General features: G+C 40.9%; 3 protein-coding genes across 5 annotated transcripts; 2 read left to right on the top strand and 1 right to left on the bottom strand.

Moving 5' to 3' along the window:
- Nucleotides 1–26323: 26323 nt before the first annotated feature.
- Nucleotides 26324–36440, bottom strand: SPATA2 (spermatogenesis associated 2). 2 transcript variants are annotated; one of them, XM_063297067.1, is made up of 3 exons: nt 36392–36440; nt 31832–32255; nt 26324–30549 (listed from the first exon to the last, which is right to left on the bottom strand). In XM_063297067.1, exons 2-3 carry the CDS (start codon nt 32147–32149, stop codon nt 29311–29313), a joined length of 1557 nt encoding a protein of 518 aa, XP_063153137.1. In that variant the 5' UTR covers nt 32150–32255; nt 36392–36440; the 3' UTR covers nt 26324–29310. The 2 variants fall into 2 exon arrangements, with proteins under 2 accessions (XP_063153137.1, XP_063153136.1); XM_063297066.1 differs by having other exon boundaries at nt 36335–36439.
- Nucleotides 36441–41584: 5144 nt separating this feature from the next.
- Nucleotides 41585–52299, top strand: RNF114 (ring finger protein 114). Its single transcript, XM_063297065.1, has 6 exons — nt 41585–41806; nt 44326–44476; nt 46674–46780; nt 47940–48054; nt 49471–49578; nt 49955–52299. The coding sequence occupies exons 1-6, from the start codon at nt 41673–41675 to the stop codon at nt 50018–50020; spliced, it is 681 nt and encodes a 226-aa protein (XP_063153135.1). The 5' UTR covers nt 41585–41672; the 3' UTR covers nt 50021–52299.
- A 23300-nt stretch (nt 52300–75599) lies between these two features.
- SNAI1 (snail family transcriptional repressor 1) lies at nt 75600–81024 on the top strand. Of its 2 annotated transcripts, none has more exons than XM_063297062.1 (3): nt 75600–76017; nt 76892–77356; nt 79934–81024. In XM_063297062.1, exons 1-3 carry the CDS (start codon nt 75939–75941, stop codon nt 80113–80115), a joined length of 726 nt encoding a protein of 241 aa, XP_063153132.1. In that variant the 5' UTR covers nt 75600–75938; the 3' UTR covers nt 80116–81024. The 2 variants fall into 2 exon arrangements, with proteins under 2 accessions (XP_063153132.1, XP_063153131.1); XM_063297061.1 differs by having other exon boundaries at nt 75603–76017; nt 76835–77356.
- Nucleotides 81025–144179: the final 63155 nt, after the last annotated feature.

Below are 144179 nucleotides of genomic sequence, written 5' to 3'. Positions count from 1 at the left end.
TTCCAGACAGGTGACGAAACCGAGGTAGATACAGATTAGGAGAAACCGACGGGTCGTGAGGGACGGGGGGTGGGCAAAGGAGACGTTAAAGCTACCAAGCCATACAGTCACTCACCTGTGAAGCAAGAGGAGGAGGAGAAGGGGGGGACGGAAGTGAGTGGAAACACACACCACCACCCTAACAAGGAATAGGCGGGTTGCAGCAAGCAGAAGTGAAGAAGTGGACGTTTAAGGCCGGGGCTGAAATAAAGAAACGCGTCTGAGATCCTGAAAAGGATCAGAGGAGCAGCAAATAGGCTGCCAAGACGAGGCGGGTTAGGAATGGGTGGATGGATGAATGAGTGAGTGAGTGAGTGAGTGAGTGAGTGAGTGAGTGAATGAATGAATGAATGAATGAATGAATGAAAGGGGAAAGGGAATCGCCTTCCTGCGCTGCGGGTGTCCGTGCGCGCAGCCCCCTGCTGCGTTCCGAACGTGCGAGATTAAAGGCGAAGCGGAGGCGTGGAAGGAAGGCAGGGCGGGGGAGGAGGGGGAAAGCAGCTGCGTCTTACGGTGGGAAGAAAAAATAAGTGAATGGGTTGCATTCACTGCTCAAAAGGAGCGAGGAGACAATTGAAAAGAAACGGCCCAGGTAGGATTAATGGAGTTGGGGGAGCTGTCTAATCAGCTCTTCTGATATTAGGGATATCTTAGAGGTGGGATAAAGGCACCCTGCCTGCACCCAGCTCAAAAGCCCCTATCTCTTTCTTGCAGGCCCAGGGGAAAGGGCAGGCAGGCTTAAATTCAGCAGGGCTTGTTGTTAGAATAAAATATGCAGCAGATCCAATGCCTGATGGCAAGTACAGTATTTTCCCCACCAGCCCACTCAAAAAGCTTTTGATGGATAGCCTGGTCACCACCATCAAGCCAGCCTGGCTCAAAATAGCAACACTTAGCACATGTATAATGCCTTTGGATTGTCAAAGCATTTTTATTTTTATTTTATTTATTTATTTCCCTCCAGCATGAATGCATGAGACCACTGGGCTGCAAGGGAGGAGGGAAAAAAAGGCACACCGTGAAATAAGGGAGATAACATTTTTATTATATCTGTTGTCAGTTATTTGTTTGTGTTTTTGCAACTATGGCTGAATGGCCCTGCTAGAATGGAACTGAATGAAGTAATAAATGATCACTACCGTAAATCTGCTAATCCGTCATGCTTGCCCTAAATGCTTAAAGCATAACTTGTAAGTTATCATAGTCACAACAATTGTATAAGGCAGGCCAGATACTTTTAAAAACTTAAGAAGCAGATGGTAAATGCCATTTCCAATTACTGCTGCCCCCCTCCCCCTTACAGAGACACCAGTGCCATGGGTTCAGAAGGCTTCTCTGATTGGGTCATTGGGGCCTTATTAAGCTCATTTCTCTCATAGCTAATACAGGCAGGGCTGGCTTTAGGCTAAGGCTGAGTAGAAACTGGCCTAGAGCACAAAAGTTTGGGGGACACCAGTTCCACCCCTCCTTCCAAATCATTGTAAAAATACAAATATTTGCATCAGTGAGAGGTGGCACCATCAGTCAGTGTGGCCTAGGGGCACCATATACCCTTGAGCCAGCAATGATTTCAAGAATTATGATGATTGATGGACCTTGTTTTCCTTTTATTTATTTATTCTTCAAGTTTCTATGGCCACCCATCTTAATCAAATAACTCTGGGTAGCTAACAAGGCATAGAAACAAAACATACAAAAACTATAAGGGATGCCAGGTAAAAATAATCAACTTCTTAATCGACATAGGGAAAATACACAAACTGCCCTCCCCTGCAATCCTGACGCTAAAGTGAAAGAGAAAACCCGGAGTTTTAAGGCCTTCTGAAAGGCCAACAGGGTTGGGGCCATCCAACCTTCAGGGGGAGGCTGTTCCACAGGGTAGGTGCTGCAACAGAAAAGGCACAGCTCCCAGGTCCTATAAGATGACCTTGTTTTACAGAAGGGATCTGCAGAATGCCTGGTGCTGCAACTGGGGGAGGGGGGCAAGTGGGACATGTGCTCCGGGCGCCATGTGGGGGGGGGGTGCCAAAATGACAAAATAGTATCCCTCACCAACTCATGGGGTGGGGGCGTGGGATCCATGTTTGCCCCGGATGACACAGACCCTAGTTGCGGGCCTGAGCATGCCCACTCTGCCAGAATCTGGTGGGACAGGTAGAAACCCTCAGAGGCAGACAGCCCTTCAAGTATCTTGGCCCAGTGACACACAGGGCTCTATAAGTGATAACCAGCACCTGGAATTGTACCTGGAAACCTACTGGAAGCCAGTATATTTCACACAGCAGTGGTGTTGAATGGACATCCCATGGTGTGCCCCAAACTGCCCATGCTACTGGAGCAGCTGCAGTCTCCAAATGCCATTCGAGGGCAGTAAAGCAGCTTGTGATAGGAAGTGACTAAGGTATGAGCAGAGCTCTCCAGTCCAGGAATGGGCACAACTAGCACACAAGATGGATTTGTACAAAGGTCCTCTTGGCCATGGTGGCCACTTGCTCTTTGAGTAGGAGCTATGAATCCAAGAGGACCCCATACTGTGCACCAGCTTGATCTGGGGGAGTGCTGCCCCATACAGAATTAATGATAGAAGCTCCCCAGATTCTTCGGGGGGGGGCTAAAATTCATAGCCACTCAATCTTCCTAGGATTGAGTTGGAGCCTGTTCCACCCCATCTAGCCTCCATGCACGGGGAAGAACCTTCTCAGCATCACTTAGATGACTCAGGGCAGAGATGTATAACTGAGTATCATCCTCATACTACTGATGCTTAAACTCATGTTGATGGATGACTCAGTGGTATTATAAGCCAATGAAAAATCAAAGAGGGCTAGGATGGAGACACCATCCCTCTCTCAAGCCCACCAAAGGTCCCCCACAGGCACAATCCTCATCCCTTTCTCCTTCTGTATTGTATCTTTTAAAACTGTACATCTTTTTAAACATTTCCTATAAACTGCACTGAGACCTTTCCATGTTGTAAAACCCATTGAAAGAAAGATAGGCTGTGCTGCACAAGATCAAAAGTTATCATGTTCTCACAGCGGCCACATAAATGTCTTTGGAAGTCCAAATGCAGGGCATGAAAGCAATATCATTATTTCACTTGTGTTCCCCAGCAACCTGTGTCAAAAGACCTATAGACTTTGATATTGGAAGCAATATACAGTCATCAAGACTAGTAGCCACTCATAGTATTTGTCTCGTTGTTGTCATTGGCGATTGCTCGTAGCCGAGTAAGATTGTCTTCCAGGAATAAAATCTTAATGGTGGATCTGTAAGTGGCTGTAAAGGCCAATTCTGGATTGTATTTGTATTTGTCTAATCCCTTTTTAAAGCTGTCTGTTCATTGGTAGTAGCTAATGTTAATCTTGTGTTAGCAGATTTCAGATTTAACTGTTGTATCCAGTCTCAAAGAAGTGAAATTGACATATCCCATGATCTGACCTAGGAAAACAGAGTTGCTTCCCCAAAATAATTATATATGCTTTTTCCTTATAGTCCAATTATTATTATTTTTTATCCATTCAATTGTGTCCAGTTCTGAGAAACTGCCTAGACTAGTCCCTGTAATTTTCTTGGCAAGATTTTTCAGAAGTGGTTTGCCATTGCCTGCTTCTTAGGGCTGAGAAAGAGTGACTGGCCCAGGGTCACCCAGCTGGCTTTTTGCCTAAGGTGGGACTAGAACTCACAGTCTCCTGGTTTCTAGTCTGATGCCTTAAACACTACACCAAACTGGCTGTTATAGCCCAATACCATTACTTAAATATTATACAGGCATACCTCAGAGATATTGCGGGTTAGGTTCCAGACCACTGCAATAAAGCAAATATCGCAATAAAGTGAGTCACGTGGATTTTTTGGTTTCCCAGTGCATATAAAAATTATGTTTACACTATACTGTAGTCTATTAAGTGTGCAATAGCATTATGTCTAAAAAACCAATGTATATACCTTAATTAAAAAATACTTTATTGCTCAAAAATGCTAATTATCATTTGATTAATAATAATGAAAAAGTTTGAAATATTGCGAGAATTACCAAAATGTGACACAGAGACACAAGTGAGGAAATGCTGTTGGGAAAATGGTGCCGATAGACTTGCTCAAAGCAGGGTTGCCACAAACCTTCCATTTGTAAAAAAAATGCAATATCTGCAAAGCGCAATAAAGCAAAGTGCAATAAAATGAGGTATGCCTATATGCGCATGCATATTTATTTTCATACAGCGTGCCGTTTTCCAATACAGTCTTTAATTTAAAAAATCCATATTTAGGAAAGGTTGGAGAATAAAAGAATACATTTAGTTACCAGATACTTTTAAGTATTAAACAGGAAGGGAGTGCACTCTAGTAATTTGGATTGAGTAGGCAGGCATTTCCATATTCTTCTTTGGTGCTAAATAAAACCCCGATAGTAGACAAGCATGATCTGATTTAAAAGAGATATGGGAATATACCGGAAACCCGCTTCTACATTTGCTGATTTGCAATTGTCCTGTAGCAATTTTTCACTGTGTTTGCAGTTGAGAAAATTTCCACTGAGCTAGTAGCAGATGCTCACTTCTAAATATATGATAGACCCATATCAAAGGACATCCCATACATAGATCTAGAGCATTTAGGAATGCCCCCTGCTCTTTTTTAAATTTCTGCATTTGGTTTATGGAAAGAGAGAGCTGGTAAAAATGTCCCTGGAGATAGGCAATTTAGGACTGTTTAAGACCACAGCTCCCAGTAGCATTGCCATTGGCCATGTTGGCTGAATTTCATAGAAGGCATGATCCAAAGTATCTAAATGGTAGCCAGTGTACAGGTCTACTGTACCATGACTAGTATGGCTGCCATATAAACATCAATGTTACCCCAGAAAAATTAGAATGTTTCCAAGGGAAAGCTACACTTCTAATGTGGACCAAATTAAAAGACATAAGAGTATTGCACATGTAATACATGCATTGTGGATGGCTGCTATATTAGCAAAGAAACAAAGTTTTCGTGCACTTGCCCTTTGCCTCTCACTTTAATCAATAATCGATAGGGCTTCTATAAAAATAACAAAGTTTCTTTGGACAAGCACAAATACCTGCAGAGACTAGCCCAGGTGGGGTGTTTTTTTCCTCCAACTTTGCTGCCCATTTCCAGAATTATGTAAATTTAAAAGCATTATCTGGAAATTGGTTTCCCCTTTTCTAGGTTTTCACTTAGGAGTTCTGCTCCATTAGGTTCCCCCTAATGTTTATTGCCTCTGCAGAACTCCTTAATAAATCCTTTCTTTCATGTGCATTGCAGCCCATGCTGCTAATTCAATTTCTCTTCACTGAGAAATTTCTCCCTCCCCTTCAGAAGCAGACCTTTTGCTTAATACACAAACTACAGATGTCCTTGGACTATAGAAGAGAAAAGGGACGAAGAGAAAAACTACTAGGATTCAGCATTCAACAGCACACACTTTATCATTTTGGCATCATCCTGGTTAGGAACAAATGCCTATTATTACAGGTAAAACAAACTTAGGAATCTGAATATCCATGACTGGGTCACCTACTTGTATTTTAGTGAAACACAACTGCAAGGTCGAGCTGATTCAGTGGGGATTATGACATTGAAAAAGGAGGGTTAATACATTTCTGGAACCTAAATAGCCCATGCAGTGGTCTGGCTGATCTCATAAGGTAGAAGTCTAGAGGTCTCAAACCCCATCTCCCAGAAGTCCTCTGGGCCTTCACAATCTGGCTGTGCCTTCTGTTTTGGAGCAGTGGCTTGGTAGTTTCCGTTCCACCACCCATCTTCACCTGACATCTTCCCTCCAACCCTGGTGTGGAAGAGAGAGAAAGCTCTCAAAGCTGTGCTGCCTTTCTGGCAAATAAAAGATCAAAATGTTAGTTCATGCCATGACTAGGGGGGATTTTGCCCAACTTTGGCTGGTGTGTGAGTTGCACCCTTTCCTGGAGAAGGAGGCCCTAGCAACAGTGACCATCCCCTCCTGGTTAGATTACTGCAATTTGCTCTGCTTGAAGCTTCCTTTGAAAACTATCTTAGAAGCTGCAGTCAATCCATTTGTTGGCACGTGAGAGCTACTTTTTATATATGACAGCCGTGCAGTAGGCTCTGCATTGGCTACCAGCAGACCTCTGAGTACAATTCAAAATTGTTCACCTTTCAATCCCTACATGGCTTGGCACCTGGGTATCTGCAGGACTGTCTAATTTGAGTAGATCCTGCCTATCCAGTATGCACGTCTCAGGTTGGGGGGATGCTGAAGATTCTTCCCATGAATGAGTTCTGAGAGGAACAAGAACATCTTGTTTGTCAGTAATGGTACCCACCCAGTGAAACAGCCTCCCACCAAAAATTTGGAAGCCTCTTTCATTCTTACCTTTTAGAGAATCCTTAAAAACCAAAGTATTTATATGATCATTTATTTAGGAACCATCAATGGTATGCATATTATCAAGAGCATTGGCAGTCAAGATGGTGGTCCTACCCTTATGACTGACACTGTGCCCCTTTTATACAATGCACATATTAAAAGGGCAGGACTTTAATCACACAGTTTACACTCGCTGTCTTGATTGTTTGGACGTTTACAAATAGCCACCTTGGAATAACCCTTATTTTTATTATTATTTCTGGTTATAATGATTTATGGAAGGTCCTTACAGTATCAATGATAATTATTTCTATATTCTGTTAGGATAGGTTTGGGACTTTAATGTATATAACCATTAGTCCATAGTGTGCCACTATATAAGTAAATCAAACAAACAAAATAAGACATGGGAACAAAGAAATGGTGCCCTATCAAGTCAGACTCCAAATGGATGAAGTGGAACAATAATATTTCTTCAGTATCAGGATAAAGCTGATTGCATGTAATGGATATACAGTATTCAATTCTCTTTTGATTCTGGTAAATAGGTATTGCAAAGGTTTTTAAAACATGTACAGAACCATTGTGTACAGCCAGAACCTCCCCAAAAAATCTAGGTGTTCATCTCATAGGAAAGGAAATCCATTTATAAGCCTGCATATCTACTTACAGTATAATTAAGCAAGTGTGCATCTTACCTTTTCATCTTAGGATGCCCAAGATGGCTGGCAATAGAACCCAGGAGTCAGAACAGAAGAACCAGAGACTGCTAGTGTTGGAAGAAAGCTTCCAGTCCTCCACTGAATGAGGAGTCTTGCATCAACATCATCTCTAAGAAATGACCATCCAGATTCTGTTTAAGTAGCCCAGGCAAGGGAGAGTCCACCCCTTCATTAAGTTGCCTGTTCCACTATCAAACAGTTTGTAGGTTTTGATGTATCAAAACTAAAACAGTATCAAATGAAGAGTGGATGGAATTGACAGATAAAGTACCAACGGTGTTCATTTCTTAAATTGGAATCTTGTTCAGTTGTTCTGGGGATGATTTAGGACTGTCAGATGTTTTCAGGCTTGACTTCCAGTCTGTTTAATTTTAGAAAATAACTGCTGCCCCAGAATCAAACTTACAGACATTTCCCTTATCTTTAGGATGGCCATGTGTTCTGCACTAAAGCAGACAGTCTTCTATTCAAAGGCGTAACATTCTGTTTGAAGAAAATTCTGTTTTAAGAAGGCTGAACACCTTGAAATTGTCTATCAACAGCTAAGTTCTCAACAGCAGATAAACAGTTTACCTGGCTACTGTTTTCAGTCTTCTGGTGAGATGTGTAACTGTTTCTATTTAACTGGTAACAATGATTTCTAAAATGCCCATCTAATCTAATCTAATCTAATCTAATCTAATCATATCATCTCACTATAGGATTGTGGCAACTGAGGGAGCGCATGGACCATTGTGTGGGATCAGGGGCATCTACTGTACAAGGAAAGTTAAAAAAATCAAGATGACAGTTGCACCTGTGTGATCAAAGGCCCACTCCTTTTGTCCATGCTCAACAGCACACATGCTTTCTGATGAATGGTTGTAATCACTATCGTGATTTTTTCTGACACACCCCCTCCACAGATATGGCTGCCATTCTCTTTTCTTGAGAGGTATTTTGAAAGTAAATTCTCTTTCATCAAATCAAATGAGCGTTTGTAGGAAAAAATGCCATAGAATGTCTCCACCTTGCATTGCCACATGCAGATGTACTGTGAATTACAATCCTCTCTCCCTTCTTGACTGTGCATACATGACCATTAGCTTACCTTCAAAAGGTTCTTTTTTTATATTATCTTATTTAGGGAGGTTTACTTGGACAGAACTCAAGAAAACCTGTTCTTATTTGGCCTCCAAGTATATTGCTGGCTCACATTTAGTTAAGAATAGAACTTGCTCTTTTCCCTTGACTTTCTGTTATGTCACCTCTGTAGTATTCCAAGGGGGACTTTCACAAGCAAGCTGGAAATATTAGAGAAGTACCTTGGCTGGCTTCCAGATGAAATTCATTCAGGTTAATCAATAAAAAGAGCTCCAGAAGCTTCAAGGATCCCACTGGGATTTATAGATCAGAATAAGGTATAGGGCTTGCAGCTTTTAAAAATACCATGCCTTTTTCAGAGGAGAATCTATAGATGCAAACAATAGTTGGGTTAAAAAGGATAATGAGTGGAGGGAAAAGAGGCCCCAGATGCCAAAGCTGGGGGAATACTCTGGCTAAAATAAAGGGATCTGCAAAATGTAAACACAGGGACAAATAGAGAATCGATTGGTTGCATAAAAATAGCGAAGAGATCAAAGGCAGGAAATGGAGCTGTGTCATTCACTGGACTTATTTACAAGATTATACATCCCAAGAACCCTGTATCAAGGGCAGAGGTAACAAAACCCTTCCTTATGTTGTCATTCTGTCTAGCAGGTGAGAGTGGGAGTGGGATTTGGGGTGGTGAACACCAGTTCTGTGGAAATTACCCATTGTCTGTTGGGTGGAGTCTGAGTGGAACAATGAATAAATGAGGTTAGGATTATTTATTTCAAATTATGCTGGTCTGAAAAGGCTGCACTAGGTTCATGAAAGATAGAGGGGTTGCAGTGCACTCAAAGCAGTTCCCTGCTTTAAGAATACTAAACATCATCTTCCCCACCCCCGACTCCATATGATGCTTTGTGACATCTTGTTTGATCCTGAAGTTATTCCATGTAGGCAGCATGACTGTTCAGTGCTGAAGATTCATCCTGTGTTATGTTTCAGTTGCAGGGATTAATAAAAAATAAACCCCATTTACATATCACTTAAAATATACAATCAAAAGCTAGGAAGGATACAGTCTAAAAGACATGTCTTCCAGCAGCCAATACCCAGATAAGCAGGAGACAGCACCTGATAAACAGTCAGGAAAAAAAACAATATTGTAATCAAGGAACTGTCAAGAAGCCACACCTCCACCAAGACTGGCAGGGCAAGCTACTATGTATAAACAGCCAGCAACCCCTACTTGCCGTCACACTGATGATGTTCCACAGCTGGGTAATGAAACATCTGCAAGAAAACAACCAAGCTCAACCAAGAACCCAACAGTTCAGCCCTGAGCTACATATATTTTCTTCCATTGCAATAATGAAAGAGGAGATTATGGAATCAACAAAATTCAGTTTTGCTTACTTTCATGGATTTTTTTTTTTTTTTTGGTCTTCCTGTGCACACTTTTTTCTAAAACACATATTTTTAATTATTTTTCTCTGATACGATTTTCTGCTGGGGAAGCTCACCCAACAGACGTAATAAAGCTACCTCAAATGGTTCATTATTTTAAAATTAAAATTGAACTAGAGAGCCCTTCGGACAGAAAGCACCTTCAAATTGTGACTGTTCTTTGACATCCCTTCTTTTTTTAATACAATTGTTATTGAAGAAATTTTTAAAAAGATAAAAACGATACAAATATTAGAAAAGACACAAAGAAATTAAGAAAGAATAGTGAATAAGTAAGAAAGAAAATAGCAAAGAAAAGATTTTAAAGAAGTGGCTTCCAATCTTTTTGACAGCAGTTATAAATGCATTTATATTTTACCCTCTCTAAGATTACATCATTATTTCCTTCTTTCCATAAGCGACCCTTTCTGAACCCAGAAATTTCTGACTTTTTTACAAGTCCACCAAGCATAATAAAATGACCCTTCATGTTGCCCATATTTCCAACATAAATTTGAAGTATCTTTATACATTCTAGACATTTTTTTCTGGAATCATATGCCAATGGTACATCATTTTATAAACAAGCTCTTATAACATTAAGTTATAATGTAAATTTTGAATATGTGCGGATATGAGTTGCGTTTACATTGTACCTTCTCTGTGTAGGAGTTGTGTAGGAGTTGTGTGTGCTGTGTTTATACCTTCTCTGGCTTAGAACACAGAGTTATACTGTCTCAGGCAAGACTTACCACTTTATTATTTTATCTTTTTGTTTTAATCAGTGTCTTGTGCAATAGGAAAAAAAATCAGCTTGTAATTTTTGTGGGTGGGAATGTTGAGGGGTCATCAGATGAATGCTTTAAGCCTTGCTTAATTCCCCCCATACAAAAAGGGTCTTCCTCTAACTATTTCAGGAGTTCCTGGGGCTTTGCAGATACTCTAAGGGCCACAAGAAGTCTGTAGGTCATAAAGTTTCCTGTCTTAAATGCTCAGAATCAAGAGACACATCAAAAGGTTAACATATGTGTCTGCAGCAAATGATAACATTGAGAAGGTACTGCTATAACTCCAAAGGCAGAGAATTGAATAGCAAGGATGCCACAATCAAGGTTCACACTTGGATAATTACTTCCCAAGAAGCCTAACACTAGTCCTGCTAGTGGCATCATACACAGGGCTCCCCCCATAGATCGCAAAGGATAACCAGTATATACTATGATATGTGTCTGCTAAACCTGGTTCATTCCCAGATGTTGCTGAACCCACTGGGCTAGGGTCCAGAAATGAATGAATCCCATGATAATTCTAGGAAACAGGCATAGAGGGTAGGATAGAAATAAAGCAAAATGGAAAACAGCAAGCAAAGGAACCAGAAAAAGACTGAATCCTGTTGTTAGTACACGCTGAGTGCAGCCCTAAGTACTATCATTCCATCAGACTGCTGCACTGAGACTGTCATAGGGCAAGTTCTGAAACCTACCAATTAGTACGTTGGATGATATGAAGCTTCTAACAGTGGTCTGTGAATAGCGGTTCAAATGCAGAGAAAGGTTGTAGTTTTGTTATAGCTCCCAGTTTAATCCCTGTAGTTCCCAGTTTAATCTCTGACATCTCCAGGTTGCAATGGGAAAGACTCCTATCCAAAATTCTGGAGACCCTCTGCAAGTCATATAGTCAGAAAGGCCAATGGTCTGACTAAACCCCTTCTTGATTAGAGCTTGGATGGGAATTCACCAAACTGGGAAGCTGAAAAAATCTAGGAAGATGTTAATTACAAGTCTCTTCCATACTTTTGCTAAGGAAACTACATGGATATCGCTAGAAAACATGCTCAATTTTAAGACTTTATCTATACCTTATGTTTCTAAGCAACACTGGAGAACCACCCACTTTGCTGTTGAATATGATTAATGGCACACAGTGAACATCACATACAGGAGCAGAAATAGTAATTAGTTTTTTCTCAGTTAAAGACACCTATGATGAATTCAAGCGAGTGATATTGCAACCAAGGTCAAAGTAGCTTTATATTCCTTCTATTCTGGGGTACCATAGTATTTATAGGTGGCACTCCAGCCCCAAGAATAATACAAATGGGTTAGCTTGTTACAGGCAGGCAGGCAGGCAGGCAGGCAGGCAGGCAAGTAAATAGACTCTCTGTGATGAAACAGAGCCAAGTGCCAAATGATAGTTTCTCTTTTAATCTAAACCTGGTAATTCAGGTCTAGATTCAGGTAACCCGAATCAAATGAATGCAAAAGTTCCCTACTTGCCTTTTTTCACCCAAGGCGGAAAAAAAATAATTTTGCTAAATTGGTAGGAGGCAGAATTCAAGCAGGAAACAAACTTTTGTAATTTTCAAGCCATTCAGTCAAAGTAACAGTTTCTTTAGACTTCTAGAAGAAATGGTTTTGGAATTTTAGTCTCAAATTCTGAATTATTTCACAGGGCTGAACTGCCCAAGCACAGCGCCCATGCTACAAAATGGCCTTTATAACAATACCTCAGATGCTTGCCATCGTGTTACTGTCTGAAACAAAACTTAAGCCACTGCCAACATAAGCTCAAATAAGTTGAAGCTGGGAGACATAAATATAAACTTAGTGTGAATTTCCACCTAATAGTGAAAGGAGCTTTCCCACATTGATTGAGAAAAATGAAGAGTCTTGTGACATCTTAACATTTAACTAACTTATTATCCCATAAACATAATGTAATCACATAAACGTCCATGGATCACAGACGATTTTATCACAAATGGTTCAGTTTTCAGAGTGCACAGAGACTGTCCTTTCTGCCCTTAATTGAGGTGAGTTGCTGGAAGCAGTGGTCCTTCCCCAAAGTGGTGCCTACCTTCTTCATGAGCTCAGTTATGGAGATGGGAATTGTAGATGTTGCATTCCCAGCACCTTTGAAGCACATGTTGGAGAAAGCTGTACTGTACTGGTCTTCCTGTACTCGCAGCTCCTGCTTGAAGAGCAGGTGTCAGCTGTGCCTTGGAAGGCCTTTGTACAACTCCATCTGGTGCACCAGTTGTGCCCTTTCCTAGATTGGGGTTCCCTGCAGACAGTCACTCATGCCCTAGTTACCTTGTGGCTTGACCAATGCAATGCTCTCTACGTGGGGCTGCCCTTGAAGACCTCCCAGAAGCTTCAACTGGCCCAGAATGCAACAGTGTGAGCAGTAATGGGCATGCCGCAGTATACCATGTAACACCTCTGCTTTGCGAGCCGCATTGGTTGCCAGTTTGCTTCCAGGTGCAATTCAAGGTGGCCCACCTGTCGAGGGACCACCTGCCTTCCATAACATCTGCCCAGCCAATTTGATCCTGCAGGGTTGGCACTCTCCAGGTTCCTTCAACAATGTCAACTCTCGGGACCCTGGAAGTGTGCCTTCTCTGTAACAGCGCCTACCCTCTGGAATGAGGTTCCCCCCAAGATCCAGATGTTCCCCACTCTGCTGTTGTTTAGAAGAACCACAAAGACCTGGCTCTTCACCCAGGCCTTTGGCAAGGGAGAGTGGGATCCCTCACTTCTGAAGTCATTTAGTGGTCTGCTAGAACCACTGAAATGGAGCAGAGCTTAACACAGCTGAGAAGCTGCACACAGAAAAAGAGTATCTTAAATAGCTTCAATGAGCATGTCAGAGAAACACAAGTTATTGACCTTACACCCTCCCAAGCATAAAGAATCACACGCTTAGACAGAGTAGGCTAAGAAGTAAAAAGAATATCTTACTGACTTTATTCTTGGTTCAGTTACATCCATGTTCGGTGGAAAAGATGAAATCTTGGTTCTTCTTTTGTCCCTAAACATAATTCACCCTTAGCCCTATAGTTGCTAAGAGCTGTGTGGAGAATAGAGGCAGAATTCTTCATCAAGGCCCGAGCACATGGCCCTGATGAAGAGAGCAGCATCCATGCTGCCTGTTCAATCGGTGGAAGAAGGAGGAAGAGAGAGAGGGAGAGGAAGTGGGAGTGATAACAAACAGCTTCCTCTTGCAAGCATCATGGGACAAACTCAATTTACATGCTAATTTACATGCTAATAAGGTATGCTGTATTTGCCAGGACCTCCAACAACTTCATTGTACTTGCCATTTTTTACCTTCACCTTTATTGATTTTATTGTAATTTTTTATTGTTGTGAGCTGCCCAGAGTCATTGAGAGTCAGGTGGCATACAAGTTCAATAAATTATGTTGTTGTTGTTGTTGTTGTTGTTGTGAATCTGAATTTTAAAAAGAATCAATCTAGTAACCAGTCCCAAGGATGGCTTAGTTGAGTTCTTCAGTTTTAATATACTAACCTGGCTTTCAGTAACACCCGCCCCCACTTCCACAAACACACACATTTCAGTGTGTTGATTTTGACTTGTAAAGCAACTTGGAGCCCAAATACCTTAAGATTAGAGACAAAGATTAATTTGGTTTTTTTTTCCTCCTAGAGTTGCAAGCAATGTGATTAGAAGCACCTTTACATACAACAGCTGTTACACAGCATGGCATAAAAAACATTCTGTTCAATGGAGAGAGACCACCGTCTTTGAGCGAGTTGAAAGGGATGTGATAAATACACTGATTTCTTCAGTCTTGATGTCTTCTCTAGTCACAGCAGAATTTGTAGGTACTTGCAATGATTCAAAAACTGGAGGAAACCTAGCACTGATATTCAAAGAAAAGAATGTATATCTGAGGGTGTCACATCGCCTTAAAATTCTTAAAGATGGTTGCTGGTCACAGAAAAGAATCTCTCCCACTTGTCTGCATTTATCTGGTAAGATGCAGCCACACTGTACACTGGTAAGCAAGTTAATCCAAAGCAAAGTCAACAGACTTCAGATTATAAAAGCTGAGTTCTGCCGCAGTAGTCACTGTCTCCTTAAGATTCCTGAGAAGCCTGGATGATTTTTTTAATTGTTTGTATTTGATTGCAAAGCCAGTGTAGCTCTTTGTCCCTTGGAAATGGGAAGGGAAAACAGGAGAATGCATGTTGGAGAAGGCAATACATACAAAAATCTTCTTTGACGACGACTGGACTCCCATGGGCTACTTGGAAATATTGAGAAGTCGTTCCTCATTGGCTCCTTCTGGAATGTTCTGAATTAAGGTACTAAACAGGCCCAATTCTGCTTAGGTATTTTGAGATCAGTCGAGGTCAGCTAGGTGCTGCCATCTGAAAGAAGTTCTTATTGTTTCTTTTCTAATAATTTCCCCCACGAAACTCTGTTTTTCACAGTTTAACATGTTCTACCCATACTGAAGACTGAGAGGATAAGTCTGGAATCCGGGGCAGGTGGGTGGGGGTGCAGAATGTGGCTTTTGGACCAAAGCAGGCAGCCTTTTTTGAGGTGGAGCCCACATTCTCTTAATTCTCTCCTCAAGGAGCAGGCAGGAATACTGTAATTTGGGATTAGGCCTGACTTTTTTGTGTATACTCATTGTGTGTGCTTTAGGGAGGTTGGAAATAATAACATAAAATCAGTTCATTAAGAAGATTTAATGGAGATATATTCATTCTCAATTCTGTTTTTTATAAAGTGAAAGTATGTGTTGGCAATTTCTGTGCTAAGCTATTAATACACTTTGCAAAGGAAAAAGAGGCATTGGAGCAGTTTGACATGCAGCTTCAGGGTAAGGTGTTTGCTTCTTGGAACAAGGCTTAAGAGGGTAAAGAGAACATCAGCTAGTGACACAATCCTCACAGGACATACTGGCTGAGGATTATAGTATGTGAGCTGGGAAGGCTGATGATCCTGCAAAGAACATCAAGAAGGCATCAGGTTTGTGTGATCCTTCAAATAATTTGAAAGAATGATTTAATAGAGAGGGGAGGGAGGGAAGGAAGGTCTGTGTGTGTGTGTGAAGCACTTTTCCTCTGTTGCTCTGTGGGGCAGAACATATGGGTAGAAATTGCAATGAAACAAATTTTGAATCAGCTGAATAAGCAATGATGAGCGAGCTCAAAAAACAGTGGAAGATATGTAGACTTAAGTTTCTTATTTTCTATTTGTGTGAACATACATTTTATGCTACTTTATGGCCCTGTTTTGACAACACTCTTAATCTAATCAATCCCTAACTCAGATCTCTTTACTAATAGTTCTGGAAAGGCACAAACTGAGTCAAAAGCCATGATTTTGTGAATAAGAGTCACTGTAATGGAAGAGCTTGATTTTTCATCCATCTTTTCTGTTCATAATTTTTTCTTGATGGACAATGTAAGCTAAAACAAGTCAATTACTGAGTATAGGTGTTTCTAGGACACAACAAATTGGGTAGGATTAGTTTAACTCCATGCATGACTGGGTCTGTTTAGGGTTAAATTTAACCACCTAACCACAACCTAACTAGGTCAAGTGATGTCTTTTTGGTATTTCCACAATACACAATTACTCTATTAATCCAATTAAGCAAGTTGTGGAATAGAGTCTATCTGTATGAACTTGTCATAACAGCTTATCTGTCTTTCTATTTCTGCTACAATAATTCAGCATTTTCTCTTCAATTATTGCCTACCCTTTCTTTCAGTGGTTGTATAAGACATGTAAAGAAGTGTATTCATAAGCAGCTACAATCAATAACTGTGTATGTAGCACACACAGAATGTTTCTTTCAATTGACTTGTCAAATTTCTATAAAGTATATTTTATTTTCTATAAATTTCTTAAAAACTGTCATAGGGTTCTGAGCAGAATGGGGGTACAGCCAAATAGGCTGGGCAGAAGGACCTTTCCCTCCTTATATGCAGTGATCCCAAACCCAACTGAGCCACTGTGGACTTACAATTAAATAAATATAAGCAGGATAGGAAGAGTATTGACACTTTTGAACGTTAATGTTGGAGAAGACCCCAGAAAATACCATGGACAGCCAAGAAAACAAATGGATTATTGAACAAATCAGCCCAGAGTTCCCACTAGAGGCACAAATGACCAGGCTCAAATTATCCTACTTTGGACACATTATCTAAAGCCCTAGCTCTCTGGAGAAGGCTCTGATGCTGGGAAAGGTAGAAGGAAAGAGAAGAAGAGGACAACCAGCAGCAAGCTGGATGGATTTAGTTATGGTGGCAATGAGTGCACCATTGGAAGACCTGAAAGACCAGGTTAGGGACAAATCATCATGGAGAAAACCTGTCTGTGTAGTCACTAAGAGTCACCATTGACTTGATGGCACAGAATCATAATCAAACCAGAACGATCTGCAGTTTGCATTTTGTCTAGTGTAATTCTCATGCATGCTACAACTTGTAGAAAGTCTTTTATGCTTCTGGTTTCTACAGGCTTCATTTCAGAGGTATAATTTTCAGTGAGAGGGGAATAATCTTGTTGTTGCTATTGCTTAACCATCTATTGCAATGTCCCCATATGTCCAAATTATTATTTCCCTGATATAAAGTAGTTGTTGCTGTGGCAAAAGGGTGTGTATGTGGCATCAGAATGCTACAGTTGCACTGTGTCCTGACATCATATCTGGATTTTTGTTTTAACAATTCAACCTGTCCTCAGTAAACCTATTTTAGGATGTCAGTAGATAAAGATGGACAGTATGTTGGAGAAGTAAAGAGAAAATCCTAAGGAGGAAGACAATGACAAATTTGGACAGGATTGTGAAAGATAAGGATATTTCAATGACAACAGAGATCAGAATAGCTAAAGCAATGGTCTTTCCAGAGGTAATGTATAGCCTTGAAAGTTGGGCACTGAAAAAAAAGTGTGAGAGAGAAGATAGATGCCTTTGAATTATGGATTTAGAGATGTTTACTAAGAGTACCATGGACTGCAAGAAGAGCCTATCAATCAGTCTTGGACCAAATAAAGACTGACTGCTCCCTTGAGGTGATATCAGCAAACAGAAACTCACATATTCTGGATGTATAATGCAGGTGGACAAAGGATTAGAAAAAACAATTATGCTTAATAAGCTTGAGGGAAATAGAAAAAGAAGACAGGTAATTAGACAGGTTCAAAGTCATTATTGAGCTGTCCTTAACTTTGGTCTAAGTTTTATTTTAATTTTATTCTACAATGTATTGATTGTTGAATTTATATCTGCCTGCTGCTGGCATGCCAGCCCAAAGCAATTTATAATACAACATTAAACAGCACTACACATCAACAATTAGTATCAGTTAAATACAGCACCATGTAAACAATACAACAATTGTAAAATCATAAAAGTCAAAAGATCCATCATACACAAATCCTAGAGATAAACCAGCAAAAAAAAAAAAAGATGCAGAGAACATGTTTGCTTATAAAAATAGGATTCAGGTTTCTCTTAAAATCAATCAGTGAGAACAATGGGGAATGGAGAACACTCAGTAGAAGGCTGGCTTCCATGTTCTGAAGACATTACAATAATCAATGCATGGATCAGAAAAACCAGATCATTCCTCTCCGGAAAGGACAAAGTTGATAAATCAGACATAGCTGAAATGGGGGGTCCTTGCCACCTTACTCAACTGAGTACTCAATGACAGTGTGGGATCAAAAAGCACCCCAGCCTGCAAACCTTCTCTTTCAGGGGAGTGCAACCCCATCAAGATCTGTCCCTCCACTCAGAGTTACCATCAACTACCAAACTTTTAGATTTGTCTGTTACCAGCTTTGGCCAGTTATACCTTATCTACATCACAGTCCAGTCCAAGCAGAAGAAGATAGAAGAAGGGAGAAAGAAGAAATCAGCTTGGGTATCATCCATGTAAATGTGGCACCCAGATCCACCTTCCCTGATGATTGCTCCCAGAAGCTTCAAATAGATATTGAAGAGCATAGCAAAATATTCCAGAGGATAGAATAGAAGGAATCTCTCAGTACTAATACCTGGAATCTGTCCAAAAGATAGGATTGGAACCAAGACAAGCTGTGATTTCAACCCCTAACTTCCTTAGGCGGTCCAAGAGGATAATATGATTGATATCAAAAGTCATTGAGAGATCCAGGAGCATGAGGAGGCACACATTCCATGGTCATGCTTCCTTAACAGATCATTCATCTGGGTGACCAAAACCATCTCCATGACATGTTCCAGCCAGAAACTGGATTAAACTGGATCTCAGTAATCAGCATCATACAGGAATGCCAAGAGCTGCTCAGGTACCACCTGCTTAACCTCCTTGGCCAAGAATAGTAACTTAGAAAGTGCTCTATAGCTGTTGAAAACAGAGGAATCTAAATAAGCTGTTTTCCCAATTAAGAGACCGCCACCACGTGCTTCAAGGAAAATGGCATCAACCCCAGGAGAGGGAGGCATTAGTAACAGAATACAATATCTCTTTCAATAGGTTCACCCCAGTAAGAACTAGCCAAGAAGAGCAGGTTTCAACATAAAAAAAGAGATCTGAGCTTGTCTAAGCACCCTGTCCATAACTTCAAGGGAAGCAGGTGAAAACAGATCCAATGAAATCAGACAAGCTAATGTGTTGATCTCTTCCCTACTGTCTTCCTTAGTAGTATCTTCAGGCTTCTTGCAGATATAAGTAACTTCAGGAAGAATTTTGCAAAGCCATCATAGTAGATCGTTGAAGGTATAAGAAAGCCTTCCACAAATGTACAGACTGCATCAGTCCCTGTACCAGCAACACAGTTCTCTTGAGTGATTTTCAGCAGATGTAATGATGGAAGAGAAAAACAGACTTATTACTAAAGACAGGTGAAAACAGTAAGCATTCATCTATACAGTCACCAGGAGCTGAGCCTGACTCTACAGCATCTCTCTCTATATATTTTAAAAGAAGCCTCCCTGTTAAAGGATTTCTGTGAAATACTCTCTGATATTAGAGTGCCATCTACAGGAATTTTCAGTAATTTTACCTATATGACATAGCCACAGTACTTAAGAAGTATAAATTCCATTTTCCACAGTAACATTTGCTTGCCAAAATTCTAATTTAGATTATCTTCAGGGTTTGGTTTAGGGATTTTTTTTGCCCACCTTATTCCTAGTTACCACCACCTGTCAGTCAGTTGGTTGTACTGTGGTGGCTGGCGTGTTGCTATGATGCTGGAAGCTCTGCCACCGGTAGTTCTACTACCCAAAGGGTCACCCATGGTGGACAGGTTTCAGCAGAGCTTCCAGACAAAGAACAGACTAGGGAGCAAGGCCTGGCAATCTACTCCCGAAAATGTGCCAGTGAAAACCCTATGGATTACAACAGAATGTTTTGCGATATAGTGCTGCAAGATGAGCCCCTCAGGTCGGAAGGCAGTAACAACAACAACAGTTTATTACTGTCTTGAAATAGTTAGACTTGCAACACAATCCATTTCATTTCTACTCCAAATTAAATCCCATTGAACTTAATGTAATTTACTCCCAGTTAAATATATGTAACCTATGTACCCTCCGTCAAATATGAAAATGAAGAAATTCCACATGTCCATCTTAGAAATGGATGTAAGAAGTTGCATGGGGATAACATGGCTCAGGAATTTTGAAAACTTTAACAAGTTTGATAAACTAACATAAATACCTTCTCTGATATCGGGTGAGCTTTAAGTTGTGGGCTGCATTTCCCCCTAATGAAGCCTGATGGAAGCTGCACCAATTGTTTATCTCCCAGCAATTATTTATCATCTCTTGAGCAAGAGGACTGGAGAAGATGGAAGAAACATCCTTGCAGGTCCTTTTCCTTAGACAATCGGAGCAGTGGTTGCATGAATTGAAATTTTAGAGAACAGCGATGGCAGCATGCACACCCGTAGGACATTTCTGAGAGCAGTATCTGACCTATGGGTTGCCATAATTTTCCTTGGATTACATTTTCTAAGTTCTTAGGGCTTGGAGGATCCTAACCCCAATAATGCCCATGCCATGTGTGTGGAGGCATAGTTCACATAGTCTGCATGCCAGAGGCTCTATATTCAATCTCTAGCTTAAAAAGTCCACATAGTACATGATGGGAAAGACTTCTTCCTAAAACCCTGGAGAACTATAGACAGAATGGAGAACACCAGGTTAACCTATTATTAACCAAATAATGATGGTTCTTGGTTATGTAAAAATTAAATGCAGACATAGGAAAGATGGTTAAGGATGACCTTACCTGAAGTAGTTCCCTTTGCTTCTTTATGAAGTAAGAAGTCCTTGGTTCAGAGCTTTTTATTATTCTCTAGCAGCTGCTGGCCTATTGAAGTTGAGTGCCTATACATTTCAACCTCTCCCACCATTCTGTAGCTATCACCTCTTGGCTGATTACTCCTTGCTTTCTTTCGTAAAAAAACTTGGCCTTCCATTCTACATTAGTATCTGATGATCCCAGAAACTGGATAATGAGAGCAAAGAAAAGATCTGTTCATCACCATAGTCTGATTCCCTTGCCTTTGACCAAATAAGCAAATTAGTTAAGGCCATTACATGAATAAATCAAAGCTTCTGTCATACTGTGTAATCAAGTCATCCAGCCAAACACTTCCTACAAAAGCCTCTCTAAGCCTCTGAACCCAAGTGAAGCACCCCATATCCTGATGATGATGATGATGATGATGCAACTTTGCAGAAGATGAGTAGTGTATTTAAGAGGCCATTAAGGGAGCAAATTATTAACGTTCTATTGCGAGTTTTGGCTGGTGTGTTTGCTCATAGGAACAGAATTCCATCTAAATGTGCTTGAAAGCAAATAGAATGGAAGGATTTGCCTGGAAGTAAGCCAGTGTAACAGTATTGATAACTCAGAGGAGGAAAAGTATTTAGCAGTATGTGGGAGGATTCATTACTCATTTTGGAGAAGGAAGATGATACATATTTTGAAACTGACCAGCCACTGTTTCAGAGGAAATTCAGCTTCAGTGAAGCCATTTAGTGGCCTGCTAGAACCACTGAAATGGAGAGAGCTTAACACAGCTGAGAAGCTGTACTCAGAAAAAGAATATTATCTTAAAAATAGCTTCAATGAGCATGTCAGAGAAACACAGGTTATTGATCTTACACACTTAGCCCTCCCAAGCATAAAGAATCACACACTTAGACATAGTAAGTTTAAAAGTAAGTAAAAGAATATTTTACTCATTTTATTCTTGGTTGTTACATCCATCTTCGGTGGAAAATGAAGTTCCTTGTATCTTCTGTTCTTTCTAAACTTAATTCACCCTAAACTCTCAACCCTAATTGCTGCCAAGAGCTGCATGGAAGAAAATGGGAATTCCAGGCCCACCACATGGCTCCCGGAGATGGAGCAGCACACAGCCATGTGCTTCACTCCCGGTGGAGAAGGAGGAAGAGAGAGAGGAAGTGGGAGTGGCAACAAACAGCTTCCTCAATAGCATGGAGAGTTTGCATCCTAGAGCAACCATCCATATGCTAATGAGGCATTCTGGATTTGCCAGGATCTCCAACATTCAAGGCAGTATCCATACTGTGTTCACATCAGGGTTTACTCAATTAACTCTATTTTCTTGGTTGAGAAACCATAAACTAACTATACCAGCAGGGTTCCTACCCCACACTAGACTAAAATGTGATAGTTCAGTGGGAACTCAGCCATAATAAGATCCAAATTATAAAATAAAGTTGCCTGCTGGGAGCATAAGTGGGCAGAACATAGATTGGGATGTGATTAGCTGCAGTTTATTCCTCTGGGGCAGTAAATGTTGATACAATTTGAAAGACTCTGGAGTCTAGTGATTACAAAGCCTGAATGTAAGAGGGCTGGAGAGGCTCGGTTTCAAGCTCACAGGTGGGTATAGGAAACTTATTTATTTTATTTATCATATTTCTTCACTGCCCATCTTGTATAGCAACTTGCATTTAACTTTGTTGCAAAGAGGTCAAGGAGGGTATATGTATATCCTGTCTTTTCTTCTACAAAAGCCCCTCCAATAATCCACGGCCTCACTGGCTTTTCACTTGCAATTAAATCCAAGTTTCATATTGCTTTTCAAGCAAAATACAAAACAAAGGAAATGTGGTGGGCCATTCTAGTGTACCATAGTGCTTAGATTATTAAGATGGGAGAGATCAAAGTTCAAATCCACGTTCAGCCATGAATATTTTGGATGCATACTTAGTTCTCCTGCTGTCACCAGTAAGTACACAAAAGAAAGGGGTAACAATATGGTACCTCATCATACCAGAAGATGATGCCCAATGATCTCCAAATTTCATGTTAACCAATTAAGAAAAATTAGCTGACATCTCATAAGATTTCTGTGGGCAAACATGAAATTTCAGCCATTTTTAAATTTGTTTCACATACGTTTAGTTTAGTTTTTTGGCACCCATGACACAAAAAGGTGCCCACTGTTTGAAAAGGCTGATAGTCTCTGAGAAAGACTATTTTGACTTTTTGAAGAAAAGGATGAAGTTACAGTAAGGAAGGATATTTCTTCAAACTGCCAAGCTTCTTCTATATTAAAGACAACCCCAGGTGGCCAAAAATTATCACTAAGCCAAGTGTTGAATACTTAACACAGAACCTAGAATTTCTTGCTCAGTTTTGTTTTCTGCTATAAAGTATCTCAAGCAGAATACAAAACAAAGAAAATGTGTTGAGTTAACCAAAGGTAGCCTTATTTTATTTATTTTTATCCTGCCTTTATTATTTTTATAAATAACTCAAGGCAGGGAACATACCTAATACTCCTTCCTCCTCCTCTTTTCCCCACCGCAACAACCCTGTGAGGTGGGTTGGACTGAGAAAGAGTGACTGGCCCAAGGTCACCCAGCCAATTTTCATGCCTAAGGCAGGGCTAGAACTCACAGTCTCCTGGTTTCTAGCCCAGCACCTTAACCACTAGACCAAACTGGCTCTCTCGAAATGCTCAATTCTTTATACTTTATTCTTTATACTCAAAATGTTTATTCTTCCGTATAAAGATGCATTTTGTAAAAACTGCAGGAAATTGCAGTCTACCGGAGGATCATTTTGCTTGAGTTAGAACACATAACTGCTTGATATCAAACAAGTTAAAAACCAGATCAGGTTTTAGAAGTCAGGAAAGTCATTAGATTTTCTCCGATCCTGTTTCTCCTCCCTTGTCTCTATATTCTCCCCAGCATTACACATTTGTTTATGCACCCATATAACAGGAGAAATAGTCCCATTTCCATGCCCTCTTCCTATGGAAGAAGGCTAGTTAAAATTTCTTTTCCAACTCTTCCTCACTGGTGCACAAGTAATGCTTTTAGTAAACCACAGAGATAAAGACTATAAACATGTCACCATGAAACAAATAGCCTCCTTCGCCAAGGAGCCTCCGAGAGCAACCCAATCCAGTGTCTTTCTTTGCCAGTTATTGCTGATAACTTTTAAGATAGATATAAGGCTATGCATCATGTTAACATAAGAGCACTTTTGTTTTTCAAAATAAACATTCTTGTCCATTGAGTAGGAATCACAGCAACCCTGCACTCCAAGTTCAGTATTTGACACCATGGAGCAATCTTTCCAGTCTTGCATTCACTGGATGTGTTGGGAGTAGAACTCTCAGAATTTTCAGCTGATAGGAAGTTGTTATGAAGGATAGACTTGAACCTTTTTCAACCAACTATTGATGGATAGAGCAAGTGGTCTCTCCCTGGAGATCTTCCAGTAGAATCTGGCTAGTCTTCTGGTACAGATTCTCTAGTTTTAGGCTTCCTGCCCTGAAAGTTGGCCCCTTCCAACTTCAGAATTCTGTTCTGACATTGTGATAATGGTGATCATCACTCAAACAAGCACTTTGTATATACTTCAAAATGTAAATTAGACGGTCATATGTCATGAAGTGGCCTGTGTTTACATTTAAGGTAGAAGTGTAATAATTGGTCATTCATCCAGCATTCAAGATAATGAGCATCTCAACTTTTTGGGTTAAAAGCAAAATTTCCTCTCTATCAAATGTTACCAGTCATCAGAACAGATACCTTTCAGAAGAAGGAACTCTAAATTTGGGTCCTATGTCATCATTGCTCCTGCAACTAACAAGTCAAGCTTGTTTTGCAAGCAGCTATTATTTCCACATGGATCTCCCAGCAGTAAGTTGGCTTTTAAAGTAGAAATTATCAGAGTGCTGTTTTGTTTTGAGTCAATGACAAACAAAAACAAAAGGACAGACACATCCTATGTATTGGTGCACAAGCAGGGGAGTATATAATAGGTGTACATAATTTTATTTGCCTATAAAGTATACAATCTGGTGTTATTAGCTCTGCATCTTCAGGCTGATGAGGATTGAAGCCTAAAACATATGGAGGGCAACAGATTGCTTTCTGATACATGCACAATGTACATGATACATAACTAAACAGCATGCCAGAAAAACAATGAAGTGTAGATTGGTGTGAATGTTGGCTGACAAATAGTCACTAGAGTTCCTAGCTTGCAGAGGCATTCACAGAGGGTTGAGGAAAATTATAAAATGAGCATTATGCTGTCGCAACACTTGTTTTATCATTTTGACAAAAGCATCAGATCCTGCACATGCCTCTGCTAGTTTGTATGGAATAGTGTGACCTTGCTTGGGATAAAACTAGGCTTTGCTTCTGTTTGTAGCATACTGGTTAAAATGTGCTCAAACTGGCTGGTACCATAGTTAACATTAGCAGGGAACACTGCATGGGACAAGGCACAACTAAGTCTGGTAATCTAGTCTACACCTTCCTTGTCTTGTTAAAGTGTTAAATAAAAGCTTTGTTGACCAAAGCTATGATGGGCAACAGAGGTCCCTAGTTATGGACCCATTTAGTGAGAACCATGTCACATAGAAGGCTATGATTTGGAATGTAATGTGAGTAAATGGTAGAGCATGAATTAACAAATGAAATGAAACAAAAATACATTGTTTTGTGTGTCTGAGGAAACAAAGGTGGTTTGATGTTACACAGCTGAATTGATTAATCTATGCAGGAAAGTGAAGGTGTAGGTTAATTATCAAAGGAAAGATATCAGAAAGTATGAATCCCCTGGGTGTGATTATTGCATGTTACATTTTAGTTAATGGTGATAATGGAAGAACTGGATATAAGTTTGGGGTATAATTGTGAAATATCATGAATGTAATCAAGAACATAAAATTATTCTGCTGGGTGACATGAACTGATGGATGGGAACGAAGTAAGATTACAGAAGCAGCAATTCAGCTGTAGTAGTAGATTCTTACACTAGGCAGTGGAGTGGATTGGATTAGATGACCCCCAAGATTTCTTTCAATCCTTACATTTTGATTCAGTGACTGATTTATCTGGAGACCAAAAAAGAAAAGTTGTTGGTATCTACTGAATTTTTAAAAGGTGTGTTTTGAATATGTAGTTTAAGTATGATTTAATCATACATACACAAAAGGCATTATTGTTTATGAAGAGAGAATTGGTAAAGGATACAAAGGTGATGAGTTGTTCTGAATGTGGGACAGACTATTTCTTAGTAGTGTCAAGTCTGGATTTGGGGGACACAGAAGATGAAAGTAGTGAAGGAAATGAAAATGAAAGCAGAACTGTGGAAAGAAAAGGTACAAATTCTCTTCCAAAAAAAGTGTTAGAAAGTCAATTATCTCCCAATGGATTGAATGGATAGTATACATAAGGAAAAAGAATTGAATCTGCTTAGAACAGAGTGCTACAGAAGTGTGTGGAGTTACAATAATGGGAAGTATAAAAGGGGATTAGTGGAATGAAGTATAAGAAGCTGTAGATGAGAAAGTAACTATAAAATAAGAGGAAAAAAAATAGTTGCAAAGAATGTAGTCAAAGACAAAGAATGGTTAAAACTAAGAACTATTTTAATGGAAATAAACACATTTTTGGGAAGTGGATGAAAGGGCTGGACAAGGAGCTGGAAAAATTAAAACAAACATGAAATAAATTGGCAAGAGTAAATGCAAAAACGAGGGAATTGCGAAGAGTACTTGAGAAGATGTTTGGCAAAGTTCTGACTGAAAGGTTACAAGGGGTGACAGTGAGCAAGATTGGGGAAGCAGAGTATAGGCTTATGCTAGGCTAGTTGCATGCAAACTCAAGAACGCAATCCATCTGATTGCGCCAATACTCCTTGAAGGAAAATCGCAGCATCCTGAAATGGACTTTACTACAACAGTCCTAGTCCTGACTAAGCTGAGAAGCAGTATCACAGCCAGATTTTTTATAATGCACATTGCATTATGTGAGATAGTCTTGATGGAATTTGCGCTATCTTTAGAAGTATCAAGTTGAATAAATCATTTCCATTTTTAAAATGTCCTCAGTCTTCAAAGACGGCTGAAGTGGGGTTTAGAATCAGTTACCCAAGTTCAAAGTCCAGTTCTGCCACTGTGACCTGTGGCCAATTTTTTGCTTTACTGTGTGTCCCAGATGGTAAGGTGGCATAACTTCAAAAGGTTGTGGAAAAAATATGTGTAAGGACTGTGAAGCCATTACCTATTACATGCTATGTAAACAATATTTCTCACACAAAACATGCCAATGTTAAACTTCCTCTCCCCAAAATTAAGTTCTTATTGCGAGTAAGTTTACTCTGTATACAATTCTGTTTAACAAATCAGATGCCAAGCTGCTACGTTTTAAATTAACATATATTTTACTATCTCAATCACAGCAATCTCATACAGTAAGTTACACATAAAAATATATTTAGCATAGTATCACTTACATTTTTCTGAACTACAGGTATTCCATGATGAATATATACATAGGACTGTTTTTTTAAAAGCAAGATAGTTAATCCCTGCTAGGTTCACTGTATAAATTACGTGGCATCACAGTTTTTAGTTAGTGTTATGTGAATTACAACATGGTATCCAAACAAGAGAAAATTAAAAACTATATAGTATAGTAGCCAGCTAATAACAGCCAAGATGCTTTAAAAGGTTGAAGAGAAACTCAATACAACAAAATAAACTTTACAGGCAGATCTTTTAGAAAGACTAGAGTTGTTTTAAATTTGACATTATATACACATTGTATCTACAGGAATATTAATATACACTGATAAAAACCCATCTATAATTTTGAAAATCTTAATCACTCACATAAGCAATAATTCTATTAAGCTTCCTTGTTGGCAGGAAATAAAATACTAAATGTAGAAAGCCATTGTGATCATGGTATTTCTGATTTTCTTGAGTGTGTATCCCTTTTTGATACTATTTTGCTGTTGGCAACCTTCCATAAAAATCATTTGAAGATGCATATCTGATGCTCAGAAGAATTTCAGCAAACATATGGATATTTATTCAATCCCCTTTGAATTCCTGCCCACTCTTGCTAACCCTCCTTCCCACCCAATCCCTCCCCTGCACATTGATAATGTAATCACTGGCCATTCATATAAGTTTCATCACATAAAAGGTGAAAGGACTACAATTCTTATAAATCCTAGAATCAACAACCATGCTCTTAAAATGTATAGTTTTAGGTCAAAGATAATGTTCCACAAAATTCAGAATTCAATGCAATGGCATAACAAGGCTATATAAATGTTAGAATGACACCTTGATACACGTTGGGACCGGATCAAATTATGCATTTAAATCTACCTCCACAACAGAGAAATCTTAATGCCTGGAAATGGCATTAACTCTTTTTTTTAATACTACCAATCTGCAGCAGAGTACAGCTGTGTAGCGTATGTAAACTACTCCCAGAAATGTGTATGAAAGACAGAATAAGTGAATGTGCATGTGCCCAACTCTTTCCAAAATTGAGAGTTTAGTTGTATACATGGCAGAGAGAGGTGAAGTTATACGTCCAAAAGTTTCTGATTCAGGAAGCAGAATTTCATCCAGTTGAAAGCAATAAAGAAAATTAATTTTTAGGAGCAAGTCTTTGTAACAATGGCAATATGCTGCAGGTGAAACACAGTACAAAGAAAAAAATATCTGAAAAAATAACCCAGAGACTTCAATTACATGATCTTACCCATTTTTTTTTTAAAAAGACAACATATTGAATATATTTATTAAAATAAACTACTTCCAAATTAACTATTTACAGTAAAAATAACAGAATTTGATACACGTTCAACAGAAGACGAAACATGACCCATCAGAATGGAGAGCACTCCAGGCACAACGTAACATACACCAATTGCCATCTTTAGAATACCAGAACAGTCAACCAAACAACTGGATGCTTTGGCAACATGGAGAATAAAGTAAACACTTGATTTAAAATTTGATGTTATATTTCCGAGAGAGCTATCTTGGAAAGGCCAGAAAATGACACAACCTGTGATTTGTCTACTGGAGCCTAGGAAACATATGTGAACTTTTTAAAAAAAATTGGGTGGGTGGGGAGTAAGAGCAAACATACGAACAAATGTTTTGTACGAACTACCAAAACAAACAATTTTACAATGTTCTAAAAATGCTCTTCTTAGTTCCTACGTTGCCCTTTTTTTGTCATTATTCTGGTGCTATGTTGCAGAAATGAGGCAAAAACAGCAATGAAACAGCTATGTCTTTTTTTTAGCAAAAGGAAGCAGACGGATCGCCCAGTTCTAAAGAAAAGAAGTGCTTTTCTCCTTCATCTAAATGGAAAAGCAACTAAGAGTCACCCAAAAAGAGGAGCAGCAGCATCACCTACACCATAAACATTTGTAAAACCACATCATCAGGATTGGCACTGTATATACTAACGATAGGGCATATCTGTTTTTCACTCAAAAGATTGTTAACACACTTATCAGCATATTTGTGTTTTTAGCCCTTTTGCCCCAAAATATAGGATTTTGAAAAAATAAATTTAAAAAAATCTATCTATACACCAGATGTGAGAGCTGGTTTGATTTGTAGTTTAACTGATTGTTTGGCAAGAATCTGTGAGCCTCACTTTTTCGACAACAGGGATCATAATAGTAAGCATTGAGGCAAGCATCACAGGAAACTTTAGAACAATAAGTGCATGTGTTGGCAGCTCCTGAACGGTTGCAAAAGCCACAGCGTGAAGAACCCAAAGGTTTGGATTTCGAAGTATGTGATGCTCGCTCTTGAGTCTGCAACGTATATTGTGGCCTTTCCCTTCCAGCAGATCCAGACATTGTCCCTTCACCTGAAAGTGTTTTGAGCGAATAGTTGCTTTGTTTTATTGCTGGATATTCTTGTCTGCAGATGAGCAAGTTGTCACATTTTTGGCAAATGGAGGTGCCACAAGATAATCCACAGTTTTGGCACTTAAGGGAAGAGGTCTCTTTGGCTAGGTGCGTACGTTTAGGGTAACTTGGATTGGCCTCATTTTTTAGCAGCCATACGTCATGTTTAGCAGATTCTTGTCTTTTAAACATACTTCTAGAATCAGGGTCAGTATACAAATCTAAGTCATCTTGAGGGGAATAGTAAGTACCAAATGGCATACCTGTTCTTAATATGCCATTGGTGTGGGATGGAATTGGCAAATATTCATCTGTACATCCATGTGGAGAACTTGATATGGCCAGGAGGGATGGTGATGGTCGAATTATTTCATCTTTAATGTCATCTTCAGTATCAACTAAAATGGGCTCTTTCCGGAAACTCAGTGATGCCATCAAAGGTGGCTTCCTACTATCCAAGTAATTATCGTATGTGTCCACTGATTTAGAAGGTTTGCTAACTTTGGGTTTGAAATAATCTTTAGAGCCTCTTTCGCTAGCAGATTTCTGAAGTACCATTCGTGACATGGAAGTGTTTAGATTCTCTTTGCATTCAGCACGGCGTTTCAAGGCATCTGAACAGCCACGAACATCATCATTGCTATTTTTTCTCTCCTTTACAATGTCAAGTTCTGAATAACCTTTTTCCTTCACTTGCAAGTGAATTTCAATCAATTGTTCACATTCTGTTTTGGCCAGATAAAGTTCAAATGATATCATCTTCACTTGAAAGGTATCAACCAGGTCTTTGAGCTTATACATAGTACCAAGTTCTTGAACATATCCCATCAAGTTTAATATTTGTTTTATATCCTCATCAGATAATGTAGACTTCACATAATAAACAAAAGGTCCTGTATAAGTCTAAATATAGGAAAGAGAAAATATGAATATATATTAGTGAAGTCAAACATAATTTTGAACTGCTTATGTGTATAACTCCAAGAGAGGAGTTAGACTAAAAAGCCTTTTTGGGCACCATCCAAAAGAACTGTAAAGATAACCCATCAAACTGTATTAAGCCATATTAATTTCTATCATACTACATCAATGTCAAGAATATGATAATCAACTTCAGTATTTGGTAAATTGGGTAGTAGATTCAAACTGAAGCCAAACATTTATTCTAATTTTGAGTTGTCAGTTTAGTATGATAAAGCATTTTGAAACAGAACACTGTTTCACGCAAATTCTTGGGGTGGGTGGGATAACTAGAGATTTTTGGCTCGTACTATTTTTTGTCAGAACCAGTGGTGCTTAAAGACTTGAAGCTTTTTTATAATGGATGCTAAAATTCAAAGAACATTTGACAGCAGAAGTTGAAACTTTACAGGTAGTCCTCATTTAGCAACCACAATTGGGATTAGCAATTTGCTAAGTGAAACCACGACTGTGCTTATGATCTTACTTCAGTTTTCCTTTGCTTTACAGACCTAAAAAGGTCATAAATGCAAGGATTGGTCATAAAGTTACTTTTTCATCACCTCTGTAACTGAACAGTTGCTAAATGAGGCAGTTGCTAAACAAGGACTACCTGTATTACCAGAAGTAGAAATATAACATCAGCTTAGATTTTGGAGACTCAGGCCCAGGGTAGGGCGGTTCATCAACTTCAGTATTATAGAAGCCTTTTAGGATTCTTTTCTTACAGCAGGGATTCTCCTTCATCACTAACAAGGGATTGCTAGGAATTAAAGCCCACCAACATCTAGAATGCCACAGTTTTTCCACCTCTCTCTTATATGGAAGGATTAGAATACCATTCATTCAATTTTACTTCCAAGTAAATGTCAGCATTACCAGGAAAAGCAGGGATAAAAACATTTTTGGTTCCCTTGAGAAGTAGTTCACTTTTTAAAAAACGTTTACTTTTTAAAAAACATCTTTGATGAAATATTTCTGCCAAACAGGTAACAAGAGAACACCAAATGTTCACCTTTAAACTTATATTTCTCATTTGCATTTTATGATGGTAGCATTTTCATTTTCTTTTTACACTTTAGTACAAAGAAAATAAGAAGTGAGCAGAAAAGGATAGATAGCAAAATGTTTTTTACTATGAAGCTCTGTGGATGCTTCATCACAAGCTTCTAAGAAATTAAAACATACTTAGATCCCGAAACATGATATATTTGTACAGGCTTACCTTTATGTTTTTGAATTCCTTCTTCCAAGGGTAAAGAAAAAGATTAATTCCAACTGATTCCAGCACTTCGAATGCATTCTGGAGTGAATGCAAACTTGAAGTTTTCAAGGACCGAAGTGAATTTTCAGCAATCTCATAAAATTTAATTAACCGGAATCTATAAAAGGGATCAATCTTGGGAAAGCATAGTAAAGCTGAAGCTGCCACTTGTAGATACTCATCACTAACTGGGCGCTGCTTCCTGTCAGAGGTATCCAATTTAGATTCATGAAACTGTACATATTTCTTAAATACATCGTCTTTATATTTTGTATCCATCTGAAGTTGGATTTAAGCACGCTCGTGGGCGGCTACCTCATCTCATTCATGGCTATCTTGAGGCCCATTGATCAATAGGCTATGTAAGACAGCAGTGGAATAGATTCTGAAAGAAAAAAAAAGGCAAGTCAGGCGTCATACTATTACATTTCATCAAAAGTATTTTTAGTTTTAAACAAACTTTTTCTGTCCTGTAGAACTAAAGCTTTTCTGTCATTTCATTTCAAAACAAGAATTAAGTATTTCACATGAATTAGCACAAATAAAGTTGAGTAATTATATATTTATCTGGATCTATCTCTTGACTGCATGGGTCCTCAAGCACTACCGCTATTTACACTAACATACCTGATTCTTATTTCATACAGGTAAAACAGAATGAGAAGATACTGTGGAAAGGGAACAATGCTTACTAATGATATAGCATATACATGAGTTCAAAATGTTTGTTTATTCTCACCTTCTGAACTGTATTTTATTAATCCTTACAACTCCGAAAAAAAGCCTTTGGTATTATCCTCAGTAGGGATTGATGTAGCATTGTTTATTTCTCATTTTGATGCAAACATACCAAATTTGCACTTCCCAATTATATATGCAAGTTGAATATAACAATATGCCACAATCAGCATTATATGAACTTTGTGATGCAAGGTGTAACTCAAATGGCATACCAACCCACATACATTACGAAATTCTCTTCATAAAAATGTTTTTGTTGTAAACGTGCATGCAAACTTGCTTATATTGAGAGAATGTTCATGCATATGTCTAAAATATGGAGCAAACAATTTAAGGCTGCAAAAATGAAAAACCTATTCAAAATTAACATGACATGTTTTCTACCCCTAAACTTCAAACCATCCAGCAAACCTTTGTTCTCTTTTTGAGAGACAGAGAGCCACAGTTAATCTAATCTGGGTAACAAAATTACTTATAGCCTGTTTTGCAGCTTCTCCTCGCCACCATCAACTCATTGAGAAAATCCCTATGTACGCTGGTTTTAAGCAATATTCTTTGGGATCCTGTTTTCTAAGAACCCCTTAACACAGAGAAATGGTTGCCAGGTACAATACAGACCTACCAGTGTGTAAGATACTGAAGCATTAACTCCTGTCTCCACATGCAGATGAAATCCAAATGAAAGCTTATAGGGTAATAGATATTAGCTCATTTAATAGATAGCTTGATAGATAGCAATCAATAAGTCTTTTGTGAATATAGTTCACCTCACTGTATTAAAGCCTGTATCTACAAAAAGAATGATTACATCTTGAAAGCTATTTAGAAACAAAAGAATCCAAGCACCCGTAAACATCACAATCCTCTCCCATCCTTTTATTGGAAGCAAATCCCACTGCACTCAGTAGAAATCCCTGCTAAGTGAACATGCATCAGATTAGACCACAGTTGTGATACAACTCACAAATGTCATGAGATTATAATTAAATTGTAAGTGAATCTGAAAATTTATCACATTTATATCCCATTGCAATTGTATACAGACTCTCAATGACTGACAATGTGAAAACAATAGCAATAAAAATGAAAAATACAAAAAACAACAGTAAAAATGTATGTGACGAGAGTTGGGGCCAAATGCACTTCTCATGGAAGACCATTCCAGAGGGCCAGCCCAATGACAGAAAAACAATGCCTCTGGGCCTCAGTGTCCCTGACCACCTGAAAATGGTGGTCATTATGAACTACATTATGAAATAACTACATTATGAAATAACAACAGTGTGAACTAGTGTAGTATGTTTTGAAAGATCAAGACAGACTTTCTAAGATTCAGAAAGTTTATAGTCCAAATCTTGATCTCAGTTGTTCTACTTTGAATTCTAGTTGTTGGTCTGAAGTATTTATCACAGGTGGCACAATTTTATCACACCCACACAGAAGTCCCACAAAGTTCAAGAGGTCCCAGATTTTTTTTTTTAAATCTGTTCAATCATGTCTGATTTTCTGCCTGGACAAGTCCCTGCAGTTTTCTTGGCAAGGTTTTTCAGAAGTGGTTTGCCATTGCCTCCTTCCTAGGGCTGAGAGAAAGTGACTGGACCAAGCTCACCCAGCTGGCTTTGTGCCCAAGGCAGAACTAGAACTCATGGTCTCCGGTTTCTAGCCTGATCCCTTCCACCACTACACCAAACCGGCTCTCAAATACAAAATACAAAATAGTCCCAGATTACCACATATAAAAATTGAAACCTTACACCTCTGATTAGAAATCCTGAGTAAATACTTCTGTTTAAATTACTTTTTTCCATTTCACTTATCTAGAATGTCTAGACTTATCACGATACAGAGTTATCATCTATAATGTCTCTATCGCTGGGCAGAAACTTAAAAACTGACCGCAATAGGCTTACAGAGTAGGTTAAACTGATAAGGATATGAAAAAGGTCCCCCCTCCCCAAAAATAAACACACCCACAAAAGAGATTTTTGATACTATCTTCAATACTGTGCAACCACTTCAAATATTCAACTACCATTAGGAAATTTTGTTTGCCAAGCAAGTATGTTTGTTTTCTCTAGCCTCCAGCTTATCTCTTTTTCATCCAGTTATCAGGTAGCAACTTTAAATGCCTTGTCAAATTCTTAAATATACAGGCTTAGTAAATATCTATGGAAAATTGGCAGACTCCTTATGTTACTTCCCATAGTAGCAAGATTTTGAATCCTTTAACTTTTTCTAAATTATTTTATTTAAATTGTGTTTCTTTATAAATTGTCCACAAATACCAACATACAAAGTAAAAGAGAGAGTATGAGGAATAAACACATGAAGAGTGTGCTGCCCAGGTTTAATAGTCTGGCTTCTCAGACTTGGCTAGTACTTAAATGGGAGAACACCACTAAATCCAATGACTGTAGGCTAAGGTGGAAAATTGAAAAAAACATCCCAGAAGGAGGTAATAGCAAACCATTTCTGTACTGTTCTCAACAAAACTACATGGACGTGTCTTTTGTTACCAGAAGTTAAACATAACTCAAAGGAGAATTTCCTTTTAGCTTGACTGCTGAATTTAAACATAACAGTCCTGATTGACAAGGTCAGAGGTCTATTTAATATAGCATTTTATGACCCACCACCACAATATATTTGAGAAGTTCAGAAACACAGACAGAAGGGTGCTAAACCCATTCCACGATTGCTCTGTAGCAACAATAACTTTCTTACAATACTATTATTTATTACATTTTTTTCCGCTGCCCGCCTCAAACAATGACTCTGGGCGGTTATAATTTGTTTCTGGTCATCCAACTATATTCTAAAAAATGAATCAACTAACAACTTGTCTAACACTAATTCTATCACAGCAGGTGACCATGCCTAAGCAATCTTGGCTGATTCCAAAAAAGTTAGCAGTCAGATCTGATTAGTACTTGGATAGAACTTATTGTGCCTTCAAGTCAGTATTGACTCCTGCTGACTGTCCAGACAAGTCCCTGCAGTTTCTTGGATGGGAGACCCTCAAAAAAGCCAAGGCATTCAAAGAATAGCCTGAATAAATGCAATGGAAAGCCACTCATACCACAGTCAAGCTGTTTTGAAAAAACAGTAAAATGTTCCCCATACAAGAAGAAACATACCCTTTCCTAATACAAGGCTGCACAAATAATAATGGAGGCTTTTTTTTTAAATGAAGAGTTTATTAGCTGCAGATTATCTTGACTCACCTGGCCTCTGATCAGGTAATCAATCTTAACAATGAAAATTGTGATTAGGAATCAACGGGGGAAAAGCTCCCTTAATTCAGGATTTTTTTCATCAACCTTAACCTAAATCACACAGGAGTTGCAGCTACTATACATAGCAAGCAATACGCCCTCTCTAGTGGGACTTGTCTCCCTTTTTTATTACATCCCTGGAAAACCCAGAAGACCGAGTGGGAAACCCAGACAGGGAAGCCAATACTATATTTATTCACTGGCCCTCCAGGCCCCCTTCCGGACCTCTCACCGCTGGGCAGCTGAGGAAGGGTAGGCTCGCAAACCCTCAACTCCCTTTCTTGGGGATGCGGGAGACAAACTAATCCGCAACCCCAACCAGCAGCCACATCCAATGACGCTCAGGGCGAACCTACCTGACGACTACAGGCAAAGCCCAGGACCCGGTGCCGCGACCCGACCTCCTGCTTAGCTCAGCCCCTGCCCTCCCTCTTCGCACTGCACCCACCGACTCTTCGCCTCTCCCACCGATACGAAGTGCGGGAATCCGGCAGAAACAGCCCACCTAAAACCACCGACCAGCAGCCACCTTCGACACTCGCCAGACCGGAAGACGCTCAGGACCCGGAAGTACAATCTCCTGTGCTTCTCGCTCCCCCCATCCCCCGCCTTCCCCAGAAAACCCGGAAAAGAGTGTGATTTGTCTTCGAGTCTTTCCGCCGCCGCCGCCTTTTAGCTGAGGGCGCATGCGCAATTTTTCTGCACTCGCCGAGATGCACGTAGGCGCATGCGTATGATCTTTTTTATGCGCCAGCTCTGCTCTATCTGTCTTGTTTCCAAGCTGAAAGGATGAGAACTGTTGTCCATGTTAAGGTCTAAGTCAGTAATAATGCATTCTCGCGTAGGTTTCCTAAATCAGTATAAGTGTTAGTATAAGAGGACCAGGTACGAGGACTTCCGTTTCCAGTAACTCTAGTTAGCATAGCCTCCTCTGGTCTTCAAGGTGGCCTTTTCCAACTTGGTGCCTCCAGACATCTTGAGCATTGCAACATCTGATGGTGATAAGATGGAAAAAAAGTGGGTGAAGGCCTGCAAGACACTTGCTTTTTTTTTCTGTCAAAAATTAACGCAGATGCCCGTTCAGAGAAACAAGTAATTTCTGTACTAGCAGCTACGGTGTCTTCTGGAGTCATCCACCCAGCTCTCTGCAAAATAATTGTAATGAGGGACGGGTTTATGAGTTGCTGGTGGGAAAATGACATCACTGAGGATGTATTTTCAAACAGTGGGCCAATGACAGAATGTGCATCATGATATTACAGTGCAAACCATTTGATTTATATGCTTCCATCTGACGTTGGGATGCAATTGTGAAAAGTACAGGTTTTTGTCAGGATGCACATTTTGCAATCTTTTCGTTATCATGGTTTGCACTTATGGTAATGGATAGTGCTCACATTCTGAATCAGAAACAAGCCAACCATGTTAATTGTTTGTGTGAACAGAGTCTATTTGAGTTAATGTTTAGTGGGTGTACAAAGGTAAAGGTAAAGGTAAAGGTTTCCCTTGACGTAAAGTCCAGTCGTGTCCGACTCTAGGGGGTGGTGCTCATCTCCATTTCAAAGCCTTGGAGCCGGCGTTGTCCCTAAGGACCCGTCCATGGTCATGTGGCCGGCATGACTCACGGAACGCCATTACCATACCAGGGTGTACAAACTAAGAGAAAAATAATGCAATTACAAAAAGAAAAATTGTATCAGGGCTTACCGTGTATATATGGATGTATACATATGGCATTTTGGCATAACAGTTTCAATAAAAGATAAGCATATTCCATTATAACTCTTCACACATTTATTTCTAAAGGCAACTCATTCATAAGATGCAAGTAAGATCAGGTCTTCCATCCACTGAGTAATTGGGGCCATACATTTATGTTTACAATGAAGAGTTAATCTCTTCACAATAAAAAGGACATGAAGAATCCATTACCATTGTCAGTTGTCAATTTCCATGTGGTATGTAGTTCAAGAGAATGTGTGCAACTGAAAATACAGTATTAAGATTTATTCTTCTGCAGATTCATTCTGCTTTTAATTATTGTAAGCATTTTTATGAAGTAAAATTTGATAACAGAATGTCTTTGCTGTGACCTTTTATTTGTGAAAGGGGCAAACATGCTGCTGACCAATCACAAATATGTCCTGGCTGTTTGTGCATACATTTATGTTTCTCTAAATTAATGAGAAAGCCCTCAAATACAATTTTACTGCTATGGAATTCTCTCAGGACGCACTCTGATAATACACTGTACAGTACTAATTAGAATGCCACCTTCCCTCTCTTCAATCCTGTTTTGGAATCATGGTGAATATAATGCTTTTTACATTTCTCAATTCCTTTGGTAATGATCTCAATCAATCTTTCTTTGCAACTGTTCCCTGTCAAGAGGAATATTGTGCAAACCACCAGAAAAATGTACATAAATACATGTGGACAACATGTATGGGTGTGTGGAAGGAAGGACTGTTTGATTCTTGGAGCACTGGAAGTTCAAGGTGGGTCACAATATTCAGTGGGTGCCCAGCTTGATAGATTCATGTTCCTTACATTTAGCCATTTACTAGCTTGGATTGAACTATGATTGGCTGACAGTGCTTTCTGTGAGCTTCAGACTCATACAGACAATACCAGGCTGAAAATGTTTGAGATCTGCAGATGGTGAAGACAATTTAAAGAAATTGCATGTTGGTTTCAGGACCTAAATTTCCACCTTTGTAGTTTATCTACAGTAGTTCAGAGGCAACAGCCCAATTTGGGGAGAAAGAGGATATATTTGTTTCAGTATAATCAAAATTCAGTTACATAAATGAAAAGCATTAGAAAGCAATGCCATCATTAATGTTCGTATTAATCTTGCATTAAGAGAAGGCAAAGAAGACTCTTGTCCTTAGAAAAGATCAATTAACAGATTGATATTACCATTCTGTACAAAATTCTGTCCAAATCATGCATAAGTAGCAACTAAGTAAAATATTACATTCTCCATCCCTTAAGTTCATATCAAGAGACCAGCCAACAGCCCCTTTGGGTATTTTTAAGTGCTGTTTTCTCTGAGGACAAAGACAAATGCTGAACACTTAGATAATCTCCAAGAATGCCCAGAGAGAGGTAACTTTTAAGCCCATTTTAGCATTCTAATACTGTGAAAATATTGTTGTTACTTGTGACTAGTGGCCTGAGGATCTACATACCATTCTGATCCACTTGGTTGCTTTGAATCATCCACTTTGTAACTCTTGAATGCCCCCCTCTGCTTGCTTTATGACCTGTAGCCAACAGGTCCATGGGGTTCTATCTCTACCTCTCTCTCACACACAAAGTCATGAGAGTTGTTGGTCTTGTTTTGTATATTTGCCTCTTGCTTAATCAAGGATCCTACTATTCAGTGGGTGAGTTTTGCTCTCATCACATCCCACTAAGCTTTATCATGGTTTGTTGAATAAGGCACATTTGCTGACATAGAAGCTCACTGAATTAAGGTTAGGCCCTCTCTTTCAGCCCAATCCACCTCACAAGATTGTTGTTGTGGAGAAAAGCTAGAGGAGACATATACATAACCTTGAACTCCTGAAGAAAAGACAGCCTATATATTTAAAGAATAAGCACATCATAAGAAATAGATCTATTTTAAAAGAGTCAGTATACTTACTAGGCTGTTGACAAAAATTATTGTACCAGTGCTCTAACCCTGCTGGGAATTGTCAAAGATACAGTAATAGTTTTGTAGTTGGGCCATGCTCACAGGTACTTTCAATCAAATATACTCTAGCACTGTTATCAAAATGTATTTGCATCTATTACTCTACATTTTCTTTTTAATTGATTTTTTAAAAGAAAGACCAAAAAAGCACTATAGAAAGCCAAAGGGGTAGAAGACATTGGCCATGTTCATATACTGTCATTATAAACCATGGTTTTTGTACAAGCCACAATTAGCTGGGTTATATGTTAACCCATAAATAGGTGATGAGTTCACATGACATACTAAATATAAACTTTTATACCTTATAGCAATCCATGAACTAGGTTACATTATTTCTGCCAGGTAGCAAAAGTCTTATCACAGGTCTTGCAAATTAGCCTTAATGATTTGACAAGTAGTTTTGTTGGCTGATATCTCAGTATACATTACAGCAGCCTTTCTCAACCTTTTGACCCTGGAGGAACCCTTGAAATATTTTTCAGGCCTTGGGGAACCCCTGCACATTCAGGCTAAAATACAGGCCAGAAGTTACAGAATTATTATATTTGTTTCATGTGTCGGCCTGTATATACTCTTACCCTACCTATTCAAATTGTACGCAGAACACATCATGCGACATGCTGGGCTTGAGGAATCCAAGGCTGGAGTTAAAATCGCTGGAAGAAACATTAACAATCTCAGATATGCAGACGATACCACTTTGATAGCTGAAAGCGAAGAGGAACTGAGGAGCCTTATGATGATGGTGAAAGAAGAAAGTGCAAAAGCTGGCTTGCAGCTAAACCTCAAAAAAACCAAGATTATGGCAACCAGCTTGATTGATAACTGGCAAATAGAGGGAGAAAATGTAGCAGGAGTGAAAGACTTTGTATTTCTAGGTGCGAAGATTACTGCAGATGCTGACTGCAATCAGGAAATCAGAAGATGCTTAATCCTTGGGAGAAGAGCAATGACAAATCTCAATAAAATAGTTAAGACCAGAGACATCACACTGACAACAAAGGCCCGCATAGTTAAAGCAATGGTATTCCCCGTAGTAACATATGGCTGTGAGAGCTGGACCATAAGGAAGGCTGAGAGAAGGAAGATCGATGCTTTTGAACTGTGGTGTTGGAGGAAAATTCTGAGAGTGCCTTGGACTGCAAGAAGATCAAACTAGTCTGTACTCCAGGAAATAAAGCCAGACTGCTCACTTGAGGGAATATTAAAGGCAAAACTGAAATACGTTGGCCACATAATGAGAAGACAGGACACCCTGGAGAAGATGCTGATGCTAGGGAGAGTGGAGGGCAAAAGGAAGAGGGGCTGACCAAGGGCAAGGTGGATGGATGATATTCTAGAGGTGACGGACTCGTCCCTGGGGGAGCTGGGGGTGTTGACAACCGACAGGAAGTTCTGGTGTGGGCTGGTCCATGAAGTCACGAAGAGTCGGAAGCGACTAAATGAATAAACAACAAACAAAATTTGATTTCTCAAACACAGCAAAGAACAAATTCTAGATACAAAAGTTTAATTAGTGACAAATTTCAATCCATCTAACCTAAGGACTGTAGTTAGTATACTAGCTAGACTTCCAACGAAAAAGTTTTACAAACTTCATCTTCATTTGATGGGCAGAAGCAGGAGGCATAACAGTAGTTCGATACACAGATCCTGCTCGATCATGATCAAGTCTGGCTGCTTTTAAAAGCCAGCCACTTGAAAGCCACGGTTTGCTGCTTAGCAAGGAAAGTCAATCTGCCAACTATGGCTTGTTCGACAAGACACCCTTAAAACAAAGTATGGCTTACTGCATTGCGTACACCCAAGAGTAAACCCATTTAGCCCCCGCATCTCTAACACGCAATCCACTTCGAAGCCTCCCCGCCAGCTTTCGTCCTGTCTTTACTTCCAAGCACCCGCGCGCCACTCAGCATGCCCCCGCCGTGACGACAAGTGAGCGTTCCTCAGCGTGCGCCTGCGACGTGATGGGCGTGGCCGAACGCGGTCTGGGCCTTTTAGGCCGCCGTCGTTCTCTCTAGCTTCATGCTAGTGCTGTTGTGAGGCTGCCAGAGTGGCTTTGCGGAAGTCATTCTAGAAGATGGCGTTGGCTGAGGCGAGTGCTCGGTTGCCGGAGGGTGCGACTGGGGAGCGAGTGGATCCGCTTTCTCGCTTCACTTGCCCTGTGTGCCTGGAGGTGTTTGAGAGCCCAGTGCGAGCGCCTTGCGGTCATATGTGAGTATGAAGAGGAGAGGGAAGCCAGGCCACCCGAGAGGGGGTCGTGTGAGATGACTGGGTAACCATGGCAACGGAGGGCGGTCGGGTCCGAAAGCCTGGCTGGAGCTTTGAGGTTGAGTCACTTGTGTGAGGAACAAAGCGGGGGAACAACCTTACTCCAGCCTTGTATTTTCCCAATACATTGGACCTCAGTTCCCATCTTCCACATCTAGCGTGGGCATGCTAGTTGGGGATGGTGGACATTCCGCGTGTCTAGAAAGAACCAGGCCGGGGACAACTGTTGTAAAAAGCCCGGTAAAAGCAGGCCAATTTTAAATTGATGCCTCTACTTTTTTCTAGTTGGATGGTCCGAGTTTCATTTTTGTTTCTTCTACTTTTGCTTTCGTCGACTTAAGTAATAAAACAATGAACTGTGCAAACTTTTAACTCATTGCAGCCCCTCAATCTCTCTCTAGATGTTATTGTGGAACCTGAACTTTCAAGAATTGTGACCTGGTGGTTAGTTACGGGGCAGAGCTATTAATACTGCCTTCATAAAGGGAAAAGGAAATGGCCTCGTGGGCAGAATCCGAGAGAGGCCTGAATCCTTAGTGGCTATGTAGGAAGGATTTTTGCTGATGTAATCTTAAGCATTGCCAACAACGTTTTTACCCGTATTTTTGTGCAAAACTTTTAAAGATGAAGGAGTTCAACCCTTGGGTCACTTCACTGAGATTCTGTAATTCACACTTTTTTGAGATAAAAGTAGATAGGTAAGAGAAAGAACCAAAAAAAAGATTGAATAAACTTGAGAGGGGGACTGCTCTCAGTGCAGCATTTCTTTCTGCTGATTTTACTACTGTAGTTCACAACCATAAATGAGAGGGTCTGCCAGTTTTGCTTTATCTGCTCAGTATGTCTTTGTAGTATTCAAAACACCTATTTTCTGTTCAGATCTTGCTGAGGCTTCCATTGTTAGCCATTAGGAACAGGAAAGATATGGCAAATAAGTCTGCAAGAAAGCTAAAGACCAATTTTGTCTTGGGAGACAAAGTCCCAGTGAAAAGACATTTACAATGAGAAGGAAAAGTAATATATAGATTAGTCATACCTCCCTGGGGTTTAGGTGTCACTGTATGCAATTTTGAGAAAGCATAAGAAAGATATCTAGTGATTGAATAGAGCCTGTTTAAAAAAGGAGTTAGAAATAACAGGAACAGGTGTGGAATATAGCAAATCCCTTTGCTGTATAAATAGTCCTTGTTTGTAGTGGAGTTTTGAAATTAGAATGACCTGATACAGTAGCAGTTCTGTAGATAAATAAGTTCTACTAGTTTTGGATTTATCATATTTTTTTTTTCTAAGAAGGTCTTTGGCTAGCATATTTTGGTCACTAAGGAAGAGCTGATATGCAGGGCCTAGACTAGGATGTTTGAAGCATTTAGGAACTGATATGACAGATAGTTCATCCCTGTATATTCCTGAGAGGATGACATGTGAATCCTTCAAAGAGATAGTCAGACATTATTTTTATAGCTATGGAAATGACCAGCACAGTTGAGGTAAGGGGAATATTATCTTACTTACCTATCAAATTTATATGGCTGCCCATCTCACAAGTGACTCTGGGTGGTATACAACAATTATCTTGTTTTTCTACTTGTATTCATCTTTTTTTGTTAATATGTGTGCAGTATGACCATGGTCACAAATACTTCGGATGTGATGGGTTGGAAACTACATCTTGTTTCAGGCCTTCACAATTCTTCTCTTGAACTCTGTATATCACCAGATGTTATCAGCTGTGCATTAATATTGTGCTCAGAACTTTGCCTAATTCTATAAGAGCAGATAAGATCACTTTCATTTTTATTTTTGGTAATTTTTAAATTGCTTCCAGATGATATAATCTCAAGTACTTCGGAACGTTAACATGTGTCTCCTCTTTGCTATAATTTGATTTTAGGTATTAAACCTGCACTATACTGGGACAGTGGCATTTATCTATTTTATCTTTCCTTAGCTGTTTATTTAATTGTATTATATTGATTTGCTGTGTTTTAACATTTGTAACTTTGTATTTCTCTCTGAACCTGGTTAATGGGTGGATTAGAAGATAATAAGCTCTATTGCAGTACCAGCATGGATATTTCTACTTCAAATCCTGTTAGATATATGTATTCTTAATGATATTTATGCTGGAGATTCTATTTTGTGTACAAGATGCCGCTGATAGGCCAGCAGGATTCAGTGCTTGCTATTGTATTATACTATTGTAACAATATTTTATCTTTGAACGTACTTCCTTCTGACAGTGCACAGTTAAGTATACCACTCTCATTAATGAAGCTGTAAGCAACTTTTCTGGATACATAAAATAGTTTGGTACAAGATGTTTTTCAGCTTTAAGAATACATTGTGATGCATTGATATATTGCTGAGGTATGAGTTATTTTAGTTCAGTAGAGAGGGGAGAATTAGTACATGCCTGTATTTTCTTCAATGAAAGTATATATGTTATTTTTTTTCCATGTTAGCTTTTGTACACCATGCATTCAGGAATGTCTTAAGCCCAAAAAGCCTGTTTGTGGAGTTTGCCGCAGTACCCTGTCTCATGGCAGCAGAGCTCTGGATTTGGAAAAGCAAATTGAAATGACAGAGGCCACTTGCAATGGCTGCAATCAAAAAGTATGAAAAACTGAACTATATTTATCTCTACTTAAAATGAATATGGATACAAATAAATATACTGATACTTTGTCCTGATAAGCAATTGTTACAGAATTCAAAAAAAAAAAATTGTGGGATGGGGAAGAGCCAGTTCAAATCTATGAAAGAAGTGCCAAAAAGGGAGTGACTTTATTTCTTCCCTTGCCTCTGCTAGAGCATCGGAAATAAAAATTTGCAGAACTTGTCATAAGACTGATCAGTTATGTAAACAATCTAGAATCAGCAGTCCTTGCCACAACACACATGTGGCTGTGCTTGCCAACTTGATGTGAAAGTGATGAAAACTTTGTGCAAATCCTCATGTCTCTTTTCACTGTTCCCCTTTGAGAAAGGAAATAATTTTCATAGAAAGTATTTGTATAACGTGCCTTTAGCATTTTTTTGTCAATTACTTAATGTAAAACGTATGTGAATGTGACATTTTAAGGAATCATGGTGTCAGAAATGACCTTAGAAGTCCTCTAGTCCAAGCCCCAGCTCAGTGCAGGATCCATTATAGCATCTCTGACAGAAGACTATCCAGCCTCTGTTTGAAAATCTTCAGTGAAGGAGAACTGGCCACTTCATGTGACAGCTTTTTCCACTAACTGACAGCTTGTGCGGTCAGAAGTTCCTCCTATGTAGCCAGAACCAACTTCCTTGGATTTTTTATCCAATAATTCTGATCCTGCCCTCTTGATGAATAGAGAGTGTCCATTCCTTTTCTAGATGACAGCTAATCTTCAGATATTTGAAAGCTGCTATTGTACATAGCCTCAACTGTCTCTTCCCTAGGTAGACATACCCAGTTCCTTTAACTGTTCCTTGTAGGACTTGATTTTCAGATTCCTCACCATTGTGATAGCCATCTTTGAACTTGCTTCAGTTTGTTTCAAGTTGTGATGCCCAGAAACATGCTGGTTCTTTTCTCCAAAGCAGCTGACATTGATATTTTTGTGGCTGTTCTGAGCTAATGTTCTTTCATGAGTAGAATTACCTTTTTTGTATTACCTTATTTCATGAAGCAAGCTTTGTAAGAAGGATTTTGCAATTAAAAGTTCAGGTAATAGAGTAAATTTCAGTTCAGGAAATGTACTCTTAATAATATCTTGTACCCTAATCAGTTTCTAAGTTACCTTGCTGATGTTAGGTTTCTGTCAGATGTTACAGAAAGTAAAATTGAAGTACTGTCATTTTCAGATGGTTTTTCCAAAGTATATTTATTTCCTGTATTTCCACTGAATGCCTGTTAGTTATACTCCTGAGTTTCAATGTCACATGTTTTAATACATCATTTTACAATGATGCTACTAGGAGACATTAGAAAATTACTCATAATTTGAACCTAATTTGTGGAAGTTCATAGCTCATCTGGCTATGTAGTGCTGCGGCAGGTTGGATTCAGTGCCTATTTAATGCAAATTTTAGAAATACTGTATATCTGTGTTTCTAAACTCACAGATGTAAGTCTACATGGCACTGAATATTTCTAAATAAATTGAGATTTGGAGTATGTCTCAGTTTTTGCTTGTAAATATTAAATATTCTCTGACTGGAAAATTTTGATAGATCAAAAAGTTGCTTAAATATTTTTAATTACATACAAATTATTACATATGGAAAATTCAGAACATGAGATTTGGGTGTTAATCATTTCCTGCTTTCTGAGCACTAGAATTATTAAAAAATGTTAAAGGAAACAGACATAATGAAAGAGTCTGAAGAACATTAACACTTGTACCATAATTTATTGGACATTCGCTTATAATCTGCAGCATTATTCATGAGACCCTGTCACAGTGCAGGATTTAAACTGGATAAGTTGATGTTTTGGCTAGTTGACTGCACTTTGCCTAGTAGAAAATAGGAGACGTAATTTGCCATATAGGGGAAATAGTGGCCTGTTCCACCTCCAGAGAACGAAAGATATGAATGGATCGTGTTCAGGTGAACAAGGTGTCAGCTGTCTAAGCTAGATACTCCACCCTTGCTAGAAGGTTACGTATTGGTTTAGCCTGTCATGCTCTTCTATAACTATGTGTTGTAATCTGCACTGTGTCTACTTTGGCGCTTTCAATTTTTTTCATACAGCCTCCTAAATGTACTTTAGGTTTAAGCTAAGGAACATGGTGTGACTATGTTTAAAAATGAATGTTGTCTTGTATTTTCTGTACAGATGTATCTCTCAAAGCTGCGAAGTCATGCAGCTGCTTGTTCGAAGTACCAGAATTACATAATGGAAGGTGTTAAAGCTGTAACTAAAGAACCACCACAGAATACCAGGTAATCTTGGTGAATTACAGCATCCTTGCTCAGAAAGTTTAAATCATGTGCTGGTATTTATTTGTCTTGAACAAATGACTAGAGAGACAAATCTATTCTAAGTAAGGGATACCTGTTTCTTCTTCTTTTTTAATCTGATTCCTTACGGCCAGCCATTCTTCATTTGAATAGAAGTGAAAAGAGATGGGATTGTGCATTTCTGATATACGGCCTTTTGTTAGTTGCAGAATTCCCCCCAAACCTGCTACCTTATTAGTCAAGGCCTACTTGCTGTTTTTACTCTGAAAGTTTACACAGGATCACTAGGTTTAAGACTGAAAATGTTCACCAAAAGGAACCTGTGATTTTTAACAACTGTAGTCCAGGGTGCTATGTAAGATATGAATTAAGTTGTTTTATGGGGAACCTGAGAAACTGATATAGCCATTGCCTACTTTAAGGCTTTGTGTCAGGCTCGCTTTGCACACCTGCCATGGAGTCACTGCTACATATATCAACTGCTAGATGCTATGCCAGGATGAGAGCACACATGTGTCAGCTCTCGCAGCTTTGCAGACAGAGGGGATTGTTAATCACATTCCTTCATAAGCCCTTGAAGCCATGGGCTGATAAGACACCTGGACTCTAATTAAGTCTAAGGAGATGGGAGGGGGAAGATCAGGAGTGAGAACAGGGTTGTTTGTGAGATGAAACAGGGAGGAGAGACTATGTCAGAGGGAATGATTTAATTTGAATGCTTTGGTGCCAAAACATTTATTCAGAGCTTTGCAACTGTCCTGTGTAATCGGATTTTAATAAATTCTTTAAGCTTCCTAATGGACTGTCTGGAGAATTTCTAAAGTTAAGATCCTGGTACTGGGGCCATCACAGAAAATTAAATCATTAATTTAAAACACTTTGAAAGATGAACTTTGGTGAAAATAAAAATTTTATAACAGGCTCACGTGGTGGGAGAGCTATAAATCTGTTTGTGAAATGTAATTGCCATCAGTCCTCTTCCTCTGTCAAACAAGTTCACCTTTGCGTTGATCAAACTAAGAAGCAGTGATCTTATACAGCTGTGGGAAAGGGTTTAGATGTATTCACAAATTGTTCCTGAATGTTTTGCTTTATGTACTTTTTTCCAAAAAATAAAGGCCTTTTTTCTGTGTTCCTGCAGGAGTGTCCCCAATAGATTTACATTTCCTTGCCCTTATTGCAGTGAAAAAAACCTGGACCAGGAAGGACTGGTAGAACACTGCAAAAACTATCACAGCAACGATGCAAAGCGAGTGGTAATTAATGCTTTTTTCATGGCATAGTCTGATTCAGAGGTGAGCAATCCAGAGGTTGCATTCAGTCCCCCAGAATCCCATTAGTGCTCCCTAAAGTTGGATGGGGCTAAAAAGTTAAACCTTTTTTGGTTTGGGGAAGTTGAACTTTCCTAAGAGGTGAAACAGATGCCTTAAACTTTGCAAAGATTTAAGGTAGCCATTTCACTCCATAGAATCTTCTAACCTTCCCCCAAAGATAACAGTTGGTGGGGTTAAGTGACAAAATCACTTACTTTAGCCTCTGCAAGTTTTTAAGGCCCCCATTTTCACCCTTAAAAACCCATACATCCAAAAACAGATTTTAAAAAATGGCCCCTTTCTCTTGCAGTGTCATAATGTTACCAGCCACATCACTTACAGGCCAAAAATTCATACTGTGGCTTTCTGGAGTGAAAAATCCTAACCTGTGCATGTAGGGCAAATTACAATATTATCTCAAAGTTATGTTTTAGTCTATTTTTTAATGATAAGGCTGTTTTTTATCATATAGCACATATTTCAAACATTTGAAGCCTTTCAAGCAGGGGACTAATAATTTCACAGTAAAACTTATATTCCTGAAAAGACAGTTCAGAACCCTAAATATTTTGACAAAGGAGCAACGTGATTTGCTAAATATGTCTAACTTGTTCTGAATGTTGTTTAATCAAAAACCTGTACTAGAACTCTCAGACATAATATCTAAAAACTCTCCAATTTTGTGATGCGTTATATGCTGAACTTTAAATATTTCAAGAAAAAACATTTAGGAAATTCGCTACTCAAATACATGTTTGGGATATTTGATGAGGAAATGACCTATCTACCCTTCCCCCCATATTTGTTTGTGCCTGCTGAAAATCTGTAACTGAGGATCCTTAGAAAAGCCTTCAGAGCCTTGTCACCCTCTAGATGTGTAGACTTAACTCTCAGAATTCTCAGCAATGTCTGGGAACCCAGGAAGTTAAAAGTCCATATTTCTGATGGGAGTTTAGGTTGGTTTAGGACAATGTGATACACTAGGAATGTACAAAACTTACAATTCAGGGATGGAACATTTTGAGGACTCTAGAAAATTCCATTCTTCCTCTGGACCACATCTGTCCATTTCAGGAGTACTTTGGTGGTTTTCTGGAAGTACTACTACTCTTCCCCTGGAGTGGCCAGATGATAAGGTTTGGAGAAGAAATGGAGCATTCTGGAAAGTTTGAATCTCTGTAATGCAGCATGCTGTGGGAAAGGGATTAATATTGGGAGAATTTAGCATCACTTTCATGGACAGAACTTTTGATATAAGGGACTTTTGTGGCCTACTTGCTGATGGACATGGTTTAGAATGCATGCTGGTGAGATGCAAAAAGTAAAGGGTATAGGTGGATAAACTATCAACTCTTCCAGGTTTGCCCAATCTGTGCATCAATGCCATGGGGAGATCCACACTACAGAAGTGCTAACTTCATGGAACATCTTCAGCGACGCCATCAGTTTTCATATGATACTTTTGTGGTAAGGTATATTGGTCTTAGTCTACATGTAAAAACCTGGAGCAGCAAAAATATTTTTTAATTTCTGATTAGTCTTGTTCTACCAGTTTGAAAACTGTGGCTTTTTTAGAAGTATGGCTCCATACTCCACACTTCAGCCAATTTAAAAAGGCAGTTAGTGAGCTATATTGCAACTGGGCCCTGAGCCTTCACAGACTTTTATTTAGATAATAATGAGTTGTACCTTCTCTAGCAGTAGAATGTTCTGTCTTCAAGTAAAGCATCTGTTCATTTGTCTTACATGCTACTCCAGTCATACCTCCTTTGAGCAGCTGTGATCAGTTCTGGAATTAGGCAAAATCTGTCCACTCATGTATATTTATGTCTTCTGTATTTAGGATTATGATGCTGATGAAGATGATATGATGGCCCAAGTCCTTTTGCGTTCCTTGAGGGATCAATGAACAAAGCAAGAAGTATTCTTAATACTTGGCTTCCATTAGTGAGAAAAGACCACAGACATGACTTCCTCCAAGATATGTTGGCACATACAAATTTAAACTGAAGGCTTCCCCATGGTTCTTGTTCCTGTCTTCATACTTCTAATTTTGCTTTTTCTAATGGACTTTCTGTTGAAGCTCACCTTCTCCAAGCTGTGTTTTTCTTACTCATCTCTGGATATTTTTTTCTTCTTATATCTGTTTCAACTCTGAATGCTTACAGTCAGGAGCCTAGAAATAATTCTAGTCTATAAGCACCTTTATTTAAATTAATGTTATTATATTGTTTAACATGGATCATCAGTTAGAAGCCCAGGTTCCCTAAATACTTGGAAACTCTGGTTATTAGTTTCAGATATCAGTCCAGATACAGGATTTCATTTCTAATAAAGTAGGAATTTGATATCAAATCCAGCTTTGCAAAAGTAGGTATTGGCCTTCAATAATATATAACGCCCTGGTTGGAAATTCTAATACTGTAAGCCATTGTTTTTTTCCTGACTGTACAATAGGTAAGGGTGATGTTTATCTTAATACATATTTTGACTGTGAACATTTATGCTGAGTTGAGATAGGAACTATGAAGAGATCATTGGCTCCTGAAAGATGAATAATTCAAGGTTAATATTTCATTTCTGGCTTCCTAAGGCTAAATACATCTTTATATATTTCTACCTCTATGCCTAGAATTCAGAACAATCTGATAGCAACAATAGTGCAAACTTTAACATCTGGTTCTTTAGGTATAACAAATGTTAAAACCTCTTATGCTTTGTGTAAACTGTGCTTCTGTCTAATGCAGAAATGCCATACGTTCATAAGTGAGATTTCCATGCAGACAATAGAATATTTCATATACTTAACAAATCATGCCATACAAATTGCCACATTCTGAATTCAGAGGCTGCTGTGAATCCTTGAACCTGCAGGTTAATTCTAAAGATAATTGATTTTATTTTGCCCATGTATTGAGGCCAAATATGACAAACAGGGATGATACCAACTAGCCTTGATATCTGTGTTTTCAGTAGGAAATGGAAATATTTGTAAAGCTGTATGAATACAGACTGTATGTACCTGGGAGCCTTGATCTTGAGTCAGAATGTGTGCACATATTGCTTCACTGTCTACCGAAGAGAACTTGCAGGTGCATTTCTACTCCATCACATTTACTCAAGAGTACTAATAAATGGAATAAGATTGCTGTGGTGAAGTGACTTACAAGGTTTTGCTGGGGTATGGTGAATACTTTTGAATGTATTACAGTCTCTGGATATTAGTCCCAAGTAAGTTAAATTTTTAATCTTAGGGTGGCACAAGCAAGCCATGTTCAGAATAAAAATCTTCAATGCCCATAAGTGGCAAATGCATATAAGAACTGAGCTAGACAATGGATGCTTTTGTTACGTCATTAAATGCATTCAATGACAGCTTTTTGCACTAAGTAGATGTGATGCTGACCTTGAGTGTACATTGACTAGAAACAGGACTGATTCATACACATTTGGCTCAGGAGTCACGTGGTATTGATCTGAAGCTTAAATGTGTAAGTGAGAAAGACCTGGAAAACGATTCCTTTAAAGTTAGTTGATGGCCTAGAGCCAATAATACCATAGCATAGTTGGCATTGGTGTCTTGATCTAACTGCCAACTGCTCATGCTGCCTTCTAGAAAGAACTGCTTAATTTATGCTTCAGCACTGATCAAGAAGTCTTTGGTGGCTAGGATTTCAGGAGTTTCCACTGGATCATTAGTGATGTTTCTGGTGAGGTTGGCCAAGCTATTGAGTGCCTGTGTTTTTATGGGCCTTTTTCAAGTTACCTCTTCCAACAGCAGACCCTTGTGTGCTCCTCCCCATCTTAGAATGGCCGCTAAAGGAGCCAGAAGGGAAAGCTGACCATACATAGATGCACAAAAGTGCCTTCTGCATGCATGTGGGCTCTTGGGGTCCTGGCCATTGTCTTTCAGTATTTGAGCAAAAACAAATATTCTGCCAGTCACCTGCGGAATTCACAGGAACTAGGTATCGTAATACATGAAAGTACTTTTTTTTCTTGTATTCTAAGTGCACTTCTAGTGTTTTAATAGGAATTTTAGAACTTCAGAACTGTCTTCTGGCTTTTAAATAAAAAAGTGAATAAACTTAGTTGATAAAATGTACAGAAATTTTTTTCCTTGTTGTAGAAGTTCCAAAGTTTGTCATTTGAACTAGATTAATAAACTGAATAGTAAATTGCATTCTCCAGGTTTTGCCCTATCTCTTCTGTTTACTGTTAAGTGATGCTGGCACATAATGGGGTTTAATTCAGCAATCATTTTTAACTAAATCTACTTCAGTATTGCCCCATTTATAGATTATACTGTGCAGCTGCAATGTGGATCAACATAAATTAGCTTTGCATTGGTTTGGATGAAACCAGTACCTAAGCAGAACAATTCACAAATTCATATCTGAATTTCCCACTAGCAAGAAATGTCATGAAAATGGGGTGGGAAATCCTGGAAACAGCAAATTTAGATTATGTAAAAATCAGACTAGTGACTACCTAATAAGTAGCTATAAGGAAATATGATTGTGTGGCAAAAGATACTTGGAATTTATGTAAAAAGTATGGATCTGATGTCCCAAATTAATATGACCATAGCATTGAAAACATGTTTTACAATGAACATCTAAATTTGGAAGTCCTGTAGAATTTTTATATGAATTGAGATTTAGAACCCAACATGCTGGACATCACAGTAGTTGAAGAAAAGCAAATTTTACTTATAGATGTGGTAATGCCAAATGACAGCAGAGTAGTTCCAAAGGAACTGGAAAAGATTGTAAAATAACAGGTCTTAATTGAAATACACGGATTACAGAATAGACCAGCAAAAGTTATCCCCATAATTATTGGAATGTTACAAACTAAAATATTAGAATTAGTTGACTTCACAATGTTTACAAAAAAACAGCTTTGTTCAGAAGTACATATTTGTTAGGGCAGTATTTGAATAATTCTTAGACTTTGGGATAAAGCTTGATTTGATCCTAAATTATCAGTATTTGCTGAGCATTCTTAGAAGAGAATATACATATACAGTACATGTGTGTCTACATTCATTCATATTCATAACAGAATATGAATGTTCATGGCACAGAGCCAGTTTGGTGTAGTGGTTAAGGCACCAGGCTAGAAACCAGGAGACCGGAGTTCTAGTCCTGCCTTAGGCACAAAGGCAGCTGGATGACCTTGGTCCAGTCACACACCCTCAGCCCTAGGAAGGAGGCAATGGCAAACCACTTCTGAAAAACCTTGCCAAGAAAACTGCAAGGACTTGTCCAGGCAATCACCAGGAGTTAATACTGACTCAGCACACACACAAAAAAAAGCTCATGGAAGGGAGTGGGGAAAAAGGTGAGCGTATGATTCCTCCTTAATGTGGACACATACTCTACAGAAATGTTGCAAGTTTCTTAGGGATTATTCACGGGGCTGCAGCTGCAACCACACAACTAATCCCTGCTAAGAAATTTCCAACTGGTATAGTTGCAGTTGCCCACAAAACATTTAAAAAGAAAAGACCAAATTGGGAAAAGTTACTCTCTCATGGGTTTTTCTGAAATTTATTTCCCTTGTAAAGTATTGGTATGCTTATAAATTTCATTCAATTCTGTTAGTTTTGCAGTGATAGTTAATTAGTGGCATGGCTACTTGGATTTCAGACTTGCACCATGGGTTAAACTGGGGTAATCAATTTGAGTTGTACTGACTGTAATCTGGGCAATTAGTAAAACCCAGATCAATTACCCCAATTTAACCCATGATGCAAATATAATAATGGTCTTACATTTCTACATCCTCTATGAGGCTATTGTGTAATATAAAGGATAGGAATTGATTATCTACATATTGCCACTTCTTCCCCCAGTTTGAATCTGATTATCTCCTTTATCATTCAGTCTGATATTCTGCATGTGTGGACCTGTTTCCCATTAGCCAGCAAGTTCAGTGGTTGAACACGAGGGAAATTGTAGTCCAAAATTTCAGGCCAAAACATTTCTCTTCCACACTGGTAACAACTGAAATCATACATGCAACATCAAATGATAGTGGCTGGATTCATAGAATACATTAAATCAACATTCAGTAAACTACATAATGGTACAGTGTGATATATAAATCTATAGCTGAGTATAAAAGGATTTTTTGAAATTCTGCAAATCCCTACACAGAAAAGTTGGGTGGAAGATTCTTTTGAATTTCTCCAGTGGAAGAAGGAGGTTTTCAAACATTTTTCAAGGTTAGCTCTGCCCTTAGTAATATTAGTAATAACAAAAATAAATAGTAATAAATAACATTGCTACCAGCCCACCTATTTATCCCCAAGGCTGATGTTTCCTCATGTTCTCTTCCCTGACATTTAATTGGAGACTGAAGATCCATGGAGGTCGCAGGCCTAAGAGACATTATTGTATAGTGATAGAACATCACAGGCATTCCTAGATCATCTTTTAACTTCACTGAAGTTCTTTGGGAAAAGTAGGTTCATCAACTTTTAATGAGAACAACTACTGTTAACTCTACTGCTTAATTGCATATTTATCCGTGTTCTACAACTGTGCTGGAAACAAATGATCAGGCTTCTCGTTTAGCACGATTCACAATTGGAACTAGCTGTATTGGTCGTATTTCAATGTGTCCTGATTTTATAGTCACAATCCTTCAATTTCCCTGGACACTTAGGATGTTGACATCAGATTTCCATCTTCCAGCAAGTGAGTAGCAAAAGGAGACACCCAGGCTGAAATTTGGTGAGCATTGGTGTGTCCATTCCATTGGTATATGCAGTTCCTCATCTCTGCTCCCTGAATCTGTTCAGTAAGACTGGGGGCATACTACAGCAGTATTGCAGAGGATCAGTGGGAGAAGGGGAAAAGTGCTAAGTGCAATAATAACAGAAGTCTATCTCTGGATTTAGTCCATAGTGTTGGGACTCATTTGTATAATTTATACAGAGATAGCATTTATTGCAATAGACTTCAATCCCTCCAAAACACATGCCATAACAAAAATGTTAAGATACCCCAAGCTTTTTCTTCTGTGCTTGGCACTGTTGCTATTTTTTGAACATATCTCTTATTTCATTGTCATATTAAAAGAATATTAACATGTGGACAGAAGAGAGCACTCTTGTAATTCTTTAGAACCGTAGTTTGCCAAGTCAGACCACTGTAGAGGACATAAATTGGTATTTTGTGTATCTTAATTATTGTCTTCCTAGCATTGTGTTTGCTCAACAATATCTGTTTAATAAAAATGAGACATCTCAGGAAAAGGATCTAAGCACAGCTGCAGTGGATCCTATATTACAGATCATGCTGATAAATATTTTAATGACCCTTATATGATCCTTTATCTTCTCTTTTTTTCCCCCATCTGGTTCTGTAACTCTTGTATGTATTTAACACAAGTCAGTGTAACCACAGTTCAGAAGCCAAAAGTGACATTCAGTAATCTAGTATGATGTGGTGCTTAAGTCTAGAAGACCCTTGTTCAAGTCCACCCTCAGTCATGGATTGCTTTGGATCTACTGCTCTCCTTTTGCCTGTCTTATCTTATGATTTGTTGCAGAGAAGAATTGGAGGAGGGAATGCTATTGTACTCCTGAAGCCATATGAGATATGTGTCTAACAAATACATTAAAGATAGTGGATTGGGTGGTAGATTTCATACTTGTGGGACTACTGAACTGCAAGGCAGTGATCTTGCTGTAAGGAACTCCTGGGGTTAGAAGATCAAACCCATGCCGCTATCTCATGAGTGGGCTGGAGCTAGGCAGGCAAGTTTTATGCCTTGAAGCCTTTTTTTAAAATTATTTGGGCAATACTGAGGCCTCAAGTGGACAAGGCAGTGACATCACTGGAAAGAGTGAGGTTGGGATTAGTTAAAGAGAACATTTCTGACACTGTTGCACTATCAATGTGCATGGGAGTTTGTGGAATGCAAGCAGGCAGATTATTCTCCCAAAGGGCTTATAATCTCCAGGTAAATAGAGAAAAGGAGGGGAGGTGCACACAGATGCTCAGGCAATCAATGCTATTCCTGAAGTAATGGTGACACATGGGCAAATTAAGATGTGCCCATAACTACAGTACATGGGCAGCTGCAAGCTTTTCCAGCTGAACCTTCTGAATGATATTCAAGATCATACACATATAGAGCAAATCAGGAGATGACAAGGGCTTGCATGACCATCAAAAATACAAAAAAAATACAAAAAAATGGCCACAATTGGCACACAAGGTGTAATTGTGCAAAGGCTCTTCTGAGCGTGGCCTCCCAGCAGGAGGTGTGAGTTCAGAATCTCCACATTGTGAGCCAAGTATGTTTAGGGGAACACAACTTGTTCAGAGCTAAAAATGGAATATCCCCAGATTCAACAGGCCTTGGAATCCATAGCCTCGGATTTGGAGATTAACTCCCAAAATTTGGCAGTGTCATCTTTGGGAGTGGAGCTGCAAAAAAAAAAAAGTGAGTTTCATAGCTCAGAGGTTCCACTGGACATCAGTAGCTATCTTATGCAGAGTCAGCCTTCTGTAATTTGGTGTTTTTCAGTTACAATGGATTGCCACTCTCATCATTTTTAAAGAAAATCACCCACAGAAATATAGCAAGACCATCTAGAGGCTGCCATGTTGAGAAAGACTGAAATACCAAGATTTCAAATGAGACAACTTCTTAACCCTCTCTGGAGCTGTCAGGTAGGAGCATTATAGCCCACTGCACTGAAAATAAACCCACTTTGGGTTTGACAAGGACCATCCTGAGGAGTTAAAAGAGAATTAAAGGAAAATCCCAAGGAATAATCTCACCATTTCTTTTGTTTATTTACAGTATTCGTATAGTAAGTAAAGATAAAGGTTTCCCTTGACATTAAGTCCAGTCATGTCCGACTCCAGGGGGCGGTGCTCATCTCCATTTCAAAGCCGAAGAGCCAGCGTTTGTCTGTAGACACTTCCGTGGTCATGTGGCCGGCATGACTAAACGGAACGCTGTTACCTGCCCGCTGAAGCGGTACCTATTAATCTACTCACATTTGCATGTTTTCGAACTGCTAGGTTGGCAGGAGATTTATATAGTACCTCAATCAAAAAGGACCCTGGGCAGTGTGCAGGAAAGAAAACATAACATGACCACATAAATATTAAAATATTCAGCACTACTGCATTACTACAACTAGATGGCCTATTTTATTTATTTATTTCTCACATTTGTACTACCGCCCATCTCCCCCCGAGGAGGGACTCTGAGCGTCTATATTCTATACTCACCCTATGAGCCAGCTCACAGAAATAAAATGGATTTATGGGCTTTCCAGAATACAAGGAAGGGCTAGACCCCATATGAACCTCTGAAGACAGCATTTCCCACAGTGTGGAAGCCAGTATTGAAAAAACCTACTTTATAACTCACACTTTTTTACCTCACATGGAGGGGAGGAATTCTGTTTAGTAAGATGGTCCCCTTTAGTAATTATATTTTGTTACTGGCCATCAGCCCCAACCAGTATGGCCAGTTGCAAGGAATTGTGGGAGTTATAGTCCTAAACATCTGGATTGCACTGGTTGGCCTACCCTTGAGGAACACAGGTTGTTCCACAGCAAGAGGGGAAATAAAGTTCCCAGGAGCTTAAAACAACTGACTCCTCTCCAATACTGAAAAAGAAAAGGAAAAAAAATCATCAGCTGTCCTGGAACTAAAAGTAATTCAAGAACTTTTAGCAGGTGCCACTTTGGGCTGCCAAGTTCTTCAGCAAAGGAAGGCCATGACATACTTTAGGCAGCAGGACAAGAAAAGAGGTTGGTGAATGGAAGAGCCAGAGGGCCTTTGAGAAAGTTCCCCCCTGAAAGACTGAGGCAACAGTAGAAAATAATTCTCAGTGGAAAATAGGGGTAATGTGCTCTCTTTCTTTCTCTCAAAAAAAGTCATTTCTGCCACCCAATTTCTAACTCCCAGTTCTTAGACAGCTGGTACAGCTACAGCCAAGCTACCTGTAATGGGTTTTGTTCAATCACAAAGTTTAAAAGTGCTATTTACCTTGCAGCAGACAGGAAACCATTACTGGGGAAAAGCCCCAGGGAAGTGGAGATATGTGGCGTCATAGCGGAAGTTGGAGAAGACTTCATGGCCTGCAGGCATTTTTCAGGGCTGGAAATAGGCCTAAAGAGGAAATCCAACTTTCTGTTGGTTAATGCACAGCGCTAGTAAGTCCTGTAGCTTAGTAAAGTTTCTGACAAGTTGAAGTCCAAGCTGAGGATAATTTTTCACTAGCAATAAAGCAGGAGGCAGGAATTAGCCATGATAGGTCTCAGAGCACAGATTTTTAGAATGGGCACAGAGTTAGCTCCTCGTATTCCTCATGAAGAAGCAGCTGTCTTACCAGATGAGTTTGGAGACTGGAAACAGCAGCAGCGTGTTGCTTTTAATGATGTTGCATTTTCACTGCTCAATATGTAGACCAGGCCTTGTGACTTCTTTGCTCTCATGGGCCAAACTAATGGCTATTTTTGCAAACTCTGTTTGACAGCATCTTGGGCAGCACTATTTTGCCTTTGTCAGGAAAATGTTTTGGGGTGGCCCTGAGCTGAAAAATAGCAGCAATTGGGGCCAGAATGTACATTCTTTCCCATCCTTTTAAAAGGATGTAAAGAGTAAGCTTAGCCATAGGCAATCCTCTCAACAGACGAAGATGCCTGGATAGATGCACCACTTCAAACTGCAAGCATTGTGCAGAATCATGTCCTTTCTGAAGCCACTTAGTGGACAGTTGGACCATTGAATTGGAGCAGAGTTTAACACAGTGGAGGAGCTGTGCACAGAAAAAGAATATTATCTTAGATAGCTTTAATGAGCACATCAGAGAAACACGGGTTATTGATCTTACACACTTAGCCCTCCCAGGCATAAAGAATTACATGCTTAGACACAGTAGTTTCAAAGGTAAAGTAAAAAGAGTCTTACTGAATTTTATTCTTGGTTCTGTTACATCCATCTCTGGTGGAAAAATGAGGTTCCTTGTTTCTTCTGTTCTTTTCCTATCCCTTAGTGATCTCTTAGCTCTACAGCTGCTAAGAGCTGCATGGAAGAAAGGGCTAGGCATATGGCTTTAGGCCCAAGATGGAGACAGAGGAGAGCAGCATGCTTGCTGCCTCCTCAGTAGGTGGAAGAAGCAGGAAGAGAGAGAGAGAGAGGAAGTGGGAGGGGCAACAAACAGCTTCCTCAATAGCACAGAGTTTGCATCCTAGAGCAACCATCCATATGCTAATGAGGCATGCTGGATTTGCCAGGACTTCCAACACTTTCATGCTTCCCTATGTCAACTTTTGTTCCCTTGTCTGCAAGTAAGAAAATATGGTAAGAGCTGGCTACCTACCATCATGAAATACTATTTTTCTACTTGTAAGCAGTTTCTACATGGGCAAGCAACAGGGGCATCCCCAGGGAGGGTAAAAAAAAAAAAGTCCAGATGCTGGCTGTGGCTGTGCAATTGAAGACTCACTCCTGTTTTATGTGTGTTGCATGTTGCATGCAAAAAAAAAAAAGGTGGGGCTTGGAGCACATGGTTGCAGCTGCCACCTTGACCTGGAGTTTAAAGTGAAGTAAAGACTCTCTAAACCAGTGTTTTTCAACCTTCGCAACTTTAAGATGTGTGGATTTCAACTCCCAGAATTCCCCAGCCAGAATATCCACATATCTTAAAGTTGTCACGTTTGAGAAACACTGCTCTAAACTTTCAAAACTGAGCAAAGTACTGGCTGCATTTACACATCACACCAAGCCATGATTTTGTTAAAGCCACAGTAAGATACTCAAACTATGCTAAATCAAAAATTTGTTGTTTATTCGTTTAGTCGCTTCCGACTCTTCGTGACTTCATGGACCAGCCCACGCCAGAGCTTCCTGTCGGTCGTCAACACCCCCAGCTCCCCCAGGGACGAGTCCGTCACCTCTAGAATATCATCCATCCATCTTGCCCTTGGTCGGCCCCTCTTCCTTTTGCCTTCCACTCTCCCTAGCATCAGCATCTTCTCCAGGGTGTCCTGTCTTCTCATTATGTGGCCAAAGTATTTCAGTTTTGCCTTTAATATCATTCCCTCAAGTGAGCAGTCTGGCTTTATTTCCTGGAGAATGGACTGGTTGGATCTTCTTGCAGTCCAAGGCACTCTCAGAATTTTCCTCCAGCACCACAGTTCAAAAGCATCGATCTTCCTTCGCTCAGCCTTCCTTATGGTCCAGCTCTCGCAGCCATATGTTACTATAGGGAACACCATTGCTTTAACTATGCGGGCCTTTGTTGTCAGTGTGATGTCTCTGCTCTTAACTATTTTATCGAGATTTGTCATTGCTCTTCTTCCAAGGATTAAGCGTCTTCTGATTTCCTGACTGCAGTCAGCATCTGCAGTAATCTTTGCACCTAGGAATACAAAGTCTTTCACTGCTTCTACATTTTCTCCCTCTATTTGCCAGTTATCAATCAAGCTGGTTGCCATAATCTTGGTTTTTTTGAGGTTTAGCTGCAAACCAGCTTTTGCACTTTCTTCTTTCACCTTCATCATAAGGCTCCTCAGTTCCTCTTCACTTTCAGCCATCAAAGTGGTATCATCTGCATATCTGAGATTGTTAATGTTTCTTCCAGAGATTTTAACTCCAGCCTTGGATTCCTCAAGGCCAGCTTGTCGCATGATGTGTTCTGCATACAAGTTGAATAGGTAGGGTGAGAGTATACAGCCCTGCCGTACTCCTTTCCCAATCTTAAACCAGTCTGTTGTTCCATGGTCTGTTCTTACTGTTGCTACTTGGTCGTTATACAGATTCTTCAGGAGGCATACAAGATGACTTGGTATCCCCATACCACTAAGAACTTGCCACAATTTGTTATGGTCCACACAGTCAAAGGCTTTAGAATAGTCAATAAAACAGAAATAGATGTTTTTCTGAAACTCCCTGGCTTTTTCCATTATCCAGCGGATATTGGCAATTTGGTCTCTAGTTCCTCTGCCTTTTCTAAACCCAGCTTGTACATCTGGCAATTCTCGCTCCATGAAGTGCTGAAGTCTACCTTGCAGGATCTTGAGCATTACCTTACTGGCATGTGAAATGAGTGCCACTGTTCGATAGTTTGAACATTCTTTAGTGTTCCCCTTTTTTGGTATGGGGATATAAGTTGATTTTTTCCAGTCTGATGGCCATTCTTGTGTTTTCCAAATTTGCTGGCATATAGCATGCATTACCTTGACAGCATCATCTTGCAAGATTTTGAACAGTTCAGCTGGGATGCCGTCGTCTCCTGTTGCCTTGTTATTAGCAATGCTTCTTAAGGCCCACTCAACCTCACTCTTCAGGATGTCTGGCTCTAGCTCACCGACCACACCGTCAAAGCTATCCCCGATATTGTTATCCTTCCTATACAGGTTTTCTGTATATTCTTGCCACCTTTTCTTGATCTCTTCTTCTTCTGTTAGGTCCTTGCCATCTTTGTTTTTGATCATACCCATTTTTGCCTGGAATTTACCTCCAATGTTTCTAATTTTCTGGAAGAGGTCTCTTGTCCTTCCTATTCTATTGTCTTCTTCCACTTCCGCGCATTGCTTGTTTAAAAATAATTCCTTATCTCTTCTGGCTAACCTCTGGAATTTTGCATTTAATTGGGCATATCTCCCCCTATCACTGTTGCCTTTTGCTTTCCTTCTTTCTTGGGCTACTTCTAGTATCTCAGCAGACAGCCATTTTGCCTTCTTGGTTTTCTCTTTCTTTGGGATGTATTTTGTTGCCGCCTCCTGAACAATGATGCCAACTTCTGTCCAGAGTTCTTCCGGGACCCTATCTACTAAGTCCAGTCCCTTAAATCTATTCTTCACCTCCACTGCATATTCCTTAGGAATATTAGTGACCTCATATCTAGCTGATCTGTGGGTCTTCCCTAATCTCTTTAGTCTGATCCTAAATTGTGCAAGAAGAAGTTCGTGATCGGAACTACAGTCAGCTCCAGGCCTTGTTTTTACCGACTGTACAGATGTCCGCCACCTTTGGCTGCAAAGGATGTAATCAATCTGATTTCGGTGTTGTCCATCTGGTGAAGTCCATGTATAAAGCCGTCTCTTAGGTTGTTGGAAGAGAGTGTTTGTTATGCAGAGTGAATTGTCTTGGCAAAATTCTATCAGCCTGTGTCCTGCTTCGTTTTGTTCTCCCAGGCCATACTTACCTGTAATTCGAGGTGTCATTTGACTGCCCACCTTAGCATTCCAGTCTCCTGTGATGAAAATAACATCTCTTTTAGGCGTGTTGTCCAGTAGGTGCTGCAGATCCTCATAGAACTGCTCTACTTCAGCTTCTTCAGCATCCGTGGTTGGGGCGTATATTTGGATCACTGTGATGTTAGATGGCTTGCCCTGAATTCGAATTGAGATCATTCTGTCGTTTTTTGGGTTGTATCCAAGCACTGCTTTAGCCACTTTACTATTAATTATGAAGGCTACTCCATTTCTTCTGTGGTCCTCTTGTCCACAGTAGTAGATCTGGTGGTCATTTGATGTGAAGTGGCCCATTCCAGTCCATTTCAGTTCACTGACGCCCAGAATGTCTATCTTTAATCTTGACATCTCACCAATAACCACATCCAATTTGCCCTGGCTCATAGATCTTACATTCCAGGTTCCGATGGTGTGTTGATCCTTAGAACATTGGATTCGCCGTTCACCACCAGCACCGTCGGCCGCTAGCCGTCCTTTCGGCTTTGAGCTAGCTGCGTCATCACGTCTGGGGCTAGTTGAGCTCATCCTCTGTTCCTCCCCAGTAGCATTTTGACCATCTTCCGACCTGGGGGTCTCATCTTCCGATGGTATACCGACATATCTCTGGTTGTACTGATCCATTTAGTTTTCACGGCAAGAATACTGAGGTGGGTTGCCATTACCTTCCCCAGGGATCGCATTTAGTCTGACCTCTCTGTCATGACCTTCCCGTCTTGGGTGGCCCTTCACGGTTTAGCTCATGGCATCACTGAGGTGCTCAAGCTCCAGCACCACGACAAGGTAACGATCCTTTGCTGAAATAATAAATAAAAAATAGAGCAATATAAAATCCAATTCTGATTCTTCCAGAACTCTTTTAAAGGTAAAGAAGGCTAAGTTCATCTCATCTGCTGGTGACCTCATATCCATATAATTTTTTTGTCAACAAGACAGAAATGATTGCCACTGTCTTTTTCTGGAATTTTTTTTTCCTACTTGAGAAAGTTTAGCTTACAGCTCTGGTATTTTCTGGTGGTTTCCCATCCAAATACTGACCTGATCTGATCCTGTTTAGTTTTTTTAAAAAATCAGCCAGCATTGGCAAAATACTGTCACCTGCAGTAATTTGTGCAGCTAGAGGCTAATTAAAATGAGACAGCTGAGAAAGATGCATCCTTAATATGAAATAAGAGATGTGTATATTTAATTAGATTACTTATTTAGATCAGACTGTTGTTTATTCGTTCAGTTGCTTCCGACTCTTCGTGACTTCATGGACCAGCCCATGCCAGAGCTTCCTGTCGGTCGTTCCCTTTTTTGGTATGGGGATATAAGCTGATTTTTTCCAGTCTAATGGCCATTCTTGTGTTTTCCAAATTTGCTGGCATATAGCATGCATTACCTTGACAGCATCATCTTGCAAGATTTTGAACAGTTCAGCTGGAATATCGTCGTCTCCTGCTGCCTTGTTATTAGCAATGCTAATAAAGCACTTTCAAAACAGAACAACTGTGAGAAAAACCTCAAGTGCTAGCTTGATACAAATACTCACAAGCATATAGCACCCATGGTTTGTCTGACTTCAGATCTATAAGTATAACTTTATGCATACCTAAAACATGTTTTTCACATACATGTACAAATGTAAAGCAAAAACAATTTGTTTTCAGCATCAGTCTTAGATAGGCTTACTCATGAGGAATATGAGTTTGGCTTCCTACATATGTGCATGCAGTGGTTGAATGAGGTTTTTCTTGGCAGTGTGTCACAATGGCTTTTAATCCTGGCCTGTTGGGTTACTTGGGCTCAGCTTTGACTCTTTGATTTTTATTATAGGAATTTAAAGGAACGCTTGAAAGAGATCCCCTTCCTAGGGCACACTTTGTGGAAAGGTTTACTCAAAAGTAGTTCTACTGAAGCCGTATTTCACGTAGGTTTGGTAATTTAGCTAATTTATGTAAGATTTTAAGCCTAAAACAGGTTCTAAGAAGTTACTAAAGCAGTGTTTCTCAACCTTAGCAACTTTAAGATGTGTGGACTTCAGTGAAATTCTGGGAGTTGAAGTCCACAGTGGACTTCACTACAGTGGAATTCATGGGTCCCATGGCTGGCTGGGGAATTCTAGGAGTTGAAGTCCCCACATCTTAAAGTTGCTAAGGTTGAGAAACACTGTTCTAAAGCAATCTTCTTCAACCTGGCGTGCATTTTAGGACTACCACTTCCAGAGTTCCTAGCCATTCCACTTAAATACATTCAGTGAAAGGGAACTCATCACTATAATAATTTCTATTGTTGAATAGCTCTTAGAGTATCAAAATAAGGCAGATCTGATTGTTATAAAACATCTCAATTCCCCCTTCTCAAACTCCTTTAATGTCTCTTCAGAAGGACTGGATTTTAGTCCCCTAATCAGTATTGTTGCTCTTCTCCGAATGCATTCCAGTTCACTGAGTATGTCTCTGGATATAGCTACAGTGTGATGGGTGCCATTGTTGGCTCCCAGAATTAAGTTGTAGCAGAATTCATTTTAAAACAGTTACTGACATTTTAGAAATAAAAGATAAACCTACAGATGAAAGATCCTCAAAAGGTCAATGTGTAAGTGAGTAACATCAAAGTCAAATCAGATAGGAGACTCAGCAGACTCCTATCTCATTTGACTTTGCTCATTGATAATCGCCCTAAGATGCTTTGTCAAATTCCTAATGCATTTTTCGTAAATTCATTTGGAAGGGGAAAGGGGAAAACAGAATCAGAGGAACTAGAAAACAACTTCCCCACAGATGCCCTCTGCCCAGAACCTCCAGGCCTGATTAACACGTTCCCTGAACTAATCAGCAGTGAGATAGTCAACTGTATTATTAATTTAACTTTTTACCTGTAGGTACTGTGAACTTTGTGAAGACACCTTGCATTTCAACAGAGCCTAACTTAAAGACCTGTCGGTATCTAGGCTAATACCTACAGTGGATATTTGGTATAGGTTCCTATTACTGGAAAGGATTTAGTCAAGAATCTTTAGAATGTTTATGTAAAAAAAAATTCATTGGAGCAATTGCATGCTTCTTCACACTCTCAAAGAACTGAAGATAGTTAGTAGAATGGGATATATCTTTGAAAGAAAAAAAACACATTAGCTGTTAGCCAGCAAGTGCACCCTTCCTCTACACTTGACAATTAAAATTTAATTTTGTTTGCTCAAGTTTATATGGATCCAAGATTTAAAAAATTAGCCAGTCATTTCTTGCATCTCTTTGTGTTATGCTAGGTACCACAGATGCTGATAAGAGATATTGTGACATAAATCTCTATCCTCATCACAAACCCTTCTGAATCATAAAAAGGTATATATATATATCCTCTTTTGTAAAGCTAAAATCAATATATAAAAAGCTAGAGATACGCTGTCTGCAGAAATATCAAGCCATGCATTAAGTGGGGTGGGGTGGGGTTCAGCTTGATTTCTTTTAATGAGACACTGGTTAAATAATGCATAGGTGTACGTGTGAGTATGCATGTAATTTTAAGGAAAAACGCAACATTTGAAACATATTCTGTAATTATTTCCTGTCAGTATTTGTATAGAAGAAGATAATCTTTTAGAAAACACTGCAAAAGTACTTTAAAAAGGGAGGCCAGATGGTTTTATTTGTAATTTTTTCAGTCAATGGAACAAAATCATTGTTAAACTGAGGCTGTTAGAATAATGAGACCACAAATACTTTCAGATGTTAGGTTCCAGTTTTTGCTTACATACTCTTCCATACTTTACCAGTTTGCAAGTCCAAATCTGATTTGTGAAAGCAAAGGCAAATCATAGATTTAATTTAAAACAATCACTGATTCTGTATTTAGCAAAATACAAAGTGAAGTACAATGTGGGTTGCTATAGTGGAGCAAAAGAACAAATTGTGGCATCTTCAAGATTACAAAGTTTATTATAGCTTGTTACGGTCTAAATATATGTGATCTTACCATCCTCTTATATATCTATCATTGTTTTTAAAATAATACATGACTTGCTTTGGCAGTAACTTTTCTGAATACATAGCTAGCCATTTCCCATGCTATAGTTTTGTTCATTTGCTGACTATTCTGTTTTTCAAAACAGATAAGCAGGGAACAAGAGACACATGGTATTATTTCTTTACCTCAGTGCAAGTTGAAATCTATTTCATGTCAAGCACAGTCTGATCTCTTCAGCAACGGATCGTTACCTTGTTGTGGTGCTGGAGCTTGAGCACCTCAATGATGCCATGAGCTAAACCGTGAAGAGCCACCCAAGACGGGAAGGTCATGACAGAGAGGTCAGACTAAATGCGATCCCTGGGGAAGGTAATGGCAACCCACCCCAGTATTCTTGCCGTGGAAACTAAATGGATCAGTACAACCAGAGATATGTCGGTATACCATCGGAAGATGAGACCCCCAGGTCGGAAGATGGTCAAAATGCTACTGGGGAGGAACAGAGGATGAGTTCAACTAGCCCCAGACGTGATGACGCAGCTAGCTCAAAGTCGAAAGGACGGCTAGCGGCCGACGGTGCTGGTGGTGAACGGCGAATCCGATGTTCTAAGGATCAACACACCATTGGAACCTGGAATGTAAGATCTATGAGCCAGGGCAAATTGGATGTGGTTATTGGTGAGCTGTCAAGATTAAAGATAGACATTTTGGGTGTCAGTGAACTGAAATGGACTGGAATGGGCCACTTCACATCAAATGACCACCAGATCTACTACTGTGGACAAGAGGACCACAGAAGAAATGGAGTAGCCTTCATAATTAATAGTAAAGTGGCTAAAGCAGTGCTTGGATACAATCCAAAAAACAATAGAATGATCTCAATTTGAATTCAGGGCAAGCCATCTAACATCACAGTGATCCAAATATACGCCCCAACCACAGATGCTGAAGAAGCTGAAGTAGAGCAGTTCTATGAGGATCTGCAGCACCTACTGGACAACACGCCTAAAAGAGATGTTATTTTCATCACGGGAGACTGGAATGCTAAGGTGGGCAGTCAAATGACACCTGGATTTACAGGTAAGCATGGCCTGGGAGAAAAAAACGAAGCAGGACATAGGCTGATAGAATTTTGCCAAGACAACTCACTCTGCATAACAAACACTCTCTTCCAACAACCTAAGAGAAGGCTTTATACATGGACTTCACCAGATGGACAACACCGAAATCAGATTGACTACATCCTTTGCAGCCAAAGGTGGTGGACATCTATACAGTCAGTAAAAACAAGACCTGGAGCAGACTGTAGTTCAGATCACAAACTTCTTATTGCACAATTTAGGATCAGACTAAAGAAATTAGGGAAGACCCACTGTCCTAACAGTCAGAAATCACGCTGAGACGAGGAATAGGTCTCTAGTGTTTATTGCTGCTAGATAAGACAGAAAATCCTAACAAACTGAAGAAGCGTGGGAAAAACCCAGAAAGCTAAACCCCAAAAGTCAAGGCGGGTCTGATCTGTGTCTCTTTGAATGGCTGCTTAATTCCTCAGTACTACGCATGCGTTTCCCCCCCTGGATACAGGCCCCCTGCTGCTCGCCATCAGTACTCATGACACCCACAGATCAGCTAGGTATGAGCTCACTAATATTCCTAAGGAATATGCAGTGGAGGTGAAGAATAGATTTAAGGGACTGGACTTAGTAGATAGGGTCCTGGAAGAACTCTGGACAGAAGTTTGCAACATTGTTCAGGAGGTGGCAACAAAATACATCCCAAAGAAAGAGAAAACCAAGAAGGCAAAATGGCTGTCTGCTGAGACACTAGAAGTAGCCCAAGAAAGAAGGAAAGCAAAAGGCAACAGTGATAGGGGGAGATATGCCCAATTAAATGCAAAATTCCAGAGGCTAGCCAGAAGAGATAAGGAATTATTTTTAAACAAGCGCGGAGGTGGAAGAAGACAATAGAATAGGAAGGACAAGAGACCTCTTCCAGAAAATTAGAAACATCGGAGGTAAATTCCAGGCCAAACTGGGTATGATCAAAAACAAAGATGGCAAGGACCTAACAGAAGAAGAAGAGATCAAGAAAAGGTGGCAAGAATATACAGAAGACCTGTATAGGAAGGATAACAATATCGGGGATAGCTTTGACAGTGTGGTCAGTGAGCTAGAGCCAGACATCCTGAAGAGTGAGGTTGAATGGGCCTTAAGAAGCATTGCTAATAACAAGGCAGCAGGAGACAATGGCATCCCAGCTGAACTGTTCAAAATCTTGCAAGATGATGCTGTCAAGGTAATGCATGCTATATGCCAGCAAATTTGGAAAACATAGGAATGGCCACCAGATTGGAAAAAGTCAGCTTATATCCCCATACCAAAAAAGAGAAACCCTAAAGAATGTTCAAACTATCAAACAGTGGCACTCATTTCACATGCCAGTAAGGTAATGCTCAAGATCCTGCAAGGTAGACTTCAGCAATTATGGAGCGAGAATTGCCAGGTGTACAAGCTGGGTTTAGAAAAGGCAGAGGAACTAGGGACCAAATTGCCAATATCCAATGGATAATGGAAAAAGCCAGGGAGTTTCAGAAAAACATTTATTTCTGTTTTATTGACTATTCTAAAGCCTTTGACTGTGTGGACCATAACAAATTGTGGCAAGTTCTTAGTGGTATGGGGATACCAAGTCATCTTGTATGCCTCCTGAAGAATCTGTATAACGACCAAGTAGCAACAATAAGAACAACGGACTGGTTTAAGATTGGGAAAGGAATACGGCAGGGTTGTATACTCTCACCCTACCTATTCAACTTGTACGCAGAACACATCATGCGACAAGCTGGGCTTGAGGAATCCAAGGCTGGAGTTTAAATCGCTGGAAGAAACATTAACAATCTCAGATATGCAGATGATACCACTTTGATGGCTGAAAGCGAAGAGGAACTGAGGAGCCTTATGATGAAGGTGAAAGAAGAAAGTGCAAAAGCTGGCTTGCAGCTAAACCTCAAAAAAAACAAGATTATGGCAACCAGCTTGATTGATAACTGGCAAATAGAGGGAGAAAATGTAGAAGCAGTGAAAGACTTTGTATTTCTAGGTGCGAAGATTACTGCAGATGCTGACTGCAGTCAGGAAATCAGAAGATGCTTAATCTTTGGGAGAAGAGCAATGACAAATCTCGATAAAATAGTTAAGAGCAGAGACATCACACTGACAACAAAGGTCTGCATAGTTAAAGCAATGGTGTTCCCTGTAGTAACATATGGCTGCGAGAGCTGGACCATAAGGAAGACTGAGTGAAGGAAGATTGATGCTTTTGAACTGTGGTGTTGGAGGAAAATTCTGAGAGTGCCTTGGACTGCAAGAAGATCAACCAGTCCATCCTCCAGGAAATCAAGCCAGACTGCTCACTTGAGGGAATGATATGAAAGGCAAAACTGAAATACTTTGGCCACGTAATGAGAAGACAGGACACCCTGGAGAAGATGCTGATGCTAGGGAGAGTGGAAGGCAAAAGGAAGAGGGGCCGACCAAGGGCAAGGTGGATGGATGATATTCTAGAGGTGACGGACTCGTCCCTGGGGGAGCTGGGGGTGTTGACAACCGACAGGAAGCTCTGGCGTGGGCTGGTCCATGAAATCACGAAGAGTCAGAAGCGACTAAATGAATAAACAACAACTCTCAAATTCAATATCGAACACCACTGAACTTATAGGCTCCAGACTCTGTAAAGACGCACGAATGCACTGCCATGTTACGATGCTGAACCTGGTTCAGCTCAGAACTATAGTTGCAAGACTCTTATTCCTGGATGCTCCACATGGTGGAACATGGCCAGCAAGTGTTTGCAAATTGCCAGTTCTGTTGGCTGTATCCCAACCACTTTTGTTAGCCAATATTTAACTGAATTGCTTTTGAGGATGCAAAATTTAAAGAGACAAAACTTCAATAGACCAACTGGATTTTGAAGACAACGCATGTGGAGGGAGAAGGTTGAGTCTCCCCTCCCTGCTGTTCCTGTTTTACCCCCTCTGATCACCTGCAAGGAGGAGGGTGAAAAATGCTGAGAATGGTAGAGATCCTATGGCTGGAACAGCCCCATTTTGTAGCTTTTCCTGTTAACCATTTCTTTGTCCAAAGCCAGAAGTGAAAATTAACTTTGGTTTATTTATGATTTTTTTCTCCTACCTCTTCATCATTAAAAACAATCCCAAATCACAATTAAACCCCATGTGATTCAGACAACACATGGAAACATAGTTTAGGTAAGCTAACCAATAAGAAGTCAGGAGTACAAATGGAGGCTAAGGCACTTAACCATAACCATAATTTAATCCCTAGTCTGGATTCAGATCTCACACTAGCTTCAACCACAGGTCTTTGTGCACTGTGCAGACCAAAGAATCACATTTTGGAATTTGAAGTTGGACTTTCTGAAGTTAGCCATTTTTTAAAATTCGGACTGTTTTTTTTTCACATTTCTATTATATTGTTGGAGAAGAGCATTCCAAGCTTATGCATCCAATCTAACCAACTAAACATTAAACAAAATAGAAAAAAAGTCATGGTTGTGCAAGTTTTAACACCACTGCGATAAAATTCCTTTCTTTTTTCTTCCTTGATGAGGTTGATTGGATTACAGGTGGATAATGCAATTCAGGGCACATGATCATGCTGTGGCTGAAGCCTTTCTCCCAACAGGTCCCTTTACAATGAAGTTATCACTATCCTGATCAGAATTTTCCTGAATCACCAGATCAAGGTGAGCAGATCACCTGAGCTGCTTATTTGCACATGACTATGTCTCTCTCACACACAAACACTAAAGGTACACAGTCTTCCTTGATGAAACCAAGGGTCCTCCTTTTTCACTTCCAAAGACTTGCCTGCAATTTAGTGTTGCAGAGAAGTTCGTCAAAGGGCATCAGCACCACATGGAAAGTGGAAGCTTGTACAACAAACTCTTTCCTTGCCAAGTTAAAGCAGAACCTCTTCTCCAACACCCTCTCCCTCCTATAAATTCCCTTGTACTCCAGTTTAAAGTGAACCGACACAAGTAAGCCTTTCAGTCAATAGCTATCTCACTTTATGACCACTAACCATTGTCTGACTAATGTAAACCCACCTTTAACTACGCCTAATTGTATTCATTTTTGGAACACTTTAGCACAATAGGGAACTACCACTATGGTGACATTGCCTTGCCCTCTCTTGTTTGAAAAGAGTTCCTTGCTTCTGTCAATGAACCACAAGGGACGGGTTTTGCCTTTCAAAGAGGTGGATGGTTGAATGGGTGTTTACTTTGGTGGGAGTTAACTGAGCATGTTGTTGCAAACATAGCCTTGGATCTATAGAATTTATCAAGGAGCAGTTGTGCTCACATTCTTTCAGACCCCTAAACGTAGGGTCAGCCCTACCATTTTGCCACTGGTATAAAGATGCTTTGCTTTCATTTTATTCTTCTTCTTTTTGAGTAGGGTGGTGTAATTAATAGGTTTAATGGGCAGTTGAATCATCTGAAGAATTTCTTTGATTAATGTGGAAACCCCAAATTTGTTTTGGCAACTTAGTAATTCTGTGCAAATGCAATGAAAGACACATGTCTTCTTAGTGCAGAAATTTTGTTTGGAAGTGGTTTGATGTTCTCTCGCTTGAGAGTAAACCCTGTTGACTATTAACCCTTTCGCTTAACCGTGATTTAGTAAGTCACAACTGGATTCTGCAAGCAGCATACTAAGCTAAGTCACATTATGGCTTAGTGTGTGATATGTGAACCAGGTGACGAGCTATTATAAGATGCAGGCTCATGTTTTTCAGGTTGGGATGTAATAGCCCATTTTAGTTTCTTTTGCTTTGTACTGATTCTGATTAAAAGCTTTGATGAAGTCAAAAGCCTTTTTAGTTCTATGTAAATTAGTAATTAATAAAGGTCTTGTATCATTGTTACTGTTTCTCTTTTTACTTTAATGGACCAACACAGCTACCTACCAGCATTATTCATGTAACTGTAACTTGTTTCTCACATTCATTAGTGTTTCAACATGCATCACCCATACTGAAAGTCTGATATATGCAGATTAGAGAAAAGACACTGTCTACATTTATTGGTGACTGGAAAACTCTTACGGACTTCTTGTGTAAAAATGAAAAAAAATGAACTTGTGGTATATAGTTTTGATAATTAGACAGGATAGATTATAAAAAGAAGAGTATTATGATGTAACTTTAGAGAGAGGTTAAAATATAATTGTACTTACAGCTTCTATGAAGATTATTGGAAGCCACTGCTTTGTGTCTTTTTTCTTTCCTATTTTCAACTTTTTTCTTTTCTTGTATTTTTTTGCTTTCTCTTCACTTTCTTTTTTTCTTTTCTCCTTCATTTATATTAGTTTGTATTAGTTTTTATCTTTTTAAAAAGTTTTAATAAAATTATATATATGTATGTAAAAGAAAGCTTGATATATGCAGATACGCTTAGAGTTTACTAGACAGAAGACTATGATATATATTTTCCAGTAGCTAAAAATGCAATCTTAACCATGCCTATTCAATGAGAAATTCCCATTGAATTCAGTAGGATTTATTGTCTTGTAAGCATGTATAGGACTGAGTCCAAAAGCTTACTTCTGAAGAATTATGTATATGACTTCACCCTGAAGGATCTAATTGTGAATATCTTGAAGAATTCAGAGGAACCTTTCCTTGTCCAGATGAAAATAATTATATCTACAGTTCCCCATCTAAGTTAAACCATTGCAACTTCCCTGGTGGACACCATGCATATACCAGCTTGTTACTTGATTGCATTTAAAATAATCTAATTAAACCTATGTTGTCTGTTAACAATAGCAGCCCTTAAACTATCCTTTAATTTGCATAAACCACTTACACCTTTCTAGGTAATCTCAATCTCAGATAACTTGTCTAGCCCTTTTTCTCCCTCTGAGATCTTATACAATAAGTACTTTCCTGTACCTGGCTACTGATGAAACTGTATTTCATTTGTCTGAGCAGGTTATTTGAGTTGTTTATCAGTGGCATAATTTGAGATCTTTGCCTTTCATTGCACCTCTTGGCTTGTTTGAAGTCACAGGGTACAAACTGAATTTTGCTTGCAACGTGGGCTATTTAACATAAACCTGGTACAACCTGCCAAACTGACCTCCAGTTCCCCCCACCCCTACTGTCACTGTAATAACTATCTTCACTGATACCATGGAACAAAAGGGGATGGGGAAATTATGTTAGTACTTGGATGATCATGGAATGTTAGAGGTGGAAAGGGCCATTTAGTCATCAAGAAGCCAAATCAGTGTATCCATGATATTGACTTGAATACTCTGAACAGGAAGCGCATATTGGCAGAAAGTTTTAATTCTGAAATCTTCTGCATACTACCTTAGGGAAGGGATAGGTGCTTTTTATTAACAATCAGCTTTTACCAGGTGAAAAATCCAGGGCAAAATCCAGCCAACATTGGGAATATTAAAGTGGATTTCACTAGAAGTCCAAAGCAAACAGTTGAGGCTGTGATCCTATGTTAGGGACCCGGTGCAGCCCACTGAATTCAGATGGGCTTAATATAGAAACACGTTCCATTTTGCTGAACAGCTTCTGTTCTGCCAGTGATGTGGGGGCTGTGTTGAAGGGAACCCTGGAGAGGGCGCTCACGACCTTGTGGAGAGCCAAATTAAGATATTCTAACAGCAAGTCTTCCTTTTCTCAGTGTTCTGGTGCCTCATTCATGCATCGTAACCCATTAAATCATTTCTATATGCATACTTTATTTAATTTCTATATACCAACAGTTGATGATAAAGCTGAAAAGCCTCACTGGTCATTATTTGCCTGCCCTTTTCTGGAGAAGGGGAAGCATTTTGTTCAGGTTTTCCCAGTCCGGTGCTCCCAGATACGTCAGACTTCCCAAGATTTTGTGCCACGCTGGTTGGGAACTATGGGTGCGGAAGTCTAATACATCAGGCGTGCACCTAGCTGCAGAAGAACGTTTGATGGCCAAAAATACAAGGGAGGCAGTTTAGTTACTGTGGCTGGGTTTACACACTACCCTGGAATGTGTCTGCACGACCAGTTGAATAGTTAGTCGTGAGAACCCCGATCCCACCACCACCACTTTCTTTTGAGCATGAATCGACTGAAATGGGCCTTTCAGTCACTTCCCAGCTCAGCCAAAAGCATCTGCGGATTGCGGACAGAGCGAAGCGCCAAGCAGGCGGCGACCTCGCGCGGGTTCGCCCCTCCTGCCGCCGCGGGAACTGGCAGCCAACTCCACGTGTGCTCGACCCCAACAGGAGAGAAAAGCTCGCGAGGGCTGGCGCTGAAGACCGTTATGGGCCGGGCCGGGCCCACGACGACATCCGAGAGGGGAAACGCTCTGCGGATTTCCTTGCAGGAAGATGGTCGGCGGTCGGTTCCTGTTTCGGACAACAACGGCACGTGCTTGCGGGATCGCCTTTTTTCAAAGAAATCAGGGTGGCGCGTAGTCGTCATTTCCCCTGCACGGAATACGAGTCGGCGATTTCGCTCCGCGGTTCTCCTTCTTCTCTGGAAATGCTGACCCAGCATTTCAAAAGCCTCTTTCCTTTGCCTGAAGTAGAGGATCAGGATCCACTCCTTCCATCACCAGAAAACGGGTCAGGAAAGGTCGCGGCGACCTTCCTGGCCCCGAGAGCTGCCGCATCTTTGCTCCTTTCGCCCATGCCCAAGCTCCCTAAATAAGGAGGACGGTCATGATATGATGCCCCAGGAGACTGAGCCGAGTTTGGCTTGAGGCTTGATTCCCGGAAGGTTCGGTTTGGATAACACTGCAAACGTTTTAAGTCGGATGGAAGGGCAGCCCAGCCAAAGGCAGAGGATTATGGGAGTTACAGTCCGACAGAGTTGAAAGCGCCGGGTTAAGAAAAGCGGCAAGCGCTCCACGTGTTAAATTAGGGAGCCTTGTTGAACTGAGTGGGCTTCCTTCCAAAAGAAAACTCGACCGCGTAATGGACACGGGAACACGGTCGCTCAGACCAGGAATGGTTAAGACACGTTTGGTAGACTTAAAGCGCTCAGGCGGGGATGGGGGTGGCATGGAACAGTCAACCCTGATCCCGATCCCCTCCTCCCCCGCGCCTCTCCCCGGGGATTTTCGTCCAGCCGAGGCGGAGAGATCTACTCTTCAAGGCAAGGGTCCCCCCGCTTTCCTGAGCCGAGCCGACCCACAGGCAGGTTCTCATTCCCGCTCCCGAGCAAGGGTTACGTGGGCCGGATCAGACCTTTGTGCACGGCTTTCCCCTACTTCCCCGAAGCTTTGTGGAGCGGTCCGGCCGCTCAAACGAGCCCGCAACTTCGCCAGCGGGTTTTGTTTGCGGAGCACCTGCTGGAAGAGGCACGCAGCTGGACCCCTCCCCGCCTTTGTCGATTGGCTGCCAAATGACACGGGGGGGCGGGTCGGCCTCGCCCCCTGCCGCTCGGCCCATATTAGCTCGTGGCCGTGCTGCTCGGGGTGCTTACATCGGAGCGGCCTGGCGGGCGGCGGAGGAGGAGGATTAGGGTTTATTTGGGAAAGAAGCGGGGAGCGTCGTGACTGCAGTTCACTCTCCGCAACAGCTCGGATCGGAGCCGCGTCGCCAGAAAGATGCCGCGCTCCTTCCTCGTCAAGAAACACTTCTCGGCCAGCAAGAAGCCCAATTACAGCGAATTGGAAAGCCAAACGGGTAGGCGCGGCGCCCGGGGATGAAGAGGGAGGCATGGCGCTGGTACGGGGGCTCTGGAGGTGCTGAGGTGGGGAGGAGCCAGGCCGGTCAGCTCAAACGGCCCGGCGAGTTCTGGGCACCCGAAGCGGGGGCCGAGCCTGAGGACGTGCCTGAGTAGGTGGGTGGGCGCCGGGAGTCTGCGCAGCGGCTTAGGGGCTGAAAGTTTCCCGCTAATAACTTGGGAGAGAAACATGTGGATCGTCGCCTTGCGGAGGGGCGGCGGATACTAACTAGCTGTTATGGAAGAAGTAATCTTGGTTTTAGGTTAGTTGGTGCCATCCAGTCGGGCTCGGCTCGGTGACTCTGTGAACAAGCGCTCACAGACAGCAAAGTGGGAGAAAATCCCTTTGAACTGGGGGGGGGGGGGCTTCCTTCCGAATAGCTCCGCAAGGGAATGCCAGCCAGCCCGCTGCTTTTGACTTGGAAATGTGAAACTCCAAGCCCCATCAGCCCTTGCCAAGACTGTTTAAACTGGCCTGAAGCTATGGGAGTTTCAGCCCTTCCAAGAGGTGCTGATGCTGTAGGTTTTGCTCCTTCAACCTCCCCCTGTGCCGAATCCCAACTGAAAAGAAATTGTGGCACTTTGTGTATGCTTAGAAAAGTCCCAGTTTTGTTAATAAAATTTTTGTTAGTAAACGAAAATTTCTGGCCCTTTGCATATGCCCAGAGAATTTGCTATCCAAGTGCTCCTTGAGCATGCCAGAAGCAACAGAGGGGGTAGGGCTGCGTCCAGTTCTGCAGATTTCTTTCTAACTGATTACCTTTGGTCTCTTTGCAGTGATTGTCTCTCCATTTTTGTATGACAAGTACCCCCTGTCTGTCATCCCACAACCAGAGCTCTTGAGTGCTGGTTCTTACTACCCTCCTCTGGTCTGGGACACAGGGCTGTTCTCTAATTTCTTCACCTCTGAATCGGAGTACAAGAAAAGTGCAGCTTCTCCACCCAGCCCTGACTCGAAACCTCTGGACCTCACCTCCCTGTCGAGCGAAGAGGAGGATGGCAAGGCGAGCTCTGGCCCGCCCAGCCCGGCCTCGTCTGCCACAGAAGCCGAGAAATTCCACTGCAGTCAGTGCAGCAAGTCTTACTCGACTTTTGCAGGCCTTTCCAAGCATAGACAGTTGCATTGTGACTCCCAGACCAGGAAATCTTTCAGCTGCAAATATTGTGAAAAGGAATACGTGAGCTTGGGGGCTCTCAAGATGCACATCCGAAGCCATACCTTGCCTTGTGTGTGTAAGATCTGTGGCAAAGCTTTCTCCAGGCCATGGCTCCTGCAGGGCCACATCAGAACGCACACTGGTAAAGCTGACTCTTCTGTTTGTGTCTCTGGTCCTTGTTATCTTCCTTCCTTATCTTTTCTCTAGCCCCGGTCCTCCCTACCTTTGCTTGTAACCTGATTCACGTCAACACTGCCTGTAGCTTATCAGAGGAGATAAAGGTCTTCACAGGGTGTTTCTCTGAAAAAAAAAAATTGCTGTCTTAATTAAGACTTTTGAAAAACAGATTTGCCCAAAACTCACCCTGTTTGGGCTAATTCTCACCAACCTGTGATTTACTTGATTTTGGACTCCCCTTTGTACACATAGGTTTTGTTTGCATAACACAGTGAGCCCCAAACAAGCCAGCCCCATTATAGCAGTGTTATATAAAACCGAATCCATTTATAGTGTAATGTGTGGTAAGTCCACTTAACCATGGATAAAAGTGTCCTGCAAACCCAGGACACCTTCGTAGGCAAATCTAGATTTATGTTTAGAAGTCAATGGTATTCCATTTCTCTTTGTACCTTTATCACTTGTTTTATATCCCATCTTTTTAACCAGAGGCCACCCCCTTAGTGTTTGCACAACACATTGATCCAAAAACTAGCCAACCACATTTTAGTCTAGCATGTTGTGTGAATGCAGGCCAGGTGGTTAGGTGATGGCTCTAGATGTTCTGTAAAGGTAGGAAATTGGGTTAATTCAGTCAGTATTCCTGTGAATACTGCCATCCTGAAGCAGCTACCTGGTTACTGCTCCCACCCTCTTTCCATTGTTTCATTACTGGCAGAAAATCTGGATTAGTGGTGGTCCTGGGGAAGTGATTCCACAGCCACATCACCAGGCCTACAAACTTAAGTTTGGACACAGACCTAGGCAAGTCAGCTCAGCAGGCACTCCATCATGTGAATCAGCCTTGAGTCATTCCAAGCACACAAAGTACAAGAGGGGGGAAGGGGGGTTGGACTGAAAGGGCTTGCTGTGAGCATTGCAGTCCAGTGCAGCGCAGCCAGCATGCATAACCTCAGACTGGTGGCCTCTCTATTTTCCTCGACTGCATTTGCATTTCAACACTCTGCAAAGTCTTTCCTATCCTCCCTTCTTTCTTGTCTAACCTCCAATATATAAAAGGTGCTAAATATTGGCCACATATTTGCAGGGAGAGGGAAGCAGGCTCCTGCCTTGCTCTCCTGCCTGGAAGGCGCCTGAAAGCTCCCTCTGATATCTGACGCCTTCCCTGGCTCAGGCAGGATAAGCTGGCTTCTGGGCACAAAAGCTGGTGTTGGGAGATGCTTCCTTCCAGCATTGTTCGCCTAATGGAACCGTGGATGTGGTGGGGAAGGGCTGTTGGAAGCAGGGAGCTGTCTTGGCAGGTGCTCTTATGTAGCTGGGCTTGCTCTTCCCTTCCTGCACCTGTTACTGTAACGCCCCAGGCTGAACACCAGATTCCACAGCTGCAGCTTTTTGAGGGTTTAATCCAAGGAGTATCACGTTTACAATGCTTCTCCCTCCAAGCAGCTTTTGTGTTGGGTGTGTGTGTGTGTGTGTGTGGAGGGGGCAGGATCCTTTAATTGTTACTTAGTGCTGATTTCACACCCTTTTAAAAGTCCTAAAGATGACTGCCTGAAGGAAGCCAGAAAGTCTTAATTGTGCTCCCCAGATTGAGCAGGCCTCTTGGTTAGCTCCAGAAGAATTTTCCCTTTCAGGAATTCAGCCCTGTTTTAGTGGTTGAGGCTTGAAGGAGGGGAAGGGAAGAAGGAAGGAGAGGAGGAGGAGAACTCTGGAAAGGATATACTTGGAATGGGGGTACAATTAATGCTTCAGCCTTTGCTGCAGTAAGTTGGCAGAAGAGGGCATTTTGCACCATGCTATGAGCTTTGACTAGCTGCTTGCTTTTATTAAACTATCATAGCAGACTGGTGCAATGAATGTATCCTTAAAGTAAGCCCCTCTGGGGTCCAAGGAATATTACTCTCCAGATAAATGTGCATAGGTTCTTAGATTTGGTCTACAGTTCCCTACACCAAGCTTCATTAGAATTAAAAATAGAATATTCCTGAGTCCAGATGGACTTTTGCTGACAACATGGACATGTTATTTTGACAAGAATTGGGGGGTGGGGGGTGTTAACCTACAGTCTAGTCCAGGGATTACCTAGTGGTCTCCCACCCCAGAACTGACTAGATTAAACTTTCCTTTGCTTTTTGAGGACACCCTAGGTAAGCACAGTCCAGCCTCCAAGTTGGGAACTTACTCTTTTCCTTTGAAATAGGGAGACTAAATAGCCTTGCTTTTTATCACTTTATTTCAGAATCCAGCATCTGCTGATCTGAACTTGGGCTAATGTCTGAACATGAAGCCATGCATGGTGATTTGGGCAGAATTTTATTTCCAGGCCATGAATTGTGTTAGTAGAAATTTGCTTAAACCTGGGATGAATCCTAGGATTTCCGTAAGCATGCCTAAGTTATGTATAAGTGACCTGTAGTAGTAAAAGACTGGGAATACGATGTAAAGGGTCAGGAGGTGGTTTTTTACTTCTGTCACACGTTTTGTCAAGTTTCCAGTTTCTTAACTTGGCTGCTGATCCTTTTTTGTTCTTTTACCTTTCTAGGGGAAAAGCCATTTTCCTGCACGCACTGCAGCCGGGCCTTTGCTGACCGCTCAAACCTCCGGGCTCATCTGCAGACCCACTCAGATGTTAAGAAGTATCAGTGTAAAACTTGCTCCCGGACTTTCTCTCGCATGTCACTTCTCCACAAACATGAAGAAACAGGCTGTGTTGGGACCCGCTAAATGCTCCAGCTGAATACCATGGACTCCTCCATGCAAATCCATGTATTGTAACTAGTGTCCGTAGGAAAATAGTTCTGCTGAGCTGCCACAAACAGCATATACTGAACTCTGGTTGTTTCCAGCTGCTTCAGGCCTTAAAGCATCATACACAATACTTCACTCTTTGTCTTCAAGAGAATTTTTAAAACCCGATTTGCCATTTTATTCCATCCCCTGGCCCCAGCAGTGGCCAAATGCTTCTTGACTCAAGCCCATGAAAGATTACTGCTTCATCAGAAATGATGGGTTGACAAAACAATGTGAGGTGATGTTTTAAAATGAGCTTCTAAAATCTGGTGCCCTCCAGTTGTGTGGAACGAATACCCCCCGACTTTTTAGAAAAGGAATTTTTGTCATGGAACGTGGAACTTATAGCCCAACACTTCTGCAGGGCACCAGTATGGCAATAGCTACTCCAAACTGAAATCTGGCTAAAAACTTCTTGTTAAGCTGCTTCTCAAAAGAGGTCAGATACTTCCTTCTGGAACTTGCAAGCAGATTATAGAGGTGTTGATTACCTCTGTCTCCCACCCCCTGCATCTGGTACTCGAAGTATACTGCCACTAAGTGGAAACTCCTTGAGGGCTTTCATATCTAACAGCCATTGAGTCCTGTCCCCTGAGCATTTTTCCCAATCAGCTTCACAGCCATCTAAATTAATAGCAGTCACTGATGTTCCTTATTTGTTTTACAAATGTGAGGATATTCTGAGTCTTGTGCCTAGCTTGCCTGAAAGATCACAGCCTTTCATTTTTACCCTTAAGGAAGATGACCAGAATAATAGATTCACAGTAACTCACGACCCTGAATTGATATGCCGCTAAACAAAGGGCAAAAAGCTAAGTATTAACGCTTCCCCTGCCACCACCTCAAACTCCCAACTCTCCTTTGCTCCTCATACTGAGTATGCACCCGCCTTAGTGCAGCTATACGGGAATACAGTGTTGCATTAGTTCAGGGTCAGCAGAGGGATAATTCACAGTGCTTCAAAGACGAACTATGTCTGCAGAAGGAACTGGGTAGCCATTCAAAGCAAGGCTCCTGTTTACAAGAGCAGCTATGCACTCAAGCACCTGTTAATATGACTTCTTTTAACAACTGCTTTTTCAAAAGAACTGTGACTAATAGCAGGCACTTGTCAGGCGATTCAATAGCCGCCTGGGTAGGGAAGGCTGCCCCATTGACAGGTGTGTGCCAAAAGAGCTACTTATGGTTATTGACAGGTGCCTCCCGAATGCATTTCTTTTGTACATTGTTTCCACATCATAAACAACAAAAAGGAAGAAAAACAAAAGGGTATGTTTACATTTCAAAGGTACACTGGTATTTATATATTTTTGTGCCACAATTTTATACTGATTAAAAAAACTTTTTTATATATAATTATATGCAATTTATTGATATTCAATAAAATGGGTAATTTATAATTTGGTTTTGTGTTCTTTCTAATCACTTGGCTGTACTTCTGTTTGATCATTTGCCATAATTCAGCAATTGGCAGGTGTAACACCCTATGAGTTATTTGCAACTAACAGATTGAATGACTTTGATTGGGATGCTAGGAGCCAATATATGTCTGTGAAGGAATGTGCTGTTTGATCAAGAAAGATTGCCCAATTTTTTTCTAAGTGAGATACAATTGCACTTAAGGTATAATGTAAATCGTAGGAGGCAGATTTGTAGCAAAGCATACTGTTGGCCTATGTTCTGTGCTTCTTGATTAGCAGCACCTCTCTAGGGTTCAGACAGGAATCTTTGCCAACCCTATTTGGACTTGGTTATGATTGAACTTGTAATCTTACCAGTCAAGATTTATCACCGAATTTTGAGTACTGTGTGCATCCACTTTAGACTTTTCTTTCAAAAACCACCCAGAGTCCCCCAATGGGAGGAGATGGGTGGGGACAAATAAAATAAAATAAATCAATACCACAATCCTCCTCCCCCTGAATCCTTAGCCCTATTCTCTCTCTCTCTCTCTCTCTCTCTCTCTCTCTGTTTTTGTTTTTGTTTTTGTTTTACATTTTCCCCAGAACTCAGGACATAAGCTGCCCATCTTAGGCCAAACATTACCTAAATGCCATTGAGTTGGACCTGACCCTTGGCAGCAGTATAGACAAATGCCCACAACACCCAACTGCTCTCACCAATGTCCCAGCTCTTCCAGTGAATTAATCCTGTCCATCTACCTTATCCATTGACTTCCCTATTCTCCCATTTGTGCACTACCCCAATCAGAGCCTCTGAAACACATAACATAAAATTACAAAGATACATAATACATCCATGTACTGTCATAATAAAACAGCTACCAAAAATAGCTTATATTGGCTATCACCACCAATCCTCCTCCAAAGACCCAAACAAAGATGATCTTCCATTGAAAGCAGGGAAGGAGCCATCCTGACTTCAGGAGGAAGAAAATTCTAAAACATAGAACAGCCACTGAAAAGACCTTTGATGCACCCCCAACTCCCTTGGTGAGGGAATTGGAAACAGGCCCCGCTAGAATGTACAAGGAAGACTTGGAGAAGTTGGTCATGTCAGAAGACTAGGTCCTACAGGAAAATAATGTGAGATGTGATAACCAGGACTTTGAATTTTACCCAGAAACCTATTAAGAGACATGCAGCTTCCCCAGAATAGGTATAACTCTGCTAAACCAGGTCTGGCCTGGTAGCAAGCAGGCCACTACATTTTAGACCAGTTCTCGTTTCTGAACAACCTTCAAAGGCAGTCCAAGTAGAGCACATTACAATAATTCAAACATGAGTTGAATTCATTAGTGACTGTTGACAGAACATTTTGTTCCAGAAATGACTGCATCTGATGGAAAACCCAAAACTGAGCAAAGGCTTTTCTGATCATGGGCACCACTTGCTATTCTACTAGGAGGAATAAGTCCAAGAAAGCCCCCTTGGTGCAACCCTATCGATAGGTACAGTTGGAACTATCCTGGACCCTGGTGGTTTCTGGATTAACAGCCGCCCCGTCTTACTAGGATTTTAATACATCATTTAAGATGCCCAGAGCATCTTCTGCTTGGTCTAGGGAGAATTGTATAACTGGGTATCATCTACAGATTGATGATACCTCATCCTGACCTGAGAGTTGATGTTGCCTACTAGTTTAATGTAAATGGGAAATACAATAAGTGAATCAAACTGAGTTACTATACACGGGTATGGCCAATTCTCAACCTACTCCCTCAAAGCAGGGAGTTCAAGACAGCCAAGAGAGGCAGCATGGTTGAGATCGTACTACAGAAGACTCTGGAATCTACTTCCTCGGACCCAAGGAATCCTAGATAACATTGCAAGATGTTGCCCCAGAGACATCTCAAAATACTATGTCTATAAAATAAATTCTGCTCTCAGCATGCTTTTCAAATACATCAGAGTGACCACAAGGCAGAAATCTTTTCATCTGTCATTATCTGCTGCTGGACAATCCTCCATAGAAGCAATAACGGTGAAGAGGTATCATTGCTTTGCCACACTTTGCCACTCTTCTTGCCATACTTTATGCCTGAATTTGCACTTGTACCCATGTTCAGTTGCATTTACTCTTTATTTCCACTATTGACACCCTAGAATTTCCACAACTTCATTTCCTAAAGCTTCTCCTTAAACCCTGGAGTGCCCCTGGATGGCACACAGAGAGAGGCCACTTAGGGGCAATTCAGAACCCTCGCTGATTCTCTGTTCCACAGAATACAGCAGAACTGCCAGCCAGATTACTGGGAAAATCCACAAACACCTGCTGGACACCCAAAAGATCAGTTCTCCATACTTACATAAAGACTATAAGTAGTGCTGGCGAGCTTCAGGACTATCAGAATGTGATCTGTCCCTGACAAAGGACTCCCTGAAAGATCTTCCACATTCAGCTTGTAAGCCAACTGCTCTAGGGTAAAGATTGGTCCACATATATGAGTTGGGCTCTTGATTACCTAGCTATCATGCTGGCCATGAAATCCTGACCCACTGACTGGTCTTGGGAGCACTTAATGCATGGAGATGGAAATTCCCAGACACCTTATGTGTACAGGAATCAACTGGCAGCAGGTTGGGCAGCTCATGAAGAAATGCTGCCAGGCAGCCCACCCTGAATACCAGAAGCACTGTGAGCTTGTTCCTAATACCCAGCTTCAAATACAAGGACTTATCTGCAGAGCAGGGTACTTGGTTACCACTCAGGATTCCTGGAAGGCCAACCCTTAGCTGAGCAGTCTGATCAATTCAGCATCTAGGACCACAGAATGAGGCATTAGGACGAGAAGTGGGGACTGGCAGCAAATTGCCTGTCCCCCTTCCTCTGCAATGGCTGTCCCAAAGCCTCCCATTATATCATTTTCCTGTTACTGTCTTTCCCCCAGTCTTTCTTCTTCAGCAGCCTCTTTGGCTTCTGCCAGGCCTGGGGTCTCCGCAGCATCTTTACATCTGCTCCCTGTAGTCTATCTCACCACCATGTGATGGCCTGGCTACTTGATTGGTAGCTACTCTAACTTGTCCCACATTCACCCTCATAAAATTCCCTACCCAAATTGACCTTTCTATCCAACCTGGACCTGATGTCACCAATCTCTGCTATACCATCCTCCAACTATGGCTCAGTCCTTTGAGAACATTCCCTCCATACAGTCTAGAGAGTCAGTCTTCACCATCACACCTTGGTCTCTTGTTGAATGAAGCTTGAATTCTGTATCCAACTTTAAATACTACACGGTAGTTCCCAAACACTGTAGCCCTAGGATATTTCTAGTTTATTGTTTTCACAATCCACTCATATCACAATGATGACCAATGTTTGTAAGTTTCTGCTTCTGTATCATCATCTCGAGGGGAAAATCAGTATTTAGTCTATGGTACTCTTAGTAACTACCTCCAGATCCATAATTCAAAAGTGTCTATCTTTGTTTCATTCTTTCTCAGTGTCAAGCTTTCACAGCTATACAGTACCACCAGGAAAATCACTGCTTTAACTATTCTGATCCTTGCTGTCACAGGAGTATCTTTAACCTTCATAATCTTGTCTAAAATCGTCATTAATCCTCCCCTTTATTTTCCCAGCACATGGTTCATCTATCTATTCTTGAGCCTAAGAAAACAAAATGATCTACTATCTTAACTTCTTTATTGTGAACTGTAAGTTCAGTAAATATACTGGTCAACATTATCGTTTTAATATTTAACATTAACACCGATTTTTCACTATCCATTTTTACTTTCAAAATGAGCTCTTCTAAGTCATATTTACTTTCATCTAAGTAATGGCACAGTATCTGCTTATCTCAAATGATTAGTAATTTGATCTCCAATTCTTATTTCAGCTAACAATATGCATCCTTGTTTCATCCCCTTTTCTATTTTGAACTTCTCTATTTCTCCAAACCCAATTTTTACAGTAATTTCTTGTTTATTGTAAATATTCCCCAGAAGAATAATCAGGTATTGTGGCAAAACCATTAATTGTAATGAATTCCACATTCTGGCATGATCTACACAATAGTCAAGGAAACAAAGGTAGTTCTTCTTGAATTATCCTTCTCTACTTTCTGTCTTAAATTAGCTTTCTGATCTCATTTTTCTGCCCTTAATAAATGTTGCTTGTTCATCTATTCTTCTATGAAAGTTCTGAAGCAAAACTTTGTTTGCAGAAGGGAAGCATTGTATAAGATAATTTGATAATTTGCACATAGTACAGTATTCTCTTGCTTCTCCAATCTTTGGTATAGGGATCTTTATCAGTCATTTCTAGTTCCTAGGCAATATAATCTTGTTTCATATTTATACACAGCTATTTCCAGTTGTTGATGTAGAATGGTTAGCCTTTAATTGCCTCTTCTTTAGCAACTTAAACAGTTGTATGGGAATTTCAACTGCAGTTGCTGCTTTTCTATTTGCTGGCTGGTCTATTGCTTGTTACAATTTTATTTGTCTTTATTAAATCTGTTCTGTGATTATTCTTGGGCAGTCTTACCTTAGCAGTAAATTTTTGTTAACAAGAAAAGGAAAATGAGAGACATAATTTTCCTCTATTTCTTGACATTATTGATTGAGGTATCTTTGCTTTTGCTTCGTTGAAAATTTGCATCCAGTCATCCTTTATTCTTGATGCCCAGGGCTTTCATCCTCTGTCTTTCCCAGGATATAATGATAGTTTGAAGCAAGTATTGGCAATGAACAAAGTTCCGCTTTGCAAAACTCTATTATCTGTCACTTGCATTATTGCATTTAACCAAATCAAATCTTCCTGCAATTCCAGGTTCCTCCCTTTCTCCAAAGTTTCATTCCAATCAACATATAGTAATACTCCACCCTTTCTAGATGTTGCATTTCTAAATCAATTCTGTTTGCCATAGAATTCTTCACCACTGCATCTGCAGTAGATGTATACATATATATAACATTGAAATTCATGGGATGTCTATTAATAATAGTAGATTCAATCCTGTTGTATCATTTAGTGATGTCCTTTTGTACACTTCATGGGATCTTGTGAGCTGAATCATAATCATCTGATCTAAAGTGGCCCATGGTCCACCCAAGTTCATTTGTTTCTAACCCATCCAATTTAATTTCTGCTTTGGCAATTTCAAATTTTCCTTGGTTCATGCTCTTCACATTGCATATTTTAGTTGTGTGTGTCTGTATAAAATGAAGAACTCCTTTTTCAATACTGCCACCATCAGAGACCAAACTTTCTTGCAGCTTTGTTTGGACACACCATCACCAGATCTACTCATTAAAGTTCAGTATTCTTCCCCAGGTACCAGAAGAGTGTCGTCCATCCTAGGGAGGAAAGCCTCATCATCAGGCACCCAGATTTAACTAAATTTGATTTTATGTTTTATGTTTTATATTTTATATTATTTTATTTTTATATAGTTTTTATTATATTTGTAGTTTTATAATGTATCTTTTTAATTGATATTTAATTCTTACTGTTTTAATTTGTTTGTAAACTGCCCAGAGTCATTTTTGAGATGGGCTGTGGAAAAATACGATAAATAAATAAATAAATAAATAAAAATGAATAATACAGCTGCATCTATACAAGTTTTCTTGGTTACAATAAGGAAGTGGCTTGTCATTGCCTTCTTGTGGATTGAGCCCCTTCACCTGGGTGGATTGGCTTTCCTCACACCTACAGAGCTCCAGCAGCCCCCTCCCCCTGTGACCGTATGAGAAAGGGTAACTTTACTAGGAGTTTATGTCTCTGAAGCTACAGTCACTGAAGAGTCACTGAAGCTGCAGAGCTTCCTTCTATGTCAAAGTGGTAATTCCCTGAGAGGACAAGCCAAATGTATACTTTTTTTATTATCTGCTTCTGCCATTCACTTAACTTAGGCCAGTGTTTCTCAACCTCAGCAACTTTAAGATGCTTGGACTTCAACTCCCAGAATTCCCCAGCCAGTGTGGCTTCCTGAAGAGTGAAAATAGTGCTTTGCCTAGACAGTAGACAGTAGACCATCAAGGCCATTGCTATTTCTCTTAGAAATATATTTGTGTCATTAGCTGACCGCACAGTTTGTAGGACTTGCATACTTTCTTGATGAAATGGATACTTGTTGCACTGCTCCAATTGTAACTGGTGCACATAAAATGGCTGCTTATGAATAATTTGTGATCCTCTGTTGGTGGGCTTTCTGCAGCTTAAGTTCTCCTATTTTACAGAGTGCAACCAATCAGCTACACAAGCTTGAGTTACAGTAGTCTCTCTTCTTCAAGTGCAGATGCAAGGAGGTCTAAATGTTTGGCTGGAATTCCCTCCCCATGACTTTAATGGGATAAACGTTAAATCATTGCTTTGAGAGTTACTTAACCAGATCATCAAAAGCCAAGTCAACTGGGGGGGAAATCTTGAGTTTTTCCTGGAGTCCCTTTTGTGAACATGGGGATTTCTGCAATTATGAAATGGCTAGTCAGAACATACTTCTTCCAAACATCACAATTTAAAAAACTGAGCCAAACTTATACTGGCTGGCTGCCCACTGACTTGAGGGAGAAAGATTGAGAAAGAGAGGGAGGGAGGGAGGGAGAGAGGAAGGGAGAGAGAAAAAGAAAGTAGTATTGTTTTGCTCACTCATTCCAAAGTCCATCTAGTTCAACATTCAGCCCCCATCAGGGGATAGCCAGATATCCTTGGGAAGTTCAAAAGTTGATAATAATAGAAATAGCCCTGGTCTATTTCGCCCTTGGGATCTGGTAATCTAAATAGGGATCTGTTTCTAACTGTGCAGGTTCTTGGGGGGGGTGCCTTGTGATAAATATGTAAATATGATCTTTTTTTGAAGATTTTTTTTATCCTGCCTTTATTATTTTTATAAATAACTCAAGGGGGGAACATAGCTAACACTCCTTCCTCCTCCTATTTTCCCCACGACAGCAACCCTGTGAGGTGAGTTGGGCTGAGACAGGGTGACTGGCCCAAAGTCACCCAGCTGACTTTCATGCCTCAGGCAGGACTAGAATTCACCATCTCCTGACTGCTAGCCTGGTGCCTTCACCATTAGACCAAACTGGCTAGGTGAACTACCTAAGAGAGTGAACTACCGTTGTCCATTGGACTCAAGGTGCAATGCTGGTTTCAGGTTTTACTGTTTCCCTATTGCAAGACTGAATTTTACAGTGATATATTGTTGAACAAGACTGGAGATTTGCATGGACAAACTCAACAGTTATTGGAAAGAAAGATGATCTCTTAAAGCTGTATCATGTAGAGGATAATCGTTATAGATATAGTAAGTTGGATCTATGCTTAAGAATAGATTTAATGAAATTAAAGGAACTATCCAATTGATTTCAGGGGATCTACTGTGGATTCACTCTGCTTTTTTTTTTTAATCCATTCAATCATGTCCAATTCTCAGAGACTGCCTGGACAAGACCCTGCAGTTTTTTTGGCAATGTTTTCAGAAGTAGTTTGCAATTGCTTTCTTCCTAGGGCTGAGACAAAGCAACTGGCCCAAAGTCACCCAGTTGGCTTTGTGCCTAAGGCAGGACTAGAACTCATGGTCTCCCGGTTTTTCAGCTGATGCCTTAACCACTAGACCAAACCGGCTAAGATCTCAACCACTAGATCAAACCAGCTAAGCTCTAGACCAAACTGGCTTAAGAACTTCATGAAATTAAAGGAATTATCCAACTGATTTCAGGGGATCTACCAAGTAGCAACAGTAAGAACAGACCATGGAACAATGGACTGGTTTAAGATTGGGAAATGAGTACGGCAGGGCTGTATACTCTCACCCTACCTATTCAAATTGTATGCAGAACACATCATGCGACATGCTGGGCTTGAGAAATCCAAGGCTGGAGTTAAAATCACTGGAAGAAACATTAACAATCTCAGATATGCAGATGATACCACTTTGATGGCTGAAAGCGAAGAGGAACTGAGGAGCCTTATGATGAAGGTGAAAGAAGAAAGTGCAAAAGCTGGCTTGCAGCTAAACCTCAAAAAAACCAAGATTATGGCAACCAGCTTGATTGATAACTGGCAAATAGAGGGAGAAAATGTAGAAGCAGTGAAAGACTTTGTATTTCTAGGTGCAAAGATTACTGCAGATGCTGACTGCAGTCAGGAAATCAGAAGACTCTTAATCCTTGGGAGAAGAGCAATGACAAATCTTGATAAAATAGTTAAGAGCAGAGACATCACACTGACAACAAAGGTCCGCATAGTTAAAGCAATGGTGTTCCCAGTAGTAACATATGACTGTGAGAGCTGGACCATAAGGAAGGCTGAGAGAAGGAAGATCGATGCTTTTGAACTGTGGTGTTGGAGGAAAATTCTGAGAGTGCCTTGGACTGCAAGAAGATCAAATCAGTCCATCCTCCAGGAAATAAAGCCAGACTGCTCACTTGAGGGAATGATATTAAAGGCAAAACTGAAATACTTTGGCCACATAATGAGAAGACAGGACACCCTGGAGAAGATGCTGATGCTAGGGAGAGTGGAAGGCAAAAGGAAGAGGGGCCGACCAAGGGCAAGGTCGATGGATGATATTCTAGAGGTGACGGACGCATCCCTGGGGGAGCTGGGGGTGTTGACGACCGACAGGAAGCTCTGGCGTGGGCTGGTCCACGAAGTCACGAAGAGTCGGAAGCGACTGAATGAATAAACAACAACAAACTGTGGATTCACTCTGATAACTGTATGCCAATCTAGAGCCAGTTTGATCCAGTAGTTAAGGCAGCAGGCTAGAAACAAGGAGACTGGGAGTTCTAGTCCCGCCTTAGGCCTGAAAGCTGGCTGGGTGACCTTGGGCCAGTCACTCTCTCAGCCCAACCCACCTCACAGAGTTGTTGTTGTGGGGAAAACAGGAGAAGAAAGGAGTATTAGGTATGTTCGCCGCCTTGAGTTATTTATAAAAATAACAAAGGTGGGATAGAAAACAAAATAAATAAATAAATAATAAAACAATTGCAGTTGTAATGCTGTAGTCCTTAGGGATAAGTCTCTATGGGGAGTATAGGGGTGTTGTTGTTGTTGTTGTTGCTATTTCCCTCCCTGAGCTGGAGAGAAAATTCAGGCTTTACAGGAGAAAATTTCAGCTCAGAAGTCTTTTTCTGGTATTGCTAAAGAATTTGAGTCTGAAGCTCCGATATGAAAGGCAGATCAAAGGAGATGTCCCTGGGGAGCAGTCAGTGTTGCACTGAATTCAATGTTTTCCCCAGCTCCCACACAAAAGTCCAAGACAGGAAGAACCTTGTACCAACCATGGAGATAGTGTAAAGTATTTCTCTTTTCCCTCAAGAAGGAAGTAAAAAAATGGTCTTCTTTCTCTTCTGCTGGATTTTCACCAAGAGGATTTTAGATTTCTCCATTGTTTGGCTATCTGTGTCCTCCAAGATAAACAGAAGGACTGTTTTGTCAAGAACTAGACTGAAAGTCCATCTCAACTATACTTGAGACCTTCTACATCAGAAGGTGGTTAGTATTGCCCTTGTCTGTCCTCACTACACTGTAGGGCTTTTAGAAGTCAATGATGGCTGGGCTGATTAACTCTGAAAGTTATTCAACACAGTTTCCACTCAAGAAGAAACACTGAGAAGACAATTTTGCAGTATTTCCCTTGCAAGGCAGGATAACTTTCTATTGGCAGGAACTCCTGTTTTTCCCACTTCTCTGGTTCCACCCCCAGACATTCACCATTAAAGAAAGGAATTGTTTTGCTATTTCCCCAACAGTGGCTGGCTGGCCTTTTCATTTTCTTTCTTTCCTCAGCATAAAAAGATAACCCAGAAAGATGAAGAGTAAGAATGGGATGCTGGCTGCCTCCTACAGTATTTTGGGTGCTTCCCCATTGGCTGGCTGGATAGGATACTACAATCAGCCTTTACAAACACTTGTATGGAAGCACAAAACCATTTGTGTGTGTCTGAGCAGTAAAACCAATAGCATAGAAGGTAAGTATGGATATGACCAGATCTCCAACTGTGTCTTACACAATGCTTCTGAGAAACTTATAAACCTGGCTTGACAGCATAAATCTTCCCAATCACTTCAAGATTGCAAGAATATTGTAAAGTTTCAGTTGACAAAATAAAGAACTAGCTCTATAAATTGGGGGGGGGGATGTTTTGTTTTGTTTTTTTCTTTATGATAACATGGCTATTACAGATATTCCTGTTTAAGCTTATAGCCACTGGTGTACCTTACATACACAAAAGGAGCGTGGATCAGATTAGAAGCTGAAGCAATAAAAATAGTGCATCTTTAAATGGAGTGTGATGTTTTATAAAATGGATAGACATCATCAACTATAGTTTTGGGGGAATCTCAGTGTGTATGACAGACATTCTCTAAGGGATGACTTCTAATATTCCAGTACTAATATTGGGCTGAACTCTGTCCTCCAGGTTCCCAAGGGGCAATAAAGGAAGCATGGGAAGCCAAGGAGACTGGCAATCACAAGAGAGAGAATTGTACAATGAAGGACAGGATAATGACCTTCACACTTTTGGGCCACCTCTTAAGTAAGTTTGAGTGCAAGAATTCTGCATCCTTCTCCCCTGAATATTTCACCAATTTTTTCATCTAGGAAGGAAGGAAGGAAGGAAGGAAGGAAGGAAGGAAATATTTTTTTCCAATCAAATGGATAGTAAAAAATGCAGAGGAATGTATGAATACAGCATTGATCAATTTGAATTGGTGTTTTGTGCTTCATACAAGAGTGTTCAGCACATGCTGTATCTGAGTAACACTAACCCTGTGACCCTTTCTGGACATGCCTGGATGCCATATGACATTGTCTTGCTCATTTGATCTTGATTTCTGAGCCCATCAAAATCCCCCTGAATTTGAGGAATTCTGAACTTTGTTATTCAGCTGAAGGTTCCCAATGCTTCTCTCTCTGACTCTGACCTCCCTATAGGCAAAATATGTTGCTGTTGTTTCCTTTATATATCTTTCCCTCTAGAGAATTGGTATCATGTTCTAGAAACAAAAAGAAATATCTCCCCACAAACCCAGAAATTTGGGTTTCAGCCCCACCTCACCAAGTGGGAGACAGTGAATAAATGCCGTTGGCGATTTAGGTTCTAAACACTTCATCTGGAGTTTCTGTTCATTTCTAGAAAGCACTTTTATAAAATGGGAAGACAGTTGTAAAAGGGAAGAGATCTACTGTTCTCTAATTAAATTTTTTCCCAGGAAAACAGCTCTCCACTTTCATTATTTCTTTTATCTCTGAGCAAAACAAGGAAAGTAGGATTGGTTTGTTATTGTTGGTTTTGTTCTGGTCCCCTAAACAATACCATCAAGCTGAAAACTCTGCCATAAATAAAGAAAACAGGGAAACGTTATGCTAATTATTCTGGTTTGGGATTTTTTTTGCATATTTATTTTTAATATTCCAACAAAAAGAGACCAAAATGTCAGATATTGCCTTAAAATAGCTTTCCCCAACCAGACATCATTTCAACATGTTAGACAACAGCTTCCATAATACCCAGTCATCATGGAGATTGGCTTTGCTGATTGGTATTATGGGAACCATCATTAACACGTCTGTAGGATAACAGCATGAGGAAGGCTGCCTTTTAGTAAGAAGGGTAAAGGTAAAGGTTTCCCTTGACGTAAAGTCCAGTCGAGTCCGACTCTAGGGGGGGGTGCTCATCTCCGTTTCTAAGCCTTGGAGCCGGCGTTGTCCATAGGACACTTCCGGGTCATGTGGCCAGCATGACTCACGGAACGCCGTTACCTTCCCGCTGAAGCGGTACCAATTAATCTACTCACATTTGCATGTTTTCGAACTGCTTGGTGTGCAGGAGCTGGGATTAACAACGGGAGCTCACCCCGCCGCGCGGTTTCGAACCGCCGACCTTCCGATCGACAGCTCAGCGGTTTAACCCGCAGTGCCACCGCGTCCCCCCTTTAGTAAGAAACTTAAGATAAAAACATCTTTGGGTAGCTCTTGATTCCATGCATACTGTACTTTCTTGGCAATAGCCAGGAAGTGATTTGCTGATGCCTTTTCCAGGATGTTTTTCAACTGTCTATTCTACAGCTCTGGGATTTCCTGACCTTGTCCCATCCAGATATTAAGCAGGTTCAACCTGCTTATATCTGTTGGGATCAACTAAGAACCACCCTTGATGTAGGCATGGAGAAAAGTTCCCTTGAGTCCAGCTTGACTCCTGGTGGCTACATGGACATGTCCAAGATGTTTTCTTGGCAGCAATGCAGAAATGGGTTCTTACTGTCTTTTATAAGATAGTTTTGACTTCCCAGTCTAGCCCACAGCCTAGTGATGTCCCATACAAGTACTAACCAGGCCTCACTTGCTTTGCTTCAGAGCCCAGTTTCCAGATTCAGTCCATAAAAATTTCATGGGAAAGAGTTTGATCCTTGGTCATGGGATAAAATGCTACCAGTTAAAGTAGGCTTTCCATATCTGATGCCTTCCATGCTCATTAGTGTATGGGACATCACTAGGCTGTGGGCTAGACTGGGAAGTCAAAACTATCTTATAAAAGCCAATAAGAACCCACTTCTGCATTGCTGCCAAGAAAACATGCTGCCACCTGCTACTTTAAAGGAGATATTCCCTAGCACTTCCTAATCTATGTCTTCCAGATAAGTTTCCCACAACACCCATCATCCCTAATGAGCATGGAAGGCATCAGATATGGAAAGCTACTTTAACTGGTAGCATTTTATCCCATGACCAAGGATCAAACTCTTTCCCATGAAATTTTTATGGACTGAATCTGGAAACTACATTGTTTGCAACTCATGTGCTCAACCATACTAAACTTTGATCCTTTCGTTAATCAAATTAAAATTTACACCTGAATATGAGTTGCAGGGGGCAATGAAAAGTTACTTCCTGGAAACATCTGATTGGCCATTATGCCACACTTCTGTCTGATTAGAGCAAGCGTTTGGATCGGCAAGGCTCTCGATGCTCCATTTGGTGGATCTTCCCTTCATCACTCTGCCTTTGTCTGGTCCCTGCACAGCAGGAAAAACTAGCTTAAGCCACTTTTTTCTACTGGACAGTATCCCCACATTGCTTCTAGACCCTGGACTCCCCCTCACTTCAAGTATCACTTCAACGAATTGCCAGGAACATTGTGGCATCATGGAGAGACACAGATGGGAGTCACCAACTCCAGTTTCTTTGAATTCTAGCTCTGGGAGAAGGAATCCAAGGAGACCAGCCAGGCCTGGTGAGATGGAGCTTTAGAAGTAAATACATCATGATTCTCACCTGGCCCCTTAAACAGCCCTGGTGCCTTTGTTCTCACCATGGTGCACACACTCAACAAGAATTGAGTATACTCAATTATACTATATAATTTTGACAAATAAATCAATAATAAATAGAAACTCTAAACAGTTCCAGAACTTTGCAAATAGATGTCTTGCCACAGTTTTCCTTGACATTTGTACATATATCTTGCCATTTCTACAGGCGTCCTGTACAGCTGAAGAAAATGAAACAAAGGTAATGTGTGAAGTGTCCATGACATGCCTCTTGTTAACAAACTCTCTGAATCCACACATTGGGTCATCTCTGATTCAGTAAATATGCTCCAAATGATGCAATAGCTTCCAATATTAATTAAATTTGTATACTGTCTGACACCCAAAGAATCTGGGCATTAGGTGGCTAAGGCTGAGATTATTTTTGTGGGAATGGGACAGAAGGATGTTTTTTTTTTAAGTGTCAGGAAATCAAACATTGTTTTTATGGTCCCTGGAGAAGGCATGGGGTTTCCTGCAGGTAAACTGTATGAGGAGAGGGTTGAGAACAGAACGGTTATGGAGATTGAATGGGCTGGATCACAGCAGGGGTTGTTGGGATCAGGGTTGGGGGAAAGAAGGGCCTGTGGAAATCAGGAGGACCCATATGATTACTTCCTTGTGTGATCGTCTTCAAAAGATTATCTTGTCAGTGCTGACAATGCTCAGATTTTCCATCAACTTAACTGCAGGTACCACAAATCTCACCCCCACATCTTCCAGAAAGACCACAGGAGGTGGTTGGCTGTTACTCCAAATTTATTTATTTATTTATCTATCTATCTATCAAATTTCGTCACCGCCCATGTCCCCCAAAAGAGGGAGTCTGGGCGGTTTACAATAAAGTTAAAAAGATTAAAATACAATAAAAGAACAAGTTAAATTACATAATGTATAAGTATAAAATATAAAATATAAAATAGCATCCAAGATGGTAATCAAAAGTTCTGATTTGGATACATAAATACATGGGGACCACTTGAAGGTGCTAGAAATGGTGACTCTTGGGCCTCTGGCAACATTCTCCTTGGCTCAGAACTGCTTTATGTTAGTCTGTCAAAAGCTTTCGATGCTTCCCTTTCTCTCCCCTTCCCATTATACCTCCAAGCCTTTATTTCTGGTCACTGCTGGACATGTCACACAATCTCTCAACTTCCAAAGGTACAAGGGAAGAACTCCTAAAAAGTGCACTTTTCTTGCTAAGGTCTTTCTTCCCAGAACCTCTTCCCTGCCCTCCATCATTGATGGGGGAAAAAATCTAATTTACCTCAGCTTTCCATGATAAATACACAGATCTACACAAGGGCCATGCCAGTATTTCTCACACTAAATATATGACATGTGAGCAATGTATCTTTTTTCATAATGAGCTGTTAAGGGTTGTAGAGGTTGAGTCAGTCACTGCACTGCAGGTCTCCCATGTGTAAACCAGCTAGAAATGAAGCTGGTTTAAGAAATCTCTTTCCAGATTTAATGCCTTCCTTTGCTTTGGCCGCTGTGATGGCTTGATGTTTTGTCCAGAGAGGGAGGGAGGGAGGGAGGGAGGGAAGGAAGGAAGGAAGGACTATAGTTTTTTCAACATTTTTCCTGTTATTTGGCTAGGTCTATTTCGCCTGGTTAAAAGCAAAACAGAAAGTCAGGTCTACCCTTGCACTGTTCCAACACTGAACTTGTAAAAACCCCGCAACCCAACTTTTCACCATCCCACTGGTGAGCTATGGAGGGCAGAAGCTGGAGGAGAGGTGGTGTTCACTATTGGCACAGTAGCTGGTTGGAGTAGAAGAGTTTGTATACAAGGAATTCAAGCAAGCACACAAACTGGATAGCACATCCTGAGCCAGCGCAAGACAGAAAATACTACTTTTGGTGTAGAGCCAGAAAACACAGGCAGAGGTTATGTTAGCTGCTGGCTGGGGATGGGTTAAGTATGATGTAAAGAGTCCCTGCCCTTCAGAAATGTTGGGTGGCTTGTTCTCATTGCTGGAATCAGCTGGAAATGCAGATCTGCCTCAGAAGCCAAGAAGAGAAAATTCAAGGGAGTGTTGGAAAGAGCCTGCTTCCCATTGGCCAAAGAGATGGGAGGGAAGAATTGAGGCTGTATAGAAGACTTTTTTTTCCTCCCCAGTTCTCTTAACTATAGAAGGCTGCTTGGAAAGTAACTAACACAATCAAGTAGGACTGTCACAGAATTTACTTGAAAAGAATACAATCCCTTCCCTTCCGTCAAATACTCAACTTTTAACATGGGAGAGTCCTTTGAGATCTTGTGGGGGGCATTAATTTTAAATTCAGGGTGGTCCTCTTTAGATATAAATATGAAACCTGAGTATATTAAATTGCTGGCTGGGCTCCTGGATTTTTATCAGTGGGAAAGCAAGTAGAACTTAGCAAATGAAGTGTTCCTTATTGTCCAAAGTGGACAAGGAAAAATAACACCTGATGTAGCAGCTTTATATTTCAATGAAACAGGAGGAGGAGGAGGAGGAGGAGAAAAGTGGAAGTTTTATCTTTCTTTCATGGGATTTTTCCCCCCAAGGTCATTCTTGACTTCTAGGTAGTATCTGATCTCCAAAAAGTAGGCAGAGCCAGTGCAAATATTGTTTTCATATTCCAAACATCCAATGAATTATATGTACTGCTGTCAAAGCTTTTCAACAACAGCTTTTTAAAAGAATATATAGGCTACAGTATATATTGAAAAAATGATATAGGAAATATAAAGAATAACCCTAGCATAATCCTAGCTATGACGCTGAAAACAATTACATACTGTATATCTAAATCCTATTTTGATTTTTTTAATTCCAAAAGTTGTATAAATACGTCATCTAACTGCTCTTGACCTCTAACAAGATAAACACATTTTACAAGAAATACCATCTTAAATATAAAGTGAACGTATGTTAAGCACATTGTAGTACAGTTGGGTCATTTGGCGTGGTGCAATGACGACCTCTTGAAAAGGTGGACAAAGCTCCTTTGGAGGGTGAGAGTAAGAAAGGGTGCACCCTCCTGACTCCTGAATCTGGCCTCACCCATCTTTGGTTTAGATCCAACCACAGCCAGCATGCAGGTCCCTTTGGGTAGTTGTCCAAGCAGGTCTTCTGTTGACACAGAGAAAATCCCTGCCCTGGATAGATACTAAGTTAGGTGATCCCAGGGCCTGACTTCTTAGAAGAGGAGTGGGTCAGTCCATAGGATGTCTATGGCCCAGAGAGTGTTGAGGGTGGCTCATGATGCCCATTCCCCATCAACGTACACCAATCTTCTCTTTTCTGCACCACTTCCTCTCCTCACCTCCCTACTTCGTTTCCTCATCCTGTGTCCTCACACTTCTCCTTTGTTCTCCAATCCCAACCTCTTATTCCTGGCTGCTCTTCTCTGCCAGTTCTCCCAGCTTTCCTTCTTATGTTCTTCCCCCTCTGGTTTTCAGCTATGTTGTTGTTTTCCCCATGTTGCTTTCTGTCATCATTCTCTTATCCCCTTTTACAGAAGGGGAAAATCAAAGGACAACACATTCAAGAAACTTACTTATTCAAGCCAACCCAGTGAGCCTTTGAGAGAAAGAGGAGAAAAACATCATAAATACATTTTACCATCCCTTCTGTGTAGCCAGGGGTCCAAAATGGTTTTCTTGCACAAAGCAAAGCTCTGGCTAAATTGAGCTGTAGGACAGAGTTTCTTACGCTTCTAATGCTGAGTGGAGAGTTGATATTTACATGTGGAGCTCCCTCCCTCCTGCTTTTCTGCTATGAAAGAGTTGCATATCTTAGAACTCCTATGCTGCACACCTATGAAAGGTTCAAAAGTTGTTATATCTTCCGGTCACCTACCTCTGGCCTTCATACTTTACTCTGCCACTGAAGAGTATACAGAGCCTACCTATTATTGATTTAACCCAGAAATACAAAGTACATTTTCCTGGTCTTCCTATTGGTTGTTACTCTCTATCCCAGATTGGGGGATACCCAAATAATAAGAAAAAAAAGGCAACATCTCCAGATAACAGTTTTAACTAAAACAAAGTGCTAGATGAATGTTAGCTTTTTTCTTTAACGGAATACCGTGAAATTGTATTTCATTTGTTTCCCAAAGCAGCCCAGTAAAATGAAGCAATGAGTCACAGAGCACATTTCCTCTTTAGAAGCTGGTGACAAGAAGATTTGAAAGATTTTTCCCCCTGCCATTATTCCCAGCTCTGTGAGATGGGGAGCAGGTGCAGGTAGAAAGCTTAACTTTGGATGGAAGTTGTGCACCAACAGACGTTCGGGGAGGATGACTGGGAGGGAGCCAGGAAAGGCTTCATCCATTAACAGCTGGCCATAAGAAGTCAAGATCACAAACAGAGTGCAGGTGTAGCTGTTGTTTGGCCAGCTCCGAAGAGAGGGAAATGAGTGATCATCCCAAATTAATCTTTAATCAGCCAATAGCACAATATGGTCTAGATCTGCTAGGGACAATACTTTCCATTGCAATGAAGAACTGAGCAAATATAGACAGAGAGAAGTACTGATAATGAAGTGCGCAGAAGGATCACAGATCAAATCCCACCATGATGGATTTATGACGTTGGAGCATTTGTTTTACACCAAAAGGTGGCAGGGGAGAAGGGTTATTCTGCTATGTTTTTCCAGGGGTTGAGTGATGAGAAGGCAGGGCCCATTCTTTTTAAGGGGCTTACAGGAGAGGGTTTTTCAACAGGTGCATTTTTCTCACAACTGTGCACCACTAGCTACACTCGCTCAAGAGAATAGCCATGACATTTGCTGCAGGGATGCAGGACTGTCCCTTGTTGAGCCAGCAATTGGAACCAGTCTCCTTAATAGCAAACGATTAGCAAGTGATTGTGTTGAATTCCATGCCTTGCTGCTGCCACTCCAGATGTATTTGAGCTCCAGTCTTCATAAACATCAGCCATTAGTGCCAAATTCAGATGTGGGAATCATTGACCACCAACATCTGGAAACTGACTTCACAGGTCAATGAAAGAACAGATTATCTATGCACCCCCTCTTAGTGCTGCTGTGTATCTTGTGAAAGTGGGGATTTGTGCATCTCTGTCAGACATATCACTACTGGGGATATAAGCAATTTCTCTCCATCTGCTAGAGATGGATTTTGAATCTAAGAGATTCAGGTTCTGTTTATGCAGCCACAAAGCTTACTGGATGACAGTTGCTATGTCACTTCCTCTCAGCGAAGCAAACTACAGGGTTGTTGGGAGAGAAATGAGAATGGAAAAACAACTATGTTAATAATAATAATAATAATTGATAATAATATAATATAAAGTAACTGTAGTTTGAGAGCAGTGTTTGGTACAGTGGTTTAAGGCACCAGGCTAGAAACCAAAAAGGAAAAAAAAACCCTGGTTCACAATACAAAAAATATCACCCACATTTTTAATTCATTTATTCAAGTATATAGTCATAGACTAGAAAAAGACAAAAGATCAAGGAAAGAATACGGAACACAAACATCCATAAAAACAATTTGTACCTGAGATGAAGCTTACCTAGAATATGGTCAGGTCCAGTAACATCTGATTTTCATTGCAATGGTACAAAATTTGCCCACCATTTTGGAAACTTGGTCTTTTAGAAAGCAGCACACAATTGTTGAGACTGATCTAGGTAGTTTATAATAAGAGGGGAAATTAACTTTACCTTCCAAGGATCGTAGATAGTCATATCATTCATATTCTTTTGAGAGTTAACACAGGGCAGCAATGAAAACATCGGACTTGGTCAAAAGACAGGGTTTAAGTCTCCTTTCAGTCACAAAGTTCATTCCATGGCACTGTCTCAGTGCTTTCACAGTGTTGGCATGAAGACAAAATAAACTGAAAAGAACAGTGTGTGCTCTGTAAAATATAGGTAGAAAAATCAATAAGTCACTGTTGCACTGGAAGTGAATCACTTGCACATCCTCTGTCAATGCCTGTGGGTAACACCAGAAGTCACCCAACATCCAGAATATGTGATGTAATTGAAACTAAAGGCTGTATTTACAAGACACACCATGGTTAAATTGACCATGGTTCATTCAGTTGGGTTTCCACAAGGACTGACCCAAGCCAAACCATGTGAGTCAATTGGCATGAACGCAGCCAAAGACTACTTCTAAGAGTATTCTGAAGGAGGTTCAAAAAAGTCAAGATGGCAGCCACAACCATTCAAAGCCCCGGCCTTTTTAAACCTGCCCCATGATGCATGTAAAAAAGGGGTGGGGCTTAAACTCTATGGCTGTGGTTGCCATCTTGGCTTTTTTAACACTCACCCCCCTAGACACACCTGCTACCTTCCGTTAGCTCTGTAGTATCACAATGATTAGGAAGTGGGATCTGCATGAGCAAAATCTGGATTCACTATTCATGAAGCATGCTGGATGAGTTTGCTTTAACCTTGCTTTCTCAGCGTAACCTGTAACAAAAATGTTGCTTGGGAGATTCAAGGGGGAATCATATTTATTGTCTTGAGTTATCAATTATTTAAAAATACCTCAAGGAAAAATACTTGCTTGTTTTTCTGGCAATCAGAATGAAATCCATATTTACCCTGCAAAGCCCATCCATCAAAATAGAAAACCTCTTAAATCTACTCTGGGTTCCAGGCAACCCTGCAGGGGGCTGAGTGCTTCACTTAAACTTGGGTGGGTGGGCAAGGACCAGAATGGACTGGCTACTGGATGAAGGCAGGATTTCCCTGCTGTCTTTTCCTTGGATTTGGAGGGGGAGAATTTGAAATGCTTGTTCTGCTCTGCTCTTCAACTACATTTAAACCTCCTCTACAATGTTTGCGTATTTCCCATCAGATAATGTCAGGAAAGTACACTGCTACTTTTCAGCCCCTAAACTTGGAAGTATTAGAAAAATGGAGTCTCAAATTGCTCATCCTCAAATTGCCCATCCTTGCTCTAAATAGATTTCTAAAGCAGCTAACAATGACCACACAGAGAGTTTTTAGAAGGTGGGAAGGAAAAGGAACTGAATGACTGAATGAAATAGTCCCCATCTTCTATTCCATCCTCATCTGTTCTTTGCTCTGCTCCACTCTAGCGTTCCTTTGTCCTTCCATTTGACAACAATTTCCACTGAGTGTATTAGCAACTCATTCTTTTCCAGGCCTGTGAACCTTTAGGGGATGCTCAGCAGACAACAAACAGATGTCAGTTTTGACTAAAACTTTAAAGATTTGCCATTATGCTTAGCAGAAAAAACAAAATAACAGTCATAGAAGAATGGTAAGAAAAGTTGCTGCAAAATAGGCTTAGAGAAAATGGCTTGTTTTCAGATGATTTAGGATGAAGATGGTGAAATTAGGACATTCCTTCTAATGCTTTCTAAAATACTCCTCAAATTCTTCATTGGGACAGGCTCTTACCCAGCCTTACAAATGAGTTACACAGTCTGTCTCTCTTCTTCCCTGATTTTGTAATGCCTGAGACAGTTTATTCCAGTGTTTCTCAACCTTGGCCACTTTAAGCTGTGTGGACTTCAACTCCCAGAATTCCCCAGCTAGCCAAGGTTGAGAAACACTGGTTTACTCAGTTGTCCTAAGGTGGCTGTTTAGGAGATGAGATGGGAAGGAAGAGCTTGCTTTGAGGTTCTAGCAGAGGAGTGCAGCTATCGTATGCACTTGACCAAAGATCACACCACCACCTCTTCCATGGACGTCCCTGGTTTTAGTACAGTAAAGTACAGTAAAGAGGAATCATAAAAGGAGCATAAATAAATAATCTTCCAGGACTTCTATTTCTAAATCAGCCTCACCAATTGAATGTCTTCCAGAAATAATGGACTATAATGCCTCTACGGTAATGCCTGGCCAATATGGGACAATGTGAATTGTAAACCAACTCATCTGTGGGCACTGAACTGAGGAAAGCTACTACAGATTGTTTCAGTTTGCATTACGTAGTAGGAGCAAACACAGATGGAATGAGGTGAAAAAGAGAGCTTCAATAGTCAGGAAATTGTGGGGGGTGAGTAAGTGTGTAGCCACAGTACCATTTCCTTTTGGGAGCAATGTTGCATTGACTCACCCTGTTCAAAGAAGAAGCTTCAAGTTAAATAATCAAAGGCCTGCTGGCATAAGCTTGCAGCAATCTACTGCAGAGTAATTTTGCAGCATGTGGCTGCACTGAGCAAAGTTAACAGATGTCATGTTCTCATTCTAATGTATGGTTAACATTGTAACGTTTCACATGTCATTCTCTGTTCCGTGTTCTTTCACCCGGGGTTTTTCCATTCTTTCGCCCTCTCTTGTTTTGAGGGCTTGGAATGCATGTTTGGGTTTGCGCTCCTGTTCAAGGTTACTTTCCCAGGCGCGTCTAACGGCTTCCAGCACCTGGGAGGGGGAGCGTCCTGACGGGCGACGGGGCGGGACCTGCTCACAAGCAAGGCTTTTAAGTTTGTATTTGGCGCGCTTTTGCTCATTCTCAGCTTTCTCTGTATTTGCATACTATTCCTTTAATAAATCAGTTATCTTTAAGCCCGAGCTTGTGAGACTGAGTATTTGGGTTTAGGCAATCATTACATAAAGCTGAGAATCATTTTTTTTTCCATTTTCCGCTGGCCCCATCCAATCCTTGGATAAGAGGGAACGCCAGCGATGACAGAACCTCAATTTCGCGTAAGTGAGGGAGGCGAAGAAGAGCGGGAGGTGGCCAAAAGCCGGCCAGCGCTAACCTCGAGAGCGCAAAGAGCAGCACGTCGGGAGTTGCGAGATACCCAATTGGACGAGCTGCTAACATCCATACAGGAGAGTCTTAGGAGTGAACAGAGATCTGTTATGGAAAGAACCACGGGGAGGGGGTCTCCCCAATTGGCCTGGGAGCACGAAGTCCCCTTGTCACCAAAGGTGGTGATAACCAACCAACCCCAGGAGGAGCCGGTCACTCCGGCCCGTATGAGGGCATTGGAAGATAAAATGGATTTAATAGTGACGATCCTCAAGGATCTACCCAGAGAGGATCAGCCCAGAGGGGCAGAGCCCACCCCGGAGGATTGGGAGGAAGAGCCGTCACAGTACCCCAGGCACAGCACCCTGTCGACCCGGGGGAGAAGTAAGACTCGATCAGCCCATCAAAGGGGAGAGCGAGAGGCAAGACCCCCTAGGGATCGACTACCTGTGGGGGCTCGGCGTACGCTGTCATTCGCGGCACCGCCACAGCCAGCTGAGCCGGCAAGAACCTTCCCACCATTTGGAGTGAAGTTTGATGGAGATCCCGCAACGCTCTCCTTCTTTATTACGAATGCCAAGCATTATATAGAAGATTGGGGTCGGAACTTTCAGTCTGAACACGGCAAGGTCAATTTCATTGCCAACAAGCTGAGAGGAAGGGCAGCAGATTGGTATGTGCAACTATGCCAAGCTGAGGCAACTGAGTTAGAGGACTTTGATGAATTTTTGTGGGCACTCAAGGAGCATTTCGAAGACCCCCTAGCTCAAGAAACGGCCAAAAATGACCTGCGCAAACTCTACCAAGGGTCCCTCTCAGTTGCTAAATATGCGTTGGAGTTTAAAGCTTTAGCAGGAAAAGTGGAAGACTGGTCTGAGCCAACAATCATCGAATTGTTCAAGCAGGGGCTAGAACCCGAAATCCTTCGATGGGCGCTAGGCAGAGACGATCCCAAAACGCTATATGGGTGGATTCAGTTGGCGGGAAGCGCAGAAAATGCCCTACGAACCTATGCCCATACCAAGGAGCTTCGACAAACACGTCTCGCTAGAGGGGCGCGCACATCTGGACTTGCCAGCCGCCCCAAACCAAAAACCTGGGAAGAAGAGAGGGAGCAACGGTTCTCCAAGGGTCAGTGCCTCAGATGTGGGAAAGAAGGACATCGAGCCACTTCGTGCCCAAGACGCCGTCCAGAGGAACGACAGACGAAACCCACGGTAAAGACGCCTGCTCCTGCTCCACCGCGAAAACTGAAGGCAGCCCTCGCGGAACTGGACCCCCCAGACCTTCCCTTCGGTGAAGAGGAGGAAGAGTTGCAATTCGAGCAGCCGGCGGGAAAAGCCTACCACCTGCCCTGAAGGGCGCCCTAGGGCAGGTGGAAGAAACCGGGCGTAACCATGATTCGGTGAGTGGAAACTTCCCCACACTGACTGTTAAAGTTAAACTAAGCTCAAAAACCAAAACGGTGGAAGTGTGGGCCATGCTAGACTCGGGTTGCTCCCGTTCCCTGATGCACCCTGATGTCGTAGCGGCTCTGGAACTGCCCACGTTCCCTTTGCCAAGACCCATGATTTTCACCCAATTGGATGGAACTATGGCGGGAGGGAAGGCAGTCAATCTTTCCACGGGACTGGTCGCCTTGCAGATGGGCTCCCATCAGGAAAAGCCGCCATTCGTGGTAGCTCCAGTGGGGGGTCCTCTGGTAATCTTGGGGATGCCTTGGTTTGTGAAGCAAAACCCTTTTATCAACTGGCTGCATAGAACTGTGACGTTTGCAGATGGATTTTACAAAGTACCCGAAAAGGACCTACTGGAGGACATGGAGGGTGGTGGGGTAGCGTATACCACTGTGCAAACGCTTCAACCTCTTGAGGGGCTACCCAATCAGTACCAAGATTTTGCTGAAGTATTTGGGGAAAAGGAAGCAGATCGCTTGCCACCCCACCGAAAAACCGACTGTGCCATTGAGTTTTTACCAAATGTAAAATTGCCTCACCCAAAAATATACCCCATGTCCCCCAAAGAGCTTACCACGCTAAGGGAGTTCATTGACAAAAATCTAGCTAGAGGTTTCATTGAGCCGGCAAATTCCCCGGTAGGAGCGCCTGTCCTATTCAGGCCAAAAAAGGATGGGTCATTAAGGCTTTGTACCGATATGTTATCACATCTGGCCAGAGGCAAAATCTTTTCAAAACTGGATTTGAGAGAAGCCTACTTTCGCATTCGCATAAGGGAAGGGGATGAGTGGAAGACAGCGTTCAACTGTCCTCTTGGGGCTTTCCAATATAAAGTCTTACCATTCGGGTTATCTGGGGCACCTGGGGTTTTTATGCAACTAATCAATGAGGTCTTGCATGACCACCTATTTAAAGGGGTACTGGTATATTTGGATGATGTATTGATTTACACTGAAACCATGTCAGAACATATCCACCTGGTGCGTCAGGTACTAGCTAAATTGCAAAAAGCACAGCTGTATGCAAAACTGTCAAAATGTGCCTTTCATCAGTCGCAAATTGATTACCTAGGGTACCGGATTTCAGCTCAGGGCATTGAAATGGACCCTGCAAAAGTAGAAGCCATCGTGGCATGGGAACCTCCCCGTACCAGGAGACAATTACAGAGTTTCCTTGGATTCTCTAATTTCTATCGAACATTCGCCCAAAATTTTGCGGAAATCGCCCTCCCCCTTACTGAACTGTTAAAAACTAAAGGACAGGGGGATACGCGACGTTCAAAGAACCCAGGCGCGCTCCTTAAATGGACTCCCGCCTGTCAGCAAGCGTTTGAAGCGCTGAAACAAATCTTTACCACAGAACCGATTTTACAGCATCCAAACCCCTCTAAACCCTTCGTGGTACAAGTCGATGCTTCTGATTTTTCCATAGGAGCAATTCTATTACAAGCTGACCAATCCGGCGCTTTAAAACCCTGTGCCTACCTCTCTCGCAAATTCACGGAAACAGAGAGAAGATGGCATGTTTGGGAAAAGGAGGCTTTTGCTGTAAAAACAGCGTTAGAGACGTGGCGACACCTATTGGAAGGCACTTCAAACCCTTTTGAAGTCTGGACTGACCATAAAAATCTGGAAGCTTTAAGCACCAGTCGAAAACTCAGTCCCAAACAGCTGCGCTGGGCTGAGTTTTTCAACCGCTTTGACTTCACCCTTAAATTTATACCAGGGAGAAAAAATTTCTTAGCTGATGCACTATCGCGCAGACCCCAAGATGCTGGCCCAGGGCCAACGGTCCAAGGCACCGTCTGGACCGACAAACAATTAGGTTTGGCAGCGGTGACTCGCAGCCAGACCCGAGCGCAATCAACTCCGCCTCCAGCCGCTCCGCCTTCCAGCCGCCCGCCTCCCTTGTCAATTCCCTCCGATTTGCAACAACAGTTGCTCTCCCACCTTAAAACAGATACTTGGTTGCAAGCCAATAGACACATTTTAACTTTCACCGATGATCTTGCCTGGCGCAACGATCGTCTCTATGTACCTGAATCAATGCGAAAAACCATACTCCAGCGCTGCCACGATGACAAGCTAGCTGGGCATTTCGGCTACGTGAAAACTTTGCACCTCGTTCGCCGCCAATTCTGGTGGCCAACTTTACTTAAAGACTTGAAGGAATATGTCACTGCGTGCCCTGTATGTGCGGCGATAAAGCGCAAACCGGGCAAGCCCCAGGGTCTCCTTCAACCTGTGGCCACTCCATCTGTCCCTTGGCAGGATATCTCCATGGATTTTATCGTTGATCTACCCCCTAGTCAACGCAAAACTGTCATTTGGGTCGTCAAAGACTTTTTCTCCAAACAAGCCCACTTTATCCCATGCGCTTCTATCCCCACCGCGCAACAGCTGGCACGCCTCTTCCTCATCCACGTGTACCGCCTCCACGGTATCCCCGCCCGTTTGGTGAGTGACAGAGGCACACAATTTACGTCACAATTTTGGCGGGCATTTTTGAAACTTTTGGGTACAAAACAATCGCTTTCTACCGCCTGGCATCCGGAAACGGACGGATCTACAGAGGCGGTTAATTCTACATTGGAACAATACCTCAGAGCTTTTGTTAACTACCAGCAAGACAACTGGGTCGATTTACTCCCATTTGCTGAGGTCGCTTACAACAACTCCATTCATCAAACCACTGGTCAAGTTCCCTTTAAAACTGTTTTTGGACGTGACTTTGTTCCGATTCCTGAACTTCCTCATCCTCAACCGCTACCAGCCACCCTCGCTGACTGGGCAGACTCTCTCAAAGACTCATGGTCTAATATTCTACTCGCTCTCCGCCATGCCCAGGCTACCTATAAACGCCATGCCGATGCAAAGCGGTCCCCAGAACCATCCTTTGCGGTCGGGGATAAAGTCTACTTATCAACTAAGTTTATCAAGTCCCCACAACCCTCTAAAAAACTTGGTCCTAAATTTGTCGGTCCTTTTCCAATTGTTGCTCAACTCAACCCTGTTACGTTTAAACTTGATTTACCTCACAACCTTAAACGTTTGCATCCTGTTTTCCATTGTAGTTTACTCAAACCCTGCCTGTCGTCGGACCGTTGGCATCCGCAGCCCATTCCTCCACCTCCCCTCATGATTGACAACCAGCAACACTTCGAGGTGGCATCTATCCTTGATTCCCGACGCCAGCGCTCCACTCTGCAATACCTCATCCGCTGGAAACATTTCCCTCATCCTGAATGGGTTGCTGCTCCAGACGTGCATTCTCCTCGTCTCGTAGCCCAATTTCACTCTGCCTATCCTAACAAACCAGCTCCCTAATTTCTTTTGGGGGGGCAATATGTCATGTTCTCATTCTAATGTATGGTTAACATTGTAACGTTTCACATGTCATTCTCTGTTCCGTGTTCTTTCACCCGGGGTTTTTCCATTCTTTCGCCCTCTCTTGTTTTGAGGGCTTGGAATGCATGTTTGGGTTTGCGCTCCTGTTCAAGGTTACTTTCCCAGGCGCGTCTAACGGCTTCCAGCACCTGGGAGGGGGAGCGTCCTGACGGGCGACGGGGCGGGACCTGCTCACAAGCAAGGCTTTTAAGTTTGTATTTGGCGCGCTTTTGCTCATTCTCAGCTTTCTCTGTATTTGCATACTATTCCTTTAATAAATCAGTTATCTTTAAGCCCGAGCTTGTGAGACTGAGTATTTGGGTTTAGGCAATCATTACAACAGAACCATCTGACTACACAGCTTGTTCTTCTGTGAGAGGACCACTGTGAAGCCCAATCAGTCCTGCTACCCAATGGAACAATAAGAGACCCAACTTTTCACCTGGCTGGAGATGATATTGCTTGGCAATAATTATGCTGTACTTCCACATGCTGGAGATTTGCCTAAAAAATCATCAGAATATATTTTAAGCCCAGCATAGCATGCATATTTATGGACTGCTTTCTGTTTTACTGCAGCAAAACCCAGAGAAGTGGAAGGCCTGTTTTCACATTCCTCAATTAAACATCTCAAGTTTCACATGTGAGAAGATGGGCATCTCGTGAGCTAATTAATACGGGTTCCCCTTCACCACCGGATTTTCCACGCAGAGTTATAGTGGCGACACATTGTCTGTTTCTTCCATAAAGAGCATGGTGTTGAACTGTGCATCTCACTTGTTGACAATGTGCTAGAGGCACAAAGGGGCAAAAGGCAGTCCGGGGAAGTGGGGTATGGAGCAGAAGCTGAGCAAGGCCCCTTTACAAAGGCCTTCTTCAAGTACCTGTGTTATATCATTACTTAATTAGCTTTTTGGCAACAGCCCTCCGTTATGGAGACAGTTGCCGCCCACTTACTAAAACGGGATCTGCCATGAGAAGTGGGGGGGTCACTTTCCAGCATTTTGCCAAAGTTGAATGGGAAGAGAGATGTAAATATTTTAGATTAGGGCTGGAAGAAGGCATTCTGAAGTAGGAAATCCAAATGCTTTCCTTTTAATTAACATGTTAGGAAGACTACCTACCCCAAGAGGTGGTCTGTGGATACACAGGATTACAACTCCCATCATCCCCAGAAAGCATGCCATAGACTAAGGATGAGGTGAGCTGTAGTGCTACAGACCTGGGGGATATAGACAATGGAAGAAAGTTCTTCTGCACAAACTTCCCTGAAATCATTGTGGGAGGAGAACCTGGTGAGTCAATGGTAGCAAAAAATCAGCAGTCTGGTACACCTTCTCTGACGAACACATTTTATTAAATGACAGAAGCTTTTGTGAGCTGCAGCTTATAAAAGCTTATGCCTTTTAATAAAACTTGTTAGTTGGAAAAGGTACTATTGGATCCCTGATTTTAAACTTCCTTGCCATGCAGTGTTTCTCAACCTTGGCCACTTTAAGATGTGTGGACTTCAACTCCCAGAATTCCCCTGCATCTTCAAGTGGCCAAGGCTGAGAAACACTGTTGTAGTGAATGAAAAAGTGCACCAGAATTTCATTGCATGGCTGTTCCCCCTTCCATTCCTTTTAATTAGAGTTTTTTTAAAATAGATTTTTTATCCCGCCTTTGTTACTTTTATAAATAACTCAAGGTAGGGTACATACATGATACTCCTTCCTCCTCCTATTTTCCCCACAGCAACAACCCTGTGAGGTGAGTTGGGCTGAGAGAGTGTGACTGGCCCAAGGTCACCCAGCTGGGTTTCATGCCTCAGGCGGGATAAAAAAAAAATGTTTTCTCATCCTTTGTAAAATAAAATCCTTGTCATTCAATTTGAGGGAAAAGAAATTCCTTGTTCCCTTTTTCGCCAAGCAGATGAACATTTCACTGAAATCCTTACCTTTGTTGCAAGAAGGCCAGGAGACATCTGTGGGTGTTCAATCTTCTCTCCAATGGTCTGCAACTTCCCATTAAATCCTAAGGCAGCCCCCACCCACGGGGTATTTTCAGTTCAAGAACTGAGGTAACCAGGGAGATTACAATAAGAGGGAGTGATGGGTAGCAGCAAATAATCTCTACATCAACTCTCTGATACTTTGCAACAATACAGTCCACTCAAAAATGTCTTCAAAAGAACTCACATGTTCTCAACAGCCCAAGAATAAGGCAGAAGAAACAGAAGTCTTCAGAGAAGGAAACAAATGTTTAGGAAACAAGGACACACTTTGGTATGGTGTTATTTTCAGTTGACTTGGCACAGTAGAACATCTGGGTAAATAATGCCTCATGGACCAAATTTGCCTTATTCGACATTCTGTGGCCCTTAAAATCTGGGATTTAGACCAGTTATTGCTAATGCTGTGCCAAAAGCTGCCTTGTAGTTTCTACCTCTCTGAAAGCAGCTTCTGTTTCTCTACCTTATCTCAGGTTGCTTGAGAATTTCTTTTCAGTATGTTTTGATGGTAGTTTGGAGCTGACTTGATTGGTGAAGGTCCCTGTGGTATTGTCAGGGCAGAGGAGACTCTGGATAAGATGGTCTCCATGGCTGGGCCTACAGATTTATGGGTGCCCCATCCCCCAATTTCTGTCTTCTTGATAACCCCTTCCTGACACTTCTACCCCTTCTTTTTTTCTCTCTCTCTCTCTGTTCCTCTTACTAAGCAGTGTCATTTACTTTTTTAAACATGTGAATGGAGTTGAATTTGGTGGCCCCACAAAACTATGATTCTGGATCTGCATCCAGTGGTCCAGACCTTGCCACACCATTAATGGGTCCAAGATCCAGATACAAAACATACCAGTGGTTGGATTCCCTAAGTGTGATGTTATAACAAATACCGAGCTTTTACTAGCTATCCTTTTCTAGCTAACATTCTGGACCACACCTGACCTAAAGTCAATGTGAAAAACAAATCGGTCCAGATGTGACCCTTCTTCCCCGCCCCCCGTTTTTTTTTTCCTTTTTTCAGGGCAAAATAAAGCCACAATCATTTTTTGTTGAAATGAAAGGCTGCATTTTCATAATACTGGCCCCCTCTCTGCTGAAGGAAATCACTGTCTCATAAATATAAAAGGTGGAGACAACGTGGGAGTAGATTGGAGCAAGGGCTCTGAGGCTGAGCAAATGGAGAGTGCAGTGCCCTGAGTTCTCCAAAAGAAACAGTTTGCTGTCCAAAGAGCAGCAGCTGCAAAGAGAAGCTTGCACTGTGCTGAGAAAGGGCACTTCTTTACAGCTAACTTGAAGAAGATGTCCCTTGCATCTGATTAGGTTATGTTAGAGCAGTGTTTCTCAACCTTGGCAACTTTAAGATGTGTGGACTTCAACCCCCAGAATTCCCCAGCCAGCATGGGGAAGTGAAGGAGGAGTTGAAGTCCATAGATCTTAAAGTTGCCAAGGTTGAGAAACACTGTGTTAGAGACTGTGGACCAGCTTCCTCAACATGGTGCCTTGCAGAGGTGTTGGGATTTCAATTCCCATCAACTCTCAGTCAGCCTCCTGAACACCAAGCAAGGAGATGGAGTTTGAAGTGGTTGGTGAACACCTTATAGGTTCATCAGCTCACTTTCTGCCTCCCAGGCTGCTCTTAAAGTACATGATCAATCCCTTCCCCAAACTTCAAGAGTTGATAATCCTTATATCAGGCAGGAGCAGTTGCAAACATTTTATTAGGAGGTTGTAAAAACTTATTATGCAGGGCTTCAGATTTGATTCTAAAACAGTGTTTCTCAAACTTGGCAATTTTAAGATGTGTGGACTTCAACTCCCAGAATTCCCTAGCCAGCATGGCTGTCTGGGGAATTATAGGAATTGAAGTGCACACACCTTAAAATTGCTAAAGTTGAGAAACACCATTCCAAAAAGTACTTCAGCGCTTATAGGGATACAAATACCTACAACCTTTTCACGCAGCTGTCTTTTTTCCCAAGATTGCAGACAGTTGGGCTGCCACTCTCTCTCAGTGAGATATGCAATAGAATGAGATTGACGTTGCTTCAGTTCTCTGGGTAGTACTGTGCCACTTTCATGATCTGTGATCCACCAAGCTAAATGCAAGGCACCCATCAGGTGTGGGGTTTTGAGAATTGTCCAGTTTTTCTTCTTGCTAGGAACTATAAGATAGTCAAGCATTTTGTTGGCCATAAAGTAAGTCTGTGGCCTGAATTTTGACTAGGAGTGTAGTAGCAGGATCACAAATTGTTTAGGCATGTTGTTAGAATGAGCACAGGCTTGTGATGTGCCTTAAGCACTCAAGAGAACTATCCTGCATTCCTCCTTCAGGTTGGTGTGTTATGTGAATCCAGCCATTGTGGCATGCAAATCATGGGTTATGGTGTAGCTATATCAGGGAATCAGGCACAATGGCTTGTTTAAGAAACCATGGTTGAAGCAAATCATGGCTTAGTGGCCAAGTGCGTGCATTGTTTGCACGAAATCCCAAATTCTACCTCTGGCCTCTCCATTTTAAAAGAAGATCAATAGATAGACACTTTTGATGTAAATCCTTAAGAGTTGCTGCCAGAGCCAAATAGAGAACTCTGTGCTAGGTTGGACAAAATCCTAACTTGGTAAGGCAAGTTTAACTTGGTCTGTGCCTATGAATTATCATCCAAGCACTGATGAGGGGAAAGATGAGTAAGTTCTCATGAGAACTGTGGAGAAAAATGGAACAACCCTCTAGTCAGATATCCTTTCCTTCAAAAAGAAAGATTCACACTCAGACATTGCCGGCCTGGCTTCATGAGTCACAGCTGAGCCCAGTCTAAACCTCAAGAATGTGTTTTAGAGAAGGTCAAGAAACCAGCAGTGAAGTAGGTGGGACTACTGGGAATGATAGTTTCAGGTCAAGTTCACTCAGGCCTGAGGGAAAGACTTTTGCAGCATAATTTGAGGAAATTTGCTTATATATTACATCTTCAACTTCTTTTCTGGTAAGGCTCATGTAACAGTTATTAGTAAGTGAGAATCTTACTTCTCATTCATCCAGGCTAGTCTTGGATGAGGTCATATGAAAAGGAGTTTTGCACTAGGGAGCTGGTCAGGTTCTCATCAGCTAGCTATTCCCTCATCCAGGATAGTCCATTTTATTTCCCTTCATTCCCATGACTTTCTCCCCAACAGAATTTTGTGGCCAATGAGCATATGAGTGGTTCTCATTGAAACAGGATTTTCCTTGACTTTTTTTAGAGAGTCTCCCTCAACAGATATATGTATACTGTTTATTATTGCTTTGTCAGTCCACCTGGCTACCCTTGTATGTATCTGAGGTGTCATCAACAGCTCAACATGTTTGTATGTTTATGTATGCAACCATTTGCTAGGATATCACTTGGAGGCAGTGTTCATGAAAAGGGCAGACAACCGCTCCATCTGGTCCTGTATTGTCTTCCCTGGCTGACCATGGCTTCCAAAGATTGATGTAGACATTTTCCCATCTTTTTCAGGAAGGAAGAACTTGGTTCTTCTGCATGAAAACCATGCCTTCTATGGGTTCCCTTTCTATGCCATTACTGTGATGGAGCCTCAGGCTTTAGAGTGGCCCCTTCATGGAGGAATGGAAAAGAATTCTGCCATAGATCACACTGGGAAAGAATTTGGGGCACTCACTGACAGCATGACAGCAGAAATGCTAACCATACAGAAAGAATTCAGAATTCAGAATTAAAAATCCACAAGGGCAAAAGTGATTGTACTTATTTATCCTCAGTAGAAGGTCTTACATTTTCATTTCTTTAATATCTAAAGCAGTGTTTCTCAGCCTTGGCAGCCTGAAGATGCGTGGACTTCAATTCCCAGAATTCCCCAGCCAGCCTTGCAAAGCAAGTTCAACCCAGCCTTCTGAATGACCTGGTGAATTTTTTCTATGGATTTTTATGATAAAAATTCACAGGAAAAAGCCAGTGAGACAGAAAACCTCTCCTTCCAAACAAAAACTGATATTACCTAATCTGCACATCTCTTAACCACAAAATCCCAGCTCATCTAACTTCAACATGTGTTATTTAAAACCTTTGGTCCGGCTAAAATGTCTCATTGTAGAAGCCCATCCAGTAGAAGTATTGTGCTGTATCTCACTGTATCAGCCTTTTACCAAAATGGTAGAACAGTCCAGATGGTTTAGACTACAACTTCCATAATTCATAATCAAAATGCCTTGGGGTTATGGGTTTTCTAGTCCAAAACATTTGAAATATAACTGGTTGGGGACATGCTGCTCTGTTTTAATATTAGTACTCTAGAATGAGTCACTGATATAATACTTTGGTTCCTCTTTCTATTATGTGTGGCCACTGAAAGTCCTCGCAGGACCACTGCATGGCAGGTAGAGAAAAAATGTAGCAGGTTATTCCAGTCTCTTCCATATTTCACCCTTTGGAAAAGCACAGACAAGTTGTTGGGAAGTGGGGCAGAAGTGCCCCAAACCATAATTTAGTTCCAGCCCAATCCTTAAAACTATACCCAGAATGGCAGGTAGGGACCTTATAAAATTAGCACCCTAGCAGGAGTTTATAGGAATGAACATGATGCAGACACTTTTTCATTGGGAAGCAGATCTTCCCTGATTGAGCTGACATGGAGAGAGGTTGAAGCTGTTCAGCACCTTGAGCCTAAGCATGTGCAGGAAGCATCACTCAGCAGTCCTATCAGCCCAGCCTCTTCAGGCTGTTTTGGATAATTTGCTAAAACATATGAATGGATTGCTCCCAAGGAAAGCGTGGCTGCTTTTTGGTTTTGCAAATGACACAAGAAGACATAGGCATCAATGTATCATATGCTGGCTTAGCTGTCATAAGAACCTAAGCAGAATGCTGCTGGAACAGACCAAAGTCTCACCTAGTCCAGGTTCCAGTTTTAACTGTGACTACAAACAAATCATGCATACAGTACTTCTCCCAGTTGTATTCTGAACAACTGGTGTAGACATATGCGGTGTCCAATACCAGTGGAGGCAATATATAGCCATTGTGACTAACCTTATCCTTCATGAATTTATCTAATATCCAAGTTAGTGACCATTTTTGCACCTTGAGGCAGTAGGTTTCACAGTGAGATGCATTTTCTTCTGTCTGCCCTGAGTCTTCCATCACACAAGTTGCCCAGCTCATGCTGGCTAGGGAATTCTGGGAGTTGAAGTCCACATATCTTAAAGTTGCTGTAGTTGAGAAACACTACTCTAGGCTACAGTCTGCGCTGCTCCTCCCCCATTGCCCAGCTGGACTGTTTGGCCATACTAAGTGCTCAGTTTATTTCCTGTGTTCACCTGTTTCTTCATTGCTTGCTATTTAAAAGCAAAGCAAAGCAAAACAAGCAGCCTTTTCCCTAAAGTGTAAAACTGTTCTGGGGATTAAGAGATGGGGAAAAGGTTTTCATGGTGACATCACAGCAGGATAAACAGTTAACCAATTTCTGTTTTAGAATTTTTTTAAAAAAAATTCAACCCACAGGGCATGCAAGGCAAGTAGTTTAAAAAAATAGGACAGTCATTCTGGAGTTGGGCAGCCTTTTAAAATAATAATAATAATAGCAGCAGCAGCAGCAGCAATATACAAACCAAAAGAGAAGAAAACAGTTACTGTATCTGTCCCTTCTCCCCAAATTAATGAGAAGGCTATTAGAAAGAAAAGCAGGAGAAGAAAATAAGGGAGAAAACAGTAAAGGAAAATACAGAACTCAACCTAGGTTGATGGTTTGTTTTACTGTATTTTCTAACTGCTCTGGTTTTCTTGTTTCTTTTGTCAGAAACAAGAAACACTTGGTGTTGAGTCCTTAAGTTAAAGGAGATCAAATCTTGATCATTTCTTCATGATCTTCTACATGTTGATGGGAGAGACTTCAAACAGAGAGAGAATGCTGAAGTGTTCAGTTTCAGAGGGGAAGCATGTTGGGCTTTACAGAGCTCTTATTTATATTTACAAATGTTGGGGTTTCCCAAAGGCTGCTGATAACTTCCTATTTTGGGTGTGGGTGGATTGTTTTGGGTCAATAATAAGTAGCTTGCCACTCTGAGATCTAAGATCGTGTGTGTGCATGTGTGATTGTGTGTCTCTGTGTGTGTGATTGGACATAGAATCCAATCAATTTGCAACCTGTGCAAGAAGCTTCAAACAATAACTAGTTGTTTTATTGTAAACTGCCCAGAGTCCCTCTTTTGGGGAAGATGGGAAGTGACGAAATTTGATAGATAGATAAACAAATAAATAACTAGCAGCCCTACACTACTATATTGCTATCTGCATCAAACTGCACCTTTGACCATTTCATGGGCCTTAGGTTGGCACCCAAGAGACATCCAGAGGAACAGAGATTTCCACGAGCTGGACACATATAAAATATTGTTCAATTTACTGATCTCTTTTGCTGGACTGGAATGATTAGGTTTCGAAGATCTACAGCTTGTAATCCCATCTTCTGAAACAAGCAGCAGATACATGCACCAAACAAGAGCTGGAGATCACCATCTCATTTTTATTTCTTCCTTTTTGGATCACCCTAAAATGTACCCTTCACAACTGGTACATTGCAACTTAGGAGCAGCTTCCTGTCAGATCACTTGCAATTGGATACATTTTGGAGAGGTTAGGCCATGTTGGCAAGTTGCTGACTCCTTCCTTTGCACATGGAACTTACCAAGGACAAATGGCAATGCTGTCAGGTGAAGACAGACCTTTCTGTAGAGGAAAAAGGTAATCTTTTCATGAATCTTAGTTCTGCTCCCAGGTTATTTTTTAGCACATCCCCACTGTTTCCATGTTGAGCAGTTCTGCCATAGAACTTTGGCAATTTCTGCTGGACATTTCTGCTTCTTCTCAAGATGTTTTTCTATCTGCCCCCATTTTGTCCCATGTGGGAATCGTCAGTTTCAGAGATAACGAGAACGATGGATTGCCAGGACAGGATGTTCCATGGACCCCTTGGTGCTGCATGCAGGCAATTTTAATAAGTTATAATGGAGAACTCCAAAGGAAGTAACCTGGTAGAGCAGACAAGTCAGATTTATCAAAGTAGAGAGGAAATACTCCCCAGAAATGGATCTGGCATGAGTTCCCATCCACCAGTCCCACGCTCCTGTCTGCCACCACAAGCAACTGTTATCTGAAGCAGACCAATGTTTAAAATAGCCTGGAAAATAAATAGTCTCCCCAGCTTGACTGATCCTCCAGAGCCTGTGGTTCATCCCAAAAACATTTATAGTTTTCTCTGGAGTGTTTCCGACATGAATTTCAGGACCTTCCAACTCCTTTCTTCTCCCTCTATAACGTTAAGAGACCTTTGGGGATTCTGAAAGCACAGTTTATGTGAGTGCATTTTAAAGAGGGAAAGGGAGGGAGGATGTCTCAGCTTTTCGCCTCTCTGCCAGATGGACAGCCCTGTACTAAGGCCTATGCCAAACAGAGAGAGGTCAAACATCAAGTTTAAAATGTAGCTCCACTAGTCATGAGATTGTTTAATACCCACCAATTGCAACATTGCCCTCCTAATCAAGTATCTTATCGTTCTCCAATTGCATCCAAGCTTCTTATTCATTAGTTGGAGTGGTTAATTTTAAACAGTGACACCAGATGAATGCCTGATCAATTGCTTCCAGAAAGTAGAACTAGAGCTTGCCATCCCAAGACCATCTAGATCATGCTGGCTGGGGCATTTCGGGAGTTGAAGTCCACACCTCTTAGAGCTGCTAAGGCTAAGAAACACTGATGCAGATGTAGATGGCTCCTGAAATTGCATTTAGGATTTTAGAAGCTATCTGATGCTCTCCTTGAAAGGATTCCCAAGCCACTACATTTCAAAGCATTCTCACCCTGGAGTATCTTAATTCTCAGTAATCACATACTCATTTAATCTGCCTACCTGTTATGCCAATTAGAGAGAGCTTCCTCTTTACTGGAAGCTAGATTTGCAGGACAGACTGGAAACAGTCCTTTTTTAGAACTGGAATCTGGGCTCTGACTGAATCATAGCATAGCTACAGCTATATAGATTCCTAGTCCTGTTGCCCCAGTCCAACCTCTGCCTTGCAACTTACCAGACACTGTCATTGTACATGCAAATTCAGGATTCAGACAGATGACCATTCATCTCTCCTAGGGTGTGAGAGCATCAATATGCTGTAATGAATTCAGTGTACACATGGATGCCAGAAATATGCAGGATAAAGGACTTGGGCAGGAGAAGTTATTTTCTTTTGTCTGAAGATGTCCACAATCATACCCAATGCTGTTATTTGCTTTAAGAAAAAAAATCCCATTGGTGCTAATTAGGAGGAAGACTAAGAGAATGTGAAAAGATAATGTCTTTCTGTTAAAAATAGAGGGATTTAGTGACCAGATGTAAATGTCAATACATTTCCTGTTTCAAACAGCTACCTAGCATAGGACACTTAATCAAATTATGTTTTCCTGACCCTTGGATGGCTCAAAACATCTGTTCTCTGCAGATCCTTCACTGTATCTGTACCTCAATGAGCAGCCCATCACCCATCCTATCACCAGCTAACCCAAGTGTTCATAAAGTCGTTCTGGCCCAGGAACAGCTTTTCTTTTCCAGGCACCTGTGGCATGATCACTCCTGCATTGTCTCGAAGGCAGAATTCTTTCTACTCATAGCAATTGCATGCTCAGAAAGTTGCAACACTGGAATTAAATAGCCATGCAAGTAGTAAAAGTTCAGCTGTCTTGCTGGTGGAATGTCCTGAGAGGGAGAGGAGTAGAGAAATACCTGAAAAGGGACAGCTAAAAGTAAGAGGAGTAATGCACAGTATTCTCAAGGAAGGGACCGCTCAGAATCTCTTCAAAAATAGGCAGTACAGCAGTGACTCCACCATCAAGCAAGGATAGTGGTTTAGGACTGCATTAGCAATTCTAGGCTGAATTCTTCAGACAGGCATGTGTTTCCTGAGCTAGTCAGCACTGAATCTCAGTCTGATCAACTTCTCAGGATTGCAGTGAGAATAAATCTTGCAGGAAAAGAAAAGCTTGTCTGCTGTCCAGGGACCCTAGAGAAAGGGCAGGACAAAAATGCAGCAATAGGTAAAAATTAGCCAGTGATACTACCAAAAAGCAGAGTGGAAAAAAGAAGTCCAGTGCTGACTATCTTATCTGTGGCTGTAATCTTTGCAAAATGATGCCACAGAAGATTGAAGAGAGCATCAAAGTAAGTGAGGGCCCTTGAATTATAAGGTACCACTGCTCATCTGCTATACCCAGTCTAAACCACTATAGCTTCAACTCTTCCATTTATTCTCAGTTGAAGCTGGAAAACCAAATCCACTCAACTGAGATAGTCCTTCTGAGAGGCTAGGCAAGGATGGCATAGGCTGGGGTCTGCTCAGGGCAGCACCATTCACCCAATCAGCTACTAAAGACCCATGGATCAGGCAAGGATTGTCACTATCCTCAAAATAACAACAACAACAACAATAATAGTAATAATAATGGCACAAGCACAAATTAGGTCTGGATGTCTTCAGGATTTTGGCAAGGCTTGGGTAAACAGTGTGGCATTTTGAAAAGCATTTAAGTGAAAAAACTGTGAACTGGAAAGTTCCCATAATGCTTCTTCTGCAGAGTCAGCCCTAAAGGGCTGTTATCCAGTGGGAGAGCTGGCCTAAAGAAGGGCCGACCACATTGCTAACCCCTATCCTGCCTCATTTTGAAACAGAAGTAGAATATCAACATTTCAAAACAATCCAGATAAAACGTAAGCCATCTTCCATAATTCAGCGACTTGACTGATCATAATCTGTGATAAACTAAGGGTGGGTAGAAAAACTTTGGATTGCAGCTCCCACGATCTCTTTCCACTGGATTGGCAGGATCTGGAGGGCCAACCATTGCCCATCCCTGGGTTACATCCAACATTGCATGAGCAGACTTTTGCTTAAGTAGCGGGAACTGTCCTTCTGCCCTCTTCACTCCAAATCCACCCTGCAGAGTCCCCTAATTTGTCTGTTGGTCTGAAGAAAAAGACATTTCGGGGTCTAGGAATTAAAATACAGTACGAGCAAAATTGGGTAATTTGCTTCAAGTGGATTCCAAGTGACATAAATAACAACCAGAACAATTTCCAGAAAAAAATACTTCCCCAGGAAAAAAACCTTGGTGTGGTCAGAAGGGCATTGCACTAATAAACTTTATGAGGTGGCCAAGATGTCCCATCTGTCTTTAAAAAAATGTTTGCAAAGCATTCTAGGATCTTTCAAGGGTACATCTTTTATTCCAACACATCCTAGAATGGCTACATGATCACACAGTCTGTCTGTGAATGTGAATTGTAAAGTAGAATGGACATCCCTGATTTGCTATTGTCTACTTGGAGCAGGTCAAAAACTGTATCCAGGGATTCCAACACTCATCTGAATATATTTCTGGAATAACCTTGTACTTGCTGTAATTATCTGTTTGTCCATTATGACTGCCCACCCCCCCAAGACAAAATGAAAATTCCATCTAAGAAAATTTATTTATTTATTTATTTTCTATCCCACCTTTATTATCTTTATAAATAACTTAATGTGGCGAACGTACCAAATACGCCTTCCTCCTCCTATTTTCTCCACAACAACAACCCTGTGAAGTGAGTTGGGCTGAGAATGGTGATTTTTCTTCTCCAGTCTCTCCTCCCAATCACTATAGGCTTTTTTTGAGTACTACTAAAAATAATGGTGTTTATTTCTGAGCAGACATAGGTAGGATTATGCACTACTTTCATAGTGTGGTAGTTACATTTCTTAACTGTAAATAAGAAATTAGCTTTCAGTCATGGTGGTAACATCTATTGTATTAAACTAGTTTTGTTCCAAACAGGAGGAATTTCCAGAATGGGACACCAGCGTCTGTTACCTTTAGAAAATGGAACAGACTTTCTCAACCTTAGTACTGCTGGACCACCATTCCCATGGTCCTTCAGTCAGTGTGCTTCTACTATCTCATCTTTTATGAGCCACAACCCATCCATGTGACAAGCTTTCCAAAAAATCTCTTTGGAAGGGGGTATCTCTTAAGCATGAAGGTGGTCCTCATCTTTCCAGTTGCATTCCTCTTCCTTCCAGCTTTATCCAACCATGGACAGTAGGGGAAAAAGGTGGGGGAAACAGCCCAGAGAGTAAGAACTTGAAAAGAGCAGAGCAAAGGGTCTGTAGTTTACTGTCTCCCCACGATGAAGACTAGTTGCAAATCATTCTGTACAAAAACAAGTCCTTTTCCCAACTTTTGATCTCGGATATTCCTATATTTCCCAAGGGAAAATGTAAATCTATGAACTTATTGCTAATGTTTCCTGCTCCTGACAGTGGAGCCAGTTGATATTTTAGTTGAGAAGCCAAAGAAAAGATCTGAGGGTGGGAGGTGAGGGAAAAGGAGTGGGGAGAAAGCAAGCATATTCTTAATGACCGTAGACTGTTTCCAATCTTAGTTTCACTTTTCAGATGGAGCCATTCCATTTTATGACGGGTTGAGGGGGTGGAGAAGAGAAAGGCAGAGAGAGAGCTTTTTAAATAAAGCACGATTTAACTTCAGCCAAACTTCCTCCAAGTGTTTATACTTCTGGCTTGCTGTTTGATCCATTTCAAATCGGATTCTTTTGAAGCAGCTCAGCTCATCCCCAGCCAGCACACTACACCATGTCCATTGTATCTTACACTTTTCAACTGAAATTATTTTTGGCCTCTGTCCATTTCGTTTTCTTTTCTCTTTTCCCCACCTACGTCTCTCGTCACCCAACCCTGCTCTTAAATCAGAGCTGGTTTTTGGCACCCAAAGGGGGATCTGATTCTACCTTCAAGAACTTTTGGGGAGAGAAGAGTGAAGGTTTCTAAACTAAGAGACTAGAGGAATGTATGCTCATGGCAAAGGAAGAAAAAGGGGGATAGGGCACATTCCAACTCGACTAAAGACTTTATCACCCACTGATGATGATGCTGAGCTATTTCTTCCTTTATCTATTTAATTTCTATACCACTCTTCTTCCCAGAGGAGCTCAGAGTGGTATGCAATAGAATGATGACTTTAAATAAAACCAGCAATAAAGAAAACCCAACAAATGAAAGCAATGAAACCTGAAAGGCAATCAAAAAAGCAGAACTGTCCTAGAACAGTTTTTTTAAATTTATAAATGCCTTGGTGAGAGGCATCTTTTGCTCGTCAGCTGGCAGGAGGGGCCATGGTTTCCATGAGACAGAGGTCCATAATTGGGTGCTGCCACTGAGAAGGTCCAACTCCTGGCTCTTTTACTGTGAACTAAACCAAACCCTGGACCATCAGTGGCGTCCACCCAGCTGACTGTAGTGCACGTATGGAAAGGTAGTAGCGGCACTGACCTTTTAAGTCTTCAGGCCCTGAACCGTACAAACGTCCTTGCAAATTTCAAAGCATTCTTAGTTCCTACTGAAATCAATGGTTCATGGGTTCTGAGTTGTATCCCACTCAATGCCATAAATAACAATTAATTTTCCTTCCCCTCCCAATTATGTCATTTTGGGGGCAGTGGGGAGAACTGCATTTCCCCTTCAAAGATTGCAGTGTGTTTTGTTTTCCCTATTCCTTGCAAAGAAATGGGAAGAAGGCTGCAACTGGAAAGCCCATTGGGTTGAGGGACACAAACGCTTAGGATGATAGAGATGGAGTCAGGTGCAGGCTTTCCCTCTGTCAGTTTTGCCAGTCGTATTCTCTTCACTCTGATACATACGTAAAAATGGAGAGGCATTATTTCATTTACTTATACTGAATTAAGAACAGTTGGGAAACCTATGGGGATGAGTAACACTATACTATATTAACCCACATCTCAGGCTTGTGGGGCAATACAGAAGGGACTGAAATTATCTTCTTCCCAAAGGGTTTTCCGAGTTGCAATCTCTTTTCTACGCTCCATCCAAGTGAATGGAGTTTCATTTTCCCCCCCTGATGTGTATGGATTAAAGGAAGAGAGTTGGCAGGTTGTGTGAACCAGCTGATATGATGTTCTGGCCTGACCTTGCTAGTAAAAAGGACTTTGCCATTCTTGGAACTTGCCAGACAATTAAGCAAACCAACTTGACTTTCACCTTAGTGCTACATGTTCTAGTGTATGATTCCTGACTGCACATAATGGGATAATTGGTTGACTAAGGGATAACTAGTTTTCTAAACCAGAATAATCATTCTCCAAGTGAAAAAGACTGGCATTCTTACTTTTTTATCCTGTTGATGGAGAATTTGGGGTGAGGTATTTTGAGCTGAAAAATATCTTGTTGCAAATGTCCTCATTGCAATGGCCTAAACAAATTTTCAGCTTCCCTTTGGAGCTTCACACACACACACACACACACACACATATTTGTCACAGCTCTGGAATGATATAACAGGGAAGAAGCTGACAACTAAAGTAAATATAATGCTATTTTTAAACCAAAAAAATCACAAAACATATTATGGTTCCAGGTGGTTGGTAAAAAAAAGCTGATAAAGAAAGATTCTGGCTGGTCTCCATTTGGCTGATTTTGGTTAACATTTTGTCTCTGTAATTGCTCTTTCTCAAGAACTGTCTTTATTGTTCTCTAGTCTGGTATGTTAGTATTAGTTTCTCCACTGTTTTATGAGAGTTACTTGCCTGGTTTTATCTATTCGAGAAATGATAATTCAGTACAACAATGAATTCACATTTTTTGGAAGAAAAGAGGGATATACATTTTAAAAATACAATCACTTGAGTTGGCTTCTCACTGGATAACACATTAAAACTCATTTATGTAAGCACATTCCACAAAAATAACTGGATATGCTAACATGCTAAGAATATAAGTATATGTTTTTTTAGGCCAATTACATAAATGGACTAATATCAAAATATCAATCAGATGAAAGTAGGAACATTCAGCTGCTTTTTTCCACTGAGAAATGTAGAATAGTTTGTACTGGGGAATTACGTAAAATGTCCACCAATTTCTTCTTTGAAGATACCTATTATTCCCTATGTGTTGTGTACTTTTTGCAATAAAATTATACAAATTGTCTGGAAAGACTTTATAGTCTAAGTGGTCCATGAAAAACATAATGGGATTTCACATTCAAGCTCCTATCCTTCCAGATGTAGACCGCACTGACATAAAATATTCAGCTTTGTGGATCAAGAATCCATCAAATCCAACATCCTATTCCTCATTCTTCCAGTAATCCCATGAGTAGGGTATTGTTTGAGTGATGAGTTCTAAAGATTTATATGCTACTTTCCGGGATAAACCTGCTTAAGGAGGGAAACGTTGCACTCATAACAGAGAATGCATTAAGGTAAGTAGCAATTATTTATTTGTATTACAGATTCTTGATTGTTTATATATACACACATGCACACACAAACACACCATGCTGTAGGGATTAGATTAGGTTCAGATTTTGTGCAGATCTCAAGTCATTCATAGACCGTTGCTGGACTGTGGATATTTCTTACACCCTTAAATTTATCTACTCCATGGGTGGCATGGAGACTAATTTTACTTCATTCCTCCTGGCTGCTTTTGTGAGAGAACCAGGGTAACCCCGGTTTCTCTGACCTGCTGCAAATGTTGTGTTTCCAAGTAGTGGAACTGTCAGATCATTTCCAAACCACCATGGCTTGGACTCCCAAATCCTCAGAAACACTTTGAAGATGATCCTGCTGCTGACGTAAAATTCTGAGAACATGGAGCTAAGTGAAATGAAAGAACAAGAGAAATAGGAAAGTTGACAAAACACTTTGGTCTGGCCTGTGGAGAGGATGGCAGCACCTGGCTGACTTTGTCTGGATTTGGAAGCTAAACTGGATCAGGCCTGGTCAGAACTTGGATAGGAGACCATCAGATGGTGCTAAGCTGTATGCTAGACTGGAAGTTAAAAAAAACCCTCAAAAGACAAGGACAAAACACATCCACACCACAAAATTATCAAACAGCAAGCAAATCAACATCTAGCTTTACAGCAGATTTAATTACACAGCAGCTAAGCCTAAAATACATCAGTTCAGCTCTTCAACAGGACTGATCATCTGGGCGCACTGAGGTCCAGAGCTGCTTTCAAAGTAGTGCAGAATTCTTCATGGAATCATAGGATTGGAAGGGACCTCAGGGGAGTGCAGGAATCCTTATACTATTAGGAAAAAGGATGTGCTACTTATATAAGCATATGTTATGACCTGTGGTTACAACACTAAACTTATTTACTTACTTACTTACTTACATAAGCAGAGGAAATAATATAAACCCTAATCTTTGTTGCCCCCAAAGAACTGGTGGACAGGGTATGACTACATTCCAGTAATGCATGTGTGCATGTGTGTGAAGGCTTAAATTTGTTCGCCCATGGAAAACTGGACTAAAATTTTTAAAAAGCTACTGGATTCTTCAATGGCCATGGTATTGGTTATCTAAAAGACATAAATTCTTCTTTGTGCTTATGTGTTAAGCAGAAAGATGCTGCACTGTACTCTTTGTCATCTGGCCTCTGAGCAGTTGTTTTTGAAGACCACCACCCTGAACATTCACATACAGAAGAAGTAGGATCTATCTTACATAGAAGCTATCTAGGATATGGTCACAGATGTCTTCCTATGAGTTACAGTACTTACGAGAGTTGCAGTCTAATTCCTCTGTATGACACACAAAGCTAGATGGATCTTTCATGTATGACACATAAAGCTAGATGGATCTTTCATGTATGACACAGAAAGCTAGATGGATCTTTCATGTATATAAGAGGCAGGAAAAGAGTGGGGTGGGGTGGCAGTCGGGTCTGGTGGGAAAGAGAGAAGTTAATGGAATGCAAGAAGAGAAGTCCATCATCACTGTCTTCTGCACTGGATAAAATGTCTCACCTGAAGCTTGGGACTGAGTACATACATCCAGAATCTACAGTATAGGAGCAACACAATCTGCACTGGTGTTTGGAAGAGAGGAGCAACATTGGTCTATGTAACAAAGTGGACACAACATCTGGTAGCACTTTTAGGGCTAACCAGCTTCATAGCAGCTCACAAAAGCTGATGCACTAATAAAGTTGGGTTGCCTTGAAGCTGCTATCAGACTCAGTGTCTGTTATGTTGGTGTTTGACCCCAAATGGAGGGAATAAAGGGTACTTTAACGGGGACTGCACTGAGTTCCACTCATAGGTGTCCTTGAAGAGGCAAGTGAAAATACACACGTTCTGATGTTGCAATAGAAATCCTGTGACTTATGTACTTGCATCCAGTGCAAAATGCAAATATGGAAGATGGGGATTTGCACTGCTGCAATGCAGGTTTTGTCACTGCTTGTCATTGTGGCTTGTAGCAGATGCCTCTGGTTCTTCTCTCAAGGAATAACACTTAGCTGCCTCTGTGTCACTAACTGTGTGCTAGAAATACTCCTGAAAAGCCACAAGGTTTAATATCCTTTCTTATTATCTTATTGGCACTCAAGGATTTCTGTGAGGATCCAGGCCAGGCCTCAGCCATCTCATTTGCTGGCTCAGCTTCAGCCAAAAATGTGCTCTCAAGAGCATTTTTGAAATAGAGCCTAATGCTGGCCTTTGGAGGGAAAGCGGAAGATTAGTCTGCCACGGTGTGAAGCTCAGCCTTGTCCTGTACCAGCACTGGAAAAACAAGAAGAAACCCACCCTCTCTCCTGTCAGTGGGAAAGCTGCAAAATTTCCAGAAATATGGAACCTTCCATTCCTCCTTTGCAAAGCTGTTAAAGCCACATCAGTCTAAACACCCCTTCTTGTCTGGCAGGCTGATAATAAACTGGTGTGTGTGTGTGTGTGTGTGTGTGTGTGTGTGTGTGTGTGTGTAAAGTAGGCCAAGATGGGAACACGCTCAGGTTTCTTAGAGCTGCAGAAATGGTTTGTTTCAAGGGCCTTGGCTTGCGATTCTTGGCACAAGCAAACGTCAAGATTTTTCATCTGAACTCCCAGCTGATGGAAAACAGCAGTGCTTGTGTAAAACTCACTTGATAGCCAAAGTGTAGGACAGATATACCTAAAAAAAGAAAAAGGAAAGGAAAAAGCACAGGAAGGTGGTGGGAAATCATTCTTGCCTCCTCTCTACAGCCAATGAGACAGACCCTCACAGCAAAAGTCCAGAACCCTCAACTAAGGGGGTGGGGGGGCAAACGGTACACTAGAGGATGGAGGATTGCACCAACCTGGGAGGGGTCAAAAAAGTCAAATTGGTGGCTGTGATTGCATCCTCAAAGCCCTTTTCTACATGTGTCACATGCAAATAAAAATGTTCAGGGCTTTGATCACAGGGTCACAGCTAGCATCTTGACTTTTTTTGACCCCCCATAGGTGCCCTAACAATGGGCATGGGCATTCATTCCAGCAACAGAGGCCACTGCTGCTCACCACAGCCTTTTCTTCTCTCCTTGTTTTTCCTTGTTTCTTTATAGTCTGCAGGTGCCAACGGAGCATGTTCATAGTAACAAGGGCCTGTTTATTTCAATCTTTTTCATTTTTAAAATATGCATTACCCTTTCCCATAACAGCAGCAACAGAAGGCCTTTATTCCAATGAGTTTAGCTTTGTTTCATGAAAAGCAGACTCTGGTTTATTCCTATAGTTATGTTAGTGGTATGATTTTTCAAGGATTTAAAATGGGAGACTACACACGGAAAGAATATTTTTCCCCTTCTTTTTTAGGACTGGAAAACAATTACTGTCCCTAACATGCAGCATGTGTACAAATGCTAACCCTTCATCTATGAAGTAATGCACATGGCTGTTTAAAGCCCCACCACTTCACACTATTAAATCCAGGGTCTAAATCACCCATCTGCACTATTGCACACTTGAGGAGAAAGTAGAAATCTTGTACCACACTTCTGACCATCACAACAATTATTTGCCTAGCTTACTTAAGAATAGTTTCATCCCTGTCTGAAATCCTCATGATGAACTAGGGCATTGGTGTTTCTCAACCTTGGCAGCTTTAAGATGTGTGGACTTCAACTCCCAGAATTCCCCAGCCAGCACCAAGGTTGAGAAACACTGTACTATGAGATGGGGAAAGAGGAAGGAACAGATGAACTAGGGGATGGGGAAAGAGGAAAGGAACAGATATCCATTCAGTTTGGCCCCTGTACATAGGCCTAAGATGAAAACTCCCATCATTCCCTATCAAAAGGTCAATAGCCATGCTGGGACTATAGGTTGGCTGTAGATCTCAGCAAGTCACTATTCCCTACTTATCTCCTTGTTTAAAATGGTCGTGCAGTATCCAGACCAAATGCAGCCCATGACTGATTAACTGACTGCTCTGGCATGGTCCTAGTAAACTATGGTTAACATGCTCTTCCTTTGTAATCCAGCATTTTTCATGCTTCCCTCAACTTCCATGCTCCAGCTGGCCTGTAGAGCTAAAGCGCCAAAGAAGACAAGGGCAGGGGGAGAGGTGTTTGGCTGGACTATGAGAGGAAATGCCAGAGTGAAGTTGTGAGATTCCAAAGATTATTAGGGGTTTGATTAGTATAAGCAGATGAGCTCTGGAATGTTCAATGGAACTGGCCCCAAATTTTGGAGGATGCTCCATCCTTTATCATGAAATCCTGCACAACTTCTTTTCTTCCCTCCCTCCCTCCTTAGAGATGGCTATCTTTAAAGTGTGCGCATGAAGTGTGCAAAGTCCCAGCATGCTCACAGGGTAAGAACGAAAGGGGATTCAGTTCAAATCCCATCACTGCTTGGCGTTAAGTGCTGAAGGCAGGAGGGGAAGACCACCAGCACAAAGTAGTTATACCTGGAGAAGCTGACTTCACAGCTTCCAGACACCCTTCTGAGGTTATATTCAGAGGAAATGTCTTTATATAACCACACATGCTTTATCCTTTCCAACTAACCCTTTGCTCTTTTAGTCCAGTCACCTAAACCATCTGCTCTTTCAAAAATGCAAAGCAACCAGTATCTGACTTGTAAGCCATGCTTTATGCTTCATGCAAAGGGTGAAAACAGTAACTATGGTTAAACCAAAGTACGGCGTGGTGTAATGTGTAAATCCAGCCAAGGACAGAGTTTTCTCTCCTTATCTCCTCACTTAGTAGAAATAAACCAGCCTGGTGTGAAAGCTGGTTAAGAACCTCCTCAGTACAGATTGTTATATGGATTGAGGCATATCAGTTCTAGATCCTGAGGCCATTGCAGTACAGTTTTCCTATTCAGATTTTCCCCTCTGGTGGTGTTATTTTTATTTTACTAATTTATCTTTTTTTCTAAGCCTGAGAGAACCTGACCATTTTTTAAAACTTAGACTCAGTTTAATCTCTTGGTAAATACATATAAACAGACAAAAAAGAAATAAATGTTCTTAGTCTTTAGGATGTCACTGTGCTTATTGTCCTTGGTGCAAAGCATAAACTGATGTCATACAATGTTTCTTTTAATATCTGAGAGACAACTTGTGTTCATATTATGAGAAGAGCCACCTAGAAGAATATAGACAGTTGAAATATTTTAAAGTGTTTATTTTTTAAAAAGTGTGTTCTTTGTCAGTTTATTCCAAGGCACAAGTTTAAGAAAGCAGGCAGATCCATTTTCCCATCAAAGTGTACTTCCCCATCAATATTATAATCTATTGGATGATAATGTTAAATCTATCTCTGTTTCATCATCATAGCATTCTGGGCTGCTTCATTCTAATGGCTATGATGGGCCCTGGGGGGTGGGTGGGGAGGAGATCCTAATATGTAAAATGCTCAAGCTGTAGAACCTGCAATCCACTTGCTCCACAGCAACCTGTATGATTTTAATGAGATCCCCAGAAGGGAGTGGGTTACAGCTGTCTAGACTATTTCTTTATGTATTACAGATTTTATTCCACCCTTTCCCTTGGGAGCTCAGGGCCATATGTAAGATTCTCCATTGCACCACCTGGCTGAGAAAACTTATTGAAGTTAATTTAGTTTGAGAGATGGTGGATGGTTCTTAAGCTTTAGTGAGCTTTGAGACCAAAGAAGATTTTGATCCAATTGTCCCTAGTTTGATTTAGTCAGTTCTAAGACATACCTAAAAGGCCATAGGATGCTACAACAGAGTTTGGCCAGCGGATGTAGCCAAGCAGATTCCTATTCAGGGCAGTAGATTTTCCTGAGTTGAACCCATTCTGGTGGGAAGTATGACACACGCAGTGCTTTTGCTGCACAATAATGATAGTGTTTATGCCGAACTAAATGAGATTTGGAAGGTATAGCAATACAGAAGGAATTAAAATCAGAACTTAGGAAAAGATATGAGTCTTGGATGTCCAGGGTCTAAATCTTATTACAATCCTAGTAGGCAGGTTTGAATAGATTATTCCAACCTCCCTGGAAGAGCTATAAGTTATTCCTAAAAGCAAGCCAATACATTGAGTGTTTGTCCATTTAGTATTAGGAATCAAATCAAACTGAGTGAGATATAATGTATCATTTGTTTCTAGGCCTACTAAACAAGGCAGTTCTGTAGCATGAGATGGGTTGAGTGCTAGCCTTGCAAACTGATCTGAAATGAGAACGCTGAATGGTGTAATGTCCACTGAGATCCTGAGTACATTGATGAAAGATTATAAGAGTTCTGCTGCATTGGACAAAAGGCCTATGTAGTCCTGCATTCTGTTCCCATTGTGACCAACTGAATTGGTCATCACTCCAACATTGATGTTGTTTTTAAAGGTTAATAAAAGAACTCCAAGCAGCAAACAGCAATCTTGCAGAGTAGAAGCGTGAACCAAAAAAAAGGAACTTGCACATTAAGCTTAATTATGTTCAGAAATAAATTCAGTCTTTACACTGTACTTAGATGAAGAAAATAGAGATAGCTTACTTTTATTCAGTTGATCTGGATACAGGTAGGTTCATAGTAGAAAGCATTTAATCATCACTGGTTCTTTGTAGACACTCTCTATATAGAATAGAAAGTCTGCGTGCAGGCGAGATGGTAGGGGGAGGGCAGCATTCTGCAGCAGCTCCTGCTTGCATGTTTGCTAGGAGGGTAATGGAGACTATTAATCCTGAAGCCCAAGAAGAAGGAGGAAGTAGAAATCAGGTGACCCATGTGACATCCCACAAGCACAATAGAGATGCATTTACTAGAGAGACCCCCCTTATGCTTATGAGACAATGCTGAGTTGACCCCTGATAATTCCAACAAACATATCAGGCAATATTTCATCCCTTGATCCCTTGATATCTCATTAGCTCTTACAAGTGTTGCCACCAGAACAGGACTGGGGGGGCAGAAGGCTAGTGCCCCACTTCACAGAATAATGAGAGCCCCCAAATGCAACAATACTAGCTTATTATTTTTCAAAGTATAAGTATAAGGCATACTGTAAAATTCTATGTTTTACAGTATGCCTTATTTTAATTGTGATGCTTCTGACATGAATAAATAAATCTTTCAAAGTAAAGTGAATTAATGCATATTACAGTGAAAACAGGAAAGATGAAGACCATTAACCCGCAGTTTATCATTACCTATCTGTACCACTAATTTAAATGAAATTTCATAATCTATCCATATCCATATCATAATTTCATTGGCTTCCTCTGTTCTACTATTTGTATCTGTTTTCTTTATCCAAGATATTTCCTTAGCGGTTCACAAAGTTTAAATAAATGTGATGCTAGCTGTGCAAGTACAAAATGCAATAATCTGCTTCTGTCAATCCTCCAGCATGAAAATGGTCAAACACCACCACAATGTCAAGGGAATACTGGGGACTAACAGAAATTTTCCTTGTTTCTGGACCAAGTTTCTTTGCTGTTCTCAGCTACTCTTGAGGGCTTAACATACTTTGATGAAAAGGCTGCAAGATGCAATATCCATAATAATAACTATTCAATTCAGAATCAGTCCAATCCTGCTTTTATTCAGTTCAGAAACTGAACAGATATGTAGTGTCAAACAAATTCCCTTCAAATACAATCTTTAAATTGAATATTTGTACACCATTAATAACTAAACTACAATTTTGTTACCATCAAAAGAATACAATAAAAAGCCTCTTCAACAGCAAGACGGAATGCTAAAGTCAACCCTTTGCTGTAAAAGCGCTAGAATATATTTGTTTTAACATATCTTGCAACAACTGCCTGTCCAGAAAAATATTTTACAAGCATGCATTTTTGATCAACAGATGGGTCTTGCTACAATTTGACACTCCTGACTGAAAGTACACTCTGGCAACCATATTAACAACATTTGGCCTGCTTTCTAATAAAAGCTCACTCTTCTAATCAATGTTCTGTTGCACCCCTTGGCAGGCAGACACAGAATATCCAAGAATTAATGCAAACCACAAGTCTTTCTGTAAGCAGATTAAACAGGGAATCCATCATTTTATTTTTATCAGGCTAATGAAACCTATCCAAGTCCAATCACTTTTAATGCAAATGGTAAGTTCCCATGCATCCATTTTATACAATAAAGTCACCATGTAGCCTCTTTCTGGCCTGATTTTGTGAATTCAACAATACAAGCCAACAGTGTGGGTGGCTCTTTCTTTTGGATCCTGCTGAATATTTTCCAAGATATTTCAAGCTATTGATCACTGCATCAAAACCCTGCAGTGACAAAAAATTAGTTTCTACTAACTTTAATACTTAACCATTATGTTATTTTTAAAATCATGCAGGCATCGTCCTTTCAAAACAAGCACGCATTTATTTGTTTAAATGTTTCTTATTTATATGGCCGTCCCTCTCGCCGCAGAGACTCTGGTGAACAAAGTTGAAGTGGAAACCACAATAGAAAGCCTTAAGACATTCCATGTTAAACATGAAACTCAAAACAAAAATGGCAGATAAGAGTAAAAAGCAATATAACATAATGTTAACCCACCTGAGTTAAAGTTAACATTAGAGGCAGACTATAGGGGAATTCTGAACCAACCAACCAACCAACCTACCCCACGTCCTTCTGATGCCAATGCAAAACCCATTTAATTTTTTTTTTCTGGGCTGTTCTGACCATTTTAGACTGTTTCAGAAATAAGACTATATGAGAACCACCAGCTAATCAACATTGTCCTTTCTATCCAATGGCTGAGCATAAAGAACTGCCAGACAATCAGTGTGCAGGTGCTGGCCAGTTACTGACTGCATTATCATACTTCTCAGTTTACTGCCCAATTACATCATACATTAAATACCATTCCCCCGTGTCTACTTTTGACCCTTCCGAACTCCCGATGCTGACATGGCAGGATCACTGCATCTGAGCTTGTTTGCCCAGTCACACCAGTGTGCTGCTAGGGAGACAGAAGCTAGGAAGTAGGCGAGCTGGAACTCTTCTCCCAAGAAATTCTGGTTGATCCTCCATTCTTCCATGGGTCAAGGGAAACGGCACTGCATATATTTATTTATAATTTCAATTTATGCCCTTCCTTGCCATTCTTATGGCACTTAAGATGGCTAACGGTTATGCAAGAAGCAAGTTAGAATGCTGCTAAAATATATAAATTGCAATTAAATTCATCATCAATACAACTCAGAAGACCAGATGCTGCTTCTTCTTCCTTCTTTTTTTAAATAATAGTAGCCACAGGTGTCCACATGTGTTCTTACCTTTTATCTTTCTCAAAATAAAAATATTAAAAGCTCTTTTAAAACAGAAATGCATTATTTTTCCAGAAAGAATAAACAGGCAAGTGCAAGTCCTGAGATGTCAGAGAGGCTACAACTGCTGTAGAATTAAATTTCCCTTCCACCCTGAGAAGATGGAGCTGGTTTTTGTTGGAGGTCCCAGCAAATCATCATGCCTTATTAGCATATGGATGAGTTCATTCTAGGATGCAATTCTCTGCTTCTGGAGGAAGTTGTTTGTTGTCCCTCCCACATTCTTCACTTCCTCCTCCACCATCTGAGATGGGAGCATGCTATTGCTGTTCCTTCCATCTGGGGCCATGCAATGGCCTAGAGTCAGGGGTTCCCCCTTTCTGCATGCAGCCTTTAGCAGCAATAAGGGCTAAGGGTTAATTCAGTTTAAGGAAAGGAAGAAGAACAAGAATCGTTTTCCTGAATGGATGAAACTGGACCAAATAAATGAGTAAGACCTTCTTTTTGTTTTCTTTTGAAACTACTTTGTCTAAGTGTGTAATTCTTTATGCTTGGGTGGGCTAAGTGTGTAAGATCAATAACCTATATTTCTCTAACGTGCTCATTAATGCTATTTTAGATAATATTCTTCTCTGTGCCTGTCTTTTCATTGCATTAAGCTCTGATCTATTCAGTGGTCCTAGCTGTCCACTAATGGCTTCAGTTTTCCTAAGTAGTTTAGAGTTTAGCATTCCAAAAACCTGCTGAATTGGCACAGACAGATGCAGGGAAAGTATATGTATCCATTTATCTGTTATGTAAACCTGCATACTATCCAAACACAGAATTTATATTCCATATTTCACTCCATCACTATTGTGAAAATGCTGTGTCTCAGAAGAGGTTCTGATCAAACTGAACAAAGCTTTAAGTCTTTTGATGGCAAGTGTGTGACTTAAAAATATTTCAGATTGCACTGCTTAGATTAGTATTTTATAACATTCATAATATAGAGATCCTTATTGTAGAAGTGTGCTGGGACCACATGATTTGATCAGGGCTAAACCAGTATGGATTGACGTCAAAGTAGTCCAACCTAGGCACTGATGATGTTAGCTAGTTGGGTAGTGAAACTTCTGCAAGCAAACAACCAGGCTCAGACAGTACCCAAAACTCCATAGTCCAACCTTATCTGAAGAATCAAATAGAAGAAAGAAAAGAAGAAAATTTGGAAAAATTGAGGTCTTTTCTCCCAGAATCTACTATGAGGAAAACTTAGTAGAAAACATCACCCGTTAATCAATCAGTCCATGAGATATGGACACTATGCCATGGAGAAGCTCTCATATCAAATCAAAGAACAATAGCTATTGTTTGCCAACTCACATTATAGAGTGACAATCTTTATGTTTGTGTAGAGCACCTACACAAACATGAGGATAGGAGCATAACAGAAAGCACCAAAGGGGAAAATCATATACTCCGCCACCCCAGTAAAGAAAGAAAGTGAGGATGTGTATATAACTTAAGGAAGAATGCCCAAGACTTCAACTCCCAGAATGCCTGGATAAAGGACAGGTGGCCTTAGAGACTATTTGTTCTTCTCCTACAATTATATCACAAATGAACAGATATTTCTGGTATTCATTAATGCTGAGAACCACAACAGAACTTTACTGTGGTCAGAGACCAGAAATCAGACAAAACAAACAAACTTAACAAAGAGAAAAGTGAAATAATCCTTACAACTAGACAATGTGTCACTGCGAGTATTAGCCCTAGGTACTCCTTCTCCTACTCTCTTAATGCTGGTGTGGTGTACCCTAACTGCTAAAAAGCAACATTTGTAATTAAGTAAGTAATTTGAGGGTTTCTGTCAGCTAAGAGTGTCTGTCAGCTGATAGATTTCATATAAAATCCATCTGTTTGGCTAGGCAATTTTTTTAAAATAAAGGCTGGAGTAGCCTAGAATGCAAACTAAAAGCTTTGCTGGCTGGGGAATTCTGGGAGTTGAAGTCCACACATCTTAAAGTTGCCAAGGTTGAGAAACACTGCACTAGTAGATAGGCTGCTGCAAACTTGCACTGCGGAGCCCACCAGGGTGCTTTATATAATCTCATTTCATGTTTCCAACTCTCATGTTGCTTTTGAATAAGATAGTTAGGTTTTGAGAGGTGTGCATAGTTCTTTTAATAATAAAAAAGATGCTTTTCACATTAGGACAAATTGGTTGCCTGCTGAGGTATTGTTAGAAGTATTCTAATCCTATGCACAGAATGGAAAAAATCAACTTATATCCCCATACCAAAAAAGGGAAACACTAAAGAATGTTCAAACTATCGAACAGTGGCACTCATTTCACATGCCAGTAAGGTAATGCTCAAGATCCTGCAAGGTAGACTTCAGCAATTCATGGAGCGAGAATTGCCAGATGTACAAGCTGGGTTTAGAAAAGGCAGAGGAACTAGGGACCAAATTGCCAATATCCGCTGGATAATGGAAAAAGCCAGGGAGTTTCAGAAAAACATCTATTTCTGTTTTATTGACTATTCTAAAGCCTTTGACTGTGTGGACCACAACAAATTGTGGCAAGTTCTTAGCGGTATGGGGATACCAAGTCATCTTGTATGCCTCCTGAGGAATCTGTATAATGACCAAGTAGCAACAGTAAGAACAGACCACGGAACAACAGACTGGTTTAAGATTGGGAAAGGAGTACGGCAGGGCTGTATACTCTCACCCTACCTATTCAAATTGTATGCAGAACACATCATGCGACATGCTGGGCTTGAGGAATCCAAGGCTGGAGTTAAAATTGCTGGAAGAAACATTAACAATCTCAGATATGCAGATGATACCACTTTGATGGCTGAAAGCGAAGAGGAACTGAGGAGCCTTATGATGAAGGTGAAAGAAGAAAGTGCAAAAGCTGGCTTGCAGCTAAACCTCAAAAAAACCAAGATGATGGCAACCAGCTTGATTGATAACTGGCAAATAGAGGGAGAAAATGTAGAAGCAGTGAAAGACTTTGTATTTCTAGGTGCGAAGATTACTGCAGTCAGGAAATCAGAAGACGCTTAATCCTTGGGAGAAGAGCAATGACCAATCTCGATAAAACAGTTAAGAGCAGAGACATCACACTGACAACAAAGGCCCGCATAGTTAAAGCAATGGTGTTCCCCGTAGTAACATATGGCTGCGAGAGCTGGACCATAAGGAAGGCTGAGAGAAGGAAGATCGATGCTTTTGAACTGTGGTGTTGGAGGAAAATTCTGAGAGTGCCTTGGACTGCAAGAAGATCAAACCAGTCCATCCTCCAGGAAATAAAGCCAGACTGCTCACTTGAGGGAACGATATTAAAGGCAAAACTGAAATACTTTGGCCACCTAATGAGAAGACAGGACACCCTGGAGAAGATGCTGATGCTAGGGAGAGTGGAGGGCAAAAGGAAGAGGGGCCGACCAAGGGCAAGGTGGATGGATGATATTCTAGAGGTGACGGACTCGTCCCTGGGGGAGCTGGGGGTGTTGACGACCGACAGGAAGCTCTGGCGTGGGCTGGTCCATGAAGTCACGAAGAGTCGGAAGTGACTAAATGAATAAACAACAAACAACAATCCTACGCACATCTACGTGTGAGTAAATCCTGCAGAACACAGGCATGACCTGCTTCTAAAAAAAACCATGCATGAGATTGCAGAGCGTGTTTCAGATTAATTGATTTCATTGTAACAGATAACTTTTTTTTTGTTCTCTTGTTTTTGTTGAAATGAATAAAATAGTTATAAAAGCATAACCTTAATACTCTGTTTCAGCACTTGTCTTTCAGGCTAGCTGTATTTAAAGTTTAAATATCCACGTACTCAACTTTAACCTCTCTGCTTTCCAATTCTGATATCTTGCAGTCCCGTATTAAAGCAACCACAGCTGGATACTCATAAAAGAACGCAGTAAGCTAGCTAATGGAACACTTTCATAGCACAGTCTGATCCATGCTTCTTCTTAGAAATCTCACTATATTCATTGGAGTATATTTCATGGTAAGTATATTTAGGTTTATAGCCTCAGAAGACTAAGCCACAATGCTGGGTGTTGTTCTTATTTCGATGCTTGTTCCCCAGTTAGCTATGGAGGGAAAATAAAACAGAGGCAAAAGAGGAAGGGAATGTATACTGTACTATATTATCTGTTAAATCTTAATTTGCACTGTTCCAGAATTCAAGCTCCACCAGGTACTGATAACATTGTAGGAGAGAACTGTGTTTGTCTATGAGAGCACAACATCGTGAGGAGTCTGATAGCATCTTTTCCAGCTAACATGTTTTATTAAAATGCATAACCTTTTATGAACTTCAGGTATTGATAAGTGCAGCAGAAGCCTTTGGATGCTTTCTCATAAGCTTCACTGTGGTCCCTACTCTTAGGTAAGAATGCCTTCTTTCTTGATGTACTGACAAGGTACATCAGTTCCCTGGCAGACCTCTTCATTCAGGTTTGCAGTACAGGAGGAGAAACTCTTGAAACTGGGTGTCACCAAAGAGTGTCCTGTAGTGTTAATTCAGTTTGACAGGCTTCAGCAAGGATAGTGCTCAGTGCATCTTCATTTCTTCCCCATGCATTGGACAGAATAGCTGAAGCACTGCCATGGAGCTAGAAGCCTGCATGTTGGACTCATCTGGAAATGAAGGTGGCAGCTGATCTATCACTGTCAGCCTCTTCTGGCATCTGAGCTTGAGAGATCCATAACATCTGGAACAACAAAGGTAGGGGGCAGAATAAACAAATGGGTGGAAGCAACAACTCATGGCCTTGAGTGCCTGATTTAAGAACAACAGCATTTGACTGTTTGACAGCTTTCTGACTCACTGTAATAGGATGCAGCTATTCCACTGACTTTGCAAGTCCCTGAGAAACGTGCAGAGAAGCTTCTTTGTGATTCATGGGCTTAGACCTAAACATATTTGTCTGGCCTTCCAAAAAACTGAAGCAAGACAGTCATTAAATGCAGTGCGTTTGTCTTAGGGACTTTCCAAGGAGTGCTCCTTAAAAGCACAATAAGTTCACAGCTGCTATGCAGGATCCATGTTTTTGTTGCTGACTTTTGGTGTATGAAGACTTTCATGTGCCAGCCCAGCCCATATTCTCCTGGGGAAATGCAGTAACCCCCCGATGCTCATAGCAACAATGGTTGTTTCAACTGTCAATGCTTTGTATTTCCTTAACAAATAGTATATCTCACAATATATTATTGATTAAATTAATAGATGTGTATCTCATTACTGAAGTTGATCCAAGTGGCTGGCAACCATCAAGTGAAGAGAGTATAATATAAAATAATAAAAAAAGTAAAGAAACAGGAATGAAAACAGATCAGAGCAGATCAGATGCATTTGCTGAAACTAAGTTGCTTTTTGTAATAAAGTTTGTTGGCTCCTCTCACAGGCGCTGCTTGACTGAGTTAAGTGGAACTTAGTCAAATGAGTACATATAGGATAGTCTGAGTAAGTCTTTAAGACTAAGCTGGGGAATCTTTGGCTCTCCAAATAATTCTGAACAACTATTTCTAGCATCTCTGTTATGCTGGCTCTGGCTGCTGAGAGCTGTAGTTCAGCATAATCTGGAGGGGCAAAGATTCCCTTCTCCTGTTGCATCAGGTCACATATGAGCTGGTGGGAAGGAGGACAGGTCAGATTTTGAAGTAAAATGCTGAATCTATTCATAAAGCACTGTTGGAGATTAATATTGTTCTTCAATTGATAACACCTCCTGCTTCTGCCTTTTTTTCATCTAAGAGCAATCACAGAAGCTGTTCTGCAAGTAATACGCTGGTGTGCAAACGAATGCTCATTTCAAAATGGTGGCTGTGATAGAAAAGAATGAGGTGAGTAAAGGAGAATATTAAAAAGATAGTCTTAACAATGGCCAAGGGAGAGAAATCCATTCCCCCATGTCTGATCTGTGTGTCCTTTAAACTTGGGTCAAAATCTCAGCCTGTCACTGATAGCCTAATTCAGTGTTTCTCACCCTTGGCAACTTTAAGGTGTGTGGATTTCAACTCCCAGAATTCATTTGAATTCATTCAAAGCTGGCTGGGGAATTCTGAGAGTTGAAATCCACACACCTTAAAGTTGCCAAGGGTGAGAAACACTGGCCTAGCTGAAGAAAGCAGACTTATCTGCTTCCTTACTTTTTGTTCCAACTTTCCCTTTCTTACCCAAAAGTTTCCATGTTTCCTCTTATTCTTCAAATTACAAAGATAGACTCCCCTTGGTGATTCAACATCCAGATGGAGTATAATTTGATTGCTGACTATTTAGCAGTCACTCTTTGGCTGGGATTTCCAACAAAAGGGGCAGCACTGGGTTTTTCCTGTGATGATATCAGAAGAAAATCTTGTTTTCCATTCTCACATCTCTCATTTGTAGACAGTGACTGGTTTCCCAGATCACACTAAACCATGGTGCATTGAATAAACTACAGTTAACAGGGTTCACACAACATACTAAGCTGGAAACAAATCACACAGTGGCTTAGCGTGATATATGAATCTGAATCACAGTGTTCTATACATAATAGTTTATTGAGCAGGATTAAGAATTGGGGAAAGGAAGGCAAGTGTTCTGGCATGCGGCCAGGGTACCTGAGGGACCGTCTCATCCCCATTACATCTACCCATCCCACCCGATCATGCAGAGAGGGCATGTTACAGATCCCATCTGTAAGAGAATTCCATCTGGAACATCCTTCCCCCAGAAATAAGACAGATTCCATCTCTTGTGGCTTTCCAAAAACAACTAAAAACCTGGTTCTGTCACCTCGCTTGGGGCGGGAGGGGGAGTTATCACCCCTGGAGTTGGTTAGTGCCCTAAAATGGCTTCTTAGATGCATGTGGGTGATATTCCAACTAGTATCGTCATCTGGATTTTATACTGTATTTATCTTCAATATTATAATTGTATTTATATTTATTATGGTATTTTAATGTTTTTATCCTTGTTGTAAACTGCCCAGAGTCCCCCCTTGGGGGGAGATGGGTGGTGGCAAAATTAATTAATTAAATAAAGTGTTCTGGTCTACAGAGGACAGTCCTATATCTGAAGCTAGTTTAAACATATGGGACACTGGGGACTTCAACAGTACCTGGTTATGGAATCACGGCCTACCCCAGTACAAGTGGGAAGGTACATTAGTGGTTTCGACAATGTTTAACCATGTCAGTTAAAGAACTAGCAGCTGCATTTGAACAATTTGCAAAGCTTGGCTATTTTAACTTTGGGTGTTATTTTCTTTTTCTTCCTTAGCATTGCTGAAACCCAGAGAATGAGTTAACTCAATAACCAGGTTAACTTGTGTGAATAAAATCATTGTGCTTGCATTTGCATTAGGGTTAGTATTTAAAATGTGCATATAGCACAACCCAGTCTGGGCTTTTTGTCCAGTTTTTGGAATGTTGCCTTTTTTTTTTCCTTTGGAGGAACACAGCATGGTATATAATAATCATAATAATCATAATAATGATGGTATATAAATGACCACCTTGCTACATACACGGGTATATACATGAATAACACTGACACAGCCCATGGAGCAAACTGCTATTGGGTCAATGTTTGTGCAAACAGGAGTTTATTTGTTTGGGACCCACATACCAAGCTGTAAAAAATAAAGATGAATGGATGAATGGGTGGATAGATAGATATGCCCTTATTGGGACAAAAGGAGTTAAAGGTTACTCATGGAAGCCCCTTCCTATGTTGCCACTTTTATAATATCCGGCTGCCATCTTGACTTTTTTGCCATCCCCTGGTGGCACCTTAAACAACAATGAACCAAATTATTGCAGTTGGATACCCTGATAGGCTAGAATCTAATTTATCAGCAGCTAAGGGCACACGTATCAAACTGTATTCCAGAGGGAGATCATAAGAGTGGATGGAAAGCCATTTTGGTGGTACCCCTGTTTATAAAATTATGAACTTTGGTAGACATTAGCTGTCACCAACTATATAACCTTTAGATGAAGACATTTTAATCTCCCAGACTTTTTAGAAACCATATTTTAGGTCATTTTTATTGTTCCTATTAACCATGATTAAGAACTATGGCTATTTTTATTTTAAATCTTGTTTACATAATTGATTTAGCTAATTGATCCTATCAGTCACTTATTCTGACATTAGTTATGGATATCATCCTTAATTGCTACATTTTCTCTGTTAAAATTTAAATTTAGTTGTGCTTGTCAGTTATAGAACATATTTTATGAAGCAACAAATATCTTGCAAAAACAAATGAGAAATTAAGATACTTCCCAACAATAGCCAACAATCTGTTTCCACTCTTGAGGTGTCCTTCCTCCCACTATCAGCTTCCCAACAGTTTGGAGGCAGAATGAATGACTAATGTTTGGGAGCCAGCAAATGCCCTTATTATCACCTACACGGTAATCCTGCTTTGCAAAATGGGATTTTTGCAAGTTGCTGTGATGTCTCCTGGGTTCTCCAGTTTACAGATCTCGAGCCAAAATTTTCACGGCCCTCAACATTTGACAGAGGAAAGTGTGCATGCATGCTTTGCTTTGCCCAGCATGAACAAACAAAGATACGGAAGTAAGACGAACAAGCAAACTGCTTGCTTGGAGTTTGATAGAACGCCCAACTAAAGAGTTTCAAAGCTAGCTGCAACACCCAACCACCCCCGCTCCCCCAGTTTGGAAGTTAAGCAACATCCGAGTCTTGTATCATCCAGTCAATTCAATTATCTTGTCTAGTTTGCTAGCCACTCTATCAGTAGCCTTGTTGTACCTGAGGGCGATTCTGAAGTCATCTGCCCTAAAGCTGAAGTTTTAAACAGACTTGCAACATCATGGGGATTTTCCAGCTTTCTCAAAATTCTTTTACTCCTCTTGCTGATTTTGGCCAATCAGGGAAAAGCAAATGGGAATGAGAAACGAAGCAGCAGCAACTCCAGGCTACAGTAGTAGAAATGAAATGCTGAACAGAATAAGCAGAGCAAGAGAGAGGAACAGAAGAAAACAGTCAAAAGATAGCAATATTTCCACTTTGGAATATAGTAGATTCATTTGGAGGCAACACCATCTCTTTCATATGAAATGGCTATAAACATGCAGATTTTGAGGCATCCAAGGAGTTCTAAAGGTTGTTACCAATTTTTTATTTTAAATTTTAAATAAAACAGAATTAAAATTTATTTAATTTTAATTTTAAATAAAACAGAAGGGGAGAATTATTAAATATATGTTTACTCCCCAGTCAAATTTAAGGTGAAGTCTCGTTCAAGCTGCATTTGGCTTCTGGTGACTTTATGGACATGTTTATGTCATTTTCTTAAGTTTCCCTCAGAGACAGGGAGGATTTTTCATCCCAGCTGCCCTCAAATGCTTCATAGCAGAACAGTTGCACAATTATGGTATGGTGTGCAATTGGGCCCCTCTCTTAACTTGGAACTCTTTGAAAAAGTACAAAGTGGCTCGTTGCTTGACTCCCAGGCTTGTCCCTAATGTAGTCCTGAGGCTAGAGGCCAAGCTGCCCGGAATCAAAGCCCTAGCCTACAACTTATTCTATCCTTCTGGCTCAAGATTAGTTAGCCCATTTATTTTCAGGTTTGGTTTAAATCAAAATGGTGGATTACCATCACTGGAGAGATGAGTTTTTGCTACCCTTAAAGCAAGAAAAGGCCAAGCAGAGAACTGAGGCTACTGAATTTCAGAGTGAGCTAACCCAAACCACAGGAAATCTGTGACATTTCGGAGAAATGCAAAGGCTCGCATCAGCAAAATTGTTGTATTCTCACTTACCCTAAATGGGCCTTCTCCAGAGCCCATTTCAACACCCTACCTCCAGCAATCTGGGAGAGCAAATATAAGAAAATACCACCACCCTAGAAGTTATGTCCATGTGCATCAGGAAGAACTGGGTCCTTATAGCACTTTAAAAAAACGTACAGGTAGCAATTGGACCAGCAACTTGGTCATTAAGTGAGGTGGTCACTAAGTGAAATATGTGACCATGACTGTGCTTATGATTTCACACAGGACAATGCACACTGATTATAATGGTGAACACGTGACTAAAAGAGAGATGCTGCAAAGGTTGTAAGTGCGAGGATTATTTACTTTTTCAGGACACAGTTGTAACTGCGAATGGTTGCTGTCTGAGGCAGTCGCTAAACAAGGACTACCTCTATTTTAGTTT

This window comes from Candoia aspera, chromosome 3 (assembly GCF_035149785.1).
Source record: "Candoia aspera isolate rCanAsp1 chromosome 3, rCanAsp1.hap2, whole genome shotgun sequence".
Taxonomy (NCBI): domain Eukaryota; kingdom Metazoa; phylum Chordata; class Lepidosauria; order Squamata; family Boidae; genus Candoia; species Candoia aspera.
Note: the sequence above shows the minus strand (reverse complement) of the source record. Positions and strands in the feature narration are given on the sequence as shown.

Coding starts and splice junctions, on each gene's coding strand:
- SPATA2 (XM_063297067.1), bottom strand. CDS start 32,149: ATGGATACAAAATATAAAGACGATGTATTTAAGAAATATGTACAGTTT. Junction 30,550..31,831: donor AGGAATTCAAAAACATAAAG/GTAAGCCTGTAC, acceptor TCCTATATTTAG/ACTTATACAGGACCTTTTGT.
- RNF114 (XM_063297065.1), top strand. CDS start 41,673: ATGGCGTTGGCTGAGGCGAGTGCTCGGTTGCCGGAGGGTGCGACTGGG. Junction 44,477..46,673: donor GCAATGGCTGCAATCAAAAA/GTATGAAAAACT, acceptor TTTTCTGTACAG/ATGTATCTCTCAAAGCTGCG. Junction 46,781..47,939: donor GAACCACCACAGAATACCAG/GTAATCTTGGTG, acceptor GTGTTCCTGCAG/GAGTGTCCCCAATAGATTTA.
- SNAI1 (XM_063297061.1), top strand. CDS start 75,939: ATGCCGCGCTCCTTCCTCGTCAAGAAACACTTCTCGGCCAGCAAGAAG. Junction 76,018..76,834: donor CGAATTGGAAAGCCAAACGG/GTAGGCGCGGCG, acceptor GTCTCTTTGCAG/TGATTGTCTCTCCATTTTTG. Junction 77,357..79,933: donor CCACATCAGAACGCACACTG/GTAAAGCTGACT, acceptor TTACCTTTCTAG/GGGAAAAGCCATTTTCCTGC.